This window comes from Somniosus microcephalus, chromosome 7, assembly GCF_052327205.1.
Source record: "Somniosus microcephalus isolate GS21.2 chromosome 7, FLI_Smic_1.0, whole genome shotgun sequence".
Taxonomy (NCBI): Eukaryota; Metazoa; Chordata; class Chondrichthyes; order Squaliformes; family Somniosidae; genus Somniosus; species Somniosus microcephalus.
In genome coordinates, this window is record NC_140993.1 from 271,043,202 (window position 1) to 271,187,380 (window position 144,179).

The following is a 144,179-nucleotide window of genomic DNA, read 5'->3' on the forward strand; positions in this document are numbered from 1 at the left end:
ACCACCCTCTTGAGTGAAGAAATTTCTCCTCATCTCAGTCCTAAATGTCCTACCCCGTATCCTGAGACTGTGACCCCTCGTTCTAGACCCCCCCAGCCAGGGGAAACATCCTCCCTGCATCCAGTCTGTCTAGCCCTGTCAGAATTTTATACGTTTCAATGAGATCCCCTCTCATTCTTCTAAACTCTAGTGAATACAGGCCTAATCAACCCAATCTCTCCCTATACGACATTCCTGCCATCCCAGGAATCAGTCTGGTGAACCTTCGTTGCACTCCCTCTATGGCAAGTATATCCTTTCTTAGGTGAGGAGACCAAAACTGCACACAGTACTCCAGATGTGGTCTCACCAAGGCCATGTATAACTGTAGTAAGACATCCTTGCTCCTGTACTCAAATCCTCTTGCAATGAAGGCCAGCTCAAAAAGCATAGCAATGATCATAGATTAAGCCATAACTTTCAAGGTAATAGGTAATTTGAGCGAGAACAGCAGCTTCATAACTTTAGAATGTACCAATGTAAGAGCAATGGGGCAGGAGTTAGAAGCATAATTAGGGACAAACTTTCTTAAGTATGAACATGATCCAAATAAATGGGACAGTGGATATAAGAGGAAAAGGGATTGAAGAGATGAAATAGAACAAGGGTAAATTTGGAGGGCCACATCGTGAGGACAATGGGAGGGATGATACAAAGTGAGGATGGAGGACCTGACAGACCCGGTGAGGATAAAGGTGAATCATAATAGTCAACTAAAATGGAGCAATGAACAAGCTTTTTTTTAAATACCAGAGTCAGTGAGATTAAAGCTGGAGGAGAAAGGTGAACCAGAAAGGTCAGCTTTATCTGGGAGAGCTAGCAATTGTAGCATCGGGATAGCAGAGAGGTGGGACACATCTACAAGGGACCGGAAGGAGCAGCTGTGACGGGGCAGTTGACACCTTCTTCCAACAAAGTCGCGTTTAGGAGCTCTAACAGTGGATTCATAGAAATTACAAGCAGAGTCATTACAATTACAAGTTAACTCAGGATGCTTCACATTAATCAAAACTTTTTACAGGAGGCAGCAGAATAACAGAAACAGTTACCCAAACTGTAAAGGGTAGATTGTAATGGATGGATGATCCTGCGGGGCTCACTGACCTCCATGCACCAATCCCTAATATATACTCTCAGCACATGATGTACAACGCCAGGATAGTGAATTCCTAAAATCTACCCCGTAGTACCTGGTCTGACAAAAAGAGAAGCGTGCGATATCACGTCTTACACACCAGCCAGATAGACACACAAGAGCGAAAGCATCATTTGGGCCATAACATGCAGCGACACATTCCCGAAGACCAGTTAGCCGACTTTGTAACACTCAATGAATTGGAAAAAAGGAAAATACTGCAGATGCTCTGAAATTAAAAGCAGAAAATGCTGGAAACATTGAGCAGGTCAGGCAGCATCCGTGGAGGGAGAAACAGATGGGCCTGGATTTTTCGGTCAGTGGTGAGGGAGCAGTGCTCGCCATTCACCTTGCTGACAGCACCCCACACATTTTTTGCAGGTTTTAGAGTGGAAACTTGCTCTAATCTGCCATCTGGTTCAGCATGGCGCCCTCCACAGGGGATGTGTGGCATCTGTGAGCAGGACAAGTAACAGCGAGGCTCTTTAACCAATCAGATTGAAGAATCCTCACCGAGCACGCAAGAGTCTAAACCAGGAAGTATAAAGCAGGAATTATAAATTAGATTTAAATCACCAAGCAAAATAAAGATTGAGAAAGAACAGATGGGATTAAGAGGGAGAAAGATAAAAGAAACAGATAGAAAAAGTTAAAAAAAAAGGAATTAAAAAAAAAATCTCCAACACTAATTAACTTCTGAAGGAATGAGACTCCACACTTGTAAAATTTAATTTTCAGGGCCAGAGAGGTTGTTTGGCAGTAATTATCAATTATCACACTGTTGAAAATGTTCTTACTCCTGAATGCAGCAGCCCTAACTTTTTCCAGCATCTTTAGTGGAGAACTAGTGGGCAAGTACCCCAAGTTCATGCGATTGCGTGTCTTTCAATGCCGAGTCCATCGATGAGGACTGCTACAGCACACCCTGTAGAGGAGTGGGGTATCTCTGACAGCAACATCTGGATATCCGCATTTAAATGCACATGTGCGGATGCCAGGAGTTGCTGTCTGGTTTATTCCACATTATACTGCATTAGACTGTGACCCCTGGTTCTGGACTCCCCCGCCATCAGGAACATCCTTCCTGCATCTAGTCTGTCTAGTCCTGTTAGAATTTTATAAGTTTCAATGAGATCCCCTCTCATTCTCCTAAACCCTAGCAATTATAAGCCTAATCGACCCAATCTCTCCTCATACGTCATTCTTGCCATCCCAGGTATCAGTCTGGTGAATCTTCGCTGCACTCCCTCCATGGCAAGAACATCCTTCCGCAGATAAGGTGACCAAAACTGCACACAATACTCAAGGCGTGGTCTTACCAAGGCCCTGTACAACTGCAGCAAGACATCCTTGCTCCTGTACTCGAATCCTCTCGCTATGAAGGCCAACATACCATTTGCCTTCTTAACTGCCTGCTGCACCTGCATGCTTACCTTCAGTGACTGGCGCACAAGGACACCCAGGTCTCGTTGCACTTTCCCTTTTCCCAATCTATTGCCGTTCAGATAATAATCTGTCTTCCTGTTTTTGCCACCGAAGTGGATAACCTCGCATTTATCCACGTTATACTGCATTTGCATATCTAATGGTAAGAAAGAAAGAAGCCTTTCAGGTCCTCACACGTTCCGAAGTGCTTCACAGACAACTAAATACTTTTGAAGAGTGGTCACTGTTGTTTCTAGGCAAACAAGTCAGCCAATTTATACCCAGCAATGTCCCACAAACAGCGATGAGAAGAATGACCAGTTGATTGTTTTTGATGGTATTGATTGAGGGATAAATGTTGGTGGGACACTGGAAGAACTCTTTTACATGCACCTTAGCATGTAGGTGGGGCCTCAATTTAGTACCTCAGCACTGCACTGAAATGCCAGCCTAGTCCCAGAGTTCTGACTTACACACCCTCTATTTCCATTAAGCGAGTGCTTTTTTCGAGTATTTACATGGCTCGTCCACATTGTCAGTCCAGCTTTTGCCACAGCACGGATGGGGGTTGTTGGCAGAGGCTGCAGTGTCTCGGGGCCTCGTCTGCCTTCAAGGGTGTCAGAATACCAGGTTTTGTCCTTTAGCGTTGGGTCCTTCCCTGAATTTGAGCTGGGTAGCCGCCCTTTAGGTTAGCCGTTATTGCCCATTTCATCATCTGATGTGTTTTGGTGACTCGGTTAGTGCGGGTATTATTATCTAACCGTTGGTGCAGACACTGTATCGGGTTACATATCGCTGAAGAGTTGCAATATTTCCAGGGTGAGTGCGATTGTAAGCCTGGATATTTTCTTCGAGAAGGCCGTGTACCTCTCGATTTTCAGGAAACGCATGAGTGTGTTATTTCTTTCTGGCCATTTCCCTCTGGCTCCCGTTACGAAGCCAAAGTACAAGGTCTATGATTTGCGGAGTTCAGTGTCTGTACTTCTCACACTTTTCCTCCCATGCCTCCTCAAGCGCCATGTGATTGTCTTCCCACCTCACCGTAACATCAACAACTACCTCCTCCGGGCCCTTCTTGAATATTATATCAGTGTTCCATCCAGTGTTTTGATCTTGGCTTCCATGTACGTGGTCCACCCATATTTGGATACTAGGGGCTCAATTTTCCAAGCACCGAGGAGGCGGGTTTGGAGGCGGGAGTGGTGGGAAAATTGCAGAATCGGTGGGACAGGAACCCATCCCGCCCCCAACCCACCTCCGTGCCAATGTCCCAGGAGGTGGGTACCCGACCTGTGCTGGGAGTCGCCTCCCCGAGGCGGGAAGGGGATTAGTGCCAATTAACTGCCTGTTAACAGGTAGTTAACAGGCAGTTTTTTGCCTAATCCCTATTTTTAGCCCTGAAGTGTGGGCTGTCCGACGGTTCTGAACCACGCCAAGTTAGCAAGGCGATCTGTCGGTCTGCAGGGGTTGGAGTGGTTGAGATGTCCGTTGTGTGGGTGAGTGATGGGTGCATGTGTGCAGAGGTAAGTGTGTGAGGTAAGTGTAAAGTGTTTTAATAAGTTTTACTTACCTTTACTTTCTCCTGCAGGCTTCCTTCCTTCAGTTCTCAGGAGTCCCTCAGTTCACCGGCACAGAAAGCAGAATGGCCGCTGAACTGTCAAAAGCTGCAGCCTCTGCTTTCTGGTCTGGAGAGATCTCTAACTGAGCCTGAGTAGAAGGACTCAAGTTAGAAGACAGATTGTCCGTGTTTCACAGCTTCACAGAGCTGGCAAATGCTGATTTTTCATCTGTCAACAGCTCTTGACAGATGAAATGTCAATCGCTGACGTCACCAGTAACCAGGTGTCCCTTAATTGGCCTGCTAGACCCGCTGGGCGGGCTTAACAAGGTCAATCAAGGGAAAATAGCGTGGGTTGGCCACAAGTTGATGGAGGCGGGACTACAACCCAAAAAGTGGGAGTCCCGCCTCCAAAAGCTCCCCATTGACAAAATCCAGCTCTAGGTCTTTCAGGTTGTCCAGGATCTTCTTATGGCGCTTGATTCTAGCATTCTTGACTGACAGGCACCTCCCAGAGATGTGCACCAGTGTCTCGTAAGCCCCGTTGCATCTTCTGCAAGTTTTAATCATTTTGGCTCGTCTGTATAATAGGGTGCACCTAGTTGGGTATAGGTTGCACCTCAGTAGCAGTCCTTTAATGAACCGGGATTGTTTCATTCCGTGGAATGAGTTTGTCCAAGAGTTGGATGTCCTGTCATTTCGGTAATAGTTTATGCCGGGGCCCTGGCATTGGAGATTCGCCCACCTTGCGAATTCCCATTCTCTCCAACTCGCACACCTGTTCCCAGATTTTGCTCTCTGACTGGGAGGACCAATGCGTGCACCTCGCATCTCCGTTATTTCTTCAGGTATGGGTGGCAGGTTACTGCCTTCTGTGCTGTTACATTGTTTGGATCTTAGGAATTCCTCAACCTCCCTGAGGGCTTTCAGGTTCCTAAGTTTTGCCACGTTGTCGACAATGCTTTCTGCACAGAATTGGAAAGAGGCCTTTATTACCAAATCGTTGGAGCTCTCGAGTGACTCGAGCTTCCTGATGACAGCCGAAGGGATTTGGATTTCCAACTTAGGTAGGTCCAGGCCTCTGTCTCTATTACCGGCATACAGGATGCCGTCCGTGATGTCGTTAGGGAGGTGCAGTATCTCCTTTACCGACTTCCTAATTGTTTGATCTAGCTCGGCGAGTGTGTTCTGAGACGCCTCAGTCAGGATCAGGTGGTAGTAGATCCTTGGAATAATGTGTGTTTTCAGGATCTCGAACTTTTGGGTGGGTTTCTGTTTGGATTCTTTCAGGCTCGCAATCCAAGTACTGAGTTTGGCAGCCCATTTATCCTCTGCCGCTCCTGCCCATGGGTCTATTCGGTCAGCCAGGTATTTTTCGATCTCCCCTAGGGGGGGGGGGGTGTAGCTCACGGGACTCCCATTAATCCACCAGTTCTCGCGGTGGTTGTACATGAAGGTCTTCGCCTTACTTATAAGGTGGAAGCCTGCTATCATTTTGCTGTTGATATCGAGCCCCGTGTTTTCTCAGGATGACTGTACGATTTTAAGATTTCTGGTCATTCCGGCATAGGAGTCGCTGAGGATGGCTCTGTCGTCTGCAAAAGCAAGCGATGAGCAATAGATGGACTTGTTCAGTTGCATCGTCACACCCATATTAGCTCGTTCTAGCGAGCATAGGAGGAGGTCCATTGTTATGTTAAAGAGTAGAGGGTGGCCTTGCTTGCCGCCTCTCTTTGTGAGGATCGGATCGGTTTTGGTCCTGTCACCCTCTATCATGGTTGAAGTATTGTTGTATAGGTCCTCAACTAGGTGAGTGAACTCTTTGGGCATGCCTAGTCTCCCGAGTGCCTTGGAAACTATTCTATGCCCTACTGAATCGAATGCTTTGGCCAAGTCCACAAAGATGACGGCCAGCTCCTTTCAGTTCCTCTTTGCCCCCTTTATGATGTTTCTGCAGGATGGCGATGTTCTCATTGCAGCTGGGGGTGGTGGCTATGAAGCCCTTTTTGCCGAGGGTTGAGTTCCACGGCCTTGCTTAGCCTTTTGGCCATGATCTTGGTAAAGAGTCGCAGCAACACGGGTCCGATTGTTATCGGCCGCCAGTTGTCTTATGTTTTTGAGGAGCTCAGCGTCTTTGGTTTTTGGGGATCAACACTGTGCGGCTTTTTTTCAGTGTCTCCGGGATTGCTGCCGTTTTGAGCCGTAGAGTGAAGACTCGTTGAAGCAGGGTCTCATCGTCTCCCATTATGTCATTGACATTCATGCCGTCCGGCCCGGCTGCTCTTGTCTTGTTGATGCCTATGAGTGCTTGCTCGACCTCCTCTTTCTCTATGGCCCTCCTTAGTTCACTATAGTTTTTCCGGCCTGTTTATGCTGCAAACTTGTTGATATTAGCCTTATTATTCGGCTTGGATAGTTTCTCGATAAAGCAATTTTCAAGTTCCTCTCTGCTAAGAGGACAACTTGCTGCGGCTGCCAACCTTTCACGGTCTTTCTGATACAATGTCTGTATCCTTTTGTACGCAGCCTTCTTGGTGGCTCACCTCTTTTTAGCACCAGGGACAAAAGCTCTTCCGCCTCTGCGCCTTTTCTCATCACTGGCCTTTGGCCTCGCGGTCTTTCGGGGCGCGGCCATTTTGCTCACCGACTCCGTGACACTTTCGATTAAGCCAAGGCCCAAGGCCTTGCTACCTGGGCCTTTCCCGTCATGGAGGAGGCCCTCAGCTTTGGTGCTTCGGTGAGCTGGGCATCAAGTTCTCTGTGTTTGGGCGTGGCCCCCCGGCGGGCGCAGTACCCGTTTATGCCGGGCAGGTTGTACTTCTGTTTGGCCGGTGTCAACTTTTCCCTCCATGGCTGGGGACCCGGGCTCGTCACCCAACATTGTGGGGTTGTTCGGGGCCATTGTTGTCGCTCTTTATGGCCGCTTTTTGGAGGGCGCGACGTTTGTCTGAAAACTGCTTACTGTTCTTCGATTTCAGTGTTGACGTAAGAAAACTACTAGGCACTTGGTCTAAGCGTTAAACAAAGCTTTAATCAACTGTTTTACAACATGGAGGTCTAGTTATGTCCTTCACTAGTCCCTGTTAAGAATGTCCTGCGCAAGCTGGGCCCGTGCCCGAGTATTTATACTCTCACTGGACAGCACCACCCGCAGGCTGCTCAGTATTATTTCATAAGTCTTTCTTTCATGAATGACTGATTCATGTCAGTATGTTGCCGATTCTCTTATTTATATCTCAGCAACCTTGAAACTGCTGTTCTAGTTCCGTAAGGAGGGTTGTCTCCCCCTCCTCCAACCAAATATAGTCTTTCCTGCCGGGAAATAAGTGCTGCAATTCTTTCCTCATTCCTCAGCGCAGTGTGCTCATGCCTCTCGTGCTGACTGAGACCGCTTTGTGTTTGAAGCTTGGCCTCACATGCGAAGACGCCTTCTGGTTTGGGCAGCCCCCGCCTTTGCGTTTGGCGTAGTGGCAGGCGATAGATCGGCATTCACCGGATTTGCTGCATTTAGAGCATGCGGTTTTAAACGACGTGACCTGGTGTTCTCTCTGGAGGTGAATTCTGAACAGACCAACGGTTTGATGCACCTCGTTTCATCTGTTACAGAACAAGCTGTGGGTCGGGTAATGGATCGTTAGGTCCGCCTGGCTGTTATGGTCACCAGGGGGCTCAATTGTCACACCTTCATAAAAGGTGTTTTCCTCTGATGTTGAATTATTTGTCAGCAAACATGCCCTTCCTATCACACGGAGTTACCAGTTTCAAGTGGATATGCCACTTCAGGCTTTAAAAGAAAACTACAATTTGACAAAAACACCATTAAGGCAATCATTAGGGAATGGATATGATGAGAGGTGGTGAGAAAGATAGTGTCCTTTTGAAATTCTTTCCAAATGCATATGTAATATTAAGTGCTGAACTTTCTACTGCGATCACACCCGAGATTGGGCAAGATTGCAGTAGAAAACAGGGCAAAAAAAGAGTGCAGAGACCTACTGCCACCTCCCCACATTGAACTCCATTCCCCGCCCCCGCCCCCATCCCCGCCAGAATCACTGACGGCCCATTCTTTGCCACCTGCAAGCTGGGGTCAGGACCTGGATTCCCATGGCATTTCTCTCCTATCTACTACTCTTACCATTGCTCCCCAGGCCATCTGGTGAGAAGTGTTAAAAGGATGGAAATGGCACCGCTTTCTGTAAATGTTGGCGGGGGGGCGGAAAGGGCCTAGTAGATGCCTCCTATACCTCCATTTCATACCCTATACACTTACCCATTGCTGGCCTCAGTCATGGCTGCGTCCTACAAAACCAGTAGCTCCCTTCTTCTTTGAAGCTCTTGTGTCCCATTAACGTTTCTCACCACCTCTCCAGTTGCTTCAGCTATTATCTTCTTAGGCAGTCCCTCGGAACCGAGGATGACTTGCTTCCACATTAAAAATGAGTTTGCAGGTGACTGATGAGTCCAATGCGGGACCTACAGTCTGTCACAGGTGGGGCAGACGGTGGTTGAAGGGGCGGGTGGGTGGGGTGCTTGGGTTGACGTGCGCTCCTTCCACTTGATCCCGGCAAAGAGACTCGAGGCATTCGGCACCATCCCGGATGCTTCTCCTCCACTTTGTGCGGTCCTGGGCCAGGGATTCCCAGGTGTCGGTTGCCTCCTGTAACACTGCCTGATTCTCCTTGTTTGCAGTGGTGGGCTCCCCCTTGGTGGCAGCGATCCTGCCGGGAGCACGCCCTACATGCTAAGTGACTCCCCGACCAAGGGAAATGGAGCAAGGTCATGGCAAAGTTGGAGTGGCCCATCACTACTCTGCCCCAAAGAGGGAAATCCAGTCCTAATTAACAGCTTGGCTCTGTTGCTCGCACTTTTACCTCTAAATTAAAAGGTTGCGGGGTCAAAACTGTCTCATCAAAAATGTCCAGCAACAAAAATGATCAACAATAGTGTTTGGCAATAAAGCCTATCAAACAATTTATTAAAGGTCTAGCATAAAAAAACTATATTAAAAACTCTAGCAAAAAAATGTCTTAACTAGGAAATCAATCAACACATCTATAAAAAAATGTTATACAATGGGAAAGTCTGTCAAAATCAAGCAAGAAAAAAAAATTACAAAAAATATATAAAGCATTTGCAAAAGTTTTTCCTCATCTGCAATGAAACCTGCCAAGTTGGAGGACGGGCCTGAGCCTGGGTGAAGGCCTCACTCCCTGTTGCTGGTGGCTCCGTGGCCTCTCTGCCACTTGCTTCTGACCAGAAACTGCTTTACGTGCAATCAAACATTCTTCACTCGCTCAATCGGCAGTGGGCACTTCATGCACTAGCATCCCCACAGACTCATTTCAAGGCTGTTACTGTTTTCCTCAATAAAAAATGGGTGTACTTTCTGAGCAATAAGTGCTCTCCTTTGACATTCCTTCCCCCTTTCAGGAAAGGCTCTGTTGTTTGAACCAGTCCTTTCTCTATCAGCAAAGATTCTCTTGATTGAACCGTGCCAAGAGCACCCTCCAGTGTGCACCTCTGGTACAGAATTGCTACAGTATAGTCAGCAATATTACCATTCGGAGGAGCCTACATGTCAAATGGTCTGAACTGATGGCCTGGTAGTGCCCAGCAAAACCAAGGCTAATCTCATTGAGGAATATTTCAACTGAAAGCCTTATTTACATGAGACAACTCTATGCAGGGATACATTTTTTGCAAAAGCACAAAGAAGCATACGTATGAATAAATCTGTCTGTGTAAACTGTGTTAATCTAATTTCCTGGAGAACTGAGCAGTGTGCTGAAAACCATATACATTTTGGTGAAGCTTGTGTTCCAGTTACCAATATGTCTGAATTGTTCTGATACCTGTTTATCATATTTAATCTCTCAGTTATCACCAAGGCTTCTTCAGCAGCACCTTCCAAACCCTGACCTCCACCACCTAGAAGGACAAGGGCAGCAGGTGCACGGGAACATCACCACCTCCAAGTTCCCCTCCAAGTCACACACACCATCCTGACTTGGAAATATGTCGCCGTTACTTCATCGTCGCTGGGTCAAAATCCTGGAACTCCCTCCCTAACAGCACTGTGGGAGTACCTTCACCACACGGACTGCAGCGGTTCAAGAAGGCGGCTCACCACCACCTTCTCAAGGAGCAACTAGGGATGGGCAATAAATGCCGGCCTTGTCAGTGATGCCCACATCCCAAGAATTTAAAAACAAGCTAGTTCCATTCCCTCGGACAGACCCAGGATTGGGGTGATTTATAGTTGTCCCCAAAATTTGGACATTTCCAGTATCCTAGCTCCAAAATTACATTCATATTATGACAACACTAAGGAAAAGCTTTGTAGTGGAATTAAGGCTAATCGATTTGATGTTATCAAGTGAACATTGGAATGGTAGCATATTACAAGATGTAATTGAAGGCCGATGAATCCTCAGGGCCTGATAATCTACATCCTAGGGTACTTAAGGAAGTGGCCCTAGAAATAGTAGATGCATTGCTGGTCATCTTCCAAAATTCGATAGACTCTGGAACAGTTCCCATGGATTGGAGGATAACTAATGTAACCCCACTATTTAAAAAAGGTGGCAGACATCGGTAGTGGGGAAAATGCTAGAGTCCATTATAAAATATGTAATAGCAGAGCACTTGGAAAACAGTGGCAGGATCGGACAAAGTCAACATGGATTTACGAAAGGTAAATCATGCTTGACTAATCTACTGGAATTTTTTTGAGGATGTAACTGGTAGAATAGATAAGGGAGAACCAGTGAATGTGGTGTATTTGGACTTTCAGAAGGCTTTCGATAAGGTCCTGCATAAGAGATTAGCGTGCAAAGTTAAAGCACACGGGATTGGGGGTAAGGTACTGTCTTGGATAGAGAACTGGTTGGCAGACAGGAAGCAAAGAGTTGGAATAAACGGGTCTTTTTCCAAGTGGCAGGCAGTGACTAGTGGGGTACCGCAGGGATTGGTGCTAGGATCCCAGCTATTCACAATATATATTAATGATCTAGACGAGGGAACTAGATGTAACATCTCCAAGTTTGCAGATGACACAAAGCTGGATGGGCGTGTGTGCTGTGAGGAGGATGCAGAGAAACTCCAGTATGATTTGGACAGGTTGGGCGATTGGGCAGATGCATGGCAAATGCAGTATAATGTGGATAAATGCGAGGTGGCAAAAACAGGAACACAGATTATTATCTGAATGGCAATAGATTGGGAAAAGGGTAAGTGAAACGAGCCCTGGGTGTCCTTGTGCACCAGTCGCTGAAGATAAGCATGCAGGTGCAGCAGACAGTTAAGAAGGCAAATGGTATGTTGGCCTTCATAGCGAGAGGATTTGAATACAGGAGCAAGGATGTCTTGCTGCAGTTGTACAGGGCCTTGGTGAGACCACACCTTGAGTATTGTGTGCAGTTTTGTTCACCTTATCTGAGGAAGGATGTTCTTGCCATGGAGGGAGTGCAGTGAAGATTCACCAGACTGATGCCTGGGATGGCAGGAATGACGTATGAAGAGAGATTGGGTCGATTAGGCTTATATTCGCGAGAGTTTAGAAGAATGAGAGGGGATCTCATTGAAACATAAAATTCTAACAGGATTAGACAGACTAGATGCAGGAAGGATGTTCCCGATGGCGGGGGAGTCCAGAACCAGGGGTCACAGTCTAAGGATAAGGGGTAAGCCATTTAGGACTGAGATGAGGAGAAATTTCTTCACCCAGAGAGTGGCGAACCTGTGGAATTCTCCAGCACACAAGGCAGTTGAGGCCAATTCATTAAATATATTCAAGAAGGAGTTAGATATATTTCTTGAGGCTAAAGGGATCAAGCGATATGGGGAGAAAGCAGGGACAGGGTACTGAATTTGGATGATCAGCCATGATCTCATTGAATGGCGGAGCAGGCTCGAGGGGCCGAATGGCCTACTCCTGCTCCTATCTTCTATGTTTCTATGTTTCCTCTTGCAGTTACTTACTGTCCTCTTCACAGATGGCCACACTCCCTAGTTTTGTGTCCTCTGCAAATTTTGATATTGTGCCCCCATATCCAAGTCTAGTTCATATATTAACAGCAATGATCCCAATAATTACTCCTGGAGGATACCATTACTTAAATCCTTCCAGTACAAAAAAAAATCCAAATAAAACACTAGTAAATAAAGGATGGGAGAGATGGATCTGGACCATTATTGAAGCATGAGATATCACACACCAACACTTCAATCCCCCATCACATTCCAGATGGACAAAACATAGGAGGCACCTATAGGTGGGCGAGTTAATGATCCTTATAGCACCAGTTAATAAGTAATTTAGATTAATGATAAAACCGTTATCCAGAAGCAAACATTTATATACAGAAGCAACAAAATCTCAACTTTGAAAAGGTCTTTATTCCCTTTTGATTGTGTGAATTTCCCTGGTAGAGGTGGAACTAGCTTTGTGTATATTATTAATATAAATGAATGCGTCATGCTCTGTATAAAAGAGAAGATAGGCTAACGTCGGTCTAGGATGGTCACCTGATTCTGGGATGCCTGGCTTTCAGCAGGTAGCGTTTATCTTCAGTTCCCAAGCAGCATTAATGTATTCATTATGCTGTGATGTCTTGTTTTGGAAGTGTGAATATGGAGCTATCAGAGTAGCTGTATGCGTTCTAGCCTGTAACATCAATATGCATTATTTAAGGTCTAGCTTGAATTCACCATGCATTTCAGGCAGTTGATAGGATATTGGAACACTTAGGCCTTCAGGTAGAGAAAGGCTGAAACACAAATCACCCTGGGTGAAATAGAACAGTAAGTGAGTGCTGGAACATGTTACAGAGTGTTGGTGAAGAGACTCTCACAACTTTCACTATTGTCAGGAGCAGAATTTGGTTTTAAAAGATCAGGCTGCTGTCATTGTACAAAATTGTGTGCTATACTCTATGTGTCATGCTTGTTTAATTTTTAATAATAAAGCTTATTAGTTTATTCAAAATATGAGAGATGTGTTGATAATGTCATCATTCAGGGTGGCTTGAGAGAAATAAAGCACATCAGGTACTAGTGATCTAGGATTGTGTGTGTCCTCAATGGTACAAGGTTTCTGCAGGGGCAGAAAACTGCAGGGCTGCAACTTTCAGTTCATAGGGGACATGAGGACCCCTTTGATCTCTGGGCAAGACAGTTGCAATTTTATCTTCTTCTTAGGCAGTCCCTCGGAACCGAGGATGACTTGCTTCCACATTAAAAAGGAGTTCTCAGGTGGCTGATGAGTCCAATGCGGGACCTACAGTCTCTGTCACAGGTGGGCCAGACGGTGGTTGAAGGGGCGGGTGGGTGGGGTGCTTGGGTTGACGTGCGCTCCTTGCGCTGTTTGCGCTTGGCTTCCGCTTGCTCCTGGCGAAGAGACTCGAGGTGTTCGGCGCCTTCCCGGATGCTTCTCCTCCACTTTGTGCGGTCTTGGGCCAGGGATTCCCAGGTGTCGGTGGGGATGTTGCACTTTTTCAAGGAGGCTTTGAGGGTGTCCTTGAAGCATTTCCTCTGCCCACCTGGGGCTCTCTTGCCGTGCCGGAGCTCCGAGTAGAGCGCTTGTTTTGGGAGTCTCGTATCGGGCATGCGGACGATGTGACCCGTCCATCGGAGCTGATCGAGCGTGGTCAAAGCTTCGATGCTGGGGATGTTGGCCTGAGCGAGAACACTGACATTGGTGTGCATATCCTGCCAATGGATTTGCAGGATCTTGTGGAGGACGCGTTGGTGGTACCTCTCTAGTGCTTTGAGGTGCCTGCTGTACATTTTATAAACTGCAGTAGTTGTCTGTAGAATAAGTTACATGTGGCAGTCTGGTAGTTTAGGCAGCAATGCACCTGTAGCTGCTTATAGCTTCCAATCCTGGATGCAGGGCTCTCTTACTAACAACTGCAACAACTTTTATCAGCCCCATTGGGATAAATAGATGGAATGCCTTACTGTGGCAAGGTAGGATGCATTGTATGAATGCATACTCTCGCCGTGGAGCACCACTCCTGCCTGGGATATCGGATAATATTGGGCCAGAAATTCGGGTCCCCACGGGTGAGTACGCACTGGGTACTCACGCGTAGGCCCAATGAAAGTGCCGGTTTCCTTAAAGGAAGGGTGTAAGAAGTCACACAACACCAGGTTATAGTCCAACAGTTTTATTTGAAATCACAAGCTTTCGGAGCGTTGCTCCTTCGTCAGCATAACGGCCGGCGCACTAGGTAAGTGCAGGTCGGGGGCTTGCATCCGTGGGAAGCCCCCAACCCGAATTTCTGGGCCAATCATTAGGAACTCCTGAAATGTCCTGACATATGCTCCTGGCAGGCTATATACTGCACCAGGGGTATGCATAAGATTCACTTGATATTCCCATCTCCTGCCCCTGCACCTGGCACCAGATAGGCTGATCGCACACTAGAATGTGCAAATTTGAAGAAGTGGATTTACAGAAAATACAGAGTGAGATTCAAAGGAGAAAATGGTCAGAAAGGGGAAATAACAAATCTTAAAGATAAACAAAAAACACAGAATGAGAGACGAATGAAGAGCGTGTGTGACAAACATTAAGAGCGAACAATGTTGGGAAATGACACTGAGGCATTTCCACAGTCCGCAAAACCATTAATCTTCTTGATCCATAGTTGGAGGACCATGACTGGTTCATTATTAATTTGTTTCATTCTCAGTAATTTGGCACTTACCTGAGAAAACAGTTGGATACCAGTTCTTGAGTGTGGCTGATGTAACTGTGTAGAAGGTAGGCTGGGTACTGGGGGAACATGCCTCCCTGACCTCCTAGAACTTGTTTGATCGCCTTCAGGGCTGGGAGAGGAATTCTCCAGAATTTTGAGGACTTTTCCTCGGCTTCTTCATCTCTCCAAGGAGATTGCTTGGCTGCTAGGTAGGTTGGGGAGTAGTGGGGAGGGGTGCATAAGTTACTCCGTGACAGATTGGAACAGAGTCAAAGGACCAACTGATCTTCTCCTGTCCTTCACTTTTTTATGTTCTTAAATTAACCTAAGTCTTATGTTCATTAATAAATAGACATTCTTATTATGAACACAGCTAGCTTTTGCTAGACACTTTATTGAGCACATGTGGACTAGGTACAGTATCTGTAGAGGCATCCATCTTGACTGCTGCCTTGTGGGTAGCCTAGTGCCTCATGGGTAATGTAGTCTTAATATACATACAGCTGGGTAGTGTAGTCTTATATACATACAGCTATACACAGCTCTACACAGCTCTACGGCTCCACCTAGTGTCCACTATAGAATGACATGTTATTGATCATTACACTAAGGTTTTAAAAATGTTTTGCCTCGTCCAGGCGATCATGTGGTGGGGAGGGGAGTTGTTGGTGCATATCGGCTGCACCATGTTTGAATGGGGCAGGCTAGATGAATCAGTTGGTATTTTCCTGCCCTTTTTCATAGGTTTCCATGCCGCCTGTATGATTCTATCACACCCAGCGCTCACTATGGAAAAGACAGCAGGTCAAGAAAACTTGTGCAGCTTCTGTGAAAGTAAATGAATTTGCCAGCCTGCTGAAGCGGAGTCCCGGTTATCTCACGAGCACACGTGCACCTGGTGCTTCTATTAGTACCAGAAAACGGATCCTTGTTGCCTCAAACAAAGCGTAGCAAGTATGACAAGGGAAAGCTGGGAGCTGAAATGTTGCTGCTGTTTGCCGTTTATTTTGTAATGTGCTCTGAGTGGCCTGGCAGCTGCATCTTTGCTTCTTTGTAATTATGGTATTCGAGAGAGATGTAAAAAAGAGTTAACTACCAGGGGGCAAAATCCAGAGAGGATTGTATCAATATTGAATTCTCGAATCTAAACATGTTATGTAACCTAAGCTTTGTATGAATGCTAAGTGCTGTTCAGAGATATTTGTTAAAGAACGAAAGATACACATTAGTTCATGCGGGCCGCGGGGAGCGCAAATTAAAGGGCCCTCCTGTACTAGAAATGGTACGGGAGGGGGAGGAGGAGGAGGAGGAGGAGGAGGGCCACAAGTGTCGGCCTTTCAAAAAAACAAATCCACCCTCCCCCTTTAAGAGCTCACCGGAGCCAGAGTGTCTGCCGTCAATCAGCAGCTCGCCGCACCTGCCCTGCGCCCAACTTCCGGTTTAGCGCCCCGGCCCGCCGGCTTAGCGCCTAAAGAGAGGCGTGCAGCGCCAGTTTGAGCGCTCGAGCAAACTCTTAGGGTAATGAATATCGGAGAAGTGGCCTCGATTTGGCGGCGGGTGCAAACTTTAGCGGCCGCCCGACTTTACCGCCCCAAAAGTGGCTACAATGAATTTCTAGGCCTCATTCCCTAACCTGATAGAACAGTCTGCTTATTCAACGTTGAAGGCAGGCTTGTTGAACATACAAACATACGAATTAGGAGCAGGAGTCAGCCACTCGGCCCCTCGAGCCTGCTCCGCCATTCAATAAGATCATGGTCGATCTGATTACTCCACATTCCCGCCTACCCCCGATAACCTTTCACCCCCTTGCTTACCAAGAATCTATCTACCTCTGCCTTAAAGATATTCAAAGACTCTGCTTCCACCGCCCTCCGAGGAAGAGAGTTCCAAAGACTCACGACCCTCTGTGAGAAAAATTTCTCCACATCTCTGTCTTAAATGGGCGACCCCTTATTTTTAAACAGTGACCCCTAGTTCTAGATTCTCCCACAAGAGGAAACATCCTCTCCACATCCACCCTGTCCAGACCCCTCAGGATCTTATAGGTTTCAATCAAGTCACCTCTTACTCTCCTAAACTCCAGCGGATACAAGCCTAGCCTGTCCAACCTTTCCTCATAAGACAACCTGCCTATTCCAGGTATTAGTCTAGTAAACCTTCTCTGAACTGCTTCCAACGTATTTACATTGAATTCAGTCTCTCTCAAACTTTGAATGGAATTATAAATAATTTTGCTCAAAAGCATTGCATTTTATGCCTCCAACATGAAAGAACTGTTAAGCAGAATATTAATATTTGAATATCTCAGATTTCCAGTATTTTGCTTCTGTATTAATATTTGAAGTTGGGTCTAGAATCAAAAGAAAAGCTGATTTAAAATAAATGGCCGTAACTTGGTCCATGAGCTTTAGTTTGGGTACTCAGGCTAGGTAAATGTAGTTTTATCGGTGACTTTGGTTTCCTAGGAAAATGCCTAGCTTTTGGCCTGGCTGTAAAGAAACCACTTTTATGGCTAAATGACAGTACTTTTAAACACAGCTGGTTGACTCTCGTGTGTATGAGGCAGAGGCATAACCGTGTAATGCAAAATACAGGAAACTCTTGTTTAAACGGCACCTAAATATCCGGAATTCTCTATTAACCGGCAAAATTCATACTCCGAAAAAAACACCTCAATAACCGGCAATGTTGCCGAGTCCGAGTCCGAGTCTCCCGCAGTGGTCGAGTTAGTCAGTGGGGGTAGTTCTCCAAACTGCCACTACTGGGCTTCTTGGCGCTGTCGGGAGTCGGAACACCTCGATAACAGGAGTCTGACTCTCCCGCGCTGCCGGTAGTCTCTTCTGATCCGCCATTTTACAGGGGTACTGTGTGTCTCCCACGCTGCTGGTAGTCATTGCATTGCATTACCCTCAACTGGCAGTACTGTACTTAATCAAGCATCTTCCACCATCCATTTAACACAACATTCTGTAGGTGAGTACCCAATTACTGTATACTGCACATTTCTTGATTTTTTTAATTTTTCTTTGTTAAAAATAGCCTCGGTAGATAACCCTCTCCGTCAGCCGGAATTTTTGATCACCCGGCAACACGCCGGTCCCGTCGATGCCGGATACCAAAGAGTTTCCTGTACAAGGCTGCAAGACAGCTGTACAAGTATAATTACAGCAACCCCACCCACCCCACCACCACCAAGAAAGAAGCGTCAAGCCCTCTAGTGCCCCCTTAAGGAGGCCATACTAAAATAAATTTTAAAAAGGGACCTGTTTTTCTTCAGGGTCCAGGCCATGATTTTTGTCCCGACTCCCAGGTGGGACCCAGTGCTGCTGTTCAGTGGCACGGTATGCCCAGTGACATACTGCTGCCAATGATATGCTGGGACCCCAGGAGGGTTTGGGATGTGGGGACTCTTGGCACTGGGCCTGGCCCATTTCCTCTTGTTTTTTTTTTAGAAGAGGACAGGGGCACAACCCACTTACAAGGCTTGTGGAATTCCAAATGTACGGCCAATGTCCGGGTTCCAGTCTAAGTTGCTGCCCCTCGGGCGTACTGCTAGTGTTGTGCACCACAAGTGCCACACATTCTTGGGCTGCTGTCAATGTAACAATCACAGTTTAAATGGTTAGAAGCGGGATGGGCAATTATTTGGCCTGGAGGGCCATTAACGGGGAGGAATTTTAACCTAAAAAAATGGGTGGGTTGGGGTGCGTGTGGGAAGTGAAAGTGTTAAAAGTCTGAATCCTGACCTGGACCCGCCTCCAACGTTCGGTTTCAATGGAGGCGGGACGGAGGGCGGACAGCCAACCCGCTGCCTGGAAGCAGGTCATCTATTTAAATACTAGAACGAGGCTGGAATCCTCTGCTTTAACCTCCATTTTGAATTTAACTTTAGCTGGTCAGGTTCTGCAGGCTTCATGAAACCCGCCAGCTGATGCTGGATACAGGAGGTTAGTGCTTTTACACGTACCTCTTGAATCCAGTGTCTCTACCAAACCCAACCCCTGCGATCGGAGAGCCCCCCACCCAAGACTTCGATCTCTCCCCCGCTCCCCCCCGGCCTCCAATCCCCCCACCCACACCTCCTCCGGTCCCCCTCCCTAAATTCTAAGTGCAATGAGAAGGGGTTAATTAATAATCTTGTTGTGTGGGGCCCTTTAGGGAAGAGTGACCATAACATGATAGAATCTGAAACTAGGGTCCTAAATCTAAACAAAGGAAACTACGAAGGTATGAGGAGTGAGTTGGCTATGATAGATTGGGGAACTTCATTAAAAGGCATGACGGTGGATAGGCAATGGCTAACATTTAAGGAATGAATGCATGAATTGCAACAGTTATACATTCCTTTCTGGCGCAAAAACACAAAAGGAAAAGTGGTCCAACCATGGCTAACAAAAGAAATTAAGGAGAGTATTAGATCCAAAGAGGAGTCATATAAAGTTGCCAGAAAAAGTAGTAAGTAGTAAGATTGGGTGCAGTTTAGAATTCAGCAAAAAAGGACCAAGAGATTGATTAAGAAGGGAAAAATAGAGTATGAGAGTAAACTTTCAAGGAACATAAAAGCGGATTGTAAAAGCTTTTACAAGTATGTAAAAATAAAAAGATTATTGAACACAAATGTAGGTCCCTTAGAGTCAGAAACGGGAGAATTTATAATGGGGAACAAGGGAATGGCAAGCAATTAAACAAATACTTTGGTTCTGTCTTCATGGAAGAGGACACAAATAACTTCCCAGAAATACTAGGGAACCAAGGGTCTAGTGAGAAGGAGGAATTAAAGGAAATTAGTATTAGTAAAAAAATAGTGCTGGTGAAATTAATGGGACTGAAAGCCGATAAATCCCCAGGGCCTGATAATCTGCATCCCAGAGTATTAAAGGAGGTAGCCATGGAAATAGTCGATGCATTGGTTGGCATCTTCCAAAATTCTATAGATTATGGAACAGTTCCTGCAGATTGGAGGGTGGCAAATGTAACCCCACTATTTAAAAAAAGAGAGAGAGAGAAAACAGGGGACTACAGACCAGTTAGCCTAACATCAGTAGTAGGGAAAATGCTAAAGTCTATTAGAAAGGATGTGATAACAGGAAGCTTGGAGGGAGAAATTCAGTATCGCCCCATTTGGCGCGCAGTTATCAGCCGGGCGCAAAGATTAGTGCCTGGCGCTAATTATCGCCTCCGACTGCAAACTTGGCTTTTATCACCCCTGGAGGTGATTGGAGCGCTAAATCAGGCGCTACACACCTGTCTTAAGGCGCAAAGGCCGAGGAGCAAGGCGCTACATCAGAGCGCTGGCGAAGCTCAGGTGATGTCAGTCAGCAATGGAATACAGACACAATGGCGCCAGCCAGTTCTTAAAGGGGTCGATCATGCTCTCCATCCACACCCTGCTCATTGCAGCCTTGAATCTTGGCCTGGAGAGACCTGTACATCAAATCTGTTGGAAAGAACAATGGAGAGGCCCAGGGAAAGAGCTCAGAGTGCAGCCCCCACAGTCTCTTCTAAATCGATGCAAGGAAGATCAAATCAGAAAGAACCTGCAAAGTGCTGCTCAGTACCCAAAACTCCTCAACACAGCTTTGAATATCTCCTGCAGTGTCTCTCTCTCACTCAGAATGCGTGGTGCAAAAATTTCGCCGACAAAAAAAGGCAGGAAGTGGTCGACTTTAAATAGCGCTCCCCCAGCCCCTTCCCAACTGCAAAACGCTCCCCTCAACCTCTCATTGCTAGCGGCAGGCGGTAAGGCAGGGGGCGCCACTCAATATCTAGTCCGGGGCGCTACCGGGGCGTTGCACGCTCGACTGACGTCACAATCTGCTGACGTAGGAGATCGTGGCGGTAGTGTTTAGCGCCACCACAAAATGTCTAGTTAATTTTGTGAGCGGCGCAAACATCGCCGCGCATGGGCGCTAGTTGCTTTGCGCCCCGTTAGCGCCTAAGGCGCTAACAAGAGGCGCAAACCAACTGAATTTTTCCCCCTTGGAAAATATCAACGGGTTAGACAAAGTCAACATGGATTTATGAAAGGAAAATCGTGTTTGACAAACCTACTGGAGTTTTTTGAGGATGTAACTGGTAGACTAGATAAGGGAGAACCAGTGGATGTGGTGTATTTGGATTTTCAGAAGGCCTTTGATAAAGTCCCACATAAGAGGTTAGTGTGCAAAATTAAAGCAGATGGGATTGGGGTAATATACTGGCATGGATTGAAAATTGATTAACAGACAGGAAACAGTAAGAATAAATGGGTCTTTTTCGGGGTGGCAGGCGGTGACTAGTGGGGTACCGCAGGGATCAGTGCTTGGGCCCCAGCTATTCACAATATATATCAATGATTTGGATGAGGGAACCAAATGTAAAAATTTCCAAGTTTGCTGATGACACGAAACTAGGTGGGATTGTGAGTTGTGAACAGGATGCAAAGAGGCTTCAAGGCAATTTAGACAAGTTGAGTGAGTGGGCAAATGCGTGGCAGATGCAGTATAACGTGGATAAATGTGAAGTTATCCACTTCGGTAGGAAAAACAGAAAGGTAGAGTATTATTTAAATGGTGATAGATTGGGAAATGTTGATGTACAAAGGGACCTGGGTGTCCTTGTACACCAGTCACTGAAAGCAAACATGCAGGTGCAGCAAGCAGTTAGGAAGGCAAGTGGTATATTGGCCTTCATTGCAAGAGGATTTGAGTACAGGAGCAAGAATGTCTTACTACAGTTATACAGGGCCTTGGTGAGACCACACCTGGAGTACTGTGTGCAGTTTTGGTCTCCTTACCTAAGAAAGGATATATTTGCCACAGAGGGAGTGCAGCGAAGGTTCACCAGACTGATTCCTGGGATGGCAGGACTGTCGTATGAGGAGAGATTGGGTCGACTAGGCCTGTATTCACTAGAGTTTAGAAGAATGAAAGGGGATCTCATTGAAACATATAAAATTCTGACCGGGCTAGACAGACTGGATGCAGGGAGGATGTTTCCCCTGGCTGGGGGGTCTAGAACGAGGGGTCACAGTCCCAAAATATGGGGTAGGACATTTAGGACTGAGATGAGGAGAGATTTCTTCACTCAGAGGGTGGTGAACCTGTGGAATTCTCTACCACAGAAGGCTGTGGAGGCCAAGTCACTGAATATATTTAAGAAGGAGATAGATAGATTTCTAGACACAAAAGGCATCAAGGGGTATGGGGAGAGAGCAGGAATATGGTATTGAGATAGAGGATCAGTCATGATCATACTGAATGGCGGAGCAGGCTCGAAGGGCCAAATGGCCGACTCCTGCTCCGATTTTCTATTTTTCTATGTTTCTATGTTCTAAACAATCGGCACCAACAATTGGTAAACAATCTTCCAATCGATTCGATTGTGTCAATCCCGAGTCATGTTGCCAATGGCATTATTTGATACATTTAAAGTATTTATGTTATCGTGCATTGATCTGGAAAGTTTGCACAGATTTATGGAAACTGAACCCACAAACCGTGACTCACCTTTCACGTTGCAGTGACGGAGCAGAAACCGCGGTTTCGGGTGTGGTAACGACACATTGATACAGCGAGCGGCAGACTCGATTTGCCCCACCTCTGTTTTTGGTAATGACTCCCCCGCTGCCTCGGAGACAATGACCTGGCCCCTGCCGTTCCGTGGGGCGAGGTCAGGCTATGGGTCAGGTGCGGCGTATGTTTGGCCTCGAAACCAGGCCGGATTGAATCCAATGGCAGGCCGGAGTGAATCCATTGGCAGGCCGGAGTGAATCCATTGGCGGGCCGGAGTGAATCCAATGGCAGGCCGGAGTGAATCCATTGGCGGGCCGGAGTGAATCCATTGGCGGGCCGGAGTGAATCCATTGGCGGGCCGGAGTGAATCCATTGGCGGGCCGGAGTGAATCCATTGGCGGGCCGGAGTGAATCCATTGGCGGGCCGGAGTGAATCCAATGGCAGGCCGGAGTGAATCCATTGGCAGGCCGGAGTGAATCCATTGGCGGGCCGGAGTGAATCCATTGGCAGGCCGGAGTGAATCCATTGGCGGGCCGGGATACGGCCTCACGGGTCGTCTTTCGCTCACCACTGGGTTAGAATCACTAGAGATCCCTCAAAATCAGGTGATATCAATTGGCAAAGCTCAGTCATGATCTCCTGAATCTCTCTGAATCAGTGCCTCTTTGTAACAGCAAGCTAATTTAACAGAGAGTTTGTAAACTCTTTCCTACAGTTAATTCTTGGTCCTGGCTCTTCTCCTCCTCCTGTGTTACCCTTCCTCCACAAACAATACTACCCATTGTGTCAACGCAATGGCATGGTATTCTGTGTGTCGGTAATCAGACTTATTGAGAAGATGTTTTGCCCTTTCATAAGAGGCAAAGGTAGTTTCTTACTGAACTTGACTTGATCTATCCTATAAAATTAGCTCAATTTTGTGTTTTTTAGTTTATCAGCAATTAATACGAAGCTAACTCTATATCAGAAAATTCAATTTAACTTTAACAGTATTTAAGCCAAATCAAATCAATAATGTTGGAAACTATGACCCAAAACCACACTATGCTACACTTCATATCATATTTACCATCTTCCTCCTAATATCCACATTTGCCCGTGGTACGAACTTTAGGATGCGATTTATGAGGGCTCTATTGAAAAGAATGATTAATGCCAGATAAAATGACCTGCCTACTTGTAGTAATGCTGGCGCTGAAGACTTGTCACCAAAAATATCAAATAAAATAATCAGGAGGGCCTGAATTTCCAACCGTCTCCGAATTTTCCATTTTAAAAAATGTACGAGCAAAGGTAAGAGCAAATATTACAACCTTCTTCTCCCTCCCCACCCCCAGATAACCACTTGGGAAACTTTCAAATTATTTCCCTTACCAGCACTAAGTGGAAGGTCGACAGATTTATTGATACCGGGGACTGAGTGACCATCTGCCTTGAGGAAACTCTCGGCCCTTATGCTGTTGCAGCGTATTCCCGTCTACTGAACTAAACTCCAATGACTTGACCAACTATCATATAGCAAGCAGTGACCATGTGATCATCGCCAACAGGCAAACTGTACCACTTATTGCAGGATATAAATAAGCTCAGAAATCCACAGTGATTCTGGCCTTAATTTTAGTGGGAATCCACTGGGATGGGCAACGTCTAGGCCAGGGTCCAAGCACTTGGGCTGAAAAAATCTGCATGGCTTTGTGAGGGCAGAAACTCTGCTCACCCCAAACAAGATATTCAGCAGAAGGGAGGAGAGAGAGGCAGGGCCAGGGACTTATAACATTCTAACAGGACTAGACAGACTAGATGCAGGAAGGATGTTCCCGATGGCGGGGGAGTCCAGAACCAGGGGTCACAGACTAAAGATAAGGGGCAAGTCATTTAGGACAGAGATGAGGAGGAATTTCTTCACCCAGAGAGTGGTGAACCTTTGGAATTCTCTACCACAGAAGGCAGTTCAGGCCAACTTATTAAATATATTCAAGAAGGAGTTAGATATATTTCTTAAGGCTAAAGGGATCAAGGGATATGGGGAGAAAGCAGGGACAGGGTACTGAATTTGGATGATCAGCCATGATCGCATTGAATGGCGGAGTGGGCTTGAGGGGCCGAATGGCCTACTCCTGCTCCTATCTTCTATGGGACGGGGACCTTCTTCATTGGGAGTTCCCATGCCCCAGGGCATCAAAAGGATCCACGGTATGGTCGGTGGAGGAAAGCCTGGTCAGACATCCAACAGTTGTGGGGACTCACCTGAAGAAAGAGGGATTAAAAAAAAAATTGTATGTGTACAAGCAGCCCCATGTTTTTTTTCTTTTGGGAGGCTTGGGAGTTAGGCCCTCTCCTTCCAGGCCCAGCTACCATGCCATACTGTGCAGTTAGGAAGGCAAATGGTATGTTGGCCTTCATTGCAAGAGGATTTGAGTACAGGAGCAAGGATGTCTTACTACAGTTGTACAGGGCCTTGGTGAGACCACACCTGGAGTACTGTGTGCAGTTTTGGCCTCCTTACCTAAGAAAGGATATACTTGCCATAGAGGGAGTGCAGCGAAGGTTCACCAGACTGATTCCTGGGATGGCAGGACTGTCGTATGAGGAGAGATTGGGTCGACTAGGCCTGTATTCACTAGAGTTTAGAAGAATGAGAGGGGATCTCATTGGAACGTATAAAATTCTGACAGGGCTAGACAGACTGGATGCAGGGAGGATGTTTCCCCTGGCTGGGGGGTCCAGAACGAGGGGTCACAGCCTCAGGATACGGGGTAGGACATTTAGGACTGAGATGAGGAGCAATTTCTTCACTCAGAGGGTGGTGAACCTGTGGAATTCTCTACCACAGAAGGCTGTGGAGGCCAAGTAACTGAATATATTTAAGAAGGAGATAGATAGATTTCTAGACACAAAAGGCATCAAGGGGTATGGGGAGAGAGCGGGAATATGGTATTGAGATAGAGGATCAGACATGATCATATTGAATGGCGGAGCAGGCTCGAAGGGCCGAATGGCCGACTCTTGCTCCTATTTTTCTATGTTTCTATTCTACTGGTGATTATGTTCCGTATCTCTTATCTCTGATCTTCGACACTTTAGTGAACCTTCTGTCACTGTCTTCAACATCTTCAAAGCCTTTGACAAGGTTTAGCACTATGCAATTTAAAACAAGTTACCATCATGGTTTCCTACAAAAGCTGCATTCTTCGCTCTCCACTTCCGAATGGCCTACTCCTGCTCCTATTTTTCTATCTTTCTATCTTTACAATGCCCTAGATGTGCCGCTAGTGGCACAGGTACCTGCCTTTATCAGCCAAATGAAGGAGCCTCCCCTGAACTCAAAAACGTTGGCAGTGCTGGTAGTGAGTATCGCAGAGCACTGGGAAATGGGCAGGGGTGAGTGGAAGTGCTGCCCTGCCAAATATCTGTAGCTCTTGCTACTTATCTTAAGCTGTGCCCCCTGGTGTACATTATTGGCATACAGCACTGCGAAGCGATCCAGGGCATTTAAAAGACCACTTTCAACAATGCATTTGATTTGCATCACAGCCAACCATCATCTTTAAGAACTTTATCCTCTTGTTCCCCCCTACTCGCCCCCCCCCACAACTTTGGCCCACTTATTTGCTATTTCCCCGCCACCACAACCCCCTCCCCCCCACCCCCCCGTCCTGTCCCGTCAGCGCTTAAATGGCACAGGCTTCCATCCGAAATATTTAAAAGTCCCTGACCCTGGGAAATGGGCAGGGGTGGGTGGAAGTGCTGTCCTGCCGAAAATCTGTAACCCTTGCAGACAGGAAATTCAGCCCTGTATTGTTGCGTTTTCTGTTATTGAATCAGATCTACTGAAAAACTGATCCCATTAGTCGTGAATACATGTTTCAAATTGCGTGCACTGGAAATAATTAATTTGAAATATCCAACTTAGGCCGGGAGTACATTGGAACTTGTATAGGTGAAATAGTAACTGGTTATGGGGGGCACGCTGCGGAATTAGTTTGAGCAGCGCTAACCTTCAAAGTGCCTTACACACTGGCAATTGTGAACATAGAAATATAGAAATATAGAAGATAGGAGCAGGAGTAGGCCATTCGGCCCCTCGAGCCTGCTCCGCCATTTAATGAGGTCATGGCTGATCATCCAAACTCAGTACCCTGTCCCTGCCTTCTCCCCATACCCCTTGATCCCTTTAGCCTTAAGAAATATATCTAACTCCTTCTCGAATATATTTAATGAATTGGCCTCTACTGCCTTTTGTGGTAGAGAATTCCACAGGTTCACCACTCTCTGGGTGAAGAAATTCCTCCTCATCTCTGTCCTAAATGGTTTACCCCTTATCCTTAGACTGTGACCCCTGGTTCTGGACTCCCCCGCCATCGGGAACATCCTTCCTGCATCTCGTCTGCCTAGTCCTGTTAGAATTTTATAAGTTTCAATGAAATCCCCTCTCATTCTTCTAAACTCCAGTGAATATAAGCCCAATTGACCCAACCTCTCCTCATACGTCATTCCTGCCATCCCAGGTATCAGTCTGGTGAATCTTCGCTGCACTCCCTCCATAGCAAGAACATCCTTCCTCAGATAAGGCGACCAAAACTGCACACAATACTCAAGGTGTGGTCTCACCAAGGCCCTGTACAACTGCAGCAAGGCATCCTTGCTCCTGTACTCGAATCCTCTTGCTATGAAGGCCAACATACCATTTGCTTTCTTAACCGCCTGCTGCACCTGCATGGTTACCTTCAGCGACTGGTGCACAAGGACACCCAGGTCTCGTTGCACTTCCCCTTCTCCCAATCTATTGCTATTCAGATAATAATCTGCCTTGCTGTTTTTGCCACCAAAGTGGATAACCTCGCATTAATCTACATATTCAGTGACTTGACCTCCACAGCCTTCTGTGTTAGAGAATTCTACAGGTTCACCACCCTCTGAGTGAAGAAATTTCTCCTCATCTCAGTCCTAAATGTCCTACCCCATATCCTGAGGCTGTGACCCGTGGTTCTAGACCCCCCAGCCAGGGGAAACATCCTCCCTGCATCCAGTCTGTCCAGCCCTGTCAGAATTTTACAGTATATGAGTGAATAACAGAAGAATATCAGGGTATTACTCTTCAGCATGCTATCTATGTACAAAAGCTGTGCAGCATTAAATGAACCAATCTGCAAATCTTTTCAGAATGTGTCTTTTTTTAATCTAATGATTAGCACATTAAAATAACAATGATGTAACAGCAATCCTGGACTATCTGTACCAGTGTCAAGTCATTTTTCTAATTGAATTCGGCAAAGCTTTTCCGCTTTTTTGGATCACGGTACAGTTTACATGAATACAAATATAGTAACACTGAAAAAATCACACACAGAAGGAAATGGGTACAAAAGAATCAATGACTCTTCTCTATTGTAAAATGATTAAGTAGTTAATTTTTCTCCATCCTTTTCATCGTCTTCTGCAAACACTGCCCGCTTCTCCTCTTTCATTAACTTGACACCTGGAATGAAAACACAATACAATGTACTGAAAATCGTATTAAACCATCCTGAGGTAAAGAAAAGGGAGATTAAGAAAATGTCATGCGTTAGACAATCTCAAAGCTTGAGGAACTCTCTCATTGTTCTTTCGTGGAAGATGGCTGAGGTTGCAAAAACTGATAACCGGTGCCCGAATTGGCAACACCATCTCGTCTTATGATTTTACTGTATGAGTTAGAGCATTTAAGTGTAAATTCAGCAATCCCGAGCTCCCTCCGGAGGAGCACGCTTGAAAGAAACGTGGGTTGGGGAATGGTACTCACAGTGGCGTAGCCTTATCATTGACCCGTGCTCCATCTGAATGGGCTCCTCGCTGGGAGTGCTGAATTGAGCTTTCTCGCGATAACAACAACTTGGGCATAAAATTCCGATCTGTAGCTCCCGTTTTTTTGGGGGCGCTATGGGTGCCTTTAGAGGTCCAAAATGGTGTCCACAGCGGGGCGCACACACTTCTGGTGTGAGTCGCGCTGGACGCCATATTGGTGAGGGTGTTAGTGCGCGCGCAGTGAGCGTCCGCTGGAAGGAAGCAGAGTAGGCAGACCATGACGTCAATCAGGGTGCAACACTGATTTGATGACAGCGTTGGCATTTTGGAGCTCAACACTCCAGCTAACGCCCTTTCTTAAGCTCACACAGCTGAACACGCCTTCAGCAGAAGGAAGGACCCCACACCAGCGCAATTTAAATGGATCATCAACTAATTACAGGTTAGTTGCTGCTTGATTTCTTTTGGCTGTTGTTATGATTGTACAAGTGTTTGGTGCTTTCCAGAGTTCTTTAAAGTTGCTAAAGTCTACAGGGATTGGTGTGCCAGGGGCTGAAGGACTTTGTCTTGACTTCAAGGGTTCTGCAAAAACCACTTGCTCCCAGAAATGGGTGCAGTAGTAGGCATTCCACTTGGGCGACAGCATGATAGGGAGACTGAGCAGAGGCGACGCAGAGCAGGACAAGCTGCTGGAAGAGGGAGGAGGAGGGGGAGAAGGGCTCTCAGCAGGAGGCCATATTTGCCCAAGGTGTTCAGGGAGCAAATCTACCTGAATCTCAGCGAGGAACACTATCAGGCATCTGCGCTTCAGTAAGGATGTCCTGACTGAAACCTGCCACCTGCTGCAGCCACAACTGCATCCTCAGAGCAGGGCGAGGACCGCATGGCCAGTGGCTGTGACCATGGCCGTGAACTTTTACGCGCCGGCTTCTTCCAGGCTGGAGCTGGAGATATTTGCAACATCTCCTAGTTTGCCGTCCACTCTTGCATAAAGGAGGTCACTGAGGCTCTGTATTCAAAGAAAGCTGAGGGCATTTCATTCTATCTCGCCAGAGAGCGGCAGGCAGAGCGAGCACGCGGCTTTGTGAGGATTGCAGACTTCCCCATGGTGCAGGGCGCCATTGACCGCACGTACGTCGCTTTGCGGGTGCCGCATGTCAACTCTGGGATGTACTGCAACTGAAAGGGATTCCACTCCCTCAAGGTGCTGCTGGTGAGTGCCCATAGGCAGCGCATCATGCAGGTCAATGCCCGGTATCCTGGCAGCAGTCATGATGCCTTCATTCTTCAGCAGTCCACTGTGCCAGCTGTATTTGAGCCACCACGACAAACCAGAGGGTGGCTACTGGCCGACAAGGGCTATCTGCTGACGACATGGCTCATGACTCTGGTGACAACCCATGCACATGTGGGCAACATGCCCACAATAAAAGCCATGCTGCCACACGAAATGTGATAGCGCAGACCATGGGCGTGCTGAAAACAACGCCTCCGCTCTCTGGAGGATCCCTGCAGTACTCGGCAGAGTTGGTGTCAAGATTTGTGGTCATTTGCTGCATGCTGCACAACCTCGTCATCATGAGGGCACAGCCCTTGCCACCAGCTACACGGTGAGTAGCTGAGGAGCAGGAAGAGGAGGAGGAGAAGGAAGATGAGGAGGAGGAAGAGGAAGGGAGGAGGCAACCTAGACTGTCCCTTTCTGGCCGGACTGTCCGTGAACAACTCATCCAGCTGTGATGCCAGTAAACACAAGCCCAATTCCCCATTCACCAACAGTCCCACACCTTCCCTTCCCCCTGTTACTGACCATCACAGCATCTGCTTGGCCACAATGCAAAAATAAAAGCCAACACAAAATAAATATTCCAAACAAAATTTATAAATCAGAGCATATTGGGCAAGCAAAGCCCCAATCTGGTCTAGGCAGGTGTGGAGGCGTTGAGCATCTGCCTGCAGGCGCCATCTGAGATGCTGAATCTAAGGAAAATATCTTGGTAATTAGTAATGACCAACCTCACCACAGACCAGTATCTCTGTTGCCAATTGGTAATGAAGAAGAGTTTCTAGTACTACAGCATCCTGGCCCCTTCAAAATATTGGTCTTGTGGTATGGTACTGAGCCATACAGCCCAAAAAGGGTTGATTTCTGTGCTAGCTATCACTACTGTATGATCGTGCTGCAGAATCCCAACTGTCCCCCATGTCCTTTGGGCTAAGGAGAAGGGCATTGAACAGAGTTCCTGCATAGGGAGCACAGTTTCTGTCCATAAAGCTTACTTCCTGTTGTCACAACTCTTGGTCACATTTTTCTGTCATCGCCGACCATTGTAAATTGCTATGTCAACACTTGCCATTCAGTTTTGCTCTGACGTGACATTGTTGCAGGCTCTGACTATCAGGTGGCTCTGCAGGGTGAAGCAGTCTCTCTTCCAAATCTGCCGCCACGTCATGTATGAAAAAAAAATTATATTCATCAACTGATCATAGGCAATGACATGAGCAATTTAACTACAGGTTGGACCCCGGTAATCCGGCACCCTCGGGACAAGGCCGGTGCCGGGCCATTGAAAATTCCGAACCACTGAAGGTTAGGTAAATAACACCTAAAATAACAATATTAGGTACAATATTATGTTTGTTTATATCACGGGAAACGGTGGCGCCACCGAGCAGCTGCTCCACAAACTAAAGACCGCCGGTTTCAATTCGTGCTGGACCACTGAAGGTGCCGGACTGCCGGGTGCCGGATTACCGGGGTTCAACCTGTAGTGTATTTTGAAAGTAGCGTATTTCAAGCAAAATTAATTCAAGGAAACCTCTTTGTTAGAAAGTAAGATGAAATGGGAACTGTGCTAACGTCAAACCTCCAGGTAAGATAATAGTACTTAGGACACACACAGCTTGTCTGTCTTCGGCACAAAGGAAAAGCTATTACACTATCACTATAAGTGACCTTTCTCCTTATCTACATTAATTATAGGGCAAGCATTGGTTAAAGATAGATAATTACATTGTCATTTTTATTGTGCAGACACTTGATTCTTAACTAAAAGGTTAACATCAAGCTGTCACTGTATATAGCATTTTATAGTTAGAATCTAAAACCTAAATGCTACTGTCACCTTTTATCATGAGTAACTGTCTTAGATAGGAAGCATTCAGGAGCTGCCAGCAGCAGCCAAAGGAATGCATTCTGGTGTTTCATCAGTAGCTCATGACAAGCATCATTGGTTCTGTTAATTTAGTCATTCTAAGTTCAAAGTTGCTTTATCGAACATTTACCTAAGCCTATGGCACAAGGCGATTGTGTTTGGCTGCTCAACTTTGGGTAGGTCTACCTGGATACGCACTGAACACGGCTACGTGCTGGACGATGGACTGTGCACAGTGCCCATTATGGTCCCAACGCGTATGCAGATTAGGGGGCCTCCCCATAATGTGGCTGGAGTGCCTGAACATTGCACTTGTTGCAAATGTGGAGCAGCGGGGGAGGGGTGAGGTGGGGGGCGAGGGGGCTTCAAGGAGGGACCTGTCAGAAATATGTCATATTGACTCCGGGATGGCTCTCACTCTCAAGCAGGACAGCTCTATACTGAAGCACCTCACCTCACATTGGCCTCCAAAGGCCATTTCTTAAAGAGACCTCGTGCCCCAGGTGCTTTTTAAAAGTGAAAGTATATAAGGGCGGCTGGCACCAAACCTTCTGGCCCCGGCCTACCTGCGAATCCCAGCACTTCATGCGACATGTGCCAGAAATTCTAAAAGAATATGTGAATGATCTGACCTCCCATCATTATGAGAGGTCAGATTGTGTGGGCTATGTGAGCAGTGGTCCTGCAACTGGGCAACGTTATCCACCCCTGCGAATGGAACTCTTCTCTCCATCCAGTGCCAGCATCAAGTATTCCCATCAAGTATCAGCATGGCTGGATGCAAAGTAAAGCTTCCTAGATCCTACCAACATAATGTGGGACCTCAACACCAACTCAGAAGGGCATCTTTTATAGAAGCAGTGTGAATATTCCCATTTCTCACACCGAAGCTAACCTTACTGACAAACTGTGAACAGATTTGTGTTCTGAGCTTACATCACCGATGAAATAGACTGAAACTCACCTGACAGAGAATTCTGACAGTCCATGGAGAAAGGACACTTTGATCCCAGCAATGTGGGATATATTTGAACCCGGATATTGAAAGTGAAAGGACAATAGGCTCGAACCTCCAATCAGTAAAGTGCACATGTGAACACCTTATGTGCTTATGCTCCCATGTGTGTCATTTACATGTACAAATAGAGCATGTAGGAATGTAGTACAGGAGCGCTAAGGCCCCGAAATTTCCCTAGTGTGGGAAAGATTGCAAATTGGGCGTTTCTCCTGCGAGGGGAGGTCAGAAGAAGGGCATCCACATTTTCATCCCATTTACTCGCCTTTGGAATCCTGAAGCTGGGGAGCCGGGCTGGACACGTCTTCCGATCCCTGCTCCATGTCCTGGCAGCAGTTTTGGGGGAGAGGGGGTAGCCTGGGGCTGTGCCTGGGAATTCCATCCAGCTCCCCACCCCCATTATTCCCACTGGAACCAGGGCCTGATGACAGCAGAGATCTATTACCTTTGGACTGTAGGCCATTTCCTCCTATGAGGGGAAAATACGTTTGCCCTGATTTTACATTTTGCGCCAATCCTGGGCTTTGAGCACCCTCCATCAGAGCAGCAGGATGTGGCACCTCATTGGGCCAGGCACCTCTGTTACCCCCCTCTCCCCCCACCCCACAGGTACGGGTCAGGTGCCTCAGTCAGTGGACAGTCAGCAGACCGAAGCCCTACACTGCTGCTCTTCTGGGGGCAGAGCGGGAACTCTGGACATTTTCTGGCCTAAGTATTGAAATATAAACTCCACTTATCTGAACATGCATCTTGATATGTTGACCCACTGTTCAACTGAATCATCCAGCTGTTACTTTTTAAATGAAAAGCTTGCCGGGCATTTATTACATGCACAAGAGGAAGGATGTGAGGAACGACAAGGGTTGGCTCCCTGGTGCCAGGGTAACAGGCATCACTGACCGGGCACAGAACATTTTTTGGGGGGAAGGGGAACAGCCAGAAGTCATGGTCCATGTGTGAACCAATAACATAGGTAGGAAAAGGGTTGAGGTCCTGCATTCAGAGTTTCAGGAGCTCGGGAGGAAATTAAAAAGCAGGACCTCAAAGGTAGTAATCTCCGCATTCTTCCCAGTGCCACGCACTTGTGAGTATAGGAATAGTAGGATGATACAGGGTAACGCCTAACGGGAGAAATGGTGCAGGAGGGAGGGCATCAGATTCCTGGGGCATCGGGACCAGTTCTGGGGCAGAACGGACATGTTCAAGGTGGACGGGTTGCCCCTCAACAGAGCTGGGACCAATGTTCTCACTGAAGGTTTAACTAGTACTGCGGGGAAGGTTTATACTGATTTGGCAGGGAGATGGGCACCAGGATGAAACAGTAGAGAGGAGAAACAAAGTGCACAGAGGACTGGGAGAGGCAAATTAGCACTACAGTAAAGAATAGGACATAGGAACACAGGGACAGGAGTAGGCCAATCAGCCCCTCGAGGCTGTTCCGCCATCAGTTCAGAATAGTTCAGAAATAGAAGGGATCAGACAGGGGGCAAATATGAAGCCGTCTAAGATGGGTTTGGCGTACATGTACATAAATGCAAAGAGTGTGGTAAATAAGGTAGGTGAGCTGCAGGTACAAATCGCCATATGGGACTATGATCTAGTAACACTAACAGAGAGCTGGCTCAAAGAAGTGGAGGATTGGGGACTTATTGAGGGCGAAATTCATTATTGCCCAGAAATGGGCGCTAACTTCTGAAAAGTTTGAGATTTAGCGCCAGGCGCTATTGAATCTCGCTGCATGCTAAATTAAGTGTTAGCGCTCAAAGAAAGGACTGGAGCGCTAAATCAAGCGCTAATGACCTAGCTCAGTGGCGTTAGACTCAAAGCGCTAAGCAATTTCAGGTGCAGTCTAATCGCTGGTCATCATTGCCACAGGCTCTTTCCAGTTCTTAAAGGGGAGGTTCATTGATGCTGCAGAACCTCATTCTCAGCATTGCTGGTTCTGCAGCTGTCTCAGCAAGCAGCAGAAGGCCAAGGAGAAGGAACCAAACCACTGAAGGAGGTGTTATTATGGCAGATCAACGGCCCAGGGAGAGAGCTCGCAGATTCTGCGACCAGGCATTGGGAGCCTTGGTCCTCGTTGTGGAGAGACAGGGGTGGGCTGCAATATCGGGTGCGGTCTACTGGCCAATAAAAATTTGACCTAGGCTCTCTTTACTACTTAAAGGGGAGGTTCTTTGTTGCAGAAGCACTACATTGTCAGTGTGGATAAAGTGATAGCCTAACAGGCAAGAGAGAGGGTGAGGAGATTTTCGGTTGTGGCACTTGGAGGCCTTGGTCCTGGGGGGGGGGGGCAGGAGGCTTTCCAGGCAGAACAGCAGAATGATGTGGGAGGATGTGGGTGGAGATAGCTGAAGCTGTCAGTGCGATGAGTGTTGTCCCCAGGACCTGGATCCAGTGCTGCAAGAAGTTTAAGGACCTCACACAAGTGATCAAGGTGAGTCAATGCATCTTCCAAATGACATATCTGCACCACTAGCCTCACACATTGCTCAATGCACCACACCCCCATCACTCACCTACCAACAATCTCCAGCAATCACCACTCATAACTCACAGTCATAGCTTCACCTCACCCTCATACACTTACTACTGTTGCAAGACTCACACCCACATCTCACGCCTTGCACACACTGCCAGCTATTTAACCATGGCAGGCACATCTCCCAAACCACATTGCACCACATTCACTGACTCACTTCCCTTTCTCTTGCAGGCAAAGGTGGCTCATAACTACCGGGAGCAGCAGCAACTGGGCGGAGGGGAAGCCCGACTGCAGAACCTCACAGAGCTGGAGGAAGCGGTGCTGGAGATAACTGGGGGGCCGTCACTGAGTCCGTGGCGAGTGGCGAAGTTGAAAGCATTGCTGATGATGACGGTGTGGTCATACCTAATCCTCCTCCTCACATCCCACTTCCCCCTCATCCCATAATCTCAACTCACTAACAAGCTGCTAATGGTGTACGCATGGATATCTTGCTTCCCCCCACCCCCTTCCCTCATCACAACCTGATCCTTGTGCCTTTCTCCTTTCAGATACCCAAGAAGTCCCACCAGTTGATGGATTATTTCTTCTGGCTGCTGGTGCCTGTTTTTGGAGCTTTCCTATAGAATCGTAGAATAATACAGCAGAAAAGGAGGCCATTCAGCCCATCCAGTCTGCGCCGGCTCTTTCGAAGAGCAACCCAGTCAGTCCCACTCCCCCGCTCTTTCCCCATATCCCTGAAATTTTTTCTCCTTTGAGTATTAAACCAATTCTCTTTTGAAGGCTACTATTGAATCTGATCCAACCACCCTATCAGGTAATGAATTCTAAATCCTAACCATTCGTTGCATAAAAAAGCCTTTTCCTCACGTCCCTCTGGTTCGTTTGCCAATCACCTTAAATCTGTGCCCTCTCGTTATTGACCCTTCAGCCATTGGGAACAGTTTCTCTTTATTCACTCTATCAAAACCCTTCATGATATTAAACACCTCTATCAAATCTCCTCTTAGCCTTCTCTGCTCTAAGGAGAACAACGCCAGATTCTCCAGTCTATCCACGTAACTGTAATCCCTCATCCCTTGAACTATTCTAGTAAATCTCCTCCGCACCCTCTCCAAAGCTTTCTAAAGTGCGGTGCCCAGAATTGGACACAATACTCCAGCTGAGGCCAAACCAGTGTTTATAAAGGTTTAGCATCACTTCTGGCTTTTGTATGCTATATGGCCTAGAAATTCCTTACCTTAGCGCTGGCCGTTAACGATAGTTTTCTTGAAAGAAATTACAGCTGCCCCGCTTCCGCCCACTTCTGGCGCGGAACACGGCAACCGCCATTTTGGTAAGGGCCATAGTGTCGCCATTCACAGCGCTGGCCTCTGAAATGTAAATTAGCAAATCGTGACGTCAATCGGCGTGCAACACCTGACTCGATGCCACGACCGCTAATTTGGATGTTTTCGCTCACCATTACGCCGGGTCCTAACCATGCACAGAAAAGCGTGCATGAAGCCACTCTGCAGAGACATTGGCCTCAATTTTCTGGCAGCCATCGGGTGGCTTTTCATGCGGACGGGGGCCAAAAATCGCTGAAAAAGCGGGTCGCGACCCCCCCCGCCTGATTCCCTGCCCCATCCGACTTTCGGACCGCCGTTCCTCTCCGACCCACTTCAGTCCCGCCCACCGCTGGCGGGACTGGCCGTCGGAACAGTAATGATCAATTATCACCTTGTTTAAGCCGATTTTAGGGTGCCCTTGTGACTTTCAGGGGTTCCCCACGCTAAACACGCCTGCGGGGAACCCCGCTGATGAAACCTGGCGTGAAGCTTGCCGGCTTGCTAGCTGTCAGCTGCAGGTCAGGGAAAGCTGCGATTTAAAGGGACAGCACTTGTATTTTGAAGGACCTTGTTGTTGCAGGTTTGGGGCTACTTCTTCAAGGCTTGGGCACAGCTGTGGAAGGTTGGAGCCTCACACACTTCTCCAATGCGATCTCCTGGGAAGCCCCTCTCGCCACCCTCACTCAGCGCTTCCTCAGCGGAGGCATCTACGAGAAGCATGGGATGCCTTATTTTCCTTCCCTTCTTGCTATTAGAGGATCTCCAGCAGCAGAGGCGACAGCAGCAGAACCAGGAACAGCAGGATGAGCACCAGGAGCACCAGGCTGCTGCTCACTCACCTGAAGCTGCACAGGCCAGAAGGGGCCAGCGCTTGGAAGTGGCTTGAGAGCACCTTGCTGTGCTTTAGGGGGCCATGGGGACCCGTTTCTGCACTGGCAGTCCTACTCAGAAGGACTTCCATGAAGATCTGGTTTCTCTGTTCAACAGATGGCCAACGCTGCTCAAGAGATGTCATTCTCTTATGAGCACTCACCATGTTTTCCGTACCCTGGCGAGTTATCTCCTCCATGGAGGTTGCCAACCTTTCCATGGTGATGCGTTCATGCGCCAATGACTCCACAAAGGCTCTGCTCATGGTCGCTATGGACTCCTCCATTCGCTCCACACTCGCAGCGACCCTGGAGACAAAACCTGCCAGAGACTCCTGCATCACCTCTTCTCTTGCGGATGGACCCAGAGGTAGAGGGTCGACATGCAGCGCAGCTGAGCTGAGCTGGCAGAGTCCTGCGCCCTCCGACGAGGACTCTCCACTGCTGTCCCTGTCTCCAGAATCTGCTGAGGCTCACTTGTGAGCTGTGAAACACCAGGTGACAACACTACTCTATGTCCCAAAGGTCCCTCCGAGGTGTGAGTGTCTGCGCTGGTGCTGGGTGCACTTACTTCTGCTGACGCTGCGCCCTCAGAGGTTGGAGCTTCCTCTGAGGAGTCTGGCTGCACAGCCTCTTCCTCCTCCACAGTGAGGACTGGGGCTCTGGATGGTACTGTGGGGGAGTAAAGGAAGGAGTTAGAGATGTAATGCCAAGGTTCTTCTGGTGACTCCCAGCGAGTTGGCATCCGCTGACACCTGCATCCATGCAGCACTGGTCTCAGTGGGAGGCCTCTTCCTCCCTGACCTAGGGATGAGGACCTCCCTGTGGGCCCTAACCCCATCCAATAATGCCTGCAGTGAAGCCTCGTCGAATTTGAAGGCAGCTCGGGGTCTGGCACTGGCCACAGCTGCTGCAGGCTCCTCTGCCATCCTGTATGGTTCGTTTGGAAGCCCTCAGAGGATGCAGTGCTTGCTATGGACCTTGAAAGCACCATGAATGATGACATCATACTGTGGGGCTTTCTGACTAGAAATGGACAATTAGCAAGGCTGCCCACATGCTGGGAATTAATTGGCCACTTGAGGGAAAATTGCGTGGAGCTGGCTGACACATTTTGTTTGTGTGTCAGAAACCCCACATTCGGGGAAACCTGACGATTTCCCACACAAGCCGAAAATCGGGGCCAAGATCTCTACAGAGGGGATTCAGCCAGACAAGTCAAAGGTAAAGGCTGTACATGACATGGAGAAACCAAAGGACAAGAAAGGGGTTCAGCGGGCCCTTGGCATGGTTAACTACCTAGGAAAATTCATTCCAAATCTAGCAGTGAAAACTGTTCATCTGAGAAAACTGCTGCACCAAGAGACAGAGTTCCAATGGGGACATGAACATGAGAGAGAATGGAAGGGGCTGCTACACATTCTAGCAAGTGAACCCCTACTGAAGTTCTTCTGCCCTAAAAAGAGGACAAAAGTGTCCACAGATGCCTCTAAGAATGGATTAGGGGCTGTCCTTCTACAGGAAGATGAAGGAGAATGGCGACCAGTGGCGTATGCGTCATGCTCCATGACGGCTACAAAGTGCCGGTACACGCAGATCGAGAAGGAGTGCCTTGGCTTGGCATTTGGGTGTGAAAAATTTCATACCTACATCTATGGTCTTCCCAGGGTTATCCTAGAAACGGACCATAAGCCACTGCTAGGGATCGCAAAGAAGAATCTGTGTGACATGTCACCACGGATACAACGCCTAATGATGAGACTTCAACGTTACGATTTTGAGCTAACATATGTGCCAGGGACACAAATGTTCATTGCAGACACACTATCCAGCGCTGCGCCTTACGCCACCCAAAACAGTGAATCAGAAGAGGATGTGGCTCTTCATGCAGATATGGTCTATGCAGCATTGCCCGCCACACAGGAACAACTATCAGTGATAGTCAGAGAGACATCAAAGGACCCAGTCCTGAGTAAAGTAATGAGAAATCTTCAAGAGGGCTGGAAGAAAGGGTCATGTAAACAATATTATCACATTCAGTCTGAGCTCTCTGTGGTCAATGGACTACTGCTTAAGTGGGACAGGATAGTAGTGCCCACCTCTATGCGATGAGAAATGCTCAACAGGATACATGAAGGGCACCTGGGTGCAGAAAAGTCAAAAAGGAGAGCACGTGAGGCACTCTACTGGCCAAACATGAACTCTGATATTGACCAGTTGATCAGCGAGTGTGCTACATGTCAGGAGTATCACTACAAGCAAACAAAAGAGCCCCTCATTACCACAGAGCTCCCATCACAACCTTGGGAAAAGGTCAGAACTGATATATTTCACTATGAAGGAAAAGACTATTTGTTAGTTATTGATTATTATTCCAATTATCTGGAGATGACTCTCTTGTCCAGTACCACATCAAGAGCTGTGATAACTCACCAGAAGTTAATCTTTGCCAGGCAGAGCATCCCTCTAACCCTGGTCTCTGATAATGGCCCTCCCTATGCCAGTCATGAGTTTCAGTCATTTGCTTCAGAGTATGAGTTTAATCATGTAACCTCCAGTCCGCTCTATCCTCAGGCTAATGGAAAAGCGGAGAAGTGGGTACAGATTGTGAAAAGACTATTAAAGAAAGCAGCACACAGCAACACTGACCCATATCTGGCCCTGATGTCATACAGGGTGGGCCCACTAGCAAGTGGCAAGTCTCCAGCTGAGCTCTTACTGGGTCGGAAAATCCGTACACGACTTCCCAGTTATGTCACACCTGACCACAGAGATGAGGTGTGGGCAGACAAGGCTCGGAAACTACAACAGAAACAAAAAACATTTCATGACCGCACAGCCACTACACTAGTGCCTCTACAGGAGAAGGATATAGTTCGCATTGAAGGGCCTGAGTTATGGCCTAAAAGAGCCACCGTTCTACAACAGGTCGCCCCCAGGTCATACAGTGTCATGACAGAGAACGGCAATGTGTTTCACAGAAACAGGAGGCACCTACTGAAATCCACAGAGACCTTTCAGCCTCAGGAGGACAGAGAGGATGACAAGATGAGGGAAATGTCACAAAGAGACAAGATGAGGGAAATGCCACAAAGTGACGAAGGACACAGTAGTGATAATGTGACAAGGGACCTGTGTGGTACAGACATGAACTTAAGGGATACAACTGGGGTGGTTCAGCAAACACCCGTTCAGCCACGCAGGTCACAGCGCACCAGAAAGCCTGTAGTTAAACTTGACCTGTAGACAGGGATTGATAAGACTGTAAACAGTTAATGGACTCCTGGGTGTGGGTAAGGTTTATACCTACCTGCAATTAGTTCAACGGTGTAGTTACACTGACTGTTTCTATATGATGTTAACAAGTGTTCTATGTGTTATGTTATGTTATGTTGTTACTGTGTTATGTCTTCATTGAAGGGGGAAGATGTACGGATAACTGTAGCTGTCGTAAAGACAGCAGGGTTTGATTGACAGCTGGTTGACGGCTGACGTCATATCCGGGGGTGGGATCCGACACCATCTTGGCCATGCTTGAGGTACTGTACTAGGAGACACAGAGTCAGGACTGAATAAATGGCACTCCACTACCACTGCTTGGGAGACTCGTAATTACGTTATTAAGATAACATTACAGTTAACAGGCAGGTAAGTGGCTTTAATCGCTTCCCGCCTCCAAGGAGACAGGACCCAGCGCGGGATGGTTACCCACCTCCTGGCAAGATGGCATGGAGGCGGGTTGGGGGCGGGTTGGGCACTCACCCCCAAATTCTGTCATTTTCCCGGCATTCCCGCCTCCCCGGGGCTGGCAAAATCGCCCCCTTTGTATCCCAGTAGAGGAGAGCTAGGATGATGCACTGCACAAACCAGGGCCTTCATTGAGCAAACATTAGGGTATGGGTGCTGACTTAGGGGCAGTCAAGGCTGACTAAGGCTCCCTTGATATGACAATCTGTGATGATTGATCTTTGCGTCAAGGTGTCAGCCCTGGCTCAGCGGGGAGGAATCTCCCCTCTGAGTCTGTGGGTTCAAGTCCCACTCTTGAGGACAAAATCTAGGCTGGCACTTCCGTGCAGTACTGAGGGAGGCTGGGCTGTACTGTCGGAGGGGCCGTCTTTAAGCTGAAACGTTCAACTGAGGTCCTGCCTGCCCTCTCAGGTCAACGCAAAAGATCTCAGGTCACTATTTTGAAGATAAGCCGGGGGGGGGGGGGGGGTGGGGGAGTTCTCCCTGGTGTCCCGGCTAAAACAACCCTCAACCAACATCACTAAAACAGATTAGCTGGTCATTATCTCATTGCTGCCTGTGTAGTCGTGCTGTGTGCAAATTGACTACCACTTTTCCCTACATTGCAGCAGTGACTACACTTCAAACGCACTTAATTGACTGTGAAGGGCTTTGGGATGTCTTGAGGTGGTGAACGGCGCGGTATAAACGCAAGTTCTTTCTTTTGTCTTGCTTGAGGATGAGACCAACTTGTTACAGAAGTTTGCATTCCAATTAAATCAGTAGACTCCTACACACCAGGGAACCAGGCAGTTCCCCAGTGCAGAGAAAGCTTGAATCTGTTGTAAGTGTTGAGAAGCAGGCTGGAGTCCAGGAAGTTCCACATACTGAATATTTTCACTTTACACATTATTGTCACCCTCACAAAGATGAAACATTTCTGGTCTGCAATTCCACCCAGAGCTGCTCTGGTGACGTGGATCACCCTCACAGGCAGCGCCATTGACCTAACGGGATCCAGCACTTTGAAACTTATAAAATTCTGACAAGACTGGACAGACTAGATGCAGGAAGGATGTTCCCGATGGCCGGGGAGTCCAGAACCAGGGGTCACAGTCTAAGGATAAGGGGTAGGCCATTTAGGACAGAGATGAGGAGGAATTTCTTCACCCAGAGAGTGGTGAACCTGTGGAATTCTCTACCACAGAAGGCAGTAGAGACCAATTCATTAAATATATTCAAGAAGGAGTTAGATATATTTCTTAAGGCTAAAGGGATCAAGGGATATGGGGAGAAGGCAGGGACAGGGTACTGAATTTGGATGATCAGCCATGATCGCATTGAATGGCGGAGCAGGCTCGAGGGGCCGAATGGCCTACTCCTGCTCCTATCTTCCATGTTTCTATGTTTCTATGGAGAGAACTGGGAGCCGACCAAGAATGTTCGACCTGCAAAGCCCTCTGCTGGCTAAGTATGCAGCAGTAGCTCGTTGGTGATGCACTTCTCTAGACAGCTCGATGCCGGCCTTCGAGCCAATCTGAAATGCCACATCCTGCCAAAGTCAACAGAGCTGCTCGAGCAAAACAAACCATGTGACATCACTGTGGTGACACTGGGGGGAAGCTGAGAGATACAGCCACATTCATTTTTTGGATTGGGAGAATATTGTCAGAAATATTCTCTCAAAATGTCCTTCAACGATGGAAATAACTGTAATAACAGATACTGTAAATAAAAAGAGGAATTTTTTGAGTCTGTGTTGCTGGCAGGGAGCTTTAGAAACAGAAAAATAGCAGCAGGATTTGGCCATTCGGCCCTTCGAGCCTGCTCCGCCATTCAATATGATCATGGCTGATCCTCTATCTCAATTCAATACCATATTCCCGCTCTCTCCCCATACCTTTTGATGCCTTTTGTGTCTAGAAATCTATCTATCTCCTTCTTAAATATATTCAGTGACTTGGCCTCCAGAGCCTTCTGTGGTAGAGAATTCCACAGGTTCATCACCCTCTGAGTGAAGACATTTCTCCTCATCTCAGTCCTAAATGTCCTACCCTGTATCCTGAGACTGTGACCCCTCGTTCTAGACACCCCCCAGCCAGGGGAAACATCCTCCCTGCATCCAGTCTGTCTAGCCCTGTCAGAATGTTATACATTTCAATGAGATCCCCTCTCATTCTTCTAAACTCTAGTGAATACAGGCCTAGTCGACCCAATCTCTCCTCATACGGCAGTCCTGCCATCCCAGGAATCAGTCTGGTGAACCTTCGCTGCACTCCCTCTAAGGCAAGTATATCCTTTCTTAGGTAAGGAGACCAAAACTGCACACAGTACTCCAGGTGTGGTCTCACCAAGGCCCTATACAACTGTGGTAAGTCATCCTTGCTCCTGTACTCAAATCCTCTTGAAATGAAGGCCAACATACCATTTGCCTTCCTAACTGCTTGCTGTTCCACGGAAGCTCAACGTAAACTCGAGGAACAGCACCTCATTTTCCGATTAGGCACTCTGCAGCCTTCCGGACTCAATATCGAGTTCAACAATTTCAGATCATAACCTCGGCCCCTATTTCATTTTTTCTTGTAATTTTTCCACTCCTTTTCCCCCCCCCCTTTCCTTTTGTTTCTCTCTCACACCTGGCAGCTATCTCTTGCCCTGCCAGTACACTTTACACCTAATCTCAGCCTATTACCATCTCGTCTAGCTTCTAATACCTTTTATTGTCTCTTTTACTTCTTTTGTTTCTTTTATTCTTTGGTCCGATCGCAGCCCTGCCTCCGATCTATCTTCTTTTCTTTCCAGTTTTGAAGAAGGGTTCGACCCGAAACGTCAACTCAAATTTCTCTCCACGGATGTTGCCTGACCTGCTGAGTTTTTCCAGCATTTTCTGTTGTTATGCTGCACCTGCATGTTTGCTTTTAGTGACTGGTGTCCCTGGTGACTTTGCCCCTAGACAGGACATATTTGGGCACTTGTTATTATCCATTACTGATTGGGAATTGTAGGCAGCAGTCACTTCCGACAAGTGCGGCCTGAAACTTGTGGATCCATGTAGCTTCAATGGAAGCAGTTCCATTATAAAACTAGGCTATGAGTCAATAACACTGGCACAGTGTGTAGGAACACGATCCTGCTATCAGACTGAAAGTTCAGCGATTCACAAAGCTGACAATCTGATGCTAATGACCAGCATGTGGATTTCTGTGCATCTCCTGGGCACGTACCTATTACACCAGTAGGGAAATTATTGCACACTCACCCCTCTACTGCCAGGGATCAGATGCAGCCCTTCCTGCAATCAGCCAGTTCACAGGGGGGGGGTGTCTGTGAGCCCCGCCCACATTGTGACATGGTGGTCTGGGAGCCCCGCCCACATTGTGACATTGAGGGTCTGGGAGCCCCGCCCACATTGTGACATGGAGGGTCTGGGAGCCCCGCCCACATTGTGACATAGGGGTCTGGGAGCCCCACCCACATTGTGACATGGGGGGTCTGGGAGCCCCGCCCACATTGTGACATGGGGGGGTCTGTGAGCCCTGCCCACATTGTGACTTGGGGGGTCTGAGAGCCCCGCCCACATTGTGACATGGTGGGGTCTGTGAGCCCCGCCCACATTGTGACATGGGGGGTCTGGGAGCCCCGCCCACATTGTGACATGGGGGGGTCTGGGAGCCCCGCCTACATTGTGACATGGGGGGTCTGGGAGCCCCACCCACATTGTGACATGGGGGTGTCTGGGAGCCCCGCCCACATTGTGACTTGGGGGGTCTGGGAGCCCCGCCCACATTGTGACATTGGGGGGGGTCTGTGAGCCCCGCCCACATTGTGACATGGGGGGTCTGGGAGCCCCGCCCACATTGTGACACGGGGGGGTCTGTGAGCCCCGCCCACATTGTGACATGGGGTGTTTGGGAGCCCCGCCCACATTGTGACATGGGGTGTTTGGGAGCCCCGCCCACATTGTGACATGGGGGTCTGGGAGACTGGATCAGACCCATATATAAAATACATATACCAGGCTGTCAAGGGGAGCAGACACATACTGGTACATAGAAAATGGCAGTACACGTGTGCACTGGAGCATCTAATTTCTTTGTGCCAGTATTTGTAGAAAAGGACAGAATATTTTGAACTGGACAGAATGTCAATACTCTCAAATTAATCTGAATTAGCCACATTGAACTCCAGGTGCGGTTCTCAAATCTCATTCTAATGAAGGACTCCAGGATAAATGACAGTCACTTCAAGGCCACAGTACCTGGGATGAGAGGAGGTACATATTGCACAGGGGTATCCTTTCTCCTCGGCTTTTTCTGCTCAAGCTCAGTGTCCTTCGACTCATCTGTAGCTTCTTTTTTCTCACCCTCTTCATTTATTTCACAGGTTTTTATGAGCTGCTCCGAGAGGTTTGAAAGATCATCTGTCAGAAAGAAATGTGCAGAGTTACATGTGAATGACCCGCCCGAGTCACCATCGCCGAAAGCCAATGATTACACTGGCAAGAACTAGGCTGCGGATAGTGATCTTGTTCAAGCAGTGCCTACTTCAATCAGAAAAATCAGAGGGAGAGCATTCAATTTTCTAACAGCGAACAGGTGCGCAAAATGATTAATGTGCAATTCTGTAGCTTTGTGTTTCAGAGACACTGCACTGAGAGAGATAAGAGAAGGGGGTGAGGGGGAAAGATACCAAAAGCCCTTCTTATGAAACAACATGAATGGGGATTTGTCTACATGCAAGCCCCACGTTGACTGTGTGCTAAGAGTTTACCAGGTAGCAGCTCGCCCTGACAAAGGGTGAACAAGCTTTTGAAGATGCAGGGGTTGAAATGACTGTAAGTGCGTTTTCATGTACAGAATAGGTGCCGTGCTCAGAGCACGTGCTCCATCATGTGGCCGCAAAGAAGGCCCCAATTGTGTGCCCACCATCGGCAGGCAGCCTAATCAGGGGCATCAGTTTTTGCATATTGCGAACGCCATTTAAAGGCAACCTGCACCTCTTAAAGGGGAGGTGCACTTTGACTGCAGGGAACTGTCAGTGAAGATACAGCAGAAGCTGCAAGGCCCTCACGACCCCCCCCGCCACCACCCCCCCAACCCCACACCACCGCTACCCCATTTATCTGACACTGCGTTGGAAGATTTGGTGGAGGAGGTTGGCAGGATGAGGGACATCTTCTATCCACCACACGGCCGCAAGACTTCGGGAAGTTGCCAAGTACGAGTGGGCAGAGGTGGCAGAGCGGGTCACGGCTAGAAGCATTGCCCCAGGATGTAGATGAAATGCCAAAAAATGTTTAATGACCTCACAAGGATAGCTAAGGTAAGTCTTCTAACTCTATTATTACTCTTTGGTTCGCTTTGCACTACCTGTTGCCTCAGTACTCACTACCCTCCCCTTCCCCAATTACCAGCAGTCTCCTACAATCACTGCAGCACACTTCGCTCTACCTCCTTCAGCTCCTACTGTAGCACTATGCACCTGTTATTCTCCTCGCTATTATTTCCTTCACCTCCTCATACCTCTGTCACCTTTTGCACACTAGCAACATTATTCTACACTGACCTGCATGTCCTCAAAACTTCTCACACTGATACACTTCCTAGTTGTTTGCAGGGCAAGGCATCCCCCAATAACAGGAAGCAGACAGCCACAGGAGGGAGGGCCGCACTTCATCCCTGTGCAGGGCCCACTTGAAGAGCAGGTCATGGACATCGCGGGCAGGGGGCATGTCAGGAGCGTGGCATCTGGCAAGGCTGGAGGTGAAGCCCTGCAAGGTTTTAAACCAGCTTAGGCTCATTTTATTCTCACTTAAATCTTACCCTTACACATTGTGCTTGAGAAATTGTTGCTGCTTTCAGAAGCCCCTCATCTGTCTCTACTTGCCCATGCCACTCAATGCTAACTCTTGTTCCTTCTTTTCCATTTCAGTGCACAAGCTCCAGTCAGCCCTCAGGAAGCAGAAGAAGGAGACAAAGAGGGCAGCACTGTAGAACGTCACTCGAACTTACACTTACAGACAGCAGCTCAGAGACTGGCACCGTGCGTAGTTCAGAGGGCAGACTAGCGGGATCTACATGTGGAGATGCACCAGCACAAAGGAGCAGGAGCAAGGGCAGCAAAATAGGACAACCCAGGAAGTATCTTGCTGGAAGGAGATCTCATATCCTAGTCCTGCTGCACAGGGTACAGATGGAGACATCAACGGCCCACCATACATAGTAAGACTGCTGGCAATCCCCATGGACCTTTTAATGCACTGGGCTGCCAACGAGCTTGTGCACAATGTTGGAGAGCATGGAGGTGTCCAGCTCCAACTTGTGTGCTGTCTTTGAGCACGGCGTCGAGACCATGCAGTCAAACATGGAGTGAGTGATCTTCTTTCTGTGCACTGCAGGGGGCCCCACAGCAGTGAAAGTCTGTTGATGGGAGTTCAGACTGCTGCCATCTTGGCTCTGGGGTCCAACATCACCTTTGGCTTTCAAAGCCTGGATACAGAGTGTGGATAGCGGCTTCGAGAGCCTCCTCGCACGCTTTCACTCTGTTCTCTTGCAGAACAGCGGGAGCACTAAAGCTCAGGTCCCTGGTTCAATGGGAGAGGCACCTACTAACTGCTCTCAGAATGACAACACATCTGCTCCCTCTCAGGCGGTGCCCTTGGTGCCAGACAGTCAGCCGGGTGAGACTGCCCCGGCCAAAGCCCAGTCCCAGAAGTCGGTTGCGGTGTCGTCAATGTCCAGCGCTCCTCGAGATTGCCCACCACGGCCATCTCAAATGCCCTGAATGGAACTTCAGCCACTTTGCACCTCCCAGGTTCTAGCCACAAAGTAAAATGTTTTGTTTTGGTATTGCTGTTAGTCTTCATAATCTTAGTGATGTAACAGGAACACCCATGAGCTTGTACTGTTTGATATGCTGGGTATCTGGACTGGGTTAAATGGAAGGAGGGAGCGTTGGTGCTGGGGGGGCAAGGGAGGGAATGATCAGGAGAATCTCCCCTTAATAATTTACTGCCTTACAGCTCTGGCAGCTCGCAGGACTGCTGGGCCTTGCGTTCCTTCACCTTCCTCCAGCTCCTCATCCTGGTCTTCATCTTTCTAATCAACCTTTCTTCTCAGGCAGCTCCAAGGCAATTCCCTTTTGAATGTCAATATTGTGAAGCAGGCAGCAACCAATTATGAGTCTTGACACTCAACCTAGGCTGTACTATATGATTCCTCCTGAGCTGCCCAGACAATGGGACCGTCGTTTCTGGATGCCAGTGGTTTGCTCAATCAGTGCCCTTGTTGTTGCATGGCTCTCATAGGCCCAGAAATTCGGGTCGGGGGCTTCCCGCGGGTGTAAGCCCCCGACCTGCACTTACCTTGCGCGCCGGCAGTTGAGCTGTAGGGCCCCGTGGAATTCCGCTCCGGGGCCTGGCCCAGCTGCCGGCGCGCTGTGCTTGCGTGTCCCAGGGGCGTAGTTAGTGTGATGCGTCCCCTGGGATCACGTGGGCCATGGGGAGCCAATCGGAGGAGGGAAAAGCCCATTCATAAGATTGACAGGAAGACCTGTCAAGACTTATAAATACTACGGCCCCAAAATAGCAGTAAACCTTCAAATAATTTTTTTTTTTAAATCACACTTTTTAAATAAACTAAATTACATTAAATAACTATTTTAAACAATAATTTAAATTTTTGGAAATAATAATTTTATATTCTAACGGGGCTAAAAATAAACTTACCTTGCTTTAAAGTATTTAAAAATAATAAACCTGTGGAAAAAATGTTTTAATTTTAATTAATTGACCACTTACCTTGTAAAAAGCAGGCCTTACGTCTGCTTTTTACATTTCTAAATCCTGCAGGCTTACAATCCCGGGAAAACCTGCAAAAAAAACGTAAGTTCGATGCGCACGCGCTGCCTCTCCTGCGCGCGCGTTTGACCTCTGAACCCCTTCGTTCAGAGGATCGGAAGTGCCAGTTTCCCGCGCATGTGCAGTGCATGCAGAAAACCGGCACTTCCGTTCGGCCTATGGGTGAGTACCCCGTGCGTACTCACCCGTGGAGACCCGAATTTCTGGGCCATTATATCAACGCTCTGTGTCTGCGTCTGGATTTCAGACAGGATTCATGAGGCAGTGGATGGATGAATACACCTTGTCCCTCAGCAGCCAGCCTGCCAGATAGTCTGGGTGGAACAGAAGGCATATGGAGGACTGCCGCAATACGAACGCAACATGACGACTGTAAGGAAACCGGGCACAGACCTGCTTGAGTCACTGCCTGTGGTCACAACCAAGTTGAACATTGAACGAATGGAATGCTGTTCCTGTTCAGAAACAGAGAGCTGGTCCCTGAAGGGGAGCTCGCGGGCCTCTGTGCAAGCAGTCCATGATAGAAACATAGAAGATAGGAGCAGGAGTAGGCCATTCGGCCCCTCGAGCCTGCTCTGCCATTCAGTGAGATCATGGCTGATCATCCAAACTCAGTACCCTGTCCCTGCCTTCTCCCCATATTCCTTGATCCCTTTAGCCTTAAGAAATATATCTAACTCCTTCTTGAATATATTTAATGAACTGGCCTCAACTACCTTCTGTGGTAGAGAATTCCACAGGTTCACCACTCTCTGGATGAAGAAATTCCTCCTCATCTCTGTCCTAAATGGCTTACCCCTTATCCTTAGACTGTGACCCCTGGTTCTGGACTCCCCCGCCATCGGGAACATCCTTCCTGCATCTAGTCTGTCCAGTCCTGTTAGAATTTTATAAGTTTCAATGCCCTGCACCTGCGGTATTCCAGCAATGCGGGCAAATCCCAGTGCTCCTTTGTCCTGCTTGTGAGCCTCCCTAGAGAAGCTAATGAACTGTCACCACCTCACCAACAGTGACCTTCCCGATGGCACTGTGCAAATTGACTGATGTTGCTGATGTAACCAGAAGCAGTTTGGAGGCATAAAAGTTTAAAGCCACGGTGACATTCACAGTGCACTCAATAAGTGTGGAAAGAAAACATCAGGGCCTGAGTTTTAAACGTGAGGTGGGTTGGGAGCGGGGGGCTCTCGGAAGCGGTCGGGAAACCCGGGAGAATGGGTTTCCGAAGACCCGGCCAAATTTAACAGCAGGGCCGGATTGCCATTGGAAACTTCTGTTTTCCACCCACAGCCACCCAGATTGAGAGGCTGAGAGGCTGGCTGCGGGCGGGTAGGCCTGCGGCACTAGGCCGCAGAGAAGAGGGAGGGATTACGAGGCGGCCGGGGGGGGTTGGTCGGTGCGGGGGTGGGCGCGGAGGAGCACAGGGAGGGCCGGAGGAGCAGGGGTGACGATGGGACCGTTTAGTGAGCTGGAGGAGCAGGGGAAGGGGGCGGTTGGTGTTGGGAGGGTGGGAGTGGTCGCGACTGATCAGAAGGCCAGAGGTGAGGGGGTCGGGACCGATTGGGGACTGGATCGGCTGATTGGGGGCCAGAGGAACAGGTGTATTTGTGGGGGTGATCATTGGAGGGCCGGAGGATTGCGTGGGGGCCAGGAGTGATCATCGGAGGGCCGGGAGTGGCTGATGATCAGGGGGATGCCCAGGGGCAGCAGATGATCGGGGCCCAGGAGCAGCACGGGGAGCAAGGAGTAGCATTGAGGGGGGAGGGGTGTTTGGGACAACTCATGGGGGTGACCGCCGGCCTCGTGGGAGGGGATCAGAGGCCTCATCGGGGGGATCAGAGGCCCTGTGGGGGGGATCTCTGATCACGGGAGGTGGGTCAGGCAGTGACACTGGACTCAGGAGGTAAGTGTATCTCCTGGATCCAGCAGTCCTCGCCTTCCTTTAGCTGGCGGGTTTCACAAGGCCTGCAAAACCCGACCAGCTAAAGTTTAACCTAAAACGGCAGCCTCATTAAAATATTTTTAGACCAGGCTCCTGGGGGCGGCTTGTCTGCTTGGCCCCCGTCCCGCCTCTGTTAAAACCGGAAGTGGGTGGGTTGAAGGTGGGATCAGGTCGGGATTCAGACTTTTAACACTTTAACTTCCCACCCGACCTCAACCTAACTGTTTTTTGGGGTTAAAATTCCCCCCCAACACTTAAAGTACTTGGTGCAGTAGTGAGAGATTGCTGCATTATCATTAATCAAAGCCTTGACAAATAAAGTACCCTCAGCTGAATAAAAAGCACTCAAGCACCATAATTTACTGCACTTGACCATGACAGGATGTCTCCTCTTGGAGCATTCCTGAATCATTCAAATAAAAATCAATGTTACCCTGTTGTGTGGTGAGGTACCACTATTAAAACAGTAGTGCTCACGATAGCTGCTGCCGGTTTTGTTCATTTTAATTTATCAACCATCAACATTAAAATAAAGCATGTTATGGCAACAGATTAAAATAACTCTTCTGGAGTATTGACATATCCAATTCAAAGCAGGTTAAACACCACACGCGGAGCAGCATTGAAATCAGGTAAAATTTAATTTACATTTAAAACAAGAGAAGGTGTAGTTTCTTTGGCCACAATATTAACTCGGAGGTGCGTTGGGAGCAGAGGGTCTGATATTGCATGGGAAACCTGAAAGTAAGCTCAGCGCGTCTGTCACTGGTATTGTAGCGCAGCCAGCTTATTATCATTTTACTTCTGGGCTTGGTGTCGATTGCTCGGCAGCGGGTGTGGTGAGGGCCCGCATGACATGATCTCAACTCTAGTCTTTAAAGGCTCAATCCAAAGATGGAATTTGGAGGTGTTTGGAGTTGGAAGCAAGCGAAGACATGGTGTGACAATGGATTCAGGACGCTCGAAGGCTGTGCCCGCTTCAATGACACCTCCCTTGATGTACTGCTTGGGTAGTATTCTCTGCTGCCCCTCAATGATTCTCCTTTTCATCGACGGCCCCCCGGGATACAGTGTCTGTGTCCAGCTGAGCAGGGCAATGCTGCCCCCTGCCACCACCAACTGCTCTTGCTCACTTGTGAAGTGTGAGCCGCCAGGTGAGAACGCAGCTATCTGTCTAACTGGCCCCAGCGAGTGTGAGTATCTGAGCTGGTACATGGTGAGCATGAGTCCTGTGACAGTGCGCCCTCAGAAGGAATCAGCTCCTCTGAGAATCGTCGTCCGCGAGGTCCATGGGCTCCTTCTGCACAGTGAAGGCTCTGGCGGAGAGATAAGGGGGTGGAATTTCCGCTCGGTTGCATTGGTTTTCCACATGAAATCGGCATGACCAGTGCAAAAGATTGCAGAATTTGAAGTTTAAATTACATTGAGTGCAAATTGAGCTTTCGCCATCTGTTGCGCCTGTTTAATAAACATGGCGCTAGAAGCTGGCCGCCATGCCTCCGGGACATTTTCAAAACCTTTTGAATGTAACAGACACTGACTACTGTGCCCCAATATAATTAACAAATGGTGCCGTCTATTTATTTTAAGCTATTTTCCATAATCTAAAATCGGGGTTGCTGAGTTGGTGGAGCGACACACTGATTAAAAATGCTGATTTTTTTGGTGATAAACCCATTTTCAGCTGTATTATTCATGCTGCACCAAATTACCACTTTTAAATATATCAAGGAATATTTTTTATAGCAAATTTTTTTTTTGTAAAAAAAAATTACATTTTAAAATGCTGCCTGATTGCGCTGGTTCAAGCACACTGACCACAGTTGAAACATAGAAATATAGAAAAATAGGTACAGGAGTCGGCCATTCGGCCCTTCGAGCCTGCTCCGCCATTCAATATGATCATGGCTGATCCTCTATCTCAATACCATATTCCCGCTCTCTCCCCATACCCCTCGATGCCTAGATTCCAGAGAGAATGGAGGAGTCCGCCTCAGGCATGAGTGGGATGATGTTGCAGGGCACTGCGATGGTGTCTTCTTCCATGGATAGACTGACCAACTCCGTGGAACATCAATAGCGGCAATCAAATGAGTCGATGCACGCTTTGACCATGGCCGTATGCACTCTGGATGCCAACATGTCTGCCGCCTTCAATAGGATGACAGAGACCTTAGACTTGGTCTTAAAGCGCCGCACTGATCTGCACCGAAGTGCTCTCCAGCAGAGTGGTAGCAGTGAAGTGCGGCTGGTCCATGAGAGGGACCATGGTGAAAGGGGATATGGAAGTGGGGACTCCACTCAAAGCATTTCTGGTTCTCACCTGTTCAAACCCCCCCCACCTCCCCGCCTCGCAAACCAATACCCGACATGCTGCCTCCTCCCGCAATGGCCGAATCTGCCCCTTGCACAGGTGAAGGTGGTGCAATCTTTGGCAGGGCCCTCACGGGCTCCAAAACCCAGAGGTCGTCGGCCAAGAGCATCTCAACGGTCAGAGCAGGGATCTGAGCAGCCAGCCTTTACCTCTGCTGAAGCCACAGGGGGTGCACCACGTAGGAGCAGTAGAAAAAGGAAGAGTAAAGCTTTGTAGCTGCACAAGGGCATGCACATGGATGTTTGAGAAAACGTTTTGTTGTTAAGTCTCTGTTCTTTAGTAGAATCACGTAAATTTTATTAGTTTGCACCGCTTTCCCGTCTTGCCCACTGGGTGGCAAGTCACCTTTTAACTTGCTTGATGATGAATGGGAAGACATGAATTGACGGTAACCAAAGAGGGTGTGTGCAAGGGGTGGTTGGTTGTTTGAAGGACTGCTTTGTGTCGGTGGCATTGGGCGGGGTGGGTGGGGGGGGGTGGCAGGAAGAGTGTACAGTGCATGTGCTTCTGACATCAGTCCACTGGTGCAACCTAAGCCAACCTCGCATTAATAAGGGCATCCCTGGCAGCAGTGTGAGCAGCTGGTCCTGCATTGCCCTCCTCACCTTCCTTCTCCTCGGAATCATCTGCAGATGATCTGCGTTCTGCACCTTGTTCCTCCTGCAGGTCCAAACCTCGCTGCTCTGCAATAGCGTGCAGAGCACAGCAAACCACAACCATTTTGGACATCCTGGTTGGTGCGTATTGAAGGGCGCCTCCAGATCTGTCTAGGCACCTGAAGCGCATCTTCAGTATGCTGATGGCTTGTTCGATCACACATCTGGTGGACAAATGGCATTCATTGTAAAGCTGTTGGTCTTCATTGGTTGGGTTTCTGATATCATCAGCCAAGTTTGAAGTGGGTATCCCTTGATTTCTAGCAGCCACCCCTTAAGTATGCTTGCAAGTCCAAAGACATCAGGGAGCTTGGCATGCCACAGGACAAAAGCATCGTGCCAGCTCCTGGGAATCTCACACACACCTGCAGAAATATCTTTTTGTGGTTGCACACCAGCTGCATGTTGAACGGAGTGAAACATAGAAACATAGAAACATAGAAGATAGGAGCAGGAGTAGGCCATTCGGCCCCTCGAGCCTGCACCGCCATTCAATGCGATCATGGTTGATCATCCAAACTCAGTACCCTGTCCCTGCTTTCTCCCCATATCCCTTGATCCCTTTAGCCTTAAGAAATATATCCAACTCCTTCTTGAATATATTTAATGAATTGGCCTCAACTGCCTTGTGTGGTAGAGAATTCCATAGGTTCACCACTCTCTGGGTGAAGAAATTCCTCCTCATTTCTGTACTAAATGGCTTACCCTTTATCCTTAGACTGTGACCCCTGGTTCTGGACTCCCCGACCATCGGGAACATCCTTCCTGCATCTAGTCTGTCCAGTCCTGTTGGAATTTTATAAGTTTCAATGAGATCCCCTCACTAGAGTGGAAGCCCTTGCAGTTGAGAAATACTCCTGGTTGACCTGGGGAGTGCGCGGATTGCCACTAATGTGCAGTCGATGAACCCCTGCACCTGTGGGAAGCCAGCCAGAGACACAAAGCCGAGCGCCCGCTCATTCTGACAGGCGTCATCGCAGGCAGAGTTCACATGACGGCCGGCCCTGGCAACAACCCATCAGTGACCTGCGTTAAGCGTTTTTGAGCCGCCAACTGGGATACGTCTCCGGAGGCAAAAAAGTTGAGGCGGTGGGCACTTTGACAGCCACTGGTAACACGTGGCCACCAAGCCAGCAGGAATCAGGTCTTCTTCTAAGGAGACTGCAGATGTCTGCCACCACCTGATAAGGCAACCTGACCCTCTTGAAGCAATGCTGTTTCGACATGTCAAGGAAACTCAGCCTCTCTCCGGACACCCTGTGTCGCAGGTTGTGCCTCCTGCGAGCTGCCCCCCTCTGCTGCTCCCTTCTCTGCTGCTCTCCATCTCTGATGTCCAGCTGCAGGTCTCTCAACAGCAGGCTGCTGCTGCTGCTGGTGCTGGTGCTGGTCACATTGCTCCCTGTCCAAGGTCCAATCTAAGGTAGCCAAGGTGCCAGCCATCCTGATGTGATTCAGTAAGCCTCCAATGTGTAGAAAGTAAGCTCTCAGCAAAAGTATTGTAAACAAACCCTTTCCCACTAGTAGGTAAGGAAGTAGTTGAGAGCACTGAGTATTTATTGCAGTATTTCCATGAGTTTTAATCTGTCCCCTCAATTGCCGCTGTGTTCTCAACTTGCTTTCAGTGGCAAGTTTCAGGAAGCCTGGGAACCGTGTGGACGCAGCGTTAAATTTAAAACTGTGTTGCAATATCGCTCCAACTGAGCGATTACCATATGTTAAAAGGCAGCTCGCCTCTCCAGAGGGGATTGCGCGCAGGCAGGCTAAAGCGCTCGAGTTAAATGCTGAAGTCAGTGGGTTGGAGCCGACTTCCTAACAAGCTCGCATTTTTGCCAGATTTAACCCCCACCCGCGCCCAAACCCACGCGCTCCTCCAGGGTAAAATTCCTCCTTGGTGTGTGTAAGCTATCGCCATTTGAGATTGCAATATTCTAAAAAAAAAAGTTTGAATTATGATACATTGAGCATCTTGGGGAAATAAGTCCGTTTTAAAGTTTTGCTGTATCTGGTAGGCAGATTTTTTTTCATCTTTTGGTGTTCTTTTCCCATTTGTCACAATCATCTCTGACTTTGCAAAGCTTCTCTGTTTCTGGGTTTGTCTCCTCCCTGCTTTTTATCCCCAAGTTACAAAAGGCCTTCAATGGCCATCCAGTGAGGTAATTAAATTATTCATTTAAATAGGACAGTGCCTGTAGAGTATGGATTTAAAAGGAATATTTTGGAATAAACTACATGTAGAGTCATTGGGCTGGATTTTGTCAATGGGGAGCTTTTGGAGGCGGGACTCCCACTTTTTGGGTTGTAGTCCCGCCTCCATCGACTTGTGGCCAACCCACGCGATTTTTCCTTCATTGACCGCCCAGCGGGCTCAGCAGGCCAATTAAGGGACACCTGGTTACTGGTGACGTCAGCGATTGACATTTCATCTGTCAAGAGCTTTTGACAGATGAAAAATCAGTGTTTGACAGCTCTGTGAAGCTATCAAACACTGACAACCTGTCTTCTAACTTGAGTCCTTCTACTCAGACTCAGTTAGAGATCAGGCCAGAAAGCAGAGGCTGCAGCTTTTGACAGTTCAGTGGCCATTCTGCTTTCTGTGCCGGTGAGCTGAGGGACTCCCGAGAACTGAAGGAATGAAGCCTGCAGGAAAAAGTAAAGGTAAGTAAAACTTATTACAGTAAAACACTTTACACTTACCTCACACACTTACCTCTTCACATATGCACCCATCACTCACCTGCACAATGGACATCTCGACCCCTCCAACCCCTGCAGACCGACGGTCCACCTCGCTAACATGGCGTGGTTCGGAGCCGTCAGACAGCCCACACTTCAGGGCTAAAAAATAGGGATTAGGCAAAAAACTGCCTGTTAACTACCTGTTAACAGGCAGTTAATTGGCACTAATCCCCTTCCCGCCTCGGGGAGGCGGCTCCCAGCACAGGTCGGATACCCGCCTCCTGGGACATTGGCACAGAGGTGGGTTGGGGGCGGGATGGGTTCCTGCCCCCCCGATTCTGCAATTTTCCCACCACTCCCGCCTCCAAACCCGCCTCCTCGGGGCTTGGAAAATCGAGCCCATTGACTGAAAAAAGGGAAAAAAGTCAGGGTCACAGGTTCTAGGATTAGGACTCAATACAACTCAAATTGATAAAGTGTCCTGAATCAAACTAATTCAGGTTGATTAATCTAATCAAAGCACCCCCTTCCCTGATTGTGGCTGGATCAACAAATCGAAAAGGAAGAAACTGTATAGAGGGAAGGGAAGGGTAGCAGAGAAATGTATTCATCACTGATAATTCCTCTACATTAAACAGAAAGCTGAGTCTGGATTCAAACAGCAGGGGGTGCTGGGAACATGTCCGGTAACCTCAGGCTGCATAATCAGGATAAGACTGCAAAAAAATCTTGGCCTCTGTTCCTTGTGATTCTTGGGTCGAGCAGTTCAGTCCTGACACATGTCACCAGTGAAGATATACGGGGCTAAAAATAAACTTACCTTGCTTTGAAGTATTTAAAAATAATAAACCTGTGGAAAAAATGTTTTAATTTTAATTAATTGACCACTTATCTTGTAAAAAGCAGGCCTTACGCCTGCTTTTTAAATGTGTAAATCCTATAGGCTTAACCTCGCGTGAAAACCTGCAAAAAAAACCTAAGTTCAAAGCCCACGCGCAGCCTCCCCTGGGCGCGCGTTTGACCTCTCAACCCCTTCATTCAGAGGAGCGGAAGTGCCGGTTTCCCGCGCATGCGCAGTGCATGCAGGAAACCGGCATTTCCATTCGGCCTGCGGGTGAGTACCCCGTGCGTACTCACCCGCGGAGAGCCGAATTTCTGGGCCGTTTTTTATAAAATAATTTTTTTTTTTAATTTAAATTATTGTTTAAAATAGTTATTTAATGTAATTTGTAGTTTATTGAAAAAGTGTGATAAAAAAAAAAATTATTTGGAGGTTTAATGCTATTTTGAAGCCCGTAGTATTCATAAGTTTAGACCAGTCTTCCTGTCAATCTTATGAATGGGCTTTTCCCTCCTCCGATTGGCTGCCCATGGCTCACGTGATCCCAGGGGATGCATCGCACTAACTACGCCCCTGGGACATGCAAGCACAGCGCGCCAGCAGCTGGGCCAGGCCCCAGAGCGGAATTCCACGGGGCCCTACAGCTCAACTGCTGGCGCACAAGGTAAGTGCAGGTCGGGGGCTTGCACCCGCGGGAAGCCCCCGACCCGAATTTCTGGGCCATCGAGTTTAGCCAGGTGCGTTGCTCGTTTTTTTTTGGCCACCCGCACTACAATTTGAAATCTGTACACACACCAGCTGACCACTGTTGCCCCAATCCTCAAACTTTCCCGATCCAAGGAAACTTATGATGGTGAAGATGATACAGAATCATTGGGCTATTTGGGGCTACGGAGGCCCCATAAAACCTCTATGTGCAACCTGAGCTGTGTCTGGGACTCTGATACTGAGAAATATTGAGGCCTGGATGCCTCTATCTACTCTATCCAGACCCCTCATGATTTTGAACACCTCTATCAAATCTCTCAATCTTCACTGCTCCAAGGAGAACAACCCCAGCTTCTCCAGTCTATCAACGTAACTGAAGTCCCTCATTCCTGGAATCATTCTCGTGAATCTTTTCTGCAGCCTCTCTAAGGCCTTCACATCATTCCTAATGTGCGGTGCCCAGAATTGGACACAGTATTCCAGTTGAGGCCGAACTAGTGTTTTATAAAGTTTCATTGTGGCGGAGCCACTAAGGAACTCCAATCAAATGTATATAATTCCCTTTAACAATATGTTAACTGCAGCCTGAGTCTGTATCTTTGTATATACTGTTTGCATGTACAGAGCGCAGTCCCTTTAAGAGCACGGGCAAACGCGATGACATCACACCGTTCATCACGTGATCCCCATTGGCGGGAAAAATGTGATGACGTCATGACGCCAGCCACGGGACTGTCCAAGCAGTCCTCGTGGAGCTTCCAAACTGACTAGACCTGTATTTGTAGTTTTCTCGCATCTGTTTGTTAAACTCAATTAGTTTCACATTAAACATCATTTGTTTGATCGCCTGAGTTGACTTCAGTCTCTTGATAGGAACTAGACATTCCTACATTGGTGACCCCGACTTTTGCGAACGGTTTTCGCAGAAGGAACGAAGCATGGAAACGAACGCCGTTGCATTGAAGCTACCGCAATTCTGGGAGCAACAAGCGACCGCCTGGTTCATCCAGGTCGAAGCCCAGTTTGCATTACAGAACATCGTTGCGGATCAGACCCGATATTTTTACGTGGTCTCCGCACTCGACAGCTCCACCGCGTCGCGGATCGTCAGCCTGCTTGAGAACCCCCCGGACGACCGCAAGTATGAAACAATCAAGGCGTGGTTGTTACAGGTCTTTGGGCTCACGAAGTCGGAGCGCGCCCGCCGACTGCTCGCTATACCCGGCCTCGGGGACTCCAAGCCGTCTGAGCTCATGAGCCAAATGCTCACGCTCCTTGGCTCCGAACCGGAATGCTTCCTCTTTAGGGAGCTCTTCCTCAGTCAGTTACCGGAGCAAGTGCAAGCTGCCCTGGCCCGGTCCGAAATCACAGACTGTGCAGCGCTTGCTGCAGAAGCGGACAAGATTTTCGCAGTGACGCAGCAGTACTGCGCTGCCACGAGGCGCCCATCCCCCACAGACGCCACCCCAGCTCCTCAACCTTCGGGGCTGTGCTCCTACCATGCGCGGTTTGGCGCGAAAGCCAGATGTTGCCGCCCTCCCTGCAGCTTCTCTCTCAAAAAAAAACCCAACTGCAACCCCGGCAAAAGAAGAATGTGTCTGACGGGTGCCCCGCGGCTGTGATGGCAATCGGAAATTCTGGCAAGCTGTTGTTCATCATCGATTCCATCTCTGGTCAGCGATTCCTATGCGACACCGGCGCACAGTGCAGCGTTATACCCGCGTCTGCTATTGATGTTCAAGCTGGGAGGCACGGCCTCTCACTTGAAGCGGCTAATGGCGGAGCTATCCGGACCTTCGGCAAACGGCGGGTCCAGGTGTGCTTCGGCGGCCAGCGATTTGTTTGGGAATTTGTTACGGCCAGGGTTTCACACGCCATCCTCGGCGCGGATTTCCTGTGCGCCAACGGCCTCCTGGTTGATGTGAGGAACCGGCGGCTGATCAATGTGGCCACGTTTCACTCCATTCCTTGCCACCGTGGTACCACCATGTCGCGCACCGTCTCCTGGGCTTTCCCAACTCCGGACGAGCTCGCTCGCCTACTCGGTGAATTTCAGGACCTGACCAGACCTACGTTCTCCTCTACGGCCACGAAGCATGGTGTGGAACACCACATCACTACCACCGGCCCCCCGGTCCACGCGTGGGCCCGGCGCCTCGAACCCGGCAAGCTGGCGGTCGCGAAGGCGGAGTTCACTACGATGGAACGCCTGCGGATTATTCGCCGGTCCAATAGTCCCTGGTCTTCGCCTCTCCACATAGTACCGAAACCTGGCGGCGGATGGCGGCCATGCGGCGACTATCGGCGACTTAACGACGCTACCACTCCTGATCGATACCCGATCCCCCACATTCAGGATTTCTCTGCCCATTTGGCTGGGAACACCGTGTTTTCCAAGGTGGATCTGGTCCGAGGCTACCACCAGGTCCCGGTACACCTGCAGGATGTGCAGAAGACCACAGTCATCACCCCATTCGGCCTTTTTGAATTCCTGAGGATACCTTTTGGGTTGAAGAATGCTGCCCAGGCCTTCCAGCGCCTCATGGACTCCGTGCTGCGGGACCTCAAGTTCCTTTTCGTCTATTTAGACGACATCCTCGTGGCCAGTCGAAATAAGGAGGAACACATCGCGCACCTACGCACCCTCTTTCATCGCCTCAGCCAACACGGCCTGATTCTCAACCCGGCCAAGTGTCAGTTTGGTCTGCCCCACATTGATTTCCTGGGACATCGCATTACAGCGGAGGGAGCGGTGCCTTTGCAAGCAAAGGTAGAGGCGGTGACATCCTTTCCGCGCCCGCAGACCATCAAGGCCCTGCAGGAGTTCCTCGGGATGGTAAATTTTTACCACCGCTTCGTACCTAAGGCAGCTCTGCTCATGCAGCCCCTGTACGAGGCCCTCAAGGGCAAGTCTGGCAAGGACCCAGTAAGCTGGACGGTCGACATGGACCGGGCGTTTGTTGACACAAAATGCGCCCTCGCCAACGTGACCATGCTGGCGCACCCGCTGCCAAGTGCCACCATCGCCCTCACCACTGACGCGTCAGACTACGCCATCGGTGCAGTGCAGGAACAGTGGGTAAATGGAACGTGGCAACCGCTTGCGTTCTTCAGCCGTCAACTACGGCGAAATGAGCGGAAGTACAGTACCTTCGACCGGGAGTTGCTGGCTCTTTTTCTGGCCATCCGCCATTTCCGGTTCTTGCTGGAAGGACGTCCTTTCACTGCTTTTGTAGACCATAAGCCACTAACGTTCGCTATTGCCAAGACTGCCGAACCGTGGTCAGCCCGACAACAGCGCCAGTTAATTAATGTTTATCTCTGAATTCTGATATTCAGCACGTGGCCGGTAAAGACAACCTGGTGGCGGATTGCCTCTCCCGCGCGACCGTTCAGGCAGTCCAGCTCGGGATCGACTATGCCCTCATGGCTGCAGATCAAGCCTCGGATCCAGAGGTGCAAGCTTACCGAACCAGCCCCTCTAGCCTCCAAGCGGCCGACGTCAAATTCCACACCGCAGGCACCACGCTAGTTTGTGATGTCTCCGTAGGAGATCCTCGCCCTATCGTGCCGGTCGCCTGGCGCCGAAAAGTGTTTGACGCCATACACGGGTTGTCACACCCTGGCATGAAGGCCTCGCAAAGGCTGATGTCATCCAAGTTCGTTTGGCGGGGCATGCATATGGATGTCCGTGACTGGGCTAACACCTGCGTGGTCTGCCAAAAGGCCAAGGTGCAGCTTCACATCAAAGCTCCATTGGCCACCTTCGCTGTTCCGGAGTGACGGTTCGATCACGTGAATGTGGACCTGGTGGGGCCACTTCCACCTTCTCATGGGTTTACACATATCCTTACGGAGGTAAACCGGACCACATTTCGGTTGACCGGTTGAAGCCGGCACACTTGGACCTTGACCACCCGGTCGAGACCGCACAGCTGCCAAAACATGGCCGACCGCCCACAGTCGCCAGATCAAGCGCAACCGCCCGCCCGCCAGCCCGCCCGCCGTCCAGCAGCTTCCACTCCAACTGTACAGAAGTCGCTCTGACAGGCTTGTCAGGCCTCCTCGCCGTTTCACTTTTTCTGTTAAAGACAATTCTGGGGGGGCGCATGTGGCGGAGCCACTAAGGGACTCCGATCAAATGTATATAATTCCCTTTAACAATATGTTAACTACAGCCTGAGTCTGTATCTTTGTATATACTGTTTGCATGTACAGAGCGCAGTCCCTTTAAGAGCGCGGGCAAACACGATGACGTCACGCCGTTCATCACATGATCCCCCATCGGCAGGAAAAACGTGATGACGTCATGATGCCAGCACGGGACCGTCCAAGCAGTCCTCGTGGAGCTTCCGAACTGACTAGACCTGTATTCGTAGTTTTCTTGCATCTGTTTGTTAAACTCAATTAGTTTCACATTAAACATCGTTTGTTTGATCGCCTGAGTCGACCTCAGTCTCTTGATAGGAACTAAACATTCCTACATCATCATAATTTCCTTGCTTTTGTACTCTATGCCTCTATGAAGCCCAGGATCCCGTAAGACTTTTTAACTGCTTTCTCAATCTGCCCTGCCACCTTCAATTATTTGTGCACACATACCCCCAGGTCTATCTATTCGTGCACCCACTTCAGGATTGTACCATTTAGTTTATATGTCTTCTCCTTGTTCTTCCTACCAAAATGTATCACTTCACACTTTTCTGCATTAAATTTCATCTGTCACGTGTCCGCCCATTTCACCAGCCTGTCTATGTCTTCCTGAAGTCTATCACTATCCTCCTCACTGTTCACTATACTTCCAAGTTTTGTGTCATCTGCAAACTTTGAAATTGTGCCCTGTACACCCACGTCCAAGTCATTAATATACATCAAGAAAAGCAGTGGTCCTAGAACCGGCCCCTGGGGAACACCAATACTCTAGCTGAAGTCTAACCAGTGATTTATAAAGCTTGAGCAATAACTCCCTTGTTTTTGTACTCTATGCCCCTGTTTATAAATGGTGTGGAGATGCCGGAGTTGGACTGGGGTGGACAAATGTAAGAAGTCACACAACACCAGGTTATAGTCCAACAGCTTTATTTGAAATCACAAGCTTTCGGAGCGCTGCTCCTTCGTCACCTGACGAAGGAGCAGCGCTCCGAAAGCTTGTGATTTCAAATAAAGCTGTTGGACTATAACCTGGTGTTGTGTGACTTCTTACACCTGTTTATAAAGCCACGGATCCTGTCTGCTGTTTTAACAGCCCTCGCAACTGGTCCTGCAACCTTCAGCGATTTGTGTATGTGATCCCCCAGGTCTTTCTGTTCCTGCACCACCTTGAAAATTGTATCATTTTGTTTTATTGCCGCTCCTCATTATTCCTTCCAAAATGCATCACTTCACACTTCCCTGCATTAAATTTCATCTGCCATGTGTCTGCTCATTTCACCAGTCTGTCTGTGTCCTCCTGAAGTCTGTTACTATCCCCCTCACTGTTTACTACATTTCCAAGCTTTGTGTCATCCACTAACTTTGAAATGATGCCCCGTACACCCAAGTCCAGGTCATCAATATGTATCAAGAAGAGCAGTGATCTTAGTGTTGACTCCTGAGGAGCACCACTCTAGACTTCCCACCAGCGTGATAAACAACCGTTCACCACTGCTGTCTGATTTCTGTCTCTTAGCCAATTCTGTATCCATGCTTCGACTGGCCCTTTAAATCCATGGGGCTAAAAATTGCATTGCACCTGAAAACGGGCATGGAGATGGCGATACGTGATCAGCCCATACCCATTGAAAGGAATGGAGGAAACATACAGCCTTCGTGCTGCCTGCTCATTATAATGATTGTGGCATTCAGCTCAGCACTGAACATGCTGCTGAGTGGCTGAACACTCAGGAGGGGGCCCACGTTTGTGCGAGGTTAGCACCAATGAAAGCTAGCCTGCACTACTTAAAGGCAGTCTGCACCTCTTAAAGGGGAGGTGCATTTTGCCCGCAGCAGCTCATTCAACTGGCTGGGGGAGAGAGTGCAAAACATCTACTGATGTCACAACAGAGGAGATAACGTGCACCAAGGTTCACTGATGCAGCACTGGAGGCCTTGGTGCAGGAGGTGGAAAGGAGGAGAGAGGTCCTGTATCCACACAACACCAATGGGAGCAGATAGCCACAGCTGTCAATGCCAGCAGTGGCACCCCGAGGACCTGGCTGTAGTGCAGGAAGAAATGTAATGACATTGCATGAGTGGTCAAGTTCAGTGAATTAATCTTCAAATGCCAAATCCCACCATCTGCCCCACTAGCCTCACACACTGCTCAATGCACCACACCCGCATCACTCACCTACCAACAATCTCCAACAAACACGACTCATACCTCACAATCATAGCTTCACTTCATCCTCACACAATTACCAGTGCTGCCAGCCTCACACCCACATCTCACAGCTTGTAAACACTGTCAACTATTCAACCATGACAGGAACACCATCCAAACACATTGCACCACACTCACTGACACACTTCACCCAAACACATTGCACCACACTCACTGACGCACTTCACCTAAACACATTGCACCACACTCACTGACACACTTCACCTAAACACATTGCACCACACTCACTGACACACTTCACCCAAACACATTGCACCACAATCACTGACACACTTCACCCAAACACACTGCACCACACTCACTGACACACTTCACCCAAACACATTGCACCACACTCACTGACACACTTCACCCAAACACATTGCACCACACTCACTGACACACTTCACCCAAACACATTGCACCACACTCACTGACTTGCTTCCACACTAAAAATGAGTTCTCAGGTGACTGATGAGCCCAATGTGGGACCTGCAGTCTCTGTCACAGATGGGGCAGACGGTGGTTGAAGGGGCGGGTGGGTGGGGTGCTTGGGTTGACGTGCGCCCCTTCCGCTGTTTGCGCTTGGCTTCCGCTTGCTCGCGGCGAAGAGACTCGAGGTGTTCGCCGCCTTCCCGGATGCTTCTCCTCCACTTTGTGCAGCAATCTGTTCTCCAACAGGTCACTAAGATTGCTGAGGCGCCGCCCTGGGGGAGTGGCAGTGGCTCCATGGAGAACAAACCTGATGTCCCCTCTAAGGATGACAACATTTGTCCTCCCACCACTGCCAGTGCCCTTGCTGTCGCCTGTCAGCCAGCCAGCCCAGACTGGTGCTGCCCATGCCGAGGTGGAGCAGTCTACAGCCGGGCCTTCTAGGCCCAGAGCTGCTTGAGGTCGTCCTGCAAGGCCATCTGCAGTCTCCCCACTGAAAGTCAACAGTCATGGTGCAGCACTAGGACAGGCAAATGCACACGGAAGACAGGCAGTAAGGGAATGCACAAGGGTGATGAGTTGACTTTTTAATTTAATATTTGATGGATTGATGTATAAATTTAATTTGAATGTTTCTTTTGTGGTGGCTTTCATATCACCATTCTGGCAAAGAGGACGCTGTGATGGTCCGTATCAGAGGGGTGGTAAGGTGTGGGACTATTGATAAATGTGGAATTAGGGTTGAATTCACTGGAACCTTAGTCGGATGAGTCGATCACGGACAGCCCAGGCAGAAAGGGGCTGTGTTGCCTCCTCCTTTCCTCCTCTTCCGCTTCCTCCTTCTCGTCTTCCGCTTCCTCCTCCTCCTCCTCAGCTGGTCGCTGTGTGTCTGGTGGCAAGGTCTGTGCCCTCATGACGGCGAGGTTAGGAAGCCTGCAGCAGACCACGACGAAGGTTGAGACATGCTCTGGTGAGTACTGACGGGCTCCTGCAGAGTGGTCCAGGCAGCAGAACCAGCAGATGCTGCTGTGGACACTTTCAACTCCACTCTAAAATTCCTGACAGGCACTGCCTTTTTGGAAATTTGGATGGCTTCTGCCGAATTCTTAGCACCTGGGATTGAATCTACTACACCTGTGAAGTGCTCCAAGTTGCAGCCTTGTCAGCAAGCTAATGTTAATCTCAAGGTGACAAGTCTGATTGCGGTAATTACAGAGGAGTTTCCCTGCTGTCTGTCACAGGCAAAGTCATCGCAAGAATCCTCCTCAATCGCCTCCTCCCAGTGGCCGAAGAGCTCCTCCCAGAGTCGCAATGCGGATTCCACCCACTAAGGGGCACAATGGACATGATCTTCACCACACGTCAATTACAAGAGAAATGCAGGGAACAGCACCAACCGCTGTACATGGCCTTCTTTGATCTCACAAAGGCCTTCGACACTGTCAACCGTGAGGGATTATGGAGTGTCCTCCTCAAATTCGGCTGCCCTCAAAAGTTTGTCACCATCCTCCGCCTGCTTCACGATGACATGCAAGCCGTGATCCTGACCAACGGTTCCACCACAGACCCAATTCACGTATGAACCGGGGTCAAGCAAGGCTGTGTCATTGCACCAACGCTCTTCTCGATCTTCCTTGCTGCAATGCGCCATCTCACCCTCAGTAAGCTCCCCACTGGAGTGGAGCTAATTTACAGAACAAACGGGAAACTGTTCAACCTCCATTGCCTCCAGCCCAGACCCAAGGTCGTCCCATCCTCTATCATCGAATTACTGTATGCAGATGACACTTGTGACTGCGCTCACTCGGAGGTCGCACTCCAAACCATCATCAACACCTTCACCGAAGCGTACGAGAGCGTGGGCCTTACACTAAACATCCGTAAGACAAAGGTCCTCTACCAACCTGCTGCCGCCACACAGTACTGCCCCCCGATTATCAAAATTATTTTAATCTCAAGCTCCCTGCCTGAGTGTCTCATACACTGTTGCTCAAGCTACCAGATTGCTGGGGTGTTTTATCTGAAACTTAATCCCCTTTCATGTTTAAAATTATTTTTTCTCTTTTCAACATCTCCCCAGCCTTGCACCAGTCATTGCCTACTCCCAGGCCTCTACTAGTGTTGCTCTTGTTTCTGACAGCAGGTAATCCTGGACTGACCTGGCCACTAATTCTTCCCTCTTTTCTCTTCTATAGAAAAGTCCCTGATATCTGTAAGAACTCGGCAGGAATCAGTGACCTAAACCCATGTCCTACCGCTCTCTGGTGCAGTGCCCATTGTGTGGGTGCATTTAAATACACTGAACAGGGTAACGTTGATTTGACCTGTAGGCTTGTACAGGAAACTATCTTGTAGTTAAGTACTGTAGTAGTTCCATCAAAAAATCTTTGACTCGCACAGCAGATAAGACTGCCCGCTATTCTTAATTTGCCAGTATGGATACTTGGGAAATATCATGTAAAACCTTGGGAACCCATCATGTACAAACTGGAATAAAAAACAGAAAATATCAGAAACACACAGCAAGTCACTTAGGGGGGAATAATTTCGTGTCGCCAAAGGGCGCTATTATCGGCCGGGTGCAAAGTTTAGCGCCCAGCGCTAATTATCGCCTCTGACTGCAAAATTCGCCTCTATCGCCCCTGGAGGTGATTGGAGCGCTAAATCAGGTGCTACACACCTCTCTTAAGGCGCTAACGTCGGGGAGCGAGGCGCTACCTCAGAACGCTACCGAAGCTCAGGCGATGTCAGTTACCATGGAAGCCAGACAAACTGGCGCCGTCCAGTTCTTAAAGGGGAGGGGCCATCTTGCTGGCCAGCCACACCCTGCTCATTGCAGCCTTGAATCTCAGCCTGGAAAGACCGCGAAAGCAATTGTGCTGGAAGCACTAATGGATAGGCCCAGGGAAAGAGCTCAGCGCTTAGGAACCTCAGAAGTGGTGCTGAGGGCCAAAACTCCTGAGGACAGTGTTAAAACCAAAAATTTTGCCAACAAGAAAAGGCAGGAAGCGCCCGCCTTTAAATAGCACTCCTCCAGCCCCTTCCCGACTTGAAAACGCTCCCCTCAACCTGTCGTTGCTAGCGGCAGGCGCTAAGGCAGGGGGCGCCACTCAATATCCGGTCTGGGGCATTATAATGGGGAACAAAGAAATGGCAGACCAATTAAATACATACTTTGGTTCTGTCTTCACAAAGGAGGACACAAATAAGCTCCCAAAGATGTCTGGGAACATAGGGCTGAAAATTCAGTAGGGTTAGCGCCCATTTTGCGGCGCTAGAGGGCCTAGCGCCGCAATGATAGCCGTTTCTGAAATTCACTTCGGCGCTGCCATCGGCGTTAGCCGGTTGCGCTGCGCCGGCACCGATGACGTCATCGGTGTGGGCAGCGTCCCGGTTGCCGTGGCAACGCGCCCGAACGCCGAAATTCAGTTGCGGCCGCCTCGCCCGTGGCAGCCGCAACTAAGACTCTGGCAACCGAGTCTTACACAAGTTAGTGCCGGCGCATTAAGGTCGCGCGGCGGCCGGCCGCTTTCCCGCCGGCCGCCTGCCCGCACCTCCCTCCCCGGACTCCTCCACCCCGCCCCCGCGGAACAGATGCGTCTGGCCTGCAAGCCCAGCACTTGTCCGAGGTGCCGGGCTCATTTTTGAAAAAATCAAACGGCCAGCGATCGGGTGAAGGCAGCGCCTCCTTAGCGGGAGGAGGAGGCCTGCACTTCCCCAGCCTGCCGCACCACATCGGGTGCCGCAGCGCCGGATTAGCGCCGCAATGCGGCACTCAGCGCCCATTGGGAGGCACTCACGCCCGCCAGTAGCGCCGGCAGCCGTCTGGGCACGGCGCTACTGAATTTTTGGCGCGCGCAAGGGAATTAGCGCCGGCGCTAAATTTCCGGCGCTAAAGCCCTGGCGCGGCGTCAACTCAATTTCTAGGCCTAAAGGGAGGAACTGATAGAAATCAGTATTTGTAGGGAAATGGTGTTAGGGAAATTGATGGGATTGAAGGCCGATAAATCCCTAGGTCCTGATAATCTACATCCTAGGGTACTTAAGGAAGTGGCCCTAGAAATAATAGATGCATTGCTGGTCATCTTCCAAAATTTGATAGACTCTGGAACAGCGGATTGGCGGGTAGCTAATGTTACCCCACTGTTCAAAAAGGGTGGTAGAGAGAAAACGGGGAATTACAGACCGGTAAGCCTGACATTGGTAGTGGGGAAAATGCTAGAGTCCATTATAAAGGATGTAATAGCAGAGCACTTGGAAAAAAGTGACCGGATCAGACAAATTCAACATGGATTTACAAAAGGTAAATCGTGCTTGACTAATCTACTGGAATTTTTTGAGGATGTAACTGGTAAAATAGATAAGGGAGGACCAGTGGAAGTGGTATATTTGGATTTTCAAAAGGCTTTCCATAAGGTCCCGCATAAGAGATTAGCGTGTAAAATTAAGGCACATGGGATCGGGGGCAAGGTATTGACTTGGATAGAGAACTGGTTGGCAGACAGAAAGCAAAGAGTTGGAATAAACAGCTCTTTTTCCAAGTGGCAGGCAGTGACTAGTGGGGTACCGCAGGGATCGGTCCTTGGACCCCAGCTATTCACAATATATATTAATGATCTGGATGAGGGAACTAGATGTAATATCTCCAAGTTTGCAGACGACACAAAGCTGGGTGGGCGTGTGTGCTGTGAGGAGGATGCCGAGAAACTCCAGTATGATTTGGACAGGTTGGGTGATTGGGCAGAAGCATGGCAGATGCAATATAACGTGGATAAATGCGAGGTTATCCACTTTGGTGTCAAAAACAGGAAGGCAGATTATTATCTGAATGGCAATAGATTGGGAGAAGGGGAAGTGCAACGAGACCTGGGCGTCCTTGTGCACCAGTTGCTGAAAGTAAGCATGCAGGTGCAGCAGGCGGTTAAGAAGGCAAATGGTATGTTGGCCTTCGTAGCGAGAGGGTTTGAGTACAGGAACAAGGCTGTCTTGCTGCAGTTGTACACGGCCTTGGTGAGACCACATCTTGAGTATTGTGTGCAGTTTTGGTCGCCTTATCTGAGGCAGGATGTTCTTGCCATGGAAGGAGTTCAGCGAAGATTCACCAGGCTGATACCTGGGATGGCAGGAATGACATATGAGGAGAGATTGGGTCGATTGGGCTTGTACTTGCTGGAGTTTGGAAGAATGAGAGGGGATCTCATCGAATCTTATAAAATTCTAACAGGACTAGACAGACTAGATGCTGGAAGGATGTTCCCGATGGTCGGGGAGTCCAGAACCAGGGGTCACAGTCTAAGGGTAAGGGGTAAGCCATTTAGGACAGAGATGAGGAGGAATTTCTTCACCCAGAGAGTGGTGAACCTGTGGAACTCTCTGCCAAAGAAGGCAGTTGAGGCCAATTCATTAAATATATTCAAGAAGGAGTTGGATATATTTCTTAAGGCTAAAGGGATCAAGGGATATGGAGAGAAGGCAGGGACAGGGTACTGAATTTGGATGAGCAGCCATGATCTTATTGAATGGCGGAGCAGGCTCGAGGGGCCGAATGGCCTACTCCTGCTCCTATCTTCAATGTTTCTATGCTACCGGGACTTTGTACACTTGACTGGCGTCACGATCTGCCGGCGCAGGAGATCGTGGCGGTGGTGTTTAGCGCCGCCACAAAATGATTGGTCAATTTCGCAAGTGGTGCTAAAATGGCAGTTTTAATGTTGGAGACCTGGGGCCTCATTTTACTGCTCTTCCATTTACTTCCATTCCCACTTCCAAATTAAGTGCCTTGGGAGACCAGACCTGCGACTGATGACTAAAAATAAGGGAATGTGGCTTTGTGGGATTTAGTTTAAGTCAGCGGAAACTCATAACGAGAGCAGATAGGGTAGATAGAGAGAAACTATTTCTGCTGGTTGGGGATTCTAGGACTAGGGGGACATAGTCTAAAAATTAGAGCCAGACCTTTCAGGAGTGAAATCAGGAAACATTTCTACACACAAAGGGTGGTAGAATTTTGGAACTCTCTTTTGCAAAGGGCAATTGATGCTAGATCAATTGTTAATTTTAAATCTGAGATTGATAGATTTTTGTTAACCAAAAGTATTGAAGGTTATGGGGCAAAGACGGGTATATGCAGTTAGATCAAGGGTCAGCCATGATCTCATTGAATGATGGAAGTGGCTCGAGGGGCTCAATGGCCTACTCCTGTTCCTATGTTCCTATCTTCCTAAAGGTAAATTGGGGTTGTGGTCTCTGGGACTGCAGACAGATGATTCCATCCCGGATATCCCGGCCACACAGGGGTTGTCTCGGATGCATCCTTCCGTCTGCTTCCTCCTCTTTGGCTTCCTCCTCTTCTGTGTCTTCCTCTTCCCTCTGTGAGCGGATGCTGTAAATCTGAAATGCTAGCATAAAATGCTGGAAATACTCAGCAGCTCAGGCAGCATCTCGGCCTGAGACATGAACTCTATTTCTCTCTCCACAGATGTTGCCTGACCTGCTGAGTATTTGCAGCATTTTCTGTTTTTCTCAGAGTCCTTCATTTACCATCCGAGCCCTTGCAAGTGTCCAGCAGCACTCCCTACACACTTAAAAAAACTTTTAACATCTATTGCAGCAAGCCACTACTTCAATAAAATCAACAACAAAAAAAAAGTCCAAAAGTTTAAATGCAAATACCTGAAAGATGTGTGTGTCCTTTTAAGAGGTGCTGACAGCGCCTCTGTCAGTCGCTTTACACGTTGGGTTTCTCTGGCATGGTTGTAACCCAAAACTGAACTTAGTGCTAGGGTTGAAGTTGGCTGTGGTGACTTTAAGTCGGCGCCGCATGCCGCCTGACATCACCAATCCGCCATTGTTTCTTTTTGCAGGGTCACTAATGCTTACTGGCAGCACGACAGAGAGAGGACCAAAATGGAGGGCACCGTGGGACCCGCCACCAGCTGCCGAAAGAGCAGCGGCTGCCGTTCGTTCGCCATTTTGTTGCCGGTAACAGGTGGCGTTAAGCCCCTGAATTTTTAGCCCACTATACTTAATATTGGAGAGAGCCATCAATGGTGAGGATACTGTTCACCTGTCATCAATTGCACTCATTTAATGTAAAAGTGCCCATTGGACCGTGCACACATTATGAAGCAGCGACAGATACAAATGCCTTGGCAACTTTTCGCTGGTTACCCCTTCGGTACTGCCCATTTAACACAATACCTGTTCTCTAATGCAAACTAAATAATCTACATTTTTTTGTGCCAAATCAAATCACTCTTGCAGCACACGGCACTTTTAAGGACAGTGATTCCCATTTGTATTTCGAGCAGTTTGAGGAGATGCACCTTCCATCTGTGCCTCCATCTGGCTGGGCTGGGCAATCTCGTGCCCTGAAGCAAACTCCGCTCATGTTTCAAAGGAACATCTTGCACTCTTTCAGCCTGGCTGACGAAATCTTTTTCCATCGGTGTAATGAACTGTCTCTGTGGACATCACACCAGATTAATTACCTAAATGCTTGCATAGCTGATCGCTGCTGTCCAGTCTGTCATCTTGTGCTTCAGGTGACCACACACACTCTGTTGTCATGGCGATTTAGATTTTTTTTTAAATCTGCGACAAAACAGAATAATAAGCAGGCAGTAAAAATGGAAATTTTATAGTCAACTCAGTTTTTAAAGGAGAATGTAAATGTATTTACATTTTAAAATAATATTCCAGTCCAGGAAATGGGGTAAGATTAATCCAAATTACACAAACCATGACATATCCACAGCTGCATTGATTATGAAAGTAAATTAGCAAAAAATATAAAAACAGACTGTAAAAGTTTCTATAGTTATATAAAAAGAAAAAGGGTGGCTAAAGTAAATGTTGGTCCCTTAGAGGATGAGACCGGGAAATTAATGGTGGGAAACATGGAGATGGCAAAAACACTGAACAATTATTTTGTATCAGTCTTTACAGTAGAGGACACTAAGAATATCCCAACACTGGACAAACAGGGGGCTCTAGGGGGGGAGGAACAAAATACAATTAAAATCACTAAGGAAGTGGTACTTGGTAAAATAATGGGACTCAAGGCGGATAAATCCCCTGGACCTGATGGCTTACATCCTAGGGTCTTGAGGGAAGTGGCGGTAGGGATTGTGGATGCATTGGTAATAATTTTCCAAAACTCCCTGGACTCGGCAAAGGTCCCGGCAGATTGGAAAACTGCTAATGTAACACCATTATTTAAAAAGGGTAGTAGGCAGAAGGCTGGAAACTATAGACCTGTTAGCCTAACATCTGTGGTTGGTAAAATGTTAGAGTCCATTATTAAGGAGACAGTAACAGGACATTTGGATAAACATAATTTAATAGGGCAAACTCAGCATGGTTTCATGAAGGGGAAGTCATGTTTAACAAATTTGCTTGAGTTTTTTGAGGAAGTAACATACAGGGTGGATAAAGGGGAACCAGTGGACGTAGTGTATTTAGACTTCCAAAAGGCATTTGACAAGGTGCCACACAAAAGATTATTGCTCAAGATAAAAAATCACGGGATTGGGGGTAATATTCTGGCATGGGTGGAGGATTGGCTCTCTAACAGAAAGCAGAGAGTTGGGATAAATGGTTCGTTCTCAGATTGGCAACCAGTAACTAGTGGTGTTCCGCAGGGGTCAGTGCTGGGTCCCCAACTCTTTACAATCTATATTAACGATTTGGAGGAGGGGACCGAGTGTAACATATCAAAGTTTGCAGATGATACAAAGATGGGACGGAAAGTAGTGAGTGAGGAGGACATAAAAAACCTGCAAAGGGACATAGACAGGCTAAGTAAGTGGGCAGAGATTTGGCAGATGGAATACAATACTGGAAAGTGTGAAGTTATGCACTTTGGCAGGAAAAATCATAGAGCAAGTTATTATCTTAATGGCAAGAAACTGGAAAGTACTGTAGTACAAAGGGATCTGGGGGTCCTGGTGCACGAAACTCAAAAAGTTAGTATGCAGGTGCAGCAAGTGATCAAGAAGGCCAATGGAATGTTGGCTTTTATTGCTAGGGGGTTGGAATATAAAAACAGGGAGGTATTGCTGCAGTTGTACAAGGTATTGGTGAGGCCGCACCTGGAATACTGCATACAGTTTTGGTGTCCATACTTAAGAAAAGACATACTTGCTCTCGAGTCAGTACAAAGAAGGTTCACTCGGTTAATCCCGGGGATGAGGGGGTGGTCATATGAGGAGAGGTTGAGTAGATTGGGACTCTACTCATTGGAGTTCAGAAGAATGAGAGGCGATCTTATTGAAACATATAAGATTGTGAAGGGGCTTGATCGGGTGGATGCGGTGAGGATGTTCCCAATGATGGGTGAAACTAGAACTAGGGGGCATAATCTTAAAATAAGGGGCTGCTCATTCAAAACTGAGATGAGGAGAAACTTCTTCACTCAGAGGGTGGTAGGTTTGTGGAATTTGCTGCCCCAGAAAGCTGTGGAAGCTACATCATTAAATAAATTTAAAACAGAAATAGATAGTTTCCTAGAAGTAAAGGGAATAAAGGGTTACGGGGAGCGGGCAGGAAATTGGACATGAGTCTGGGTTCGGAATGGTCATGGCCCTGTGGGTAGTGGAGCGGGCCCAGGGGCCGTGTAGCCTTGTTCTGCTCCTACTGTGTTCTAATTCTGTTAGATTTCAGGAGATGGTTTTATTCCTGTTCCTGGCTGGGGTGGAGATCGCCTTTACAGAAGGTAAGTACTGTAGAAAATATAGGGACAGAGTGATCTCCTGGAAGAATTTCGATCGCCTAGATGGGTCGGAGAGGAATTTCCCAGATTTTTTTCTCCCAAATTGGCCATTGGGTCTTTATCTGGTTTTTCGCCTCTCCCGGGAGATCACATGGGTTCGGGTGGATGCAGAGTGATAGAAGATTTGAGGTTAGGATCAGATCAGCCATGATCTTATTGAATGGTGGAGCAGGCTCGAGGGGCCGATTGGCCTACTCCTGCTCCTATTTCTTATGTTCTTATGTTCTTATGGATTATTACTAGTCCTAGCCCCTTCAAGCGAATCCGTCTTCCCATTTGAAAGTCCAATTTTTATACCCTTTCTCAGTGGTATATCCTTTGAAGTTTTCTGCTGATGTAAGCTAATTATCTCTAGCCATTTTTCTGTTGACCCCTTCTATTCTTACAGTTAGTTCAGCTTGTAGCATTAAGAATCGTGTCTCTACCTTTATGTGTTCGAAACTTATCATAAAAACAATGTGATGCTTGTGCATCTATTTGATGTCATTCTTATCAAGATCTTCTGTTTGTATCTTTTGCATTTAGAACAGCTCAGCTGGTTACACCATTGTCTTCTGTGTTTCATTTGATGTCATTTTTACGAAGGCATATGTTTCTTTAATTTATATGATTCTTTCCGAAGTGTTGGTTTAAGACACTTTAACAGGGTATACCATTGTGTTCTTTCCAAGGCTTCAGACTTTCTGGAACCTCTAACCTTCTACTTCAATAAGGCTATTGTTTCAGTGTCAACAACTTATCTTATCTCAAAAGCCTGTATGCTGTTCACAGCTTTAGATTGTTGAGGCTTCAAGATTTTCAAGCCCAGTTTGTCATGTTTTAATAAAGTCAATATTTCATAGAATGGTGTATTTTTCTGAATATGGCATATTCCTTCACAGCACTGTGAATATTACATATTTAACTACAATGTAGTCTCCTTGTATGTGACGAGTACTGATTAGTTTCACTACTTGTCCTTACTTCCCTTGGATACAAAAGTGAACAGTGTACTAAATCAGCAAGAAATTAGCCCCAATTAAAGATATTCCAAATCTCATAAGTGGATTTGACTCTTTGATTGCTTGAGAATAAAAAAGTGACCATCACCGTAACAAATGCCAGTCTTCAGCCAATTTGATTCACTCAACGTGACACTAAGAAATGGCTGAGTGCACTGGACACAGCAAAGGCTATGGGCTCCAACACAATCCCAACTGTACTGTTAAAGACCTGTGCTGCTAGCCGCACCTCCAGCCAAGCTATTCCATTAGAGCTACAACATTGGCATCTACACAACAATGTGGGAAATTTCCCAAGTATGTTCTGCCCACAAAAAGCAGGAGAAATCCAATCTGACCAATTAACACCTGCTCCCAATCATGAACAAAGTGATGGAAGGTGTCATCGACAGTGCTATCAAGCAGCACTTACTCACAATAACCTGCCCACCGATGCTCAGTTTGGGCTTTTCAAAGGCCACTCAGCTCCAGACCTCATTATAGCCTTGATCAAAATATGGACAAAAGAGCGGAATTCCAGAGGTGATGTTAGAGTAACATCCCTTGACATTAAAGCAGCATGTCTCCAAGACCGGCACCAAGGAGCCCTATTAAAACTGAAGTCAATGGGGATCAAAGGGAAGTCACTCCAGTGGCTTCTCCAGCTGCAGGAGTTCATCAGGGCAGTGTCCCAGGCCCAACTATTTTCCGCTGCTTCATCAACGAGCTTCTCACCACCATAGGGTCAGAAGTGTGACTGTTCGCTGATGATTGCACAGTGTTCCGCTACATTTGCAATTGCTCAGATAATGAAGCAGTCCCTACCCGCATGCAGCAAGACCTGGACAATATCCAGGCTTGGACTGATAAGTGGCAAGTAACATTCGCACCATGCAAGTGGCAGGCAATGGCCACCTCCAAGAAGAGAGAGCCTAGCCAACTTCCCTTGACATTTAATGATATTACCATCGCCAAATTCTCCACTATCAACATCCTAGGGGTCATCATTACCAGAAATTGAACTGGGCCAGTCATATAAATGCCATGGCTATTAGAGCAGGTCAGAGGCTGGGTATTCTGCGGCGAGTGGCTCACCTCCTGACTCCCCAAAGCCTCCCCACTACCTATTATTCACAAAAGAGAGGGACGATGCAGACATTGTAGTTAAGGAGGAGGAGTGTGAAATATTAGATGAGATAAAACATAGTGAGACAGGAAGTATTAAGGGGTTTAGTACCTTCGATGAGGGTAGTGTGCTTGATATTGTCTACATGGATTTTAGCAAGGCTTTTGATAAGGTCCCACGTGGCAGACTGGTAAGTAAAAGCCCATGGGATCCAAGGGAAAGTAGCAAGTTGGATCCAAAATTGACTCAGTGGCAGGAAGCAAAGGGTAATGGTCGGCAGGTGCTTTTGTGACTGGAAGGCTATTTCCAGTGGGGTTCCGCAGGGCTCAGTACTGGGTCCCTTGCTTTTTGTGGTATATGTCAATGAGTTAGACTTCAATGCAGGAAGAATGATTAAGAAGTTTGCAGATGATACAAAAAATGGCCGTGTGGTTGATAATGAGGAAGAAAACTGTAGACTGCAGGAAGATATCAATGGACTGGTCAGGTCGGCAGAAAAGTGGCAAATGGAATTCAATCCGGAGAAGTGTGAGGTAATGCATTTGGGGAGGGCTAACAAGGCAAGGGTATACACAATAAATGGTGGGATGCTGAGAAGCGTAGAGGAACAGAGGGACCTTGGAGTGCAGGTCCACAGATAAACAACAAGAACAATTTGTATTTATATAGCACCTTTAACATGGTAAAACGTCCCAAGGCGCTGCACAGGAGCGCTATAAGACAAAGGCCTAGAAATTCAGTATAGCCACGTTTGGGGCGCTACAGCATGGCGTTCGCTAACTTTTGCGACCGGCGCAACTTAGCGCCACCTTCGCCGATATTCAGTTGCATTGCCCCAAGAGGTTGCTGCTGCGCTAAAGCAGGCGATGCACAACTATCATTAGGTGCTAAGCCGGCGATCCGGGGCGCAAACACGGAAGGCGGGCGCAGCGCAGGTGCGGCGAGTTGCTCATTGAGGGCAGACAGTCAGGCGCCGGTCAGCACTTAAAGGGGGAGGGTGGAATTGTTTGGCTGCCATGCCCTGCACACTGCAGCCCTAAGGCAAGGCCTGAACACTGCTTCTGGAACTGCTCCACGCCCAGGAGAATGGAGAAGGCCAGGGAGAGAGCGCAGCGCTTCGGCGAGGGTGATCTGAGGCTGCTGGTTGGCACAGTGGGCTGCAGGCGCCATATCCTCTTCCCTGAGGGTGGCAGGAGGCCGTTGCTCGCCGAATATCGGAAAGCATGGAGGGATGTGACAAACAGGGTCACGTCCAACAGCGTGGTTGGCAGGACACCAACCCAATGCTGGAAAAAATTCAACAACCTCACTCAGGTTGTCAGGGTGAGTACCCTTTCCAGTATCCTCCTCATCCCTGCATATGCACCTCACTTTATGGCCAAAGGGGCCTGAAAGCCCTAATGGCCAGCCCTCATCCAGCAGCTATGGGACTGTCATGAAAAGCACTTGCATATTCAGGACTTTACACACTGTCAGGGCTAATCGACCATGAGAGGCAGTGCGGGCGAGATCAGGGCTTGACACTGTCAGGGCTAATCAACCATGGGAGGCAGTGCAGGCAAGATCAGGGCTTGACACTGTCAGGGCTAATCGACCATGGGAGGCAGTGCGGGCAAGATCAGGGCTTGACACTGTCAGGGCTAATCGACCATGGGAGGCAGTGCGGGCAAGATCAGGGCTTGACACTGTACTTAGAGGCTGTCCTTTCTCTTGCAGGCCAAGATGGCGCATAACAGAAGACAGCAGCGACAGACCGGGGAAGGCCGTCCTGACCTGAAACAGCTGAGCGACCTCGAGCAGCGAGTGGAGCGGATCATGGCAGGCTGGCTGAGTGGCCCCGTCGCCACTGGAGATGCTGACCCTGTTCTGGGCACCAATGGTAAGGTCATCACCTTTTTGACCTCTCCCTTTCCACTTGCGCCTCACACCAGCATCCTTTGCCACTATCGAACCAATGCAGTGCACAGCAGCACTCATGCCTCCCTCGCTGCCGCCCTGTCTTCACTCTAAAGCAACTCTTGTGCCTCCCTGCTTTCAGATGGTGATCGCCAGGTGAGGAGGCGGGCCCTCAAGCTGGCACTGTGTCCGAGTCAGACATAGAGGAGGAGGAAGAGGAAGCTAGCCCATCAGGGACACCCTCAGCCGAGGCAGCCCATGGCCATGATGGTGACACGTCTTCCCTGGAGGGGAGCAGGGGGGAAGGGTCGGAGGATAGTGAAGCTCCGGGAACCAGCAGGCTGCAGCAGCGCGGGAGGGGTGGGGAAGCTCGGCGGCCTTCTCCCCGGAGGGGGAGTGCGGCCTCCAGTCCTGCTATGGTGAGCGCAGAGGAGGTGCGGCTCCTAGCGGAAATGGGCGCCCAGGCTGAGCGCAGGCACACTGAGCTCATGGCTGCAGTGGCAAGGATGCCTGACTCCATAGAGTCACTGGCAAGGAGTGTGCAGGAATTCGGGGCAGCACAGGTCAGGAGTCTGCAGGACGTCGCGGCAGCACAGGCCAGGAGTCTGCAACAATTCAGTGCAGCACAGGCCAGGAGTCTGCAGGACGTCGCGGCAGCACAGGCTATGAGTCAGCAGGACTTCGCTGCATCACAGGCGGCTTCTAGCCAAGTGCTCAGTCGTGCCGTGCATTCATTGGCTGCTGTCATGCAGACACAGACCAGGGCCACACGGGCACTAACTGCTGCCACACTCGCTGGATCGGCCAGGCATCGCCGGGGCACTCGCCGTGCCGCAGCAGCCCAGCAGTCTGTGCCTCAGCAGATTGCTGCGCATGCTGCAGTGCTGGCCCGTGCATGTGCCAATGTATCAGCCGACCAGGGAGTGCCTGTGATCTGTCAGGTTGGCAGCGTTCCTGCAGCCAACACTGTCACTCCTCCATTGCAGCTGCCACCAGCCGTTGGACAGACTGCTGCCGCCCAAGCAGAGTTGGAGCAGTCAGCAGCCGGCCCCTCCAGGCCCAGAGCTGGTCCAGGCCGACCCCCAAGGGCATCTGCCATCTCACCATCTGACCCTCAGCAGCCTTCCCCCAGCCTTGCTGCAGCCACTGGGGTCCCATTGAGGAGGAGCTGCAGGGCGGGTAGGGGTCAGTCACGGCAGCGAAATGGACCACCCCCGCAGAGGAAAAAGTAGAAGGTGTGGCCAAATGTTTTGTTTTATTTATAAAGGCCGAGACTGCTGTATTTGTTTCATATTTAAAGGCCGAGACTGGCCCATGTTGGTACAAACGATGTAGATAGGACTAGGAAGTCGGTTCTGTTAAAGGAGTATGAGCAGCTAGGGGTCAAATTAAAAAACAGAACCTCAAGGGTACCTGAGCCACGAGCGAATTTGGCTAGGACAAATAAAATTAGAGAGTTAAATGCGTGGCTCAAAGACTGGTGTGGGAGAAATGGGTTTTGCTTCCTGGGACACTGGCACCAGTACTGGGGCAGGAGGGAGCTGTTCCGTTGGGACGGGCTTCACTTGGCCAGTGCTGGGACTAGAGTCCTGGCAGATCATATAACTAGGGCTGTAGAGAGGGCTTTAAACTAACTAGTGGGGGGGAGGTTCCTAGAGAACAAATAATAAAAATGACAACAGAGAAGGTCATAGACTTAGGTAGCAGTGGGGAAATTAAAAACCAAAGCATGTCAGGAAGGGGCAGAAGGTATGGAGTAAAAGGTAAAGTAATAAAAAGGGCAAAAGCAGGAACTAAGTGTCACAAAACATATTTGAAAGTTCTCTATCTGAATGCACGTAGCATTCGTAACAAAATAGACGAGCTAATGGCACAAATAACTACATATGGGTATGATCTTGTGGCCATTACAGAAACATGGCTGCAGGGTGACAATGCCTGGGAATTAAACATACCAGGTTATTTAACGATCAGGAAGGACAGGCAGGAAGGAAGGGGAGGTGGTGTGGCTATGTTAATAAAGGAAGGAATCACTGTAATACAGAGAAATGATATTGGGTCAAAAGATCAGGATAATGAAACAGTTTGGGTGGAGGTAAGGAATAATAAGGGGAAAAAAACACTAGTGGGCGTAGTCTATAGGCCTCCGAACAGTTGCAACTCTGTTGGACGGAGTATCAATCAGGAAATAGTTGAGGCTTGTAATAAGGGAACATCTATAATTATGGGGGATTTTAACTATCATATTAATTGGACAAATCAAATTGGGCAGGGCTGCCTTGAGGATGAGTTCATTGAGTGTATTGGGATGGGTTTCTTGAGCAGTATGTAACTGAACCGACCAGGGGGCAAGCAACCTTAGATCTGGTCCTGTGTAACGAGACAGGATTAATTATAAATGTCCTAGTAAAGGATCCCCTTGGAATGAGTGACCATAACATGGTTGAATTCCATATTCAATTAGAGGGTGAGAAGGTTGGATCTCAAACAAGCGTGATAAGCTTGAATAAAGCAGACTATGAAGGTATGAGAGCAGAATTGAGTAGAGTGGATTGGGAAAATAGATTAAAGGGTAAGACGATATATGATCAGTGGTGTACATTTAAGGAGTTATTTTACAACTTCCAAAAAAAATATATTCCACTGAGGAGAAAAGGGTGTAAAAGAAAAGACAGCCATCCGTGGCTAAGTAAAGAAATTAAGGATAGCATTCGACTAAAAACAAGGGCATATAAGGTAGCCAAATCTAGTGGGAGGATAGAGGATTGGGAAAACTTTAAAAGACAGCAAAAAATAACAAAAAGATTGATTAAGAAAGGGAAGATAGATTATGAAAGTAAATCAGCAAAAAATATAAAAACAGATAGTAAGAGTTTTTATAGTTATATAAAAAGAAAAAGGGTGGCTAAAGTAAATGTGGGTCCCTTAGAGGATGAGACCGGGAAATTAATGGTGGGAAATATGGAGATGGCAAAAACACTGAATGAATATTTTGTATCAGTCTTTACAGTAGAGGACACTAAGAATATCCCAACACTGGACAAACAGGGGGCTATAGGGGGGAGGAGCTAAACACGATCAAAATCACTAAGGAAGTGGTACTCGGTAAAATAATGGGACTCAAGGCGGATAAATCACCTGGACCTGATGGCTTACATCCTAGGGTCTTGAGGGAAGTGGCGGTAGGGATTGTGGATGCATTGGTAATAATTTTCCAAAACTCCCTGGACTCAGCAAAGGTCCCGGCAGACTGGAAAACTGCTAATGTAACACCCATATTTAAAAAGGGCAGTAGACAGAAGGCTGGAAACTATAGACCGGTGAGCCTAACATCTGTGGTAGGTAAAATTTTGGAGTCCATTATTAAGGAGACAGTAACAGGACATTTGGATAATCATAATTTAATAGGACAAAGTCAACATGGTTTTATGAAGGGGAAGTCATGTTTGACAAATTTGCTGGAGTTCTTTGAGGAAGTAACATATAGGGTGGATAAAGGGGAGCCAGTGGACGTAGTGTATTTAGACTTCCAAAAGGCATTTGACAAGGCGCCACACAAAAGATTATTGCTTAAGATAAAAAATCACTGGATTGGGGGTAATATTCTGGCATGGATAGAGGATTGGCTATCTAACAGAAGGCAGAGAGTTGGGATAAATGGTTCATTCTCAGACTGGCAATCAGTAACTAGTGGTGTTCCGCAGGGGTCAGTGCTGGGTCCCCAACTCTTTACAATCTATGTTAACGATTTGGAGGAGGGGACCGAGTGTAACATATCAAAGTTTGCAGATGATACTAAGATGGGAGGGAAAGTAGTGAGTGAGGAGGACATAAAAAACCTGCAAGGGGACATAGACAGGCTAAGTAAGTGGGCAGAGATTTGGCAGATGGAATACAATACTGGAAAGTGTGAGGTTATGCACTTTGGCAGGAAAAATCGTAGAGCAAGTTATTATCTTAATGGCAAGAAACTGGAAAGTACTGAAGTACAAAGGGATCTGGGGGTCCTGGTGCACGAAACTCAAAAGGTTAGTATGCAGGTGCAGCAAGTGATTAAGAAGGCCAATGGAATGTTGGCTTTCATTGCTAGGGGGATAGAATATAAAAATAGGGAGGTATTGCTTCAGTTGTACAAGGTATTGGTGAGACCGCACCTGGAATACTGCATACAGTTTTGGTGTCCATACTTAAGAAAAGAAATACTTGCTCTCGAGTCAGGACAAAGAAGTTTCACTCGGTTAATCCCGGGGATGAGGGGATGGACATATGAGGAGAGGTTGAGTAGATTCGGACTCTACTCATTGGAGTTCAGACGAATGAGAGGCGATCTTATTGAAACATATAAGATTGTGAAGGGGTTGGATCAGGTGGATGCGGGGAGGATGTTCCCGATGATGTGTGAAACTAGAACTAGGGGGCATAGTCTGAGAATAAGGGGCTGCTCTTTCAAAACTGAGATGAGGAGGAACTACTTCACTCAGAGGGTGGTAGGTCCATGGAATATGCTGCCCCAAAAAGCTGTAGAAGCTACATCATTACATAAATTTAAAACAGAAATAGACAGTTTCCTAGAAGTAAAGGGAATTAAGGGTTACGGGGAGCGGGCAGGAATTTGGACATGAGTCTAGGTTCGGATCGGACATGGCCCTGTGGGTAGCGGAGCGGGCCCAGGGGCCGTGTAGCCTGATCCTGCTCCTATTTCGTGTGTCTAATTCTGTTAGATTCAGGAGATGGTTCTGTGATAGTGGATTGGCGGTTAGGATCAGATCAGCCATGATCTTATTGAATGGCGAAGCAGGCTCGAGGGGCCGATTGGCCTATTCCTGCTCCTATTTCTTATACATAGATACATAGAAGATAGGAGCAGGAGTAGGCCATTCGGCCCTTCGTGCCTGCTCCGCCATTTAATGAGATCATGGCTGATCCTTTAATTCAGTATCCCGTCCCCGCCTTCTCTCCGTAACCCTTAACCCCTTTTGCCCGTAGAAATATATCTAATTCCCTCTTAAATATATTTAATGAGCTGGCGTACACTGCCCTCTGTGGCAATGAGTTCCACAGGTTCACCACTCTCTGAGTGAAGAAATTCCCCCTCATCTCTGTCCTAAATGGTTTAGCCCTTATCCTTAAATTATGTCCTCTAGTTCTGTTCTCACCCGCCAAGGGAAACATTCCTTCTGCATCCAGTCTGTCTAGACCTGTCAGAATTTTATACACTTCTATGAGGTCCCCTCTCAATCTTCTAAACTCCAGTGTGTACATCCCTAAACTACATAGTCTCTCCTCATAGGTCATTCCCGCCATTCCTGGTATCAGCCTGGTGAATCGCCGCTGCACCCCCTCCATGGCAAGAACATCCTTCCTCAGATGAGGCGACCAAAACTGTACACAGTACTCGAGGTGTGGTCTCACCAGTGCCCTGTACAGCTGCAGCAAGGTATCCCTGTTCCTGTATTCTAACCCTTTTGCTATGAAGGCCAGCATACCGTTTGCCTTCTTGACCGCCTGTTGCACCTGCATGCTCGCCTTCAGTGACTGGTGTACAAGAACACCCAGGTCTCTCTGTACTTCCCCCTCTCCCAATCTATTGCCATTTAAATAATAATTTGCCCTCCCGTTCCTGCACCCAAGGTGGATAACTTCGCACTTGTCCACATTATAGTGCATCTGCCATTTATCCGCCCAATCGCCCAGTCTGTCCAAATCGCTCTGGAGCTTCCTGGTCTCTTCCTCTGAGCCCACCCCACCTCCTAGTTTAGTGTCGTCTGCAAATTTGGAAATGCTGCATCCGACTCCCTGATCCAGGTCATTAATGTAAATTGTGAACAGCTGGGGGCCCAGGACAGATCCCTGTGGTACCCCACTTGTTACTGCCTGCCATTCAGAAAATGAGCCGTTTATTCCAACTCTCTGTTTTCTATCTGACAGCCAGTTCCCTATCCACGCCAAAACTTTCCCCTTTATCCCATGAGCCTCAATTTTCCATGCTAATCTTTTATGTGGGACCTTATCGAAGGCCTTTTGGAAGTCCAGGTACACCACATCTACTGGCTCTCCCCCATCTATTCTACCAGTTACTCCCTCAAAAAATTCCAATAGATTAGTCAAGCACGATTTACCCTTTGTAAATCCATGTTCTTATTTTCTTATAGAAAAGGGAACTTCTGCTTTCGCGATAGGATGGTTCCTCAACTGAGGATTCCCCTCTACTGTGGTTGATACAGCCCTCGACCGTGTCCATTCTATCTCCCGCACTTTTGCCCTCACCCCTGCCCCTCCCTCCCGGAACCACGATAGTGTTCCCCTTGTCCTCACCTTTCACCCCACCCGCCTCCACATTCAACGGATCATCCTCCGCCATTTCCGCCACCTCCAGCGTGATCCCACCACAAACGCATCTTCCCCTCACCTCCCCTTTCAGCATTCCATAGGGACCGCTTCCTCCGCGATACCCTAGTCCACTCCCCAACCACCCCCAGCACCCCTTCCCCTTCGCCCGGCACCTTCCCGTGCGAGTGCAGGAGATGCAACACATGTCCTTCCCACTGTCCAGGGCCCCAAACACCCCTTCCAGGTGAAACAGCGGTTTACTTGTACTTCTTGCAATTTAGTATACTGTATTCGCTGCTCACGATGTGGTCTCCTCTACATTGGGGAGACCAAACGCAGATTGGGTGACCGCTTTGCGGAACACCTCCGTTCAGTCCGTAAGGGGGACCCAGAGCTCCCAGTGGCCTGTCACTTTAATTCACCGCTCCATTCCCACTCAGACCTCACCGTCCTCGGGTTCTTACATTGTTCCACGGAAGGTCAACGTAAGCTTTAGGAACAGCACCTCATCTTTCGATTAGGCACTCTACAGCCCTCTGGACTCAACATAGAGTTCAACAATTTCAGATCATAACTTCGGCCCCTATCACATATATATATATTCTTTTTTTTTTAATCCACACTTTTTGTTTGGCCCCTTCTGTTCTTCTCTCCCACATGGCAGCTGTCCTTCACTCTGCCAGCGCAATTCACACCTCATCTAGAGCCATCCTTTATTCCTTAACCTGTCCCATTACCACCTCCTCTCACCTTGAATATCTCTTAATGTCTCTCAATGTCTCTTAATCTCTCCGGCTTTCTCTCCTATCACTGACCTTCCCTTTTGTTCTTTCATCCCCTCCCCCTTTTCCCAGCCCCTAAACCTGTTCCATTTCCTGCTTTTTTCCAGTTCTGACGAAGGGTCATCGACCTGAAACGTTAACTCTGTTTCTCTCTCCACGGATGCTGCCTGACCTGCTGAGTTTTTCCAGCGTTTTCTGTTGTTATTTCTGACAGCTCAACGCCTGGGTAATTTTTGAAATAATACAAGTACCATATTTTTAGAGTGTATCAAATCTACAGAACTACAGAAAAAAAACACCCCGAAATATTTGTTAAACAGCAGTTTAACCCATGCTGAGGTGACTGAGCTGTAGCTACTATGACCGGAAAGCCCTGCAGCGGGTAGTCAAAACTGCCCTAGGCATTACCGGCACCCGACTACCGACCATAGAGCACATATACCAGAAACGCTGTTTACGGAGGTCACGGTCCATCATCAAAGACCCTACCCACCCCAGCCACAGTCTGTTCGCCCTCCTGCCATCTGGGAGACGCTCCAGATGCATTCGCACCCGAACGACCAGATTTAGGAACAGCTTCTTTCCCAGGGCTGTCATCCTACTGAACTCCACAAATAAACTCTAAAGCCTGCACATCTGCCAATGCACTTTATTATGGTTATGTTTATGTTAATGTATTACAAACCAAATGACTGTTGAATGTTTAAATGTCTTAATCTAAATGTACACTCTCGGGAGCCGCAAGCCTACATTTCGTTGTACTGCACTTGTGCACTAACAATGACAATAAAGTTGATTATGATTATGATTATGATATAGTGGTCTTTTCACCTTTTGTACTTATGCACTTCACTGGATTTTCACAGAAGAAACTGCTCCACAATACCGATGCAGGACGAACAAAATCACCATTTCAGTGTGAGATTAGGCCTCGTGCGGGTGTGAGAGAACAACCGTGTGCGATGCATCCTGGACACGTTTGTAAAATTGGGGCTGGTTGCATGGCACCAGACTGCATGTGTGGCACCAACACGGCAAATGCATATGTGGAAGTGAGGAATAGTTGATGATGCAGGGAATCACACATTGAGCATGGTGGAGTGAGAGGCTGGAAGGAAAACTGCTGTTGAAAGAGATCTGGACAGAAAGTACCAGCTCTGTGTATGAACTGAAGGATAAGTATTGATACCTCAATCGAACAGGAGTTTATGAACACATGGACCTCAATTATAATCCCCCCACCCCACCCCATGACAGGAGGGAAAGGTTCGGGGGGGTTAAAATATCAGGACCGGGTAATCCAATCTCATTCTCACCCCTTTAAATTTTAAAGTACAGAAATCAGGCCCAGTCTTCCCGATCACGTCCTCCCACTAACCCTCCCGATCACCAGCCTCCTCCCAGCCCTCCTGATCACCAGTTCACCCCCAGCCCACCTGATCACGTCCTCCCCCCAGCCCTCCCAATCACCGGAGTCCCACTAACCCTCCCGATCACCAGCCGCCTCCCAGCCCTCCCGATCACCAGTTCACCCCCAGCCCACCTGATCACATCCTCCCCCCAGCCCTCACAATCACCGGAGTCCCACTAACCCTCCCGATCATCAGCCTCCTCCCAGCCCTCCCAATCACCAGAGTCCCACTAACCCTCCCGAACACCAGCCTCCCACTAACCCTCCTGATCACCAGTTCTCCCCCAGCCCACCCGATCACCAGCCTCCTCCCAGCCCTCCCAATCACCAGAGTCCCACTAACCCTCCCGATCACCAGAGTCCCACTAACCCTCCCGATCACCAGCCTCCTCCCAACCCTGCCGATCACCAGTTCCCCCCCAGCCCACCCGATCACCAATGTCCTCCCAACCCTCCCAATCACCAGGCCCCCCCCAGCCCACCCGATCACCAATGTCCTCCCAACCCTCCCAATCACAAGGCCTTCCCCAGCCCACCCGATCACCAGTTCCCCCCAGCCCACCTGATCACCCAGCCCTCACGATCGCAGCCTCCCCTCCAGTCCTTCTGTCTGCTGGCCAGGCTGTCACTTTGGCCAGCTGCCGGGCGGGAGGCAGCCCTACAATATGAAAATGAGGCCCTGCCGTTAAGATCGGCCTCCATGTCCCCAACCTCGCTGGATTTTTCACCTGTTACCCTGCTCCCCCGCACCCTGATGGTTTGCATCCTAGGGTCTTGAGGGAAGTGGCGGTAGGGATTGTGGATGCATTGGTAATAGTTTTCCAAAACTCACTGGACTCAGTCCGGCAGATTGGAAAACTGCTAATGTAACACCCTTATTTAAAAAGGGTAGTAGGCAGAAGGCTGGAAACTACAGACCTGTTAGCCTAACATCTGTGGTTGGTAAAATGTTAGAGTCCATTATTAAGGAGACAGTAATGGGACATTTGGATAAACATAATTTAATAGGACAAACTCAGCATGGTTTCATGAAGGGGAAGTCATGTTTGACAAATTTGCTTGAGTTTTTTGAGGAAGTAACATACAGGGTGGATAAAGGGGAACCAGTGGACGTAGTGTATTTAGACTTCCAAAAGACATTTGACAAGGTGCCACACAAAAGATTATTGCTTAAGATAAAAAATCACGGGATTGGGGGTAATATTCTGGAGTGGGTGGAGGATTGGCTCTCTAACAGAAAGCAGAGAGTTGGGATAAATGGTTCGTTCTCAGATTGGCAACCAGTAACTAGTGGTGTTCCGCAGGGGTCAGTGCTGGGTCCCCAACTCTTTACAATCTATATTAACGATTTGGAGGAGGGGACCGAGTGTAACATATCAAAGTTTGCAGATGATACAAAGATGGGACGGAAAGTAGTGAGTGAGGAGGACATAAAAAACCTGCAAAGGGACATAGACAGGCTAAGTAAGTGGGCAGAGATTTGGCAGATGGAATACAATACTGGAAAGTGTGAGGTTATGCACTTTGGCAGGAAAAATCATAGAGCAAGTTATTATCTTAATGGCAAGAAACTGGAAAGTACTGTAGTACAAAGGGATCTGGGGGTCCTGGTGCACGAAACTCAAAAAGTTAGTATGCAGGTGCAGCAAGTGATCAAGAAGGCCAATGGAATGTTGGCTTTTATTGCTAGGGGGATGGAATATAAAAACAGGGAGGTATTGCTGCAGTTGTACAAGGTATTGGTGAGACCGCACCTGGAATACTGCATACAGTTTTGGTGTCCATACTTAAGAAAAGACATACTTGCTCTCGAGTCAGTACAAAGAAGGTTCACTCGGTTAATCCCGGGGATGAGGGGGTGGTCATATGAGGAGAGGTTGAGTAGATTGGGACTCTACTCATTGGAGTTCAGAAGAATGAGAGGCGATCTTATTGAAACATATAAGATTGTGAAGGGGCTTGATCGGGTGGATGCGGTGAGGATGTTCCCAATGAAGGGTGAAACTAGAACTAGGGGGCATAATCTTAAAATAAGGGGCTGCTCTTTCAAAACTGAGATGAGGAGAAACTTCTTCACTCAGAGGGTGGTGGGTTTGTGGAATTTGCTGCCCCAGAAGGCTGTGGAAGCTACATCATTAAATAAATTTAAAACAGAAATAGATAGTTTCCTAGAAGTAAAGGGAATTAAGGGTTACGAGGAGCGGGCAGGAAATTGGACATGAGTCTAGGTTCGGAATGGCCCTGTGGGTAGTGAAGTGGGCCCAGGGGCCGTGTAGCCTGGTTCTGCTCCTACTGTGTTCTAATTCTGTGTTAGATTTCAGGAGATGGTTTTATTCCTGTTCCTGGCTGAGGTGGAGATCACCTTTACAGAAGGTAAGTACTGTAGAAAATATAGGGACAGAGTGATCTCCTGGAAGAATTTCGATCGCCTAGATGGGTCGGAGAGGAATTTCCCAGATTTTTTTCTCCCAAATTGGCCATTGGGTCTTTATCTGGTTTTTCGCCTCTCCCGGGAGATCACATGGGTTCGGGTGGATGCAGAGTGATAGAAGATTTGAGGTTAGGATCAGATCAGCCATGATCTTATTGAATGGTGGAGCAGGCTCGAGGGGCCGATTGGCCTACTCCTGCTCCTATTTCTTATGTTCTTATGTTCCCTGCCTCCCTGAAAATCTGAGCCATTGTGTCAGAGTGTTCATTTAGATGAGAGAGATCAAGCCTGTAAATGCAAGGGAGTAGATTTTGTATCTAGTGCGGAGGTTCACACATTGATCTGAGTTTCCTTCCCTTGAAATGTAATTTTATTATTTGGTCATTTGGGAGTGGATAATTTTGTATATCAAAACTGTGTTGTTTTAATTAAACAGGGTTGAGAAGTGTATTCATTTTTGTTGCTAACTTCTCAATTTTATAAGTAACAAGTAATTTATTATTTCTATTTGTGGCATTTTACAATTTATAGTTGTAAAAAGAGTCAGACTTTATTAAATTAACCCTAATAAATTGCCTGTGTCTTTACCCACGGTCAGTCGATGAATACTAGCATTCTTTATACAGTTGGGAGAGACACTTCAGATCCTCAGAACTACCTAATGACCAGAGCCTGCAACTACATTGTGACAGCTGACTTCGCAAAATTGAATGGGAAATGTTGATAAGAAAGTGTGACCAAAAATCATGACAACAGGAAGTAATGTTTGTAGGCAGGAGGTGCATAGTCTATGCAAGATTGTTAACACTATATCTAGTTACTATGGGTGAAGGTACAGTGCATGTTGACTCAGATCAACCTAGCAACTCAGGAGGCCATCAAGCAGATAGCCAAACTAGACATCTCATTGTAAGTTTTCCCCGTCATACGAAAGTAGTAGCAGTAACCTAGCATTGCAGGCATGTACCGGTCCATTAACTTTTACCTCTTAAGGGTATACCGGCAACCATGGTTAACATAACAAGCCATATAGTATGACTTTTCCATGGGGGTGGGGCTGTCTATATGAACATTATGAATTCTCTGGTCTATGTTTTAAGATACTGAAAAGAATTCACTCAATTGTATAAAAAAAACTTTCTCAGGGCAACTAAGGATGGGCAATAAATGCTGGCCTCGACACCCTGAGACTGATTTTTTTTGATTGATAAGCCTTGCTTCCAAATTCAACTTATATTGTTATAAAATTGTACAACAATGAAATGACAAATGTAAGAGTGCACACATTTCATCAGTATCCTAAACTAAAAAAGAGCAGTTACTTTTTTTTAGCTCAACCAGACCTTTGCATCATACAACCACTAACTAGTTCAATTTCCCCCAACGCCACCAAAAGAAACCCTCAGGTCCCATTGAGTGACCTTTGCACTATTTTACTAGCTTAATCCAAAGCTATAATACAGAAATCATCAATTACATGAAACGGGAAATCTGTTTAACATATCTATACATCTAAGATAACATTTTGATACTAAATCTTTGCCACTGGCACTTATTTCTTCTTCCTCTGAGCTCCAGTATCATGGAACTCCTCAAATATTGCAGGAAAATAAACTTTAAATTGCTGGGTATAAAAGAAGAATGGCAATGAACTGAAGCAACTTCTCTCATACATGAAGTCTGAGTTTCAAAAGGGAAAAACGAGTAGGCTGGCTTAAGCATCCTTCCTTAATTGGAGCCAGCCACAGATTTTCATTACAGTACACAGTACATGGTAAGACCGTAGCACTCTCAAAACAAGTCCTCACGGCCCTTCAGAAAGTTGTGGCGCTTCACAATACACGACTTGCTTACAACTCATCCCTCTTAACCCAGGGTCCAGGGGGAAACCAGGCATTTTGTAATTCTTAGCAAAGTATATGATGTGGTTGCCCTTTAACATTGTGTAACATAGAATTTGAAAAATTAGATGCAAACTTCTGTAACCTTTGAACAGAGGTAGTACTATAACTGAAATCCTCATCAAGAGGATAATTATCCTTACCCCTATTATGTTAAAAACTTTAACAAGAGCTAGGTTTTACTTTTCTGGTGTTATTTTGTGCTAATTGTAAGTATCACTGCCATCATTTTAAAGTTTTAGCTGCGAACGTAAGTACAAAAAACAGCACGCATACTCGGCAATATAGAAACTACTCACCAACACAAAGCTGACAGCTGTCTTCAGTGAAGGAGAATCTCTCTGCTCTATTGCTCGGAGTCTCACCTCAGGCTTATCTACCCAGCATCAGCTGTTGTCATGGCAATGCTGTGTTTCCATGGCTTTTCCTCACTTCCAATTAATCTCTTTCAAAACACTAATTGTGGCCTGAAGACTTTCTTTTACATCTCTGGAAACTAAAGCACAGGTTCCACCAGAGTCTCTGGCAGATATAAAAGTTGGACAATTTGTAACGCCTGGTAATCTCAAAGACTCATTTAGAAAGGCACCAGTTTTGTATATTAAGAGAACTTTGGAACAATCTAAAGAAATAAATTACCAGCAGCAAGTCAATCGGTTGGAAGTATTCCTTCACAGTAAGCTGCAAACATGGGCCATGCTTACTTTTGAAGAATATTCTAGAAATCTGAACAGATGAAGCATAAAATAATTACAGCGCGACAATAAATTGCTGGAAGCATGCGACAGATTGACCAGCATCTGATAGAGAAAGATAGACAAAATGTTTCAAGTGTCACGCTTACTCACAACTGAATCCGATTGGGACCACAATACTACAACTAATAATCTTCTTTTGCATTCAACTGTCTTTTATTTGTTGTGTTTGAAATAAAAGTAACACATTTATGCTTATTCACTCTTAATGTGATGGCACATTATTTGTTACCTCCCCCCATTTTTTTACATAAAGCATTTGCATTAATTATTAAAATAATCAGCTGACTAACATTAATATATCTGGATCAGAACATTTTAAACAAAACTATTTTAAAGTTAGTACCAATTCATAAATCCCTCGAGGAACTCCAGGAATTATTCATTTTAAACATAGAAATATTAAAACATAGAAAAATAGGAGCAGGAGTCGGCCATTCGGCCCTTCGAGCCTGCTCCACCATTCAATATGATCATGGCTGATCCTCTATCTCAATACCATATTCCCGCTCTCTCCCCATACCCCCTGCTGCCTTTTGTGTCTAGAAATCTATCTATCTCCTTCTTAAATATATTCAGTGACTTGGCCTCCACAGCCTTCTGTGGTAGAGAATTCCACAGGTTCACCACCCTCTGAGTGAAGAAATTTCTCCTCATCTCAGTCCTAAATGTCCTACCCCGTATCCCCAAAACAGGTTCAACTTAGCTACTTTCTGATGATATCAGGGAATACCTGATGGAGTTTGTAATCTTTGTATCTATACATGATGATCAGAGGTTTTAATTTTAGCTCCAATTTTAAGTTGAGGTGTGTTTGGGGTGGACGGGGGTGTGGGGCGGAAGGAAAACCACTGCCCACTCCTCGACGTGAGGCTCAAGCCATTTTAACTCCCAGGCCACATTTGAATAGTTCAGATCTGTCTCCCTTTCGAAACCGGCGGGTGTAATATTGTGGCCGGTGGGTGCGAGTGGGTATGGTGCTGGGAGCTGGGCGGTATCGAGGGCCGAAGGAAACGGTCCCAGGCAAGGTAAGTCATGTAGGAGATGGTCTGGGCTGATTGCAGCTGGAACACAAGACCATAAGAAATAGGAACAGGAATAGGCCACTTGGCCCCTTGAGCCTGCTCCGCCATTCAATAAGATCACGGCTGATCTTCTACCTCAACTCCACTTCCCAGCCCGCTCCCCATAACCCTTCATTCCCTTATCTTGCAAAAATCTGTCTATCTCCACCTTAAATATATTCAATGACCCAGCCTCCACGGCTCTCTGGGGCAGAGAACTCCACAGATTTATGACCCTCTGAGAGAAGAAATTCCTCCTCATCTCAGTTCTAAAAGGGCGGCCCTTTATTCTGAGACTGTGCCCCCGAGTTCTAGATTTCCCCACGAGGGGAAACATCCTCTCTGCATTTACCCTGTTGAGCCCCTTCAGTATCTTATATGTTTCAATAAGATCACCTCTCATTCTTCTAAACTCCAATGAGTATAGGCCCAACCTGCTCAACATTTCTTCATAAGTCAAACCCCTCATCTCTGGAATTAACCGAGTGAATCGTCTCTGAACTGCCTCCAATGCAAGTATATCCTTCCTTAAATAAGGAGACCAAGGGCTGAATTTTGATACTGGAGGCGTGTAGGAGGCGGGACTACAACTTTCGGGGTTGTAGTTCCGCCTCCATCGAGTTGTGGCCAACCCACGCGATTTTCACTTGAATGACCTTGTTGAGCCCACCCAGCGGGCTCAGCAGGCCAATTAAGGGCCACCCGGCAACAGGTGACATCACAGATTGACATTTCATCTGTCAAGAGCTTTTGACAGATGAAATATCAGCGTTTCACAGCTCTGTGAAGCTGTCAAACACTGACAATCTGTACTCCAAGTTAATTCCTTCCTCTCAGGCTGATTTAGAGATCTCTCCGGAACAGAAAGCTGAGGCTGCAACTTTTGACAGCTCGCGGCCATTCTGCTTTCTGTGCCGGTGAGATGAGGGACTCCCGAGACCTGTAGGAAGGAAGGCTGTAAAGGTAAGTAAAGGTAAGTAAAACTTATTTAAACACTTTATACATACCAAACACACTTACCTCTGCACTCATGCACCCATCACTCACCTGAACACTGACATCTCGAACCCTCCAAGCCCTTCAGCCTGACGGTCCGCCTCGCTAACTTGGCGTGGTTTGGAGCCGTCGGGAATCCCACACTTCAGGGCTAAAAATAGGGATTAGGCTAAAAACTGCCTGTTAACTACCTGTTAACAGGCAGTCAATTGGCACTAATCCCCTTCCCGCCTCGGGGAGGCGGCTCCCAGCACAGGTTGGGTACCCGCCACCTTTGAAACTGGCATGGAGGCGGGTTGGGGGCGGGATGGGATCGTGCCCCCTGATTTCAGGATTTTAACACCCCACACGCCTCCAATCCCGCCTCAATGGCCCAATGAAAATCCAGCCCCAAAACTGTACGCAGTACTCTAGGTGTGGTCTCACCAATACCCTGTACAGGAGGAGGTGGGGAAGAAATCCTGGGGCAGAGCAAACCCAAGGATTCTTTGCTGCGCCGCGAGGATCAATGAATCAGCAGAAAAGATCAATTAAATACTTAGCTTGGGCTCTTCTGGTCGCTCCGGTAAGCTGTCGCCAGATCCTGTTGTCGGGTTTGGCCCCATCCGGGCCTCCTGAACTTTTTAGTTAAATAGCATTATTGGGCCACAACTTTTAAATCTAAAGTAGGCCCCCTACCTGCCTGGGCGGACCGCCCTCGCATGCCTGTTCAGAGGTGAGTTAAGATAGCGGAGGACGGGAATGTGTCGGGAACGTGGCGCAACCTCTTTGACATCTTAACCCCTTCTGCCCACACCATTCCCATTGGGTGGGCAGGGTCAAGGGAGTCACAGAAATCACAGAATCACAGAAACCCCACAATGCAGATAGAGGCCATTTCGGCCCATCGAGCCTGCACCGACACATATCCCACCCGATCCCCGTAACCCCACGTATTTAATCCCCCTAACACTAAGGGTCAATTTATCATAGCCAATCAACCTAACCCGCACATCTTTGGACTGTGGGAGGAAACCGGAGCACCCGGAGGAAACCCACGCAAACACGGGGAGAATGTGCAAACTCCACACAGACAGTCACCCGAGGCCGGATTCGAACCCGGGTCCCTGGCACTGTGAGGCAACAGTGCTAACCACTATGCCACCGGGGTATGGGGAGAGAGCGGGAAAGTGGTGCTGAGGCCCAGATTGGTCAGCCATGATCTCATTGAATGGTGGAGCAGGCTCGAGGGGCCGATTGGCCGATTCCTGCACCTGTTCTTTATGTTCTTATGTCAAAAGTAAGCATTGATCATGATTACAGTTTACTGTGAATTAATAATTCCAACTGATTGACTTGCTGAGCTTTCATGTGTTTCTGCGAACCAGTGGAAAATCTCAGCACAGACAGGCTTAAAAACAGAATAAATGCTCTCAATTGGCATGTGTTAATAGGAATACTATCAAATTCAAATATTGGCTGGCAGACAAGCTCCATGGGAATGCCCCAGGCCAATGTAATCAGAGTATCTCCACTAAGTAGGCTTGCTCTAAGTAGGAGACTCCTGGGCTCAGCAGACCAGCCCGAGACTCAAATCATTTTTGAATGCATTCCTGCTAAACAAGGTAATGCCCTTGTGAGAAAGTGTCTGGAAAGATTGGATGGGTAGCTGTTAACCCATTAGTGCTCCCAGCGTAGAGCATCGTGTGACTGGAAGAAAATCATGCCGAATGCGTGGAACCTGATGCTTGAATTCGTAATACGCACTTCAGTTGCTCAGAGCTCTAAATCAGGAGCACTAATTCAGAAAATCTACTCCGTCGCATACACAAAAGGCAATGACGTCAATCATTTTGAAACGCATGATTGCATCACTTTCCTTTGAACGCTGCAAAAAAAAAATGTACGGCACTTTGCAACCATTCATAAGCAATATCTTCTTCTTAGGCAGTCCCATGGAACCGAGGATGACTTGCTTCCACATTAAAAATGAGTTCTCAGGTGACTGATGAGTCCAATGCAGGACCTACAGTCTCTGTCACAGGTGGGGCAGACGGTGGTTGAAGGGGCGGGTGGGTGGGGTGCTTGGGTTGACGTGAGCTCCTTGTGCTCCTTGCGCTGCCTGCGCTTGGCTTCCACTTGCTCCCGGCAAAGAGACTCAAGGTGTTCAGTGCCTTCCCGGATGCTTCTCCTCCACTTTGTGTGGTCTTGGGCCAGGGATTCCCAGGTGTCGGTGGGGATGTTGCACTTTTTCAAGGAGGTTTTGAGGGTGTCCTTGACGCGTTTCCTCTGCCTATCTGGGGCTCTCTTGCCGTGCCGGAGCTCCGAGTAGAGCGCTTGTTTTGGGAGTCTCGTATCGGGCATGCGGACAATGTGACCCATCCATCGGAGCTGATTGAGCGTGGTCAAAGCTTCGATGCTGGGGATATTGGCCTGAGCGAGAACACTGATGTTGGTGCACCTATCCTGCCAATGGATTTGCAGGATCTTGCGGAGGCAGCTTTGGTGGTACCTCTCCAGTGCTTTGAGGTGCCTGCTGTACATGGTCCATGTCTCTGAGGCATACAGCAGGGCAGGTATCACTGCTGCCCTGTAGACCATGAGCTTAGTGCTGGGTTTGAGGTCCTGGTCTTCAAACACTCTCTTCCTATAAGCAATATAAAAGTTTGCTGAATACTGTTTCGGGGACATTGGAGGGGAAACGTTTACTTGCCAACACGCTGGGAGCGGGGGGGTCCGGTAGTGCGTGAGCAACCGAGGAGTAAGTGCAGCGCGTCTGGCAGTGGCTTTTTAACCCAGCCACTGCATTTGCATCTGACTTCCGGGTTTACCAACCAATTAGGTCGAGCGGGCGTGATGACGACCCACATGAGCCAATTTCAGCTCCAGTATTTAAAGGGACACCGCAAAGATGACATTTGACGGATTCTGGAGGTGGGAGAACAAAAGAAGGAACTGTCAGAATGGAGTCCCAACGTTCCAAGTCCGCGCCTCGTTTTAGTGACGCCTCCCTGGATGTGGTGCTGGGGGCTGTAAGGGCCCCGCAGGGAGACACTGTTCCCTACTGACGGGGGGAAGAAGCCTGCAGGTGAAACAAAGAAGGTGTGTCTGGAGGTTGCTCATGAGGTGAGCAGCAGGAGTGTGGTACCACTAGGGTTGCAAAATTCTGGGAATTTTTAAAAGAGGAAACTTTCCATGGGAATTTTCGGGAATTTATGGGAATTTGGGGAATTTATGGGAATTTATGGGAATTTTGAGTTTTTTTGCACACTGATGGTTTTTGTCTCTGACCCTTATATTATCTTTGTCGTCAAAATAGACATACTGTTCCATACAAATAAAAACAGGCTTTCAAAACTTTATTTAGGTTATAATTTTGAACTTTATTGAACCCCCACAAAAAAGACCCATCTAAAATAAAATAAAAAGAGCGTCAGCTTATTTAGCCTGTAATTTGTCCTTATTTTGTCCCTTTGAGTCTTCTACTCATGAGTCTTCTACTCCTCATTGCTCCTCCTGATCCTCTGACTCTAACGTGTCCATTTCCTCCTCTGTGTCAGTGTCTAGCTGTATGGTGGACACTTCTGTATCTGGCTCAATAAGTTGTAGGTTCGCCCGGATAGCCACCAGTTTCTCCACTCTCGTTAGTCAGCCTGTTGCGCACCTTTGTATGCGTATTCCCAAAAAGTGACCAGTTTCGTTCAGAGGCCGCTGATGAAGGTAGGATTTGGAGTATCACCGATGCAATAGGTGACAGGGCCTCAGATGCACAAAGTCCCTTCCACCAGGTATGTGCACTGATATGCTTGCATGATTCCCATATCCCATCCCCATTCCAAAGACCTTGCTTGGTAGAGAACTTTGCCAGACTTCCCAAAACTTTGCCCACATCCAGATTGAGATGGTGTGAGAGGGTAGAAATCACACTGTAAGCGCTGTTGATCTGTTCTCCAGAAAGTATTGGTCTCCCAACATGCTTTGGGTCCAGCATGTATGCTGCAGCATGAATTGGCTTGACACAAAATTCTTGACGCGTCTGTATGAATTGAACAATTGCCTTCTCCTCTGCTTTGAGCAGCAGGGATGTGGGTAGGGCAATGCTGATTTGTTCTTTTAAATCAGTAAAAAGCATGAGAACATCTGACACGACAGCGTCATCTCCTTCAATCTGAGCAATTGCAGATGCTACTGGTGAGAGTAGTTTAAGGCTGCTAACCACTCTCTCCCAAAACACATCATCCAGCAGTATTTTCTTGATGGTGGTTTCCATATCCCCAGACTGGGATATTGCCATTTCTTGCAGCGACTCCTTACCCTCCAGAAGGCTGTTGTACATTATGACAACACCACCCCATCTAGTGTTGTTGGGCAGCTTCAGTGTGGTGTTCTTGTTCTTTGTCATTTGCTTGGAGTTGTAGGTTGCTGCAACTACCTGTTTTCCCCTGACATACTTAACAACTTGCTTGGCTCTCTTGTACAGTGCTTCCATGGTTCTCAAACCCATGATGTCCTTGAGGAGCAGGTTAAGCCCATGAGCTGCGCACCCAATAGACGTAATATGAGGGTAGGCCTCCTCCACTTGAGCCATAGCAGCCTTCATATTCGCAGCATTGTCAGTAACTACTGCAAAGACCTTTTGTGATCCAAGATCGTTGGATAAATGCTGCCGCATCTTTGTGGCATTCTTTACATATGGCTTTCTACAGTGTTTGCACATGTACACAGTCTTTCCATCTTTAATGCCTGGGGTAAAATGCTTCCACACATCCGACGGTAAACGTGGCATTGTTCTATGCAGAGAAATAAAGGGCATTCATCTCTGAGTCAAACTGCGGTCGATCAGCACGATTGCAACAGGGTGAGTACATTTTTGCTGATGCTCCATGTGATGGAAGCATGACCTGTACACACACGATGCTACATCACCAGTAGTGTATTATTTTGTATATTTTAAATTGAAGGACAACAGAGTTCAACAAGTAACTGGTTTATTTGGTATAAAGTCTGATTTACTTACTGCATCATCACAACATCAGCAGAAAACAAAATGACTTCCCTCAGGACCCTTAACCTGGATCTTAAAAAAACTATAGCAGTCTTACAGATGCCTGCAGGCCAATCACAATTCGATATGCAAATATTACAAATAGAGGGAGCTAATCGCTCATCCACTCATCCAATCAATCAGGACACATTTTTTCACAGTCACACACAAAACTTGTAATTATTAAAACAAGCCAAGTAAGAAGATAAACATATATTGATTAAGAAATTCCTTAATAATTAAGATTCCATCTCTGTTAGTAATTTTAAGAGAGGACCTGTGGAAAAAAAAGAAAGAAATACAAAAAAAACAATATTATGCTAGCATGTGCTTTTTTGGGCAAAATTCCCAAAATTCCCAAGCTAAACTTCCCGTGGACAATTTCCGGAAATTTACCAGAAATTTACCGGAAACTTTCCACCCCTTTGCAACCCTAGGTGCCACGCTTCTGGATTCAGTGCTGAAAGCAGTTTAATGACCTAAGCAGAGCAGGAAAGGTGAGAGAAATGGCACATTCACCTACATCCTGATGTGTGCATCACCCCAACCCCCTCACACTGCCTTCTCAAGCCTACACCAGCACCTCACTCCTCACACCAACTTACCTTGCTGGTGCACCCATCCATCTCTGTCTATGCACTTGCTCACATCCCCATCTGACCATCCACCATTGACACTCAACTTCATCTTTATGCGATGTCATGCCTCTCCCTTGTAGTCAGCCTCAATAAATGCTCTCCATCCATCCGTTCAACACATACCATTACTCTCACTCTTATTTCCCTCTTCGCAGGAGAAGAGAGCACAGAACATCAGGGAGAATCAGAGTACCGGAGATGGACCTCCATCAATCTTGCAACTGACAGCTGCAGCGGAGGAGGCATGCTTGGTTGTTGGAGCTGGGGTGATGGGGACCTCCCAGCTACCTGCTGACATCATTAAATCTCAGACAGCCACATGGCACACAACACTCACTCATATTGACATGATGTCAGCCGCAAGTGAAATACGATTATAGAAGATAGGAGCAGGAGTAGGCCATTCGGCCCCTCGAGCCTGTTCCGCCATTTAATGAGATCACGGCTGATCATCCAAATTCAGTACCCTGTCCCTGCTTTCTCCCCACATCCCTTGATCGTTTAGCCTTAAGAAATATATCTAACTCCTTCTTGAATATATTTAATGAATTGGCCTCAACTGCCTTCTGTGGTAGAGAATTCCACAGGTTCACCACTCTCTGAGTGAAGAAATTCCTCCTCATCTCTGTCCTAAATGGCTTACCCCTTATCCTTAGACTGTGACCTCTGGTTCTGGACTCCCCCGCCATCGGGAACATCCTTCCTGCATCAAGTCTGTCTAGTCCTGTTAGAATTTTATAAGTTTCAATGAGATCCCCTCTCATTCTTCTAAACTCTAGCGAATATAAGCACAATCGACCCAATCTCTCCTCCTATGTCATTCCTGCCATCCCAGGTATCAGTCTGGTGAATCTTCGCTGCACTCCCTCCATGGCAAGAACATCCTTCCTCAGATAAGGTGACCAAAACTGCACACAATACTCAAGGTGTGGTCTCACCAAGGCCCTGTACAACTGCAGCAAGTCATTCTTGCTCCTGTACTCAAATCCTCTCGCTATGAAGGCCAACATACCATTTGCAAAATGAGTTGGGCCTCGCATGTGGGAATGATCTCAAGTATGGAGGCAAAAATAATCTGGAGTAAAGAGGTGGAAAAGCCAATGCTGGAGATTATTGAGGGTGTGGGTAGCTGAACCTAGACAGAGAGCCAAGTTGCTGGTTACTACATGTGGGGACTGTCAGGGCGAGGCTGATTCTGGACCCAAGTGCAGACAGTTGAGGCGAGAAGCAGGTATGCAATCTTAAATAAAAGCACTTTACTAGAATCACACAGGTAAACAGTTACAAACATAGGAGCTCAAGACAAGCTACCACTAGGCAGCGGCTTGTCAAGACTGAGCTCAAGACAAGCTACCACAGGCAAATGGCTTGTCAAGATAGGAACTCAAGACAAGCTACCACAGGGCAACCAGCTTGTCAAGACTGAGCACCTTGTCAAGGCTGAGCACAGAGGGAAGAAACCACAGAACTTAAATACAAGCAAAAACAGGTGAAACCAATAAACCTGATAAAAGGCAGTTAAGTAATAAACACAGGAGAAACTAGTAACAATTAGCAAAGGGAAACAAACAAGTGAAGGTGCCATCTAGGGGTTACAGAAGGAACTGACCGGCACCCTCACAGGACCCCGTCCCCTAGGAACAGCTCCTGACGTTCCTCCTGGACGATCAGGGTGGCGACGGCGAAAATCCCTGGAACGCTCTTCAGGACCATAACCCTCCCAGTCGACCAGGTATAGAATGCTCCTCCTAACCCGGCGACTATCAAGGAGGCGACGGACAGTGTAGGCTTGCTGACCTTCAATCATGCGGGGCGGGGGGGGGGGGGCGGTGGGGAGGTCTGGAAGCAGGAACCAAAGGACTGATAAGGCAGTACTCGTGGTCCTGGTGTACAAAACTCCGTGCCTGTATGGCCAAATAAGCGTCATTTAGCACAGTCATTGCCTCTACATTTAAACTCTCAGCTTCAAACATTAAAAAAAACCATGAGATCAATTACTCAAGACAGAACTACCAAGAGCACAGTTAGCAAAACAAAAAACTCAAGCTTGATAAATCCGAAGTCACAGTCACACGTGTACAGCAGTAGCCAACCACGCACCCTCCTGGGCACTTAGAACTAGAAGTCAATGATTAAATAGCAGAGAAATAAATAAAAATGAAAAAGTCTGTATTAGTACACATGGCGATCTTCTTGGATTTTCAAGCAATGATATTTCCCATTTCGACTGATCACGAACTGCAGATGTTCAGAAATCTCAAGACAGAATCATCCTCCTCATCCACTAACGGCAGGTACATGTCGTGGCAATCATATGATCATACTCTTTGTAAGCGATGGAGCCATCGTTTTCCAGAGTTAGCACGCTCAATGGATTATATTCCGAAGGGATGCAAGAAGGGCGAGGAAAGCACCTTAATGGACGAGAATAGAACAAAATTCCTCCATCGCTGCTGGGTCCATACTGGCTCAGTCTTGCTGTCAGGGCGAGGCTGGTTCTGGATCCAAGTGCAGACAGACGAGGCGAGAAGCAGGTATGCAGTCTTAAATAAAAGTACTTTACTAGAATCACACAGGTAAACAGTTACAAACATAGGAGCTCAAGACAAGCTACCACTAGGCAAATGGCTTGTCAAGACTGAGCTCAAGACAAGCTACCACAGGCAAATGGCTTGTCAAGATAGGAACACAAGGCAAGCTACCACTAGGCAACCAGCTTGTCAGGACTGAGCTCAAGACAAGCTACCACAGGGCAACCGGCTTGTCAAGACTGAGCACCTTGTCAAGACTGAGCACAGAGGGAAGAAACCACAGAACTTAAATACAAGCAAAAACAGGTGAAACCAATAAACCTGATAAAAGGCAGTTAAGTAATAAACACAGGAGAAACTAGTAACAATCAACAAAGGGAAACAAACAAGTGAAGGTGCCATCTAGGGGTTACTGAAGGAACTGACCAGCACCCTCACAGGGACACCCAGTAACAGAGCAGCCAAGCAGCATGCAGCTCATTTTGGCTGTGCTGCTGTCGCATTTTACAGAATTTATCATTGCAATACTAACAAGGGGCTATGAAATCCTCTGGTCGCTATGTGATGTGACATTGTAAATGTTTCTGAAGATATTGGGTTAGAATTTTGGCGGCGCTCTCTTGATCTCCCTCCATAAATTTAGCAGAGACCTGGCTATTGAAACCATTTACAGCGTCAGCTGTGGCTCAGTGGGCAGCACTCTCGCCTCTGAGTCAGAACTTTGTGGGTTCAAGTCCCACTCCAGGGACTTGAGCACATAAAGCTAGGCTGACACTCCCAGTGCAGTGCTAAGGGAGTGCTGCGCTGTCGGAGGTGCCGTCTTTCAGACGAGACATTAAACCGAGGCCCCGTCTGCTCTCTCAGGATGTAAAAGATCCCACGGCCACTATTTTGAAGAAGAGCAGGGGAGTTATCCCCGGTGTCCTGGGGCCAATATTTATCCCTCAACCAACATCACTAAAACAGATTATCTGGTCATTATCACATTGCTGTTTGTGGGAGCTTGCTGTGCACAAAATGGCTGCCGTGTTACCCACATTGCAACAGTGCCTACACTCCAAAAGTACTTCATTCGCTGTAAAGCGCTTTGAGACATCCGGTGGTCATGAAAGGCGCTATATAAATGCAAGTCTTTCTTTCTTTCTTCCTTCCTTTCTTTCTTTCCTTCTTTCCTTCTTTCTTTCTTTCATTCTTTCTTTCTTTCCTTCTTTCTTTCTTTCTTTCTTTCTTTGTCTCTTCTACTGAAGTTACAGCAGAAGATCAGGAGAAGCCCTTCAGAAATCTCAGCTGATCGCCTGCTCAGTGTTTCTAGTGGATCGTAAGAGAATTTTTTTTAATTTGTTTTTATGGGATGTGGGCATCGCTGGCAAGGCCAGCATTTGTTGCTGGTAAATTGAGGGTCGTTTTCACTTTGGCCGCGGGCGGGAAACTGACGAATTCGGATCCGCCATCTGTTGAACACCTCATCGGATATTCCTTTCAGTTGAAGTCAACAGGGTGTTTAATGGCGGCCGATCCGCAACTGCCAGTTTTCTACCCATGCCCAAAGTGAAAACTACCACTAATGTGTTTTGTTTAGAATGTGATTGGCAAATGCTGGAAATATTGAGCAGAGTTAATTTCCATAAACAGATTTCACTAAGTTACTACACATTGAAACCAGGGGAGTTCTTACTGTCGTGCACCATCTGTTATCTTGACAGTAAAACGTCAAGCCATGAAAGAAGAGACTGCATGATCAGAAGTGGCTGCTCCCTCACAGCCACAGGTCATCTCCTTACAAGTAAAGGCCAGGCCCTCATAGGCAGCAGTGTCCTCGGAGCACTCGGCATCGAACTCTACACCTGAGTCAAGCACCAACCCAGGCACATACACCCCGGAAGACGATAATGAGTTTGAGGAGGAAACATCAGATAAATTACAGGGCGCAGATGAGCAAAAGGGCAAAAAATAATACTGAACTTGCAGCCCGGAGATCACGCGCTCAAACTCCGACAGGGCGAGTTGTGAGTTTGAACTCAGTAAATTTGGTTAAAAAAGCAAAATACTGCAGAGGCTGAAACATAAAAAGAAAATGCTGGAGACACTCAGCAGGTCAGGCAGATCTGTGGAGAGCACAAATCAGTTGATATTTCAAGTATAAACCCTCCCTTGTAACATAAGGATACTATTGCAGGGGAACAGCATGTAAAATGAACAGAATAAGGGAAGGTGGGTGGGGGTGGGGACACAGGAAAAGAGCTGTAAAGTACCACAGTGTGGGATCAGGAAATGGTTAAAGAGCATGACTGATATGTGCAGGAGACAAAAGGAGGCATAATCGGAGAAGAGAAATAAATAAAATGAGACACTGAGACCGAGATTTTCCAGGGGTTCAGTGGGCACAATCGGTGGCGGGGTGAGTGGGAAAGTGGTTCTTTTCCCAAGTGGGTCGGGACCCCACTGTGAACCCACCACCACGCACCTTTCCCTGATGTCGGGTCTGTCAGCGCTGAGCAGACCTGACACACAGCGGCGGGGGACCCAATTCAGGTCATTATGACCTTGTTTAGCGATCATGAACAATACATTTGAGCTCACCTTTTGATTTTACATGCTTGACCATGTCTGTCAAGCTGAGGTGGGAGTTCAGTGGCCATTGAATCAGCTGTTGAGTTGACAGCTTCAAATGTACTGTAAAAGCTCCCACCTTACAGAGGTATCTTTCCTCAGCCACAAGCTCTTCCTCACTGCATTTCCACAACAGATTCACCATGCTGCAAGTCTTTACACAAGACTCCATCCAGTCTGACCTCCTAGCTTTAAACTAATGAAGGGGGGTGGGGGGCGGGAGGATTCAGCAAAGAGTAATTTAAAAGCAGCAAGAGAAATGTCAAGGCTCCAGAGCAGAGCAGAGTTTTGGGTAAAAATAAACAGAGTGGGTCAAGAAGGGACAGAGAGAGTAACAAAGGTAATACAGCATCAGTAACTAAGGTGACACCAGAGAAAAAGAGAAATAAGTCAAAGTTAAAGGCACTATAACTGAATGCGCGAAGCATTCACAACAAAATAGATGAATTAATAGCTCAGATAGAAATTAATAGGTTTGATCTAATAGCCACAATGGAGGCGTGGTTGCAAAGTGGCCAAGGTTGGGAACTAAATATTCCAGGGTAATTAACTTTTAGAAGTGATAGGCAAAATGGAAAAGGAGGAGGGGCAGCCCTGATAATAAAGGATGGGATAAAGACAGTAGAGAGAAAGGATCTTAGCTCCGAAAATCAAGAAGTAGAATCAGTTTGGGTGGAGCTAAGAAACAGCAAGGGGCAGAAAACATTGGTGGGAGTTGTTTATAGGCCCCCAAACAGTAGGTGTAATGTAGGGCAGAGTATAAATCAGGAAATTAGAGGCGCATGTAACAAGGGTAATAGAGTAATCATGGGGGACTTTAATCTACATATAGACTGGGCAAACCAAATTTGCAGTAACAGTGTGGAGGACAAATTCATGTAATGTATGCAAGATAGTTTTCTAGATCAGTATGTTGAGGAACCAGCTAGAGAACAGGCTATTTTAGATCTAGTATTGTGCAATGAGAAAGGGTTCATTAATAACCTTGTAGTAAAGGGGCCTTTAGGGAAGAGTGACCATAATATGATAGAATTTTATATTAAGTTTGAAAGTGATTTAGTTAAATCCAAAACTAGGATCTTAAATCTAAATAAAGCAAATTACATAGGTATGAGGGGCAAGTTGGCTAAGGTAGATTGGGAAACTATATTAAAAGATATGACAGTGAATGAGCAATGGCTAGCATTTAAAGAATTAATACATAATTTACAACAAATATACATTCCTTTAAGGCACAAAAGCCCCACAGGAAAAGTGGTCCAACCGTGGTAACAAGAGAAATTAAAGATAGCATTAGGTCAAAGGAATAGGCTTATAATGCTGCCAAAAAGAGTAGTAAGCCTGAGGATTGGGAGGATTTTAGAATTCAGCAAAGGAGGACCAAGAAATTGATAAAGAAAGGGAAAATAGAATATGAGAGTAAACACGCGAGAGACATAAAAACAGACTGTAAAAGCTTTTATAGGTATGTAGAAAAGTAACGATCAGTGAAAGTAAATGTGGGTCCCTTACAGGCTGAGACAGGAGAAATTATAATGGGGAATAAGGAAATGGCTGAGAAATTAAACAAATACTTTGGCCCCGATTTTCTGCGAGCCGTCGGGCGGCTTTTCAGGCGGCCGGGGGCCGAAAATCGCCGAAAAAGCGGGTCGCAACCCCCCCCCACCTGGTTCCCTGCCCCGTCCGACTTTCGGACCGCCATTTCTCCGAGACCCACTTCAGTCCTGCCCGCCGCTGGCGGGACTGGCCGTCGGAACACTAATGATCAATTATTACCTTGTTTAAGTCGATTTTCAGGGGCCGTTGCGATTTTGGGGCTTTCCCCACATCAAACACGCCTGCGAGGAACCCCGCTGATGAGACCTGGCGTGAAGCTTGCCGGCTTGATTGCTTGCAGCTGCAGGTCAATCGGAGAAGCTGCGATTTAAAGGGACAGCCCTTGTATGTTGAAGGACCTTGTTGTTGCAGGTTTGGGGCTACTTCTTCAAGGCTTAGGCACAGCTGTGGAAGGTTGGAGCCTCACACACTTCTCCAATGCGATCTCCTGGGAAGCCCCTCTCGCCACCCTCACTCAGCGCTTCCTCAGCGGAGGCATCTACGAGAAGCATAGGACGCCTTTTTTCCTTCCCTTCTTGCCATTAGAGGATCTCCAGCAGCAGAGGCGGTAGCCGCAGAACCAGGAACAGCAGGATCAGCAACAGGAGCACCAGGCTGCTGCTCACTCACCTGAAGCTGCACAGGCCAGAAGGGACCAGCGCTTGGAAGTGGCTTGAGAGCACCTTGCTGCACTTTAGGAGCCATGGGGAACCGTTTCTGCACTGGCAGTCCTACTCAGAAGGACTTCTATGAAGATCTGGTTTCTCTGTTCATCAGATGGCCAACGCTCCTCAAGAGATGTCATTCTCTTATGAGCACTCACCATGTTTTCCGTACCCTGGCGAGTTATCTCCTCCATGGAAGTTGCCAACCTTTCCATGGTGACGCGTTCATGCGCCAATGACTCCACAAAGGCTCTGCTCATGGTCGCTATGGACTCTTCCATTCGCTCCACACTCGCAGCGACCCTGGAGACAAAACCTGCCAGAGACTCCTGCATCTGTGCATGGAGATCCATCACCTCTTCTCTTGCGGATGGACCCAGAGGCAGAGGGTCGACATGCAGCGCAGCTGAGCTGAGCTGGCAGAGTCCTGCGCCCTCCGACGAGGACTCTCCACTGCTGGCCCTGTCTCCAGAATCTGCTGAGGCTCACTTGTGAGCTGTGAAACACCAGGTGACAACACTACTCTATGTCCCAAAGGTCCCCCCGAGGTGTGAGTGTCTGCGCTGGTGCTGGGCGTGCTTACTTCTGCTGACGCTGCACCCTCAGAGGTTGGAGTTTCCTCTGAGGAGTCTGGCTGCACAGCCTCTTCCTCCTCCACAGTGAGGACGGGGGCTCTGGATGGTACTGTGGGGGAGTAAAGGAAGGAGTTAGAGATGTAATGCCAAGGTTCTTCTGGTGACTCCCAGTGAGTTGGCACCTGCTGACACCTGCATCCATGCAGCATTGGTCTCAGTGGGAGGCCTCTTCCTCCCTGACCAAGGGATGAGGACCTCCCTGTGGGCCCTAACCCCATCCAATAATGTCTGCAGTGAAGCCTCGTCGAATTTGGAGGCAGCTCAGGGTCTGGCACTGACCACAGCTGCTGTAGGCTCCTCTGCCATCCTGTATGGTTCGTTTGGAAGCCTTCAGAGGATGCAGTGCTTTCTATGGACCTTGAAAGCACCACGAATGATGACATCATACTGTGGGGCTTTCTGACTAGAAATGGACAATTAGCAAGGCTGCCCACATGCTGGGAATTAATTGGCCACTTGAGGGAAAATTGCGTGGAGCTGGCTGACACATTTTTGTGTGTGTCAGAAACCCCACATTCGGGGAAACCCGACCATTTCCCACACAAGCCACAAAATCGGGCCCTTTGTGTCTGTCTTCGTGGAAGAAGACGCCAAAAACTTCGCGGAAATTGTGGGGAACCAAAGGCCTAGCAAGAGTGAGGAACTGAAAGAAATTAATATTAGTAAAAAAGTAGTACTGGAGAAATTAATGGGACTGAAATCCAATAAATCCCCTGGACCTGATGGCCTACATCCTCGGGTTTTGAAAGAGTTGGCTATAGATATAGTGGGTGCATTGGTTGACATTTTCCAAAATTCAATAGATTCTAGAACAGTTCCCGCAGATTGGAAGGTAGCAAATGTAACCCCACTATTTAAGAAAGGAGGGAGAGAGAAAACGGGGGACTACAGACTAGTTATCCTGACATCAGTAGTAGGGAAAATGCTAAAATCTATTATTAAGGATGTGGTAACGGGGCACTTAGAAAATAATAACAGGATTGGGCAGAGTCAACACGGATTTATGAAAGGTGTGCTGCCTTCCTTTAGGAATTTATGTTAGTTTTCAAGTTAATTCAGGGCTTTGAGTAATTTGAGTCGATTTCCATTGTGTGCCGCCACCTAGTGGATATTTGGTACCTAGCAAGTGCAGGAAAGTGCAGTAAAGTGCAGTAAAGTGCAGTAAAGCGCAGTAAAGTAAACTGCTGTACAGCACAGACCTGCAGCTTGACACATGGTCTTGCAGTTATTTTCTTGTTACGCTCCGGCCTTGGACACTATTTGTCTGTAAGTACTTGAGAATGTTATAGATGATTAGTGTACACTATATTTTGCAGAAAATGTTTAGTTTGTAACCTTTCTCTGTAAGCAAACCTACACAACTAGCCGTAAATTGCTCGCTCTCTGTATTTAACTTGTAGCTGTATTTTGATGCACTATGTACAGGGCTAATTTAAAGTGAATGTAAGAGAATGCCTTTCAATTTTCTAAATGTATATTCACAGTAAGCTGTGTTTTCACGTGTTTTGGTAAGTTACATGCCAAATGTACTGTGTTGCTCAGGCGTACCTAAGTTTGTGTATGAATATCAGTTATGTGCTTGTGTACTAATGTGTGCTTCCATTTCTGTATTGTATTTCAATTTCACAATAAGAATCTTTCAGTAAAGTTTACAAGAAAAGTCAAGCCTTGTGATTTTTATGGGAAGATATCAAGTTGTTAGCTACCTGTCTAGCTCTGCATAGGAACGCGCTGCAAGGGCAGAAAAAAAGGCAAATCGTGTTTGACAAATCCTATATCAATGATTTAGATGAGGGGACCAAATGTAATATATCCAAGTTTGCTGATGATACAAAGCTGGGTGGGAATGAAGTTGTGAGGAGGATGCAAGGAGGCTTCAAGGAGATATAGACAGGCTAAGTGAGTGGGCAAGAACATGGCAAATGGAATATAATGTGGAGAAATGTGAAGTTATCCACCTTGGTAGGAAAAATAGAAAAGCAGCGTATTTTTTAAATGGTGAGAGATTGGTCCTTTCGTTGGCCCTACGTGTGAGTACCCCGTGTGTACTCACCCATGAGGACCCGAATTTCTGGCCCTGTGATCCAGGTCTTCAGCCACCTCTTAAGTTGATCCAAGCGTGTCAGGGCAGTTGATGTCATTATGTGGTTTTAACATCTCATCGTTGGTCACCTTCCAGTTCTGAAACTCACCAAAAACATCAGTTTTGTCTCGTGACATTGCATTTCTCTAAATGCGAGGCCTGTTCTAGACTAAACTGTTGTGATTATCTGGTTCCTTGGAAGGATGGAATAGAGGCTTTTTCCAATACTTTACAAAAAAGGCCATGGTTTCAGAATTATTCATCACGCTAAAGTGACTGCTCACACACAAAGTAAATGTTACTGCTGAGCAACCTGTTCATGTTCAAGCGAATGCACAGTTATTTGTTATCTGAGCACCAGGATTATTGCAAAGCCCAAATCACAGAAAAATCTAAACTTTGATTCTATCATCCTAACATTTTTGACAGTGGGTGAAAAATTCTGCTGTTCTGTGAAGATTTTTTGGATTGATTCAAAATGATGAGGTGCTGCTGTAGCAGAACCTCACTTTCTGGCACAAACATGGTGGGTCAAGCATGGCCAGCTCTTGTTGTACTGCCTTAGCCCTCATTTTATAGAGGGCAGATAGAGTAGCCATATCTCTCTCTCTTTTTTTCACTCTCCTACATGGCAACTGTCGATCATTCAGCCATTGCCATTTACACTTCATCTAGAGCCATCTTTTGTTTCTTAACTTGTCCCATTACCATCTCCTTTTGCCTCGCACCATCTCTTAATGTCTCTTAATCTCTCCTGCCTTCCATTCTATCACAGACCTTCCCTTTTGTTCTTTCCTCCCCTCCCCCCCCTTTCCCTGTCCCCACACTTGCTTAAAAACCTGTTCCATCGCCAGCTTTTTCCAGTTCTAACGAAGAGTCATTGACCTGAAACGTTAACTCTGTTTCTCTCTCCACAGATGCTGCCTGACCTGCTGAGTATTTCCAGCATTTTCTGTTTTTATTTCAGATTTCCAGCATCCGCAGTATTTTGCTTTTGTATTGGCCATATCTCTCAATGGGTTCAGTCTGTAAGGGTGACCCCGAGCTTCCGGTCACCTGTCACTTTAATTCTCCACTCCATTCCCACTCTGACCTCACCGTCCTCGGCCTCCTACACTGTTCCAATGAAGCTCAACGTAAGCTCAAGGAGCAGCACCTCATCTTCGATTAGACACATTCCAATTTCCAAGCCCTGTGGAGGCGGGTTTGGAGGTGGGAGTGGGGGGAAAATTGCAGAATCGGGGGGCACGAACCCTACCCACCCCCAACCCCCCTACATGCCCGTTTCCCAGGAGGCGGGTACCTGACCGGTGCTGGGACCCACCTCCCTGAGGCGGGAAGGGGATTAGTGCCAATTAACTGCCTGTTAACTACCTGTTTTTAGCCTAATCCCTATTTTAACCCTGAAGTGTGGGCTGCCTGACGGCTCCAAACCACGCCAAGTTGGCGAGGCGGACCGTCGGGCTGAAGGGCTTGGAGGGTTTGAGCTGTCCAGTGTTCAGGTGAGTGATGGGTGCACGAGTGCAGAGGTAAGTGTGTTTGGTGTGTGTAAAATGTTTAAATAAGTTTCACTTACTAATGCAGGCTTCCTTCCTTCAGGTCTCGGGAGTCCCTCATCTCACCGGCACAGAAAGCAGAATGGCCGCGAGCTGTCAAAAGCTGCAGCATTCTGCTTTCTGTTCTGGAGAGATTTCTAACTGAGTCTACGGAGAAGGACTCAAGTTAGAAGTCAGATTGTCAGTTTTTGACAGCTTCACAGAGCTGTCAAACGCTGATATTTCATCTGTCAAAAGCTCTTGACAGATCAAATGTCAATCCTTGATGTCACCTGTAACCGGGTGTCCCTTAATTGGCCTCAGCAAGGTCAATCAAGGGAAAATCGCGTGGGTTGGCCACAAATCGATGGAGGCGGGACTACAATCAAAAAAGTGGGAGTCCCACCTCCATCATGTCCCCATTGACAAAATCCAGCCCAAAACAGCCTTCTGGACTCAACATCGAGTTCAACAATTTCAGACCATAACCTCGGCCCCTATTTTTTTCTCACTTTTTTCTCTCTCTCACACGGCAGCTGTCGATCATTCTGCCATTGCCCTAAACACTTCATCTAGAGCCATCTTTTGTTTCTTAACTTGTCCCATTACCATCTCCTTTTGCCTTGCACCATCTCTTAATGTCTCTTAATCTCTCCTGCCTTCCATCCTATCATAGACCTTCCCTTTTGTTCTTTCCTCCCCTCCCCCCCTCTCCCTGCCCCCACACTTGCTTAAAGACCTGTTCCATCTCCAACTTTTTCCAGTTCTGACGAAGGGTCTCCGACCTGAAACGTTGACTGTGTTTCTCTCTCTACAGATGCTGCCTGACCTGCTGAGTATCTCCAGCATTTTCTCTTTTTCTCTCAATGGGTATTTAGTGCAAAAGTAGGCATGGGTGTACTGAGTCCCGTTACATGACAAACAAGGCCACAATATTCATCGCAGGCCAGATACGGCAGAACTCAAAGTTGTCATCGGCAACAAGGATTCTCAGCAACTGATTTCTGAGTGCATTATGCTCCACGAGTATCAATTCACAGGGCATAATGGACTGGCAAAAGGGACGGGGAACCGAAGCGTTGGGTCTGTGCTTGATGTGCATTTCTGGTGGCTCTGGGGCCGGGCACAGGAAGCTCACACCTTAAAAAGTCAGGAGCTTCCTTTAAATATTAAAATGTAGGTGGTGATATCCTGTGCACGATCTGCCACTGCTCATTCTCAATTATATTCTTGGCAGTTAGACAACCAGGCTTGTTAGGGACTGGGAAATAGAAGGAAATTAATTTAAAGGGCACATTATTGTAAAGGTAAGTATTTTAAGTCCATTCCTGGCCTTTTCTTCATTTTTTTTGCGTCGGTGGCCCACAGATGCATAAGACAGATGACTGATGTTATGTCATAGAGTCATAGAGTTTTACAGCACAGAAAGAGGCCCTTCGGCCCATCGTGTCCGCGCCGCCCATCCACCCCTGTCCTGTCTAATCCCATTTTCCGGCATTTGGTCCATAGCCTTGTATGCAATGGCATTTCAAGTGCTCATCCAAATGCTTCTTGAATGTTGTGAGGGTTCCTGCCTCTACCACCCTTTCAGGCAGTGAGTTCCAGATTCCAACCACCCTCTGGGTGAAAAAGTTCCTCCTCAAATCCCCTCTAAATCTCCTGCCCCTTACCCTGAATCTATGCCCCCTTGTTATTGACCCCCCTACTAAGGGGAAAAGTTCCTCTTTATCTACCCTATCTATGCCCCTCATCATTTTGTACACCTCAATCAGGTCCCCCCTCAGCCTTCTTTGCTCCAAGGAAAACAACCCCAGCCTGTTTAGTCTTTCTTCATAGCTGAGGCGCTCCATCCCAGGTAACATCCTGGTGAATCTTCTCTGCACCCTCTCCAAAGCAATCACATCCTTCCTATAGTGAGGCGACCAGAACTGCACACAGTACTCCAGCTGTGGCCTCACCAGCGTTTTGTACAGCTCCATCATAACCTCCCTGCTCTTATATTCTATGCCTCGGCTAATGAAGGCAAGTATCCCATATGCCTTTTTAACCACCTTATCTACCTGTTCCGCTGCCTTCAGAGATCTATGTACATGTACACCAAGGTCCCTCTGACCCTCTGTACTTCCTAGGGTCCTACCACTCATTGGGTATTCCCTTGCCTTATTTGTCCGTCCAAAATGCATCACCTCGCACTTTTCAGGGTTAAATTCCATTTGCCACTTTTCCGCCCATCTGACCAACCCGTTTATATCGTCCTGTAGGCTGAGGCTTTCCTCCTCGCAATTTACCACCCCACCAATTTTCGTGTCATCTGCGAACTTACTGATCATACCTTTTACATCCTCATCCAAATCATTTATGTAGATCACAAACAACAAGGGACCCAGCACCGATCCCTGAGGTACCCCACTGGACACAGGCTTCCAGTCACAAAAGCATCCTTCGACCATCACCCTCTGCCTCCTGCCACTCAGCCAGTTTAGGATCCAACGCGCCAAGGCACCCTGGATCCCATGGGCTCTTACCTTCTTGACCAGTCTCCTATGCGGGACTTTGTCAAAAGCTTTACTGAAGTCCATGTAAACCACATCCACAGCATTTCCCTCATCCACCCCCCTAGTCACCCCCTCGAAAAATTCAATCAGATTTGTCAGACATGATTTACCCTTGACAAAGCCATGCTGACTATCCCCGATTAATCCTTGCCTCTCCAAGTGGAGACTAATTTTGTCCCTCAGAATTTTTTCCAATAATTTCCCTACCACAGATGTTAGGCTCACTGGCCTGTAATTCCCTGGTTTATCCCTGCTACCCTTCTTGTATAATGGTACTACATTAGCTGTTCTCCAGTCCTCTGGTACATCCCCTGTGGCCAGAGAGGTTCTGAAAATTTGTGTCAGAGCCCCTGCAATCTCCTCCTTTGCCTCCCACAGCAGCCTGGGATACATCTCGTCCGGGCCTGGGGATTTATCCACTTTTTGGCCTGCTAAAACCGCTAGCACCTCCTCCCTCTCGATGCTAATATGTTCAAGTATGTCACAGTCCCCTTGCCCGATTTCTATGTCTGCATCGTCTCTCTCCGTAGTGAACACAGATGCAAAAAATTCATTTAAAACCCCGCCTACATCATCTGGCTCTACACACAGATTGCCACTTTGGTCCCTAATGGGCCCTACCCTTTCCCTGGTTATCCTCTTGCCCTTAATATACTTATAAAACATCTTAGGATTTTCCTTTATTTTGCTCGCCAGTGTTATTTCATGGCCCCTCCTCGCCCTCCTAATTTCTTTTTTAAGTATGCCCCTGCACTTTTTATACTCCTCTAGGGCTTCTTCCGTTTGCCAGGGCAGGCAATTATGTCAACTTGGGCACCAATGATGCCAGTCAGTTTGAGCGGGCACTCGGGTTTGTGGCTCCGGCTGGCTTCCCACAGGTGCAGGGCATCATCGACTGCACGTATGTGGCAAGGAAGGCGCCCCCAGATCACCCAGGAGTGTTCGTCAACCACAAGGGCTTCCACTCCGTCAATGCGCAGCTGGTGTGCAACCCAAAAAAAGATGCTTTTGCAGGTGAGCGCAAGATTCCCAAGCAGCTGCCATGATGCTTTCATCCTGCGCCAGTCCACCCTCTCTGAGCTCTTCGCACCTCGAAGCAGATTTACCAGCTGGCTGCTCAGGGACAAGGGATACCCACTTAAAACGTGGCTGATAACACCCGTGAGAAACCCAACCAATGAGGCCCAAGAGCGATACAATGAAAGCCATATGACAACCAGGTGTGTCATTGAGCAAGCAATCAGCATGCTGAAGATGCGCTTCAGATGCTTCAACAGATCTGGCGGTGCCCTTCAGTACGCAGCTGCCAGGGTCTCCAGAATGATTGTGGTGAGCTGCGTCCTGCAGCGAGGTTTGGACCTTCAGGAGGAACATGGCGCACATGACAGAGCCTCTTAGGAGGAGGAGGAGAAGGAACGTGATGCAGCCAATGCATCAGCTACAGCGCACATTGCCGCCCGGGATGCTTGGGATGCTCTCATTATTCTACCAGTGCACCCATCTGGCAGCCTCATGCAATATCCACTTCCCCACCCCCAATTCAAAGCAGTCCTGCAAACAACCAACCATCCCTTTCCCAGCCCCCCATTGCTCACCGTTAATTATTTCATCACAAGTGAAAAGACCACTTGCCAGGCTGCAGCCAAAAATGGGCAACACGGGAAAGTGGTGTAAACAAATAGGCCTGGAAATCGGATAACGGACGAAAATGGGCAGTGCCACCGTGGGGCGAGGTTAACTGGCGCCCGTAAAAAGAGCGCAGGCAGCGCCCTTATTTTGGCGCTGCCTGCTGATTTAATGATTGCAGTGCAGAACCTACCATGCAATGCGTTGTTTCGGGCGGTGCGCTCAGCAGGAGGCCCAATGTACTGTGGCCGCAGCGTCCCTGGAGTGAGGCAGCGTTGTCTTAAAGCTAGGCTGTCATTTTAGAAAGCATTTTCGAACCCTTAAAGGGGAAATGCCTTCCAAAATGAAAAAAATTCAAAGTCATTTAAAAATAGGCAGTCTTTAGCTCGTAGAGCTCAACTGCCTTCCGAGAAAAGATAAACATTAAAATAATTCCAAAATGGCAGCCTTCTGCTCTTAAAGCTGAACTGCCTTCCGCAAGTTAAAAAAATGGGAAAAGTGCTTCAGCACTAACACAAAAGGCTCAAGAAGCCAGGGAAGGGGCACCCAGGGTCTTGCAAGCAGCACTTCAACTTTGTGCAGTGGGTCAATACTGGAAGAGAGGTCCTCTACCCACAGGGGCCAGGAGGCCCTCCAGAAAGAACAATGTGGGACCAGTTCACCGAGGCCGTCACTGCCAGCACTGTCACCGCCCCCCAGAACCTGACCCCAGTGCCCAAAGAAGTTTTATAACCTCAGACCAGTGGTCAAGGTCAATGAATGCACCTTCAAAAGCCATCTCCTACCAACTGTACCACTAGCCTCACACACTGCTCAATGCACAACCCCCCCCCACCATCACAGACCCAACAACAATCTCTACCAAACACAAGGCACACTTCACATTCCTTGCTTCACCTCAACCCCTTGGAGGAGATGGTGCTGGCCATTCTTGGCAGGGGCATGGCTGAGCCCTTGGCCAGCAGCGGGACAGAAAGAATACAAGATGCTGGTATCCTCATACATTATCCTCCTTCTCACATCCCACTTCCCCCTCATCCCACAATCTCTTTTGATTTACAAGGTGTGCATGGTGTAAGCATGCAGCTCTTGCTTCCCCACCCTCCCCTCACCACAACTCTACCCTTGTACCTTCCTCATTTCAGACAAGAAATCCAGCCTGCCCAGCCAGTGGTTGACCAAGAAGAGGGCGAGGAGAGTGCATACCCTTGGGCAACTACAAATCTTTACTCTTCCTCTTCCTATCACTTCTATGTGGTGCGGTCACTGTGGTTTCAGCAGAGGTAGAGGCAGGCTGCTCAGGTCCCTGCTCTGACTGCTGAGATGCTCTTGGCCGACGACCTCTGGGTTTTGGAGCCGATGAGGGCCCTGGCAAAGACTGCACCACCTGCACCTGTGCAGAGGCATTGGGACACAAGGCAGCATGTGTGGAGAGAGGGGAGGGCATCGGGTAAGAAGTGGAAGCGCTTTGAGCCAAGTCCCCACTTCCATGTCCCTTTTCACCATCATCCCTCTCAAGGCCAATCACTGGGGTGATGAAGGGCCAAGGCTAGGGTTTCATCCATCCTATTTAAGGAGGCATTCATAGTGTGCAAGCCATTAGTGAATGCTTGGTGTTATTGCTGCATTTGATGCTCCATGCAGTTGGCCATCTATCCATGGATTAAGACATCATCACAGTGCGGCTGGAACACCTGCCAGTACACCGCACATTCTTTGCTGCTGCTCCAGAGGTATCCTGTTCGTCGATGGCCCCCGAGGTTCATCATTGGTGTCCAGCTGAGCAGAGCTTGGAGCGTCCTGCGGCCTCCGACACGGACTCTCCACTGCTGTCCCTGACTCCACCATCTGCTCTTGCTCACTTGTGATGTATGAGAAACCAGGTGTAAACCCAACTAACTTCCTTACCAGTCCTTACTGAAGTGTGAGTGTCTGAGCTGGTGTATGAGTCCTGTGACTGTGCACCCTCCAGAGTGAGTGACCTCCTCAAACCACTCATCGTCTTCCTCCAGCAGCACCTCCTGCAGGATGCTTGAAGTCCCTGAGGGAGATTAAAGACGTGAATTAGAACGGTCAAGGTAAGAAGGTGTTAAGTGATCAATATTCCGTTGTATTGACTTCACTGGAACTGAATATTGTGCGGGGCGTATAACTGACGGCCAATAAACCACCACCCGCTTTGCACTACCCACAAGATGAATTTCTATTCCCCTATGTCTCCAAGGGGATCTTCACTCACCTTGATATCTAGGTAAGCTTTCAGTGACACACCCAGGACAATGAACAGAACAACCTATTCATTAATTATTTTCAGTTACTGTACTAGAATTATTTTATGACTCTTTTGGGTCACTACTGACCTCAAAGAGACCTTGCTTAAGTTTAAATTATTAAGAGATTTTACTTTACAAGTACCTAATAGTAATATAATACAGACACACATATATATAAATATTTATAGTGGAAATCCATCTCTTTAGCTGGCCAAAAGGAAAACAAGATGAGGTCACAAACTAATGCTAAGCCATTCTCTTGAAGAATAATTTCAGAAATGCAATAATTTTTGCTATTGTATTTCTTAGCACTTCAGGATCTGGTGCTGGATTAAACTGGTGCTGGAGGAAAGGTTGAGCAGGCTGGGCCTATACTCATTGGCATTTAGAAGAACGAGAGGTGATCTTATCGAAACATATAAGAATACTGAGAGGGCTCGACAGGGCAGGTGCAGAGAGGATGTTTCCCCTCGTGGGGAAATCTAGAACTCGGGGGCACAGTCTCAGAATAAAGGGTCGCCCTTTTAGAACTGAGATGAGGAGGAATTTCTTCTCTCAGAGGGTCGTAAATCTGTGGAGTTCTCTGCCCCAGAGAGCCATGGAGGCTGGGTCATTAAATACATTTAAGGTGAAGATAGACAGATTTTTGCAAGATAAGGGAGTGAAGGGTAATGGGGAGCGGGCGGGGAAGTGGCTTTGAGCCCAAGATCAGCCATGATCTTATTGAATGGCGGAGCAGGCTCGAGGGGCCGAGTGGCCTATTCCTGCTCCTATTTCTTATGTTCTGATGTAAACTATTCGCTTGAGAATTCAAAACTTACTCCAAGAATGCAGCGGCCCGGATTTTGCAGTCAGCAGCGAAGAAACGGTGTTCTCCATTCACCTCGCTGACGGCTGCCCGGGGAACCGAGACTGGCTCCAATCCGCCTGCCGTCTGTTCCAGCACAGCGCTCTCTACAGGCCAGCTGTGGTGCCTGTGAGCAGCTAAAGTAACAGTGAGGCTCTTCAACCAATCAGACTGAAGAATCCTCACTGAGACACGCAGGGCATTTTTAACTTGGGGTGGGGGTTGGGGGAGGGGGTGGTGCTGGAATGCGGTCGGGAATCCCGGGAGAATGGGTGTCCCCTCAGGCCCTGCCGAATTTAATGGCAGAGTCTGATTAACATTTTGTTTCTCTGTTTCCTGCCCGCAGCCAGCCAAGCTGAGAGACTGGCTGGGCTGTTGGGTTGTTAGCAGAGAGGTGGTGTTGGTAGGAAGGCCAGGTATCGGAGGGGGCCGGGATTGGAAGGCCGGAGGGGGGTTCGGGGGCCGGGGGCCGAGGATTGGAGGCCGGAGTGGGGGTTGGGGGCCGGGGGCCAAGGATCGGAGGCCGGAGTGGGGGTTGGGGGCCGGGGGCTGAGGATCGGAGGCCAGAGTGGGGATTGGGGCCGGGGTGTTGTCGGCCGGGGGGGGTGGGGGGGGTGGTTTCAGAGGGCAGGGGTTGTTCAGAGGCCTCGGGGGGAGATCTAGGCCTTGGGGAGAAGTCAGAGGCCTTGTGGGGGAGGACGCAGGGAGAGGTCAGAGGCCTCGTGGGGGAGGTTGGTTGGGGGGGGGGGGGTAGAGATCAGAAGTGCCGGGGGGGGGTGGGTAAACGGAAAGGCACTTATCTCCTGGACCCAGCAGTCCTCGCCTTCCTTTAGATATCGGGTTCCCTGAAACTCGGGAAACCCGGCTGCCCAGAGTTTAATTTAATATGGTGCTTTAAAATGAGGCACGCAGCCTCCATATAATATATAAAGTGCCAACCCACCTCCTGGGAGCGGGCCGCCCGCCCCCGCCCCTGCCCCGCCTCTGTTAAAACCAGAAATGGGTCGGGTTGGAGGTGGGCTGGGGTTAGGATTCAGATTTGTAAAACTTTAACCTCCCAACTCCTCTGTTTTTTGGGATTAAAATTGCCCCACAGAATCTAAACCACGAAGTATAAAGCAGGGAGTATAAATTAGATTTAAATCATGTACTCACAGCGAAATAAAGATTAGGAAAGACAGGTGATGTTAAGAGAGATAAAAGAGGCAGACAGAAAATGTAAAAAAAAACTTATTTTAACTTTTATCTTTTAAAAAATCTCCACGCTGATTAAATTCTGAAGAAGTGAGACTCCACAGTTGTAAAATTTAATTTTCAGGGCCGGAGAGTCGTTTGGCAGTAATTGTCACTTATCACGCCGATAAAAATTCACTTACCGCTGAATGCCATAGTCCTAACATTTTCAGACATGTTTAGTGGGTAACTAGTGGGTAAGTACCCCAACTTCACGCCATTGCATGTATTTCAATGCCGAGTCTATCGGCGAGATTCCGTTATCGCGCAGCCTATGAAGGAGCCGGTTAACTCAGACCGCAAATCCCGGATTTCCACATATAACAGCACAGGTGCGTACTCCAGAAGTTGATGTCCGATTTACTCCACAATAACGCTGAGCGCTGACAACCTCACCATTATTATTAACTCAAAGTCCGACCCATAATCTACAGCTCCTTAAGAAGCTAGATTGAATGACTATCAAACGCATTGTAAAATAACTGGCTCTCTTACACATAGCTGAACAAATCACCGTTTGTTTGTTTGAAAGTCGTATGACTCCTCCCTAAAGCTTAGCAGACAACCAACTAGACTTGGGACGTTCGTACCGAGTTATCTTGGTACAAGATTCTGGCTGCAGCTGTCTTTTAACTCATTGGGCTTGAAATTTCCAGGGAGGCCGAGGAGCAGCAGGCAAGGCGTGAACATTATGCCAGGCTAAGGACAATGCCAGGTGTGTGTAGTAGATGGTTCATGTGAGAATTTGTGGCGCTTTCAAAACCATGAAGAAATTTGGAATGGCCCCCCAGATTCTCACCAACTTCTACTGGTGCACCATCGAGAGTATCCTGTCTGGCTGCATCACTACCTGGTATGGCAACTGCGCCGCCATAGACCGCAAGGCTCTACAGATGGTGTTGAAAGCTGCACAACATACTATAGGAATTAAACTACCTGCTGTGCAGGATATCTACCCCGAGAGGTGCCGGGGGAAGGCCCTGAGAATCATCAAAGACGCGAGTCACCCCAGCCACAACCTCTTCGCCCTGCTCCCGTCCGGTAAGAGATACCGAAGCATACGGTCTCGTGCCAGCAGGTTTCGAAACAGCTTCTACCCCCAGGCCATAAGACTCATGAACGAATAATTTATTATTATTTATTACTGTTGTTTTATTTATTATTACTGTATTTCTATTAGTATTTTATCATTGCTATGCCATATTTATTCCAATGTTGGGAGGACTTGTAAAAATCAACATTTCATTGTGCAGTACACACGTCTGCTGCATATATGACAAATAAAATGGAATTGATTGAATTGAATTTAAGTGTTTCCTCTGCCCACCTGGGACTCTCTTGCCGTGTCGGAGCTCCGAGTAGAATGCTTGTTTTGGGAGTCTCGTATCGGGCATGCGGACGATGTGACCCGTCCATCGGAGCTGATCGAGCGTGGTCAAAGCACTGTAACACACTGGCCAATGTCCTTTTTCTTCCTTCAGCATCATCAGCACTAACACACTCTCCAAATTTAATAAAAGCACAAACAACCCTTCATCTTGCACTCCTGCTGAAGGAATCATTACCACGTGATCTTACAGTATATCTTATATCTCTCCTAATAGCAATCACTTGCATTCAGAACTTTACAACCCCTTCCTCCACTTTAACAGGCTGCTACCAGCAGATCTATGACATCAGCTGCCTAGTGCCACCTGGGAGATATTGCTTAATTGCTGTCTTTCATCTAATTCACTTAATCTTGTTTCAGGGCACAATTGCGTGCAATGACTGTGACAGACAGGGGCTTGGATAGATCATTCCAGATATCAGAGTGCTAATCCCCTACAAGGAGCAGGCCACAGAGCGGCTGTTCTCGCTGTGTGAGATGGCAAAATGAGCGGAATAAATAGTGCAGTGGGTGCGCATCTGGACAGTCATAATGGCGTCACTGTGAAGCAGCACACAGCCACACCCTCACACCATTCCCAGCCTCCTTTATCCCAAGGGGCTTCTGCTCATCCATCCTTAGCTATGCTCTCCTTTCCTGCAGGTCCATCTCAGGCAGCAGGGGATGAGGAAGTGGAGGAGGAGCAGGAAGGAAGAAAATTCTTCTGACGGAGTATGATGATAACCATGAGGGTGATGATGAAGAGGATGATGAGGATAAAGCAAAGGAGGAGTCTCTTAGGAGCAAGATCTTGCCCCATGTTTCTCTGTCCCAACCCCAACTCTGGGCAACTGCAGTAATGGTCCCCAGCAGTCAGGAAGTGCATCGGACGCTAATTACAGTCCTACTTTTGATTTGAAAAGCAGAATTACAGCAGATTCCAAAATACACAAACTGAAGTTTCAAAGAGCAAAACCTGTGGCAGGTGGGGGAAAAGACCCTCAAAATCACCTAGAAAATGAATCTCACTGCTTCAGTACTCTCATAATCCTTTAATAATTGCTATATTCACTGTTGTAGGGCTTTATGAACTGTTGTTTTATTTTTTTACAATAAAAATGATTGAATGTTGGGTATACCTGTGGGTTAATGTATGACCTGCCAATGCCTCACTGCTATTTCACTGCAACTCTTTAGGGGAAAAATTCAGTTGTTTGCGCCTCCCGTTAGCGCCTTAAGAGGGCGCTAATGGGGCGCAAAGCAACTAGTGCCCGGGCGCGGCGATGTTTGCGCCGCTCGCGAAATTAACTAGACATTTTGCGGCGGCGCTAAACACTACCGCCACGATCTCCTGCGCCGGCAGATTGTGACATCAGTCGAGTGTGCAACGCCCCGGTAGCACCCCGGACCGGATATTGAGTGGCGCCCCCTGCCTTACCGCCTGCCGCTAGCAACGACAGGTTGAGGGGATCGTTTAGTGGATCAAAAGGAACTGGGGGAGCGCTATTTAAAGGCGACCGCTTCCTGCCTTTTTTTGTCGGTGACATTTTTGCACCACGCAGTCTGAGAGAGAGAGAGAGAGACTTCTGGAGAGATTCAACGCTGTGTGAAGGAGTTTTGAGTACTGAGCAGCACTTTGCAGGTTTATTTTGATTTGCCCTTCCTTGCTTCGCCAGCGCTCTGAGGTAGCGCCTCACTCCTCAGCCTTTGTGCCTTAAGACAGGTGTGAAGCGCCTGATTTAGCGCTCCAATCACCTCCAGGGGCGATAAAAGCCAAGTTTGCTGTCAGAGGCGATAATTAGCGCCAGGCGCTAAACTTTGCGCACGGCCGATAATGACACCCCAAACGGGGGCGATACCGAATTTTTCCCCATCTTCATGTGTCATAAAGCATATATTCAGGGCTGTTTCTTCAGCTGTCGGGGTTTCTGGAGCTGTGTCAGCTTTTGTTAGTTTTCAAGTTTGGTATGTACGTGTACTGAATCTGGGTATAGTATAATCACTCACATAGTTGAATCCTTAGAAAGTCAAAACCTCTGGAATCATTTAAGGGACAATTGAATGTCAAAATGTTTGGACTTTAGGGCCGTTCTGGCTGGATGAACTAAGATTGGCTAAATGACCTTTCTGATCTATAATGATCTTTTGAGTGTGTAAGAGTTTAAACTATATATGGACTGGAATGTGTAAGAGATTAGACTATGTATGGAGTGTGTACAGGGACCACATTTGGCTCTGTCTTTTCCAGTTTCACACTGCATCCAGAAAGCCAACCAAGGCCCATTCAGATAAATCAGAAAATCTCACTATTACCATTCAATATTCTTGTACTTTTTTCCCCCTAAGCTACCAAGAACAGCCTTCACTATGTTTGCTGCTGTTGCTCCGTCTGAGCATTTTACTGTTCGCGGAGGATTTAGTGCAACCAGCTCTGGACTTGCAGCTCTTCTCATGGTAGCCAGCTTGCGATTAACTGGTGCGGAAAATCAATTTGGACCCTTCATGCCCAGATGCTAATGTAAAATGACACCAGTGGAAACCCGAGTTTTAAAATTAGTTCCAGCTGAATCACTGACCCTGGTATACCCAGACTGGGCACTTAATCCTGTAGGCCGACAGTAGGGTCAGACACGCTGTCTCTGTTCATTTCCTTTAGCTCAGGAAAGTGTATCAATTGGCTAAGTCGATTATGAACTTCCCCTTCTGCTGCTGACCATGGCTGCATTGCACATTATCAAATAAATCATCAAGCAATCGCTCTTCTTCACATTCCACTTTTCTGATGAGAACATTTTTATGTCTGGCTTTAAATGGTGATAACTGATGTCTGTTAGACCCCTGCAATTATTGGTGCAATGCTCATCTGTGTTGCTGCCTTCCTCAGTTTTATGTCTATTGTTCGTATGTCAATGACAAACTGTTGGCTTGATTGCTTTGTGCATTTGAAGTCGTGTTGTCCGCTTTTCAAATGCCCTTTAATGTGCTCAGTGTTTCTCGTCAATTCGGAGTGACAAGGCGACTTGGCATGCAAGGTGGGGCAGGCTTTTGCAAGGTAGTTGTAATGATAAATAACATGTCATTCTATAGTGGACACTAGGTGGCGCCGTAGAGCTGTGTAGAGCTGTATATAGCTGTATGTATAAGACTACACTACCCAGCTGTATGTATATTAAGACTACATTACCCATGAGGCACTAGGCTACCCACAAGGCAGCAGTCAAGATGGAAGCCTCTACAGATACTGTACCTAGTCCACATGTGCTCAATAAAAGTGTCTAGCAAAAGCTAGCTGTGTTCATAATAAGAATGTCTAGTTATTAATGAACATAAGATGGTGATCCCAGCACAGGATGCAGATTGATTTGCAACTCTCTCGATTATCTGGCAATTCCTATCAAAGATCAAAAAAAAATCGAGAGGGCTTTGAAAGGGGTACACGAACCTCCATATCCAATCGTCTGATCTGCCCTCCTGTCATAGAATCACAGGGGTAGAGTTTTTGATTTGGGTGCAGTCGGGAAATTGCACCCCTTTAAAATGTGCTTGAATTTGCTCCTATAAGATTACAGTTCAAGTTTCTGCCAAATAAAGCCATTTGCATAATCACAAACTCCATGAGCTCGTGCAATCGGCCAGCATAATAGAACGCATTTGTTTCTTTTCTTTCCACTAAAAAAACATTCTTTGATGTATTTAAGAGCGGTAACCTAGTGCAGTTTTATTAATATGGCTGAAAATGGGTTTTAATCGCAAAAAAAATCGGCATTTTTAACGCGGGCGTCCTGTCCTCCACCTGTGAGCAACTTGATCACTGAAAATGACTTCAAAAACTCTACTGAACCGCTTATCAGTTTCATTGTTGTACACTGGTCAGTTTCTTACTAAATTAAATATTTTTTTGATAAGAAAAAACTTTTAAACCTTGTCTTCCAGTACCTAAGAAAATGAGTGCAATTTGAAGAGCATTCCCGAACCAGCGGGAATCTCGCAACTTCCACCTGGGGGCGGGGCCAGTTTTGTGGGCGGGGCCTGATATGGATGAATTGAATCTCGAACCAATGTAAAAGATCACGGAAAACACGAACGCAAATGATTTCGGGGCTTAACTCACTTTACATTTAAAATTCCCCGATATTTTGCGCCGGTTCGGCGGATTGGGCTGGAATCTGGACACAAAACTAGTGAAAACAAAACAGAAACTCTACCCCATCGAGCTTTATAATGGATAAAGAAGCCTTGTGCCAGTGGTGGCTCTCAGAGCTATACACTTAGTCCCATTTCCCTATAGCTTATACCCTTTAAAATGTTCTTTTTCATGTATTTATTCACTTCCCCACTTAAAAGCTAATGGGCCAGATATTCCGATCCCTATGGGTGAGTACGAGCTGTGTATTCACCCGTAGGGACATCAGAAATGCCGGTTTCGGGAATGCGAAGCGCATGTGCTGAAAACCAGCATTTCCGATCTGTGAAGAAAGCTCTTGACAGATCCTCCGCCTGCCCGGGAGAAGGGCCTTTGCAGGGGGAGAGTTCAGTTTTTTGGAGACCCTCCGCACACAGAAAACCCTTACAAATCTTGCGCCTGGTAAAAGCCAGCATAAGGCCTGCTTTTACCAGCATAAGAGTAGAAAAAAAGTTTTAAAACATTTTTTTTCACTGATTTATCATTTAAAAATACTTTAAAAAAAGGTAAGTTTATTTTTAGCCCCATAAAATATTTTAAATATTGTTTTCAAAAAATTAAATTTTGTTAAAATAATTTCAAGTCATTTTAAAAATGTGATTAAAAAAAAAAAATTATGTAAAGTTTTACTGTGACAGAGCCACTGAATGACTCTGGGCAATTGTATATAATCCCCTTTAATGATGTTCTAACACCAGCCTAAGCCTGTACCATTGTGTTAGACATTACCTTGTTTTGCATATAGTGTTTGTATGCACGGGGCGCGGCCCCTTTAAGAGCGCGGGCAAACGCGATGATGTCACGTCGCAAACCATGTGATTGCCCAAGCAGTACTCGTGGAATCTCCATCTTGTTAAGACCTGTTTTCGTGGTCCTCCTGTATCGATCTCATCAAACTGTTTGAACTTGTTTAGTTTTACATTAAAGACCTGTTTGATTGGTCTCCTGAGTCGACCTCAGTTATTAGTTAGGAATTCGTCAATTCCTACATTGGTGACCCCGTTTTTTTGTGAACGTTTTTCGCAAAAAGGACACAGCATGGAGGCCAATGCCGTTTCGCTGAAGCTACCGCAGTTCTGGGAGCTGCAAGCGACCTCGTGGTTCATTCAGGTCGAGGCCTAATTCGCCCTGAGGGACATCATTGCGGATCAGACCAGATATCTCTATGTGGTCTCCGCCCTTGACGGCTCTACTGCCTCATGAATCGTCAGCCTCCTCGAGAACCCTCCAACAGAGCGCAAGTATGAAACCCTCAAGGCGCGGTTGCTGCAAGTTTTCGGGCTCACTAAATCGGAGCGCGCCCGTCGACTGCTCGCTATGCCCGGGCTCAGGGACTCCAAGCCTTCGGAGTTAATGAGCCAAATGCTCACTCTCCTTGGCTCCGAACTGGAATGCTTCCTATTCCGGGAATTAATCCTCAGCCAGCTACCGGAACAGGTGCAAGCCGCTCTGGCCAGATCCGAAGTTGAGGACTGCGCAGCACTCGTGGCAGAGGTGGACAACATTTTCGCGGTTATTCATCAGTACTGCGCCGCCACGAGGCACCCATCCCCCACAGACGCCGCCCCAGCTCGTCAACCTGCTGGGCTATGTTCCTACCATGCGCAGTTCGGCACGAAAGCGAGACGTTGCCGCCCTCCCTGCAGTTTCCATCAAAAAAAAAATGGCCACCAAGGAACGGGTCTAACAGGTGCCCCGCGGCCGCGATGGCGATCGGCAACGCGGGCAAGTTACTGTTTATCACCGATATTCTCTCCGGTCGTCGTTTTCTGTGCGACACCGGGGCGCAGTGCAGCATATTACCCGCGTCCGCCCTCAATGTGCAGACCGGGATTCACGGCCTCGCCCTTGAAGCGGCCAATGGCGCAGCAATTCGGACCTTCGGCAGACGGCGGGTGCAGTTGTGTTTCGGGGGCCAACGTTTCCACTGGGAGTTTGTGACAGCCAAGGTTTCGTAACCCATTCTCGGCGTGGATTTCCTGTGCGCTAACAGCCTCCTGGTTGACATGAGGAACCGGCGGTTGATCAACATGGCAACTTTTCATTCTATCCCTTGTTACCGCAGCAACACTAAGTCGCGCACCGTCGCCTGTGCTTTTCCGGCTCCGGATGAGTTCGCTCGCCTGCTCGGTGAATTCCCCGACCTGACAAGACCCACGTTCTCCTCCACGGCCACGAAACATGGTGTGGAACACCACATCACCACCAACGGCCCCCCGGTCTATGCGCGGGACCAGCGCCTGGAACCTGGCAAGCTGGCGGTTGCAAAAGCGGAGTTCGCGACCATGGAACGGTTAGGGATTATTCGCCAGTCGAATAGTCCCTGGGCTTCACCCCTCCACATCGTCCCGAAGCCTGGCGGCGGATGGCGGCCATGCGGCGACTATCGACGCCTAAACGACGCCACCACTCCTGATCGGTACCCGATCCCCCATATCCAGGATTTCTCTGCCCATCTGGCAGGGAACACTTTCTTCTCGAAAGTCGACCTCGTCCGGGGCTATCACCAGGTCCCCGTTCATCCCCAAGACGTTCAGAAGACCGCAGTCATCACCCCATTCGGCCTTTTCGAGTTTTTAAGAATGCCGTTTGGCTTAAAGAACGCCGCCCAGGCTTTCCAACGCCTGATGGACTCCGTGCTGCGGGACCTCAAGTTCCTCTTCGTCTATCTGGACGATATTCTCATTGCCAGTCCCACCAAAGAAGAACACATCTGTCACCTACGCACCCTTTTTCAGCGTCTCAGCCAACACGGGCTGATTATCAACCCGGCCAAGTGTCAGTTTGGCCTGCAACAAATTGATTTCCTGGGGCATCGCATCAGTTCAGAGGGGACGGTTCCTTTACAAGCGAAGGTAGAGGCGGTGACATCCTTTCCACGCCCGCAAACCATTAAGGCCCTGCAGGAATTCCTAGGCATGGTAAACTTTTACTACCATTTCATGCCTAAGGCAGCACTACTCATGCAGCCCCTGTACGAGGCCCTCAAGGGCAAGACTGGCAAAGATACGGTAGACTGGACGGATGACATGGCCCGGGCATTCGCCGACACCAAAAGCGCCTTGGCCAATGCGACTATGCTGGCACACCCGCTTCCAGGAGCCACCATCGCCCTCACCACCGACGCATCAGGCTACGCAATCGGCGCCGTGCAAGAGCAGTGGGTGAACGGGACCTGGCAGCCGTTGGCATTCTTCAGCCGTCAACTACGGCGGAACGAGAGAACGTATAGTACGTCGACCGGGAGTTGCTCGCTCTTTTTCTGGCCATCCGCCATTTTCGCTTCCTCCTGGAAGGACGTCCCTTCACCGCCTTCGTGGACCATAAGCCGCTCACCTTCGCCATGGCCAAGACCACCGAACTGTGGTCATCCCGACAGCAACGTCAACTGACCTACATATCCGAGTTCACCACGGATATACAGCACGTGGCCGGTAAGGACAACCTGGTGGCAGACTGCCTCTCCCGCGCGACCGTCAATACGGTCAATTTAGGCATCGACTACACCCTCATGGCAGCGGATCAAGCCTCGGACCCAGAAGTCCAAGCCAATTCAGGACCCTAGCCTCTGAGTCAACTACTTCACTCTCCATCTTAATGAAGAATTCTATCATATTATGATCGCTCCGCCCCAAGGGGCCTCGCACAACAAGATTGCTAATTAATCCTTTCTCATTACATAATACCCAGTCTAAGATGGCCTGATCTCTAGTTGGTTCCTCGACATATTGATCTAGGAAACCATCCAGTATACACTCCAGGAATTCCTCCTCCACAGTATTGTTACTAATTTTGTTAGCCCAATTTATATGTAGGTTAAAGTCACCCATGATAACTGCTGTGCCCTTATTGCATGTATCTCTAATTTCCCGTTTAATGCCATCCCCAACCTCAGCATTACTGTTTGGGGGTCTGTATAAAATTCCCACTAATGTTTTCTGCCCCATCGTATTTTTCAGCTCTACCCATACAGATTCCACATCATCAGTGCTAATATCCTTCCTTGCTATTGTGTTAATCTCCTCTTTAACTAGCAATGCTACCCCACCTTCTTTTCCTTTTTGCCTGTCCTTCCTGACTATTGAATACCCCTGGATGTTGAATTCCCAGCCTTGGTCACCCTGGAGCCGTATCTCCGTAATCCCAATTATATCATATCCGTTTACATCTATTTGCACAGCTAATTCATCCACCTTATTACGAATGCTCCTCGCATTAAGACACAAAACCTTCATGCTTCTTTTTTTAACACTCTTAGACCTTTTAGAATTATTATTTACTGTGGCCATGTATCATTTAAACCCTTGATTTCTCTGACTGCCACTTTTGCTTTTCTCCTTCCTGTCTTTTGCTTCTATCCTTGCTTCCCTTTCCTCTGTCTCCCTGCACAGGTTCCCAACCCCCTGCCATTTTAGTTTAAACCCTCCCCAACAGCACTAGCAAACACTCCCCCGAGGACATTGGTCCCGGTCCTGCCCAGGTGCAAACCGTCCAGTTTGTACTGGTCCCACCTCCCCCAGAACTGGTTCCAATGTCCCAGGAATTTGAATCCCTCCCCCTTGCACCATTCCTCTAGCCACGTATTCACCTGAAATATCCTTCTATTTCTAGTCTGACTAGCACGTGGCACTGGCAGCAATCCTGAGATTACTACCTTTGAGGTCCTATTTTTTAATTTACCTCCTAACTCCCTATATTCAGCTTTTGGGACCTCATCCCGGTTTTTACCTATATTGTTGGTACCTATTTGCACCACGACAACTGGTTGTTCACCCTCCCCCTCCAGAGTGCCCTGCAGCTGCTCTGAGTGATCCTTGACCCTTGCACCAGGGAGGCAACATACCATCCTGGAGTCTCATTTGCGGCCACAGAAACGCCTATCTATTCCCCGTACAATAGAATCCCCTATCACAAAAGCTCTCCCACTCTTTTTCCTCATGTCTTGTGCAGCAGAACCACCCATGATGCCAAGAAGTTGGCTGCTGCTGCCTTCCCCCGATAAGCCATCTCCCTCAACAAAATCCAAATTGCTATATCTGTTTGAGAGGGGGATGGCCACAGGGGACCCCTCCACTACCTGCCTGCGCCTACTACTCTGCCTGGTGGCCACCCATTCCCTTCCTGCCTGTGCAGCCTTTACCTGCGGTGTGACCAACTCCCTAAACATGCTATCCATGATGTCCTCAGCATCGTGAATGCTCCAGTATGTATCCATTCGCAGCTCCAGCGCTGCAATGTGGTCTGTCAGTAGCTGCAGCTGGATACACTTCCCGCACACATGGTCATCAGGGACACAGGAAGTGTCCCTGATTTCCCACATCAGGAGCATGACACGGGGCCGAGCTGTCCTGCCATGACTTACCATTTAATTAATTTAAATCAAATCAATACCACTAATTACACTACAATTAAATGATATACTCAAGGGCCCTTGGTTAGTGGCACTCCCCGATACACAACAGGGACCTTAGAAACTATAAGCACAAAAATTAAGACCTTCTAAACTTTATAAACTATTAATCTTAACTGCCAAACTATAGAGTAGTATAAATACTCACCTGGCCATACTCCCTCCAATCAGCTGATTCCTCTTGCCCGGGTCTCTTTTTGAATCGTGATGTGGCTCCGGAATGCCGCCGCTGGTCTGTGAGATTGGTAAGCCGCTCTCTCCGCTCCCGACACTGGCCTCAATCAGCTCCCTCCTCTTGTGCCGACGTCACTTTTGATGTCACTCTTTGAAAATTCTGCTGGTGCTGAGTTGGTATCGCCGCTGCCACCTCGCCGCTCCTCCCAGGTCCGCACTGCCGCCGCTGCTGCTGATGGAGAGACTTTGTTGACCCACGGATGGTGCTGGGTGTGATGGGTGATCTCGTAGCTTCCATTGCAGCACAGGTGGAAGCGACCCAATGTCTCAGTGCTGCAGTGGAAGCTCAGACTGCTGCCATCATCGCTGATTTTATGAGGCTCGAAAGCGTCATTCAGGGTATCGCAGAAGGTCAGCAATCTGTCCTGCAAAAGATTACTTGGAATGCTGAGGCACTGCCTCAGGGGAGTGGCAGTAGCTCTGTGGAGCAGGAACCTGCTTTCATCTCACAGGATGACAGTATTCCTACTTCCACCACTGCCACTCCACCATTGCCCTTGCCGCTGCCTGTCAGCCAGCCCAGACTGCTGCCGCCCATGCCGAGGTGGTGCAGCCTACAGCCGGGCCTTCTAGGTCCAGAGCTGCTCAAGGTCATCCTGCAAGGCCACCTGGAATCTCCCCCATGGAAACTCAGCAGCCTTCAACCAGCCATGCTGCAGCCACTGGGGGAGCACTGCGTAGGAGCACTAGGATAGGCAAAGGCACACAAAAAACTTACACTAAGGCAATGCACAAGGATGAATAGTTGATATTGTCATTTTGATTTGAATTTGATAAGTTAATGAATTGTGTTTTGTGGTAGCTCTCATTTCAGCTTTGTGCCCAGAAGGATGCTGTGATGTTCCGTGACAGAGGGATGGTAAGATGGGGAAGTGGTGAGCAACGGGGATCTGGGGTTTCATTCACTGGAATCGGAGTCTGATGAGGCGCTCCAAACAGTTGCAGAAACGTAGACAGAGCCAGTAGAATTGTAAAGGTGTGTCAGCTGCAAGTTGTTGATGTCCCTTTAAATAGCACTGCTGGGTCTCCTTCGTGCTGCTGAACTCTTGGTCAGCAGGCCGTGATTAGGAGAGGCTATTAAATGGAGCGGCGACGTCCAAAATGCCAGATTGTGCGTCAAATCAGCGTCGCGCACTCATTGACGTCACGATCTGCCTAATCTAAATATGCGGAGCGCACACTGGCGACGGCAACGCTGCCGACCTGCCCAAAATGGCGGCCACCGCGGGACCAGCCGGAAGGGGGCAGAAGCGAGTCGGTTGACATTTTTTTCTTCAAAACGCACCCTTAACGGCCAGCGCCAGACCTCCCGAATTCCTCGACCGATTTTTCTACTTGTGGGGGAGAGACCAACAGAAGAGGCCTTAAATATAAGATAGTCGCTAATCGGGTATTCGGAGAGAAACTTCTTTACCCAGAGAGTGGTGAGGATGTGGAACTCGCTACAAGGAGTGGTTGAAGTGAATAGTATAGATGCATTTAAGGGGAAGCTCGATAAGCACATGAGGGAGAAAGGAATAGAAGTTTATGCTGATAGGGTGAGATGAAGAGGGGTGGGACCAGGCTGATAGGTATGGTCCAGGTGGGCCGAATGGCCTGTTTCTGTGCTGTACATTCTATGTAATTCTAAGTGGCGACTGTCATAAATCGCAACTTCTACAAGAAGTACTACTGAACGGCCAGCTGAGGGCGCCGCCCGAGGAGTATAAATACTCGGGCATGGGCCCACCTTGGCCAGAGACAGTCTGGAAACAGGAAGCTAGTGACTACTAACTAGACCTCCATGTTTTGTTACAAGCCGATTAAAGCCTTGCTTTATGTACAACCAAGTGCGAAGTGAGTCTTTATTACGTCAGCGACATCGTTCCTTCACCTCAAAGTGGCATTATCAGCACCACAGCTTTGTGGCCACCTTCTCTATGAATGCCACTGCCATCACGTTAGTGCTCCTGTCATTTAGCATGGACACTGTTGCAGTAAAATGCACTTTCTCTGTGCATGCAACAGTTGGTATAGATTGTTCACTGATCCACGATAATTAGATAATTATCATCTGAATTGCAAATAAAATCCTAATGACAAACTTAAGCATTTTCATGGAGTATATTCAATACAGAGATCGATAGATTTTTGGATACTAAAGGAATCAAGGGATATGGGGATAGTGTGGGAAGGTGGAGTTGAGGTCGAAGATCAGCCATGATCTTATTAAATGGCGGAGCAGGCTCGAGGGGCCGAATGGCCAACTCCAGCTCCTAAATCTTATGTTCTTATATTCTTATGTTCTTAAAAGGGTTGCAAAGTTACAATTGTTCTATCAAGGAATACAACTGTTTTTAAGGGCCGTCAAAGTACAACAGACCCAGTCATGACGTGAAGAAACTGTAGGTTTCCATAGCAATATTAGTTCCTGTTTTTCTTCTAGCCTCTCATTGTTCATGTATCTTTTGTTCCGGCCCTGGTTGAAAATACATATTGGTTTCTCTCTATTCAATGACAATTAGCAGCTGAATGCTCACCCCACACTCTGCCATGTGCAGGGGTGTTTATGTATTCATCAGAGCTGTGAATTAATTTGAGTGCTCCTGAATATGGAATAAGTTAACACAAGAGGCTGCCGTCTCTATCTCAGCACTTCGAGACGAAAGTAGCTATTCAACCTGAAAAGCAAATTGAATGCTGATTTCATGCTCTGGGAGCTATGTGCCAATGGGCTGCACGTACAATTCATTAAGCAATTCTGGGCTATAGCACACGATGTTCTAATTCAATATGCGATCTGTGTAATTGAAAGCATTTCTTTGTGTGTGACATTGATTGGAAAACACAATGGGCTGCTATTGTACTTTTCCACCTTGCACTGGATATGAAGTCTGCCCAGATTCGTAAATGTAAATTTAACTCTCTCTGACGCCTGAAAGGGTTCTAAATGAAATAAGTTCGGGCCACCTCAGTCCAATTGCCACAGAACTGCCAATTAACTCATGAATATTTGGCAGTCCCACTCAAGGCACTTTTACATTGCAAGAACGCAGCCCATGGAGGGAGACTCCACAATATAGGAACATAGGAATTGCTAGAAGTAAAATGACCAAGGCCCATCTAGTTCACCTTCTACCATCCTGGTCGATACATGATGCAACTATAATGGAGTTGTTGACTAACCATAGCAATCAGTCTCTATCAATTAGTCTACAACAGACCCAGGCACGAGGTGAATCAAACTCCCAGTGGTGGACCAGCACTCCAAATAAAGACACCAGGTTTGGTTTGGACGTTTGGGTGGGATTGACCAGCAGAGCATGCTGGCGAGTTGCCCATGCTGCCGGTGAAAAGGAGGCCATAATTTTGAGGCCCCAGCCTCATTTGAATGGGCAGCTCCGTGCTCTTCAGTCTCAGGAACATCGGCCGGCTGGGACACCGGCAGAGACCCCATGGGCAGGTCCCTGAGGGGGTGGGGGGGGCAGTGTGATGGCCAGATGGGTTGAGGCCAAGCCAGCAGCGACCCATGGATAGGGTCTTGTTAGGGGGCAGGGCGATGCCGAGAAGGGGTGAGGCCGAGGTGACAGAGACCCACAGGTTGGTCCCCGGGAGGGGCACGTGATGGCGAGAAGGTGTGAAGCTGAGCCGGCAGAGACTCATGGGTAGGGCCTTATTGGGGGCAGAGCAATGCCGAGAAGGGGTGAGCCCAAGCCAGCAGAGACCCGCAGTATTTTTGTGGAGCCAGGAGGAACACTCGGCTCCACAAAAAAATAATTTATTAAAATATTTCTGGCGTTTTCTAATTGGAACACCAGTACACATGGGCGGAATGTTCGCTTTGCAAGCTTTGTCCACTTGCCCTTTAAAATTACAATCAGGTCCTAACTATATCAATAGGACCCGATTTATATGGGAAAGACGGCGACTGTTTGTTTCAGACAGGTGCTTCGGTCGCCTCGAGGTAAGGAGCAGTGGGCCGATTGTCGGGGTTAGCGGTGTAAGGCTACTGACCCCATTAGTGCCCCCTGTGTAAAGAGCAGTGGGCTGATTGTCAGGGTTAGCGGAGTAAGGCTACTGACCCCATTAGTAGGCCCCGTGCCGCCCCATTAACGCTAATTTTCCAAAGTAACCGTTAGGCCGATGTAAATGTTGGTCTACGAATGTACCTCTGGTTACAGAGCTGGCCTCAGTAAATAGATGTGGAGCCAGTTCATTAAACAACTGGGCCTCTACATTACACACAAGGATACCCAGCACCAACCGAGAAGTAAAAGAGCGGGAATGGTGCCATTTGCAGGAAACTAGCAAAATCTGAGTAACAGTTTTATAAAAGCTGTCATAGTTCTCAAAAAGCTGGCAACTCAAAACAAGATTGAATATAAAACTCTGGCATGCGGGTTTTTTATATCTGCTCTCATGATTTGCTCCGTTACTGACAAGACCACATTTTTTGCCCATTACTAATTGTACTGAGAAGGTCTTCTCCTTAAACTGCTGCATGCTGCTCCCATGAAGATTGTAGGTAGGGAGTTCCATGACTTTGACCTAGTGGTGATGAAGAAATGGCGATATATATCCATGTCAGGATGGTGTGTGACATGGTGGGAACCTCGGAGATTCTCTCTATCTCTCTATCTCTGCAACCTACACCAGTCCTATGACCCTCCAAGATCTCTGCGGTGCTCTAATTCTGGCCTCTTGGGCATCCTCGATTGTCACCGCTCCACCATTGGTGACCATGACTTCAGCCACCTGGGCCCCAGGCTCTGGAATTCACTCCCCAAACCTCTCCACCTCTCTACCTCTCTTTAAGATGCTTCTTAAAACCTACCTCTTTGAAAAAGCTTTTGGTCACTAATAATAATATCTCCTTATGTGGCACGGTGTCAAATTTTGTTTCATAATCGTTCCTGTGAAGCACCTTGGGACATGTTACTACATTAAAGGCGCTATATAAATGCAAGCTGTTGTTGTTGAGGTGATGGTTTTAACATAACATTACATAAGAACATAAGAATTAGGAGCAGGAGTCGGCCACACGGCCCCTCGAGCCTGCTCCGCAATTTAATAAGATAATGGCTGATCATCGACCTCAGCTCCACTTTCCCGCCCGATCTCCATATCCCTCGATTCCCCAAGAGTCCAAAAATCTATCGATCTCAGCCTTGAATATACTCAATGATTCAGCATTCACAGCCTCTGGGGTAGAGAATTCTAAAGATTCACAACCCTCTGAGTGAAGAAATTCCTTCTCATCTCAGTCTTAAATGGCCGACCCCTTATCCTGAGACTGTGCCCCCTGGTTCTAGACTCTCCAGCCAGTGGGAAACAACCTCTCAGCATCTACCCTGTCAATCCCCCTCAGGATCCTATATGTTTCAGTGAGATCCCTTCTCATTCTTCTAAACTCCAGAGAGTATAGGCCCATTCTACACAATCTCTCCTCATACTGCTGCTCTTGTTCTTCTCAGTGGTAGCGATTACAGGGAAGAGCGGTCCTGTCAAAGTAACCTTGACAAGTTGCTGCAACGCCTCCTGTAGATTGTACATACTGCAGCCACAGTACACCAGTAGTTGAGGGGGTGGATCTTGAGTTGTTGTAGCTACATCCAGCCAGGTAAGTGATGATTAACTTGACCCCTGAGTAATTACATTGAGAGAGAAGTGGAACTTTAACTTTAGATGCACGGAGTCCCAACATCTTTTACATGTATTGCAGGAAAATAAAACAAGTACAAGTGTTCAGGAACAAGATTGATTTGCTTGCAAGTTCTGGAAGAAGATCTCACCAGAAAATTCAGATTTTTGACACTTCATTTGTTGCATTTTGCATTTTACAATGAGCAGTGACATTATGGCCTAAAAATTGGATAAAGCACAAAAACAGGCCGGGGCACCGCCCAGCGTTATTTGCCTGCGCCTCTTCTAAGTGGTGCAGGCAGCACACAAACTGTCCAGGTGTCCAGGAACAAGATTGAGAGAGAGAGAGAGGCAGACAGAGAGAGAGAGAGAGAGAGAGAGGCAGACAGAGAGATAGAGAGACAGAGAGAGAGAGAGAGAGAGAGAGGCAGAGAGAGAGAGAGAGACAGAGAGACAGAGACAGAGAGAGAGGCAGACAGAGAGAGAGAGAGAGGCAGAGAGAGAGAGAGAGAGAGAGGGGGCAGACAGAGAGAGAGAGAGGCAGAGAGAGAGAGAGAGAGGCAGACAGAGAGAGAGAGAGAGAGAGATCCTGCCCATTGCACTGTACGGTAGTGAAGTATGGGGCCCGCTAAATCACCAAAGCTACACTAAATGGGAAAAACACACAATAGAAGCCCTACATGCAGAATTCTGCCGAAGCATCCTTCGCACCCAAAGAAAAACGCCAACAAATGCATGCAGAGCCGAACTAGGCAGATACCCACTGATAATAAACATCCAAAAACGAGCACTAAACTTCCTAAATCACCTCAAATCTAGCTCCCCAGACACCCTTCATTTCAAAGCCTTTCAGACCCAAGAGCTAAACCCAGAAAAGAGTCCCCTGAGTCAGCTGCTACTGAAATTAAGTACTCAGCCGGACCCTGACCAGCCCCAGACCAACACAGCCGTCCAAACACCAATCCGAGTGAACCAAATCATTAAAAAATGCAAAGAAACCTACCTGGAACATTGGAACAAAATAACCGAAAGCCAAAGCAGATTAGAATGTTACCGGGCCCTAAAAAGAGAATATAAACTGGCAGACTACCTCACGACCATCAGAGACACAAAACAGAGACAGACCCTCACCAGGTACAGACTAAGCGACCACCAACTGGAAATTGAAAAAGGCAGATACAAGAAATCCTGGCAGCCTAGAGAGAATAGAATATGCGATCAATGTCTGGCTGGCGAGGTTGAAACAGAAATGCATTTCCTCCTAAAATGCGAAAAATTCAACACATCAAGAAACATATTATTCAACAAGCTAAGCCAAACAACCCCAGATTTCAAGGAATTGGATGATCTGTCAAAATTGAGATTAGTCCTAGGAGAAGGAGACAGACCATACCTTGGGGCTAAATATGTAACAACATGTCACAACCTGAGGACTGTTTAAAAGTAAGACTGTTTAAAATTAATATTGAACGTACCAAATGAAGTAGAAAGACTGTTTAAAATTAATATTGTTTAAAAGTAATATTGTATATACCCAACAAATGTCAAATCGATTGACACCTACAGAATGTTGGAAAACTGTACCTTTTTGCAATGTAAGCTTTGGCAATATGGTTCTCTGTAAACTTTCATGCCAATAAAGCATTTGAACTGAACTGAACTGAACTGAGAGGCAGAGAGAGAGAGAGAGAGAGAGGCAGAGAGAGAGAGAGAGAGAGGGGCAGAGAGAGAAAGAGAGAGAGAGGCAAAGAGAGAGAGAGAGGCAGAGAGAGAGAAAGAGAGAGAGGCAGAGAGGGAGAGAGAGAGGGGCAGAGAGAGAGAAAGAGAGGCAGAGAGAGAGAGAGAGTGTAGTGTATGTAACCGTTCCACCTTTAAGAGAACTATTTTAAGAGTTGCACTACTTTATCTTGGCTGCTGTATACTGTAATACCGGTGGTGATCACACCGGTATATAAGTGCTGTGTAATGGTTTATTGGGCAGCTCCGCCCTGACCTTCAACCAGTAAAAACCTGTTAAAGTTTACTCTTGTGGTCTGTGTAGTAATTCTCAATATAACACACAGACTTAACAGTGGCGACGATTACGATCTTACCCTGCGGCAGAGATTATCCAAGGCAGTTTAACGGGCGTCGAGAGGAGGCATCCGCCCTCATCATTCTGCTGAGAAAAGACTCGGGTCTGCAGAGCAAAGGAAGAATTCTGACACGAAGCCTTCCATCAGCAACAGGCAGTGATCATCCCTTCTATCACGGTGGTGGGTAAGCCGATCAGCGACGAGCAGCAAGTCGGCCACGTTGACTGTGAGTAGGGGAGAAAAAAAAAAAAAAAAACGGAGGATATAAGGGCGGAGAACTCGACCACGGCCGGGGAAAAGAGCCGGGCAGAAGTCGGGGCCAGAGGCGCTGAGACTGGGGCAGCGTAAGGCACGGAAGCCGCGGTGAATGCAAACGCAGCCGGTGCGAAAGACCGGGCTGCAAGCGGGCTGGGAGACGCAACAGCGTCGAGAGAGAGCGCGACCGCGACCGCTGAAAAAGGCCGGGCAGCTACCGAGGCCGCGAGGCGCAGCGACCGGGTCAGCGTAAGGCGCGGGAGAAAATAAAAAAAAATAAAAAAACCGCGGAGAACTCAGCCGCAGCCGGGGGAAAAGGACCGGACTGCAAGAGGGGCTGGGAGGCACGATTTAAAACCGCTGGGGGAGGGCGAACGCAGCAATACGGCAATCGCCATTACAGCCAGCGGGGGAGAAAGGCAAACGCGGGAAGCCGCCATTTTGTAAAAAAAAAAAATAATTCTTTTGTTTCTCAAGAAGATCGCGAGGATGCCTAAGCGTGGTAACATCAACGATTTCGATCCCGATGTTGAAGATTGGGCCACGTATGCAGAACGCATAGAGATATATTGTAAGGCAAATAAAATATCAGATGAAGATAAAGCACTAACCTTACTAAACTCAATGGGTGCGAAGACATACGGGCTATTGAAGCATCTTCTATCACCAGCTAAACCGGCAGATCAGACTTTCGCTAAAATTGTTGCTGTCCTGAAGAATCATTTGAACCCCACACCGCTGATGTTAGCGGAACGATTTAAATTTTATGCGAGAACGCAACTGAAAGAGGAAAGCAATGCAGAGTATTTAATTGAACTGCGTAAGCTAGCGAAATACTGCCAGTTTGGGGAAAGCCTGACAGAGGCACTGAGAGACAAATTCGTGTGTGGGTTGTCGAAAGAAGGAACACAAAAGCGGCTACTTGAAGAGAATGATCTTACACTTGATAAGGCTGTCACTATTGCAGCATCGCACGAAGCCGCAGCGAGAGGCACTGCGGAAATGCAGCTGAAGGCAGCGGTACTCAGCGTAGATCAAATGGCTTTGGATACAATGAAATGTTATCGTTGTGGAAAGACAACACACGATCAGAACCAATGCTGGTTTAAAAACCAGGAATGTAGAAAATATGGCAAGCTTGGTCACATAGCTAAAGTATGCCGGTCAGGAAAGAAGACCAGCAACAAAAAGTCACCACAGGAAAAGTGCAGAAAGGTACATAAGGTGGCTGAGAAGAGTTCGGATGAACAGAATTCGGATTCAGACTCCAACAGCAAGGAACTGGGTAGTCTGAGAATTCACAACATGAGTAAGGAAGCTGACCGTCAAACTATCTGGGTCACACTGCAGATAGCAGGAGTCCAAGTGAAGATGGAATTGGACACCGGATCGCGTTGACGGTCATGAATAAGCAAGATTACAAAAAGTTATTCAAACATATTCCCCTACGGGATACGGAGATAGTATTGCAGACATACACGGGGCAAAAAGTATACCCCATCGGAAAGATAAAAGTCAAGGTGATACACAAGGGCAAAGAACACCAAGGAATGGACTTATATGTACTACCTGAGGGAGGTCCACCACTTCTGGGACGGGAGTGGATCAGAAAAATAAATATGGACTGGCACTCCCTAAACGCAATAACGGTAGATTCCGGAAAAAAGGATGTCAAACCTGAACGATTGTCCAGAATATTGGATGAGGCTAAAGAGGTGTTCCAACAGGGACTGGGAACACTGAGAGGAATTAAGGCAAAAATCAAGATTGCAGAACATGCAAACCCAAAATTTTTCAAAGCCAGACCGGTGCCGTATGCGATACGACCTGCTGTGGAAGCTGAGCTGGAAGGGCTGGAACGTTCAGGAGTACTGTCTAAGGTGGACTGAAGTGAGTGGGCCACGCCCATTGTTCCCGTCATGAAGCGTTCATCGAGTAACAAGCCAGGGGAACCGGGGAAGGTCCGCATCTGTGGAGACTTCAAGATCACAGTTAATCCGGTGCTTCACACGGTGCAATATCCGCTTCTGCGGATTGAGGATATCTTTGCTTCATTGTCTGACGGGAAACGCTTCACCAAGATAGACCTGGCGCAAGCGTACTTACAGATGGAAGTTGAGGAAGAGTCGCGCCAGTATCTCACAATCAGCACGCACAGAGGCTTGTATCGATATAATAGATTGGTTTTTGGAGTGGCTTCGGCTCCGGCAATTTGGCAGAGGGCCATGGAGCAGGTATTACAGGGAATTCCAAGCACTCAATGTTACTTGGACGATATCCTGATTACAGGAGATGACGATGAGGAACACCTTGCAAATTTGAAACTGGTGCTCACCAGGTTGAAGGAATATGGCCTTCGAGTTAATCGCCAGAAATGTGAGTTCTTTCAGAAACGGACCTCGTACTGTGGTCATGTCATTGACCAGGAGGGGCTGCACAAGTCACCTGACAAGATCGAAGCTGTTGTGAAGGCTCCCGCTCCGGAAAATGTATCCCAGTTGAGATCGTTCCTAGGGTTGATTAACCATTACCATAAGTTTCTGCCAAATCTATCCACGGTGCTGCACCCGCTGAATGCTCTCTTGCAGAAAGAAGTACCATGGAAGTGGAGTGAGGACTGTAAGAAGGCCTTTCGCAAAAGCAAGACATTGATCACCTCAGAGGAAGTGTTGGCTCACTTCAACCCAACGCTACCTATTCGTTTAGCTTGTGATGCTTCTCCTTATGGTATTGGAGCAGTACTCTCACACAAGTTGCCAAATGGCTCGGAAAGGCCAGTCGCATTTGCATCCAGATCATTGACCTCCGCTGAGCGCAACTATGCTCAGATAGATAGAGAGGCTCTCAGCCTGGTGTGGGGAGTAAAGAAGTTTAATCATTACCTGCAGGGCCAGAAGTTTTACACTGCTGACAGACCACCAGCCGTTGGTATCCATATTCAACCCTAAAAAGGGCGTTTCCATTATGACAGCGCAAAGGCTACAGAGGTGGTCCCTTTTCCTAGGGGCACACCAATATGACATTGAATACAAAGGATCAAAACAGCATGGGAATGCTGACGGTTTATCACGCCTACCGTTGCCAACGGTAGAAGAGGTGCCTACAGTGGACCCAGTGGAGATGTTCCACTCAACCATAGTGGAATGTCTACCAGTAACAAATTTCTACGATCGAAAAGGAAACAAGAAATGACCCGACTCTCTCACGAGTCTACGATTTAACGGTGAAGGGATGGCCAGCACATGGCGAACCCACTGTTGCCAGCATTTTCGCAAAGAAGAGAACAGCTGTTAGTGTGCCGAGGAACTTTGATGTGTGGATCCAGAGTGGTGATTCCACCCAAACTCCAGCATAAAGTGCTAAAGGAGCTTCACGAGGGGCATCTGGGTGGAGTGAAAATGAAGAACCTAGCCAGAGCGTTCGTGTGGTGGCCAGGTGTCGATGGAGACATCGAAGAAATGACCAAGAGCTGTCTAGGATGCCAGAAGGTCCCAAAACGCCCCACCACAAGCTCCTCTGCATCCATGGGAGTGGCCCTCATCTCCATGGCAAAGGGTACATATCGACTTTGCTGGTCCATTTATGGACTCAATGGCCTAGAAATTCGGTGGGGTTAGCGCCCAATTAGAGGCGTTAGAGGGCCTTGCGCCGGAATTATAGCCGCGATCGAAATTGCGTTGGGCCCTACCATCGGCGTTAGCCGGTAGCGCTGCGCCGGCACCGATGACGTCATCGGTGTGCACAGCGTCCCGGTTGCCGTGGTAACGCGGCCGGATGCCCAAATTCAGTTGCGGCCCGCCTCGCCCGTGGCAGCCGCAACCAACGATTGTTCAACGGGATGTTGCAGCACGTAGCGCCGGCGCATTAAGGTGGAGCGGGCGGCCTGCCGCTTTCCCGGCGGCCGCCTGCCCGCACCTCCCTTCCCCGGACTCCTCCACCACCCCCCCCGCGGCACTGATGTGTGTGGCCCACGAGCCCGGCACTTCTCCGAGGTGCCGGGCTCATTTTGTCGGGCGAATCGACCGGTCAGCGGTCGGGCTGCAGGCAGCTCCTCCTTAACAGAAGGAGGAGGCCTGCAGTACCCCCAGCCTGTCGCACCGCATCGGGTGCTGCAGCGGGGGATTAGCGCCGCAAACCTGCATTCAGCGCCCATAGCGAGGCGCTGAAACCCTCCATTAGCGCCCACAGCCGTCTGGGCGCGGGGCAGCTGAATTTTTGGCAGGCGCAGCGGCAATTATCGCGGGCGCAAAATTTTTGGGCGCAAAAGCCCTGGCGGAGGCAAACCTAATTTCTAGGCCAATGTTCTTAATCGCGGTGGATGCACACTCCAAGTGGCCGGAGGTAAGAAAGATGTCCTCCACCACCACGGAAAAAACCATCACAGTATTAAGGACCATATTTGCCAGGAATGGGCTGCCGGAACAGATCTGTTCTGATAATGGACCGCAATTTGTGTCCGAAGAATTCAGGAAGTTCTTAAAAAAACAATGGGGTTAAGCACTACCCGTCCGCCCCATACCATCCCGCCACCAATGGATTAGCTGAAAGGTTTGTCCAGACCTTCAAGAAGGCCATAAAGGCCATGGGTAATGAAGACATAAATCTACAACATAAGGTAGATAACTTCTTGTTGGCGTACAGGAATGCAACACATGCGGTCACAAACCAAACTCCCACCATGATGTTCTTCAATAGAAGACTAAGATGCCGGCTGGATTTGATCAAGCCAAACATCAGAAGGGACGTAGAGAACCGGCAATTTCAAGGCATGAATGAAAGGCCAACTAGAACCTTCCAGATAGGTCAACAAGTTTTGGCCCACCGTACCGAGAAATGGCAGCCTGGAACTATTTGCACACGACTAGGACCGCTGATGTATACCGTGGACATTGGTGAAAGCATAATAAAGCGCAATGCTGACCAGATCATAGCGTCATCCGAAAAGGGACAACCTACACCACAATTCTATACGCCTAATGATGAAGCAGAGATACCCATAGTATCTACCTCCGATCCGGTGATACTGGAACCAGATGAACCCGACACTGACATTCAAGCCGAATCGACCTTGCCAAAAGAACCTACTACACCACCGAAAACTACTACACCACCGAGGCGTTATCCGGACCGAGTCAGGAAGCCTCCAGAGAGACTGAATCTGTGAACTGTT

General features: G+C 47.9%; 1 protein-coding gene across 1 annotated transcript; it reads right to left on the bottom strand.

The window, feature by feature from the left end:
- Positions 1–27,056: 27,056 nt before the first annotated feature.
- On the bottom strand, positions 27,057–91,672 carry ppp1r17 (protein phosphatase 1 regulatory subunit 17). Its single transcript, XM_085992142.1, has 4 exons — positions 91,496–91,672; positions 72,058–72,160; positions 44,981–45,142; positions 27,057–27,839 (listed from the first exon to the last, which is right to left on the bottom strand). The coding sequence occupies exons 2-4, from the start codon at positions 72,134–72,136 to the stop codon at positions 27,760–27,762; spliced, it is 321 nt and encodes a 106-aa protein (XP_085848268.1). The 5' UTR covers positions 72,137–72,160; positions 91,496–91,672; the 3' UTR covers positions 27,057–27,759.
- Between the last annotated feature and the right edge of the window lie 52,507 nt (positions 91,673–144,179).

What these genes read in the sequence shown, in the direction of transcription:
- ppp1r17 (XM_085992142.1), bottom strand. Translation starts at nt 72,136, where the DNA reads ATGACAACAGAGTGTGTGTGGTCACCTGAAGCACAAGATGACAGACTG. An exon ending in TCAGCTATGCAAGCATTTAG is followed by an intron (nt 45,143 to 72,057) that starts GTAATTAATCTG and finishes TCTTTCTGACAG; the next exon opens with ATGATCTTTCAAACCTCTCG. An exon ending in TGTACCTCCTCTCATCCCAG is followed by an intron (nt 27,840 to 44,980) that starts GTACTGTGGCCT and finishes TTTTCATTCCAG; the next exon opens with GTGTCAAGTTAATGAAAGAG.